The 144,179-nt window shown below is 41.6% G+C and overlaps 1 protein-coding gene across 1 annotated transcript; it reads right to left on the reverse strand.

Moving 5' to 3' along the window:
- Positions 1-5,716: 5,716 nt before the first annotated feature.
- LOC140482876 (calpain-2 catalytic subunit-like) lies at positions 5,717-87,267 on the reverse strand. The gene is made up of 21 exons (XM_072580599.1): positions 86,844-87,267; positions 81,725-81,794; positions 52,255-52,373; positions 51,468-51,601; positions 50,443-50,611; positions 46,202-46,285; positions 42,504-42,589; positions 37,357-37,431; positions 31,997-32,157; positions 29,970-30,139; positions 29,437-29,448; positions 28,641-28,852; positions 27,333-27,375; positions 26,301-26,360; positions 22,122-22,179; positions 17,035-17,099; positions 15,031-15,099; positions 14,362-14,440; positions 12,565-12,681; positions 9,837-9,895; positions 5,717-6,438 (listed from the first exon to the last, which is right to left on the reverse strand). Exons 1-21 carry the CDS (start codon positions 87,078-87,080, stop codon positions 6,415-6,417), a joined length of 2,103 nt encoding a protein of 700 aa, XP_072436700.1. The 5' UTR covers positions 87,081-87,267; the 3' UTR covers positions 5,717-6,414.
- Between the last annotated feature and the right edge of the window lie 56,912 nt (positions 87,268-144,179).

Below are 144,179 nucleotides of genomic sequence, written 5' to 3' on the forward strand. Positions count from 1 at the left end.
CAGAAATTATGACCAAAGCTTTGCATGTAACCAGTCTGCATGTTACATGCATGATATTTATTTAAAATGGGATTTCTCGTGGCATTGCTCATGGCGAATTTGAGACGTTATAACAATAAAGTTGCTTATTCCATATGGGAGTGAACAGCAGATTTATTGAGTAACCCATTAAGTCGAAATTTCTTTTTTTCCCCAAAGATAGTGTTCTGGATTTTTTACCTGATTGTCTTAAAATGTACTTTGATAACTGTCCATTTTTTATGCCATTTTGGGTTATATTCTGAATCAGCGTCATTTCAATATTAGTACACAAGATGTCAGCACTAAACCATAGAATGCCACAACTTCAAGTTCCTCTCCAAACCACACATCTTCCTGCCTTGGAATTTTATTGCAGTTCCTTCACTGTCAGAATCAAAACCATGGAACTTCCTTCTTAACAGCACTGTGGATATCCCTATAATCCAAGCACATCAAGACGGCAACTCATTACCTTCTCAGGGCAGCGGGCAATAACTGTCCAAATCCCAGTAAGGTCAGGTGTGCTATGGCACAAAAGGATGCCATTTGGCCCATTACGTCTGCATGGGCTCCAAGTAAGTGTCATGGTTTAGTGCCATCTTCTTCCTTTTCCCTTGACTTTGTTTTTTTTCTATTTAAATTGTCATCCAATGTCTGAATTGAATCAGTTAAATTTGCTTAGTACCTTGCAGACTCAAGTCAGGCATTGTAAGTTTTTTTCTCACCTTGCATTTGCTTCTTTTGCAAATCACTTCAAATCTGTGCATTCTCATTTGATTTTTTATGAGTGTGACCAGTTTCTTCCTACCTACTCTATCCAGCCCTCTCTTGATTTTAAAACCTTTTCTCAGATCTCCTCTTGGCCTCCTTCTGTTCAGGAGAACAGTCCCAGCCTCTCCCATTTACCTACCCTAGTATCTGGCGTTCCTCATTTCTGGAACCACTTTTATAAACCTCTTCTACTCCCTGCAATACGATCACATTATTCCCATAACATTTCGCCTAGAACTATATGCAAACGTTTAGCTGAGGTATAAGTTTAGCTTCAACTTCTTGCTCTTGTGCTCTATAACCCTGTTAATAAAGCCCAGGTGCTATATACTTTATTAATAGCATTCTTCACCTGTCCTGCCAACTTAAGTGATCTGTATACCTCTACACCCTTGCTCCCCTATTTAGAATTGTGTTCTTTTTATGTCTTATTATCTATGTTCATCTCAACATTTTCTGCACTGTACTTAATCTATGAACTGTCTGCCTACTCTGCTGACTCTTCCTGATCAACCAACTTTTTTCATGTGACTATTAAGTCTCTACCAATACTTGTTTCTAGGAGCTTCCTAGCCAATTGACTCGTCTATAAATTACTAGGCTTATCCTTACAACCTTTGTAAACAAGGCTGTGATGTTTTCAATTGTCCAGTCTTGTGCCTCCCATGAGAATAGGGAAGACTGAAATATTATGGCCAATGCCTCTGCAATTTTGACTCTTGCTTCAACAACCTTGCATGCATCTTATCTGGTTTCAATGCCCTATCAACTTTCGGACTATTCAACGCTTTTCCCTTATCAGTTTTGAACCTTTCTCAGAAAAGAGTTTCTTTTGTCATCATGGTTTGTGTAGCACCTACCGCAATAAAGAGCGATGCAAAGTACAACCATTCCATCTGCCTGCAAGTGGAAATCCCTTTTTTGGTCAAAACTCAGCCCACTTCCTATTTTTGCCACTCTAAAATGCTTTTTCACATCTCAATTGACCCTTCTATATTCCTCCTGATTCTCAATTGTACTTTCTAGCTGATGCTTGTTGTAAGTGCACTTTTCTTTATCTTAATTTCTTCTCTGTCATCCAGGGAACTCTGGCTTTATTTGTCTTAACCTTTCCCCTTTGATCATGTATAACGTTGTGCTAAACCTTATGACCTCACTATCCCCTAAATGTTATCCAGTGACTCTTGATCCACTTGGCCCACCTCATTTCCAAGGACCAGGTCTAACTAACCTTGCATCCTTTCTTGTTGGACTAAGCATTTTTGGAGGTAATTCCCCTGAACAAAATGTAGGAGTACTTGCTATGCCTTTGATTATTCAAATTTAAATTATAATGTTGGCGTCTCTTTGCAATTTCCCTGCAGATTTTTTTTCTATGTGTTCATATGACTAATTGGTCTATGTAATTGCACCTTTTTTGTTCCTTAGCCCTAGTTAAATTGATGTCTTTGAACCCTCTGAGATGTTCTTTTTCTCCAGCACTATATTGTGAACCTTTACCAACACAACCACCTCTCCTCCTTTTCTTCATTTTCTGTCTTTTCTGAATTTCTGTAATCTGCAGGAATATTTAACACCCAATCTTGCCCTTCCTTGAACCATTCTGTTATTACCATTTCATATTTGCACCTAACAATTTGCACCTATTACTCACCAATCTTATTTCCAGTAGTCAACGCATTCATGTGCATGCACATGTACCTAGTAACCCTGAGTTAGACTTCATTACTTTCTCCCTCACTTTGAATTCATTTATTCATTTCCTATTTTCTATGCTATCGTTCTCTATAAATTTTGTGAACCCTTCTATTCATCAATATTCTCCTTTGTTTTCCATACATCTACAAGTTAGTTTAAAGTACCCACAAGAAACTCCATCCCAACTCTGTTGAAGCGCAATTTGTTTGGCTTCATGCCAATCAGAGCCAGTCTGTGTTGCAGGAATCTAAAGCCCTCCATCCTGCACTGTTTTTCCATTCACCTTTTCATCTGCACTATCTTGCTTCTGAACTCATTTGCATATGGCATTGGAAGTAATTAGGAGATTGCTACATTTGAGATCCTGCTTGCTAGTTTTCTATCTAGTTCCCTAAATCTGTAAGATCACATTCCTCATCCTAACTAAGTCATTGATACCCAACATAGTCCACAACATCTGGCCATTCACCCCCGTCCAGAAAAATCTGTAACTACTCAACCCTGGTACACAGGGAGGCAACATAATATCCTGGAGTTACATCTGTGGCCACAGTAACATCTGTCTGTTTCCCTAATAGGTAATTTGTCAATCGTTATTGCTCTTTTTTCTTCCCATTTTGTAAAGTAGAGCTGCTCGTGGTGCCAAAAACGTGGCTCTGACTGCACTTCTGTGAAGAGCTAGCAGTATCAGCTGCTTCCAAAATATACAATCAGTTTGAGAGTTGGACCCCAAGAAATTTGCAAATCCTGACTTTCTCTTGGACTGCCTGGTAGTCACCCACTTCTTTTGCGTCTCCAGGCTCTTAAGTTGTACTGTGGCCATCTTTCTGAATATGTAATTTGCTGCCTTATAGATGCATCACTTCCTGCACTTATTCAGTGGATTGGCCATGCAAAATTGCCTATCATGTCCAGGGATATGCAAGTGGATTAGCATGGGAGGTGCAGGATTACAGAGATGGGAGGTGGGTCTGGGTGGGATCCTCTTTAAAGGGTCAGTGTAGACTCGATGGGCAGAATGACCTGGTTCCACACTGTAAGGATTCTGATTCTATGGTCACCTACATTACTGGTAGGGTCAGTGACTTCCCACGAATTACAGGTCTTGTTCCACACAGCTGAACTGAATTCCTTTTTTTAAAATTTACTTCCCTTACATCAACATCAGTTTGCCTTGGATTACTTATTGCTTCATTATATTGGCACTGACTTTCCTTCATTCCTGTGGTTCTCAACTTAAATATTAGCACCACTTGGACATAAAAATAATATGCTTTTCTAATTCTCAGCAATTTAGAAATAGCCTCTAATACCCACCAGTGAACTGAGGGAAAAGGCCAAAAACACCTCTGCTGCCCTCCACTAGACTCCTCACTCAGCCTTCTCAGTAAATTAAAGTACCCCTTTTCCCCTCTGCATCAAATTCCCAGATATACTCAGTTGCCCTCTATCTCACTCAAGTCTCCCTCTCATTGAACTTGGGCCCTCTTTTTTATTAGAGCTGTGATGAGTTACTTTCTAGCTTAATGTGCTGCTAAACCACTTTATTCAACACTTCTTTTGGGTACAAAATCAGAAAATGCTGGAAAAACTTAGCAGGTGTGGTAGCATCTGTGGAGAACAATCAGAGCTATTGTTTCAGATTCATTGACTTTTTAGAGAAGGAAATCTTCGCTTAGTTTGGCTTGTATGTGAATTGAGATCCACAGATATGTATTTGGTTCTTAACTTATCAATTCAAGGGCAATTAGGATGGGCAACAAATGCTGGCCTTACCAGGAATACCACATCCTGTGAAAAAATATATTTTGAATGCAACTTTTTCCTTTTAGAAATATTAGTTTGACTAAAACAATTACCAGAATTTTGCAGATAGTATTGTGAAATATCTGTGAGAAATATTTAATACAATTAAAAGGTGAGTTTACATTAGAGTGGATTATGCTCCTAGTTAGGATACTCAAGAGAACCAATAACCTTTGTTTGCAGGAATTTCTGAAAGGTCAGAACCTATTTTAAAGGTGTAAATGCCTCTGGGCGGAGCAAAGAGCATGCATGTGCAAAAGGGTACCAGATGTCATTCTGAAATGACAAAAAGCAGCAGCCACTCTGAGATGGTGCTGCTTGAGGTTCCTAGTAACCTAGAACTTGGTGGCCTGAATAATGTTGTGTATTGAATATTGAGGGCCAGATCGTGAGGCCTTTGAAGAGTCACTGCAGAACGAAGCCCAAGCTGTAGCATTGTGCAATGGCTATCCAAAGTTAGCAGTCCAAACCTGTATGAAGTGATGGCGAGGGAGACCTACAGGTGTGGGAGGGGTTTGGAATAGGAGGGCTCCTCCCTTGGCCAACAGCTCAAATGCAGGGCACAGAGGCAAAGTGACCATGGTGAAGTGGTGCCATCAGCACACATGCTGATATTTCCTGTGACCGATCATGGCCCACTGATACTATGGGCCGCCTTTGTGCATGTATGGTAGACCATTTAAGCATTATAGTTAATAATTCTGTATTTTAAAAACTGGTCCTATCTTTAGCTGTATATCTGTAAATAAGTCAAAGTGTAAAGTGACTAGTAATGTCTACGTTGCTAATTTGGAGAGATTACAAGATCATTACAGATGCCTTGAACTTTACACGTGGGCATCCTGCTTAGTTAAAAGGCTGAGTTTGTTTCTGGATGATAGGGGATCTCCATTTAGCCTAAATGAGTCCGGTACCTGAATCATCTTTAGACTCTGAGCGAGTGCATAAGCAGTTCCCTTTCACAATTTGATACTTAGTTGTCAGTGTATTTTTATGTAAGTCCTTGTTTCCAGGACGTGTGGAGATTGTAGTTCTTGAGATTAAAATGCTATATTGTACTGAACCACAACTGTCTACCATGATGAGGCATGGTTTCATAAGTATTACTTACAAGACATGCTGCGACAATTCTGTAAGGCTCCTTTGGTAAAATCTTCCACCTAAAAAGACAACTGCATTGATGTGTCAGTGCCTAGAACTTCCCCTCCAAGCCTGTGCGATCCTGACTTGAAAGTATATAGCTATCCCTTCAGTTCATGGATCTGTATCCTGGAATTCCCTATCTCACAGTGTTGTGGGTGCCCCTACAGCAGCTGGTCTTCAGTGGTTCAAGAGACACTTCATCATTATGTCAAGAATAATAAGGGACTGGCAATAAAGAACCCACATGTATGACAGAATAAAACTAAATTGAGTCATATTGAAAGCTTCCACAAAAAGGCAGTTGCCCATGTACTCGTATTTAATTTCCAGATACAGTTTTTGTCAAAAGTAATTTGATATTTCTGATTATATTAAGCATACAGCTCTACAAAAACCACTAATATCCATCCCATTATAATTTTAAGATAAACGATAGCAATTATAAGTGCATTCTTTCAGTACCTAATTAGTGACAAAGGACAGCAATCAGACATCTGTTGCATATTCAGTAGTTTGAATATTACATTTGCATTTAAAACATGATGTCCCCAAAATTTTAATCCTGATTCTCCTCAACTGCAGATCTCAGCTTTGACCTCATGTCTGCATCTACAAATCCATTTTTAAAAGAAGCAATTTGAGGTTTAAATGATTTAGGTTTTAGCAGATAAATGGAACAGATCAATAATTGTAATGAAAAACACATTCTCCGCCATCCAAAAATTGCGCTATACAAAGATTAAAATGTCCTTCAGGAGCATGAGTTCTGATTGGTTAATTCATTGCCACCCAAAAAGTTGAATAAAGCACACAATGGCAATGTATTTAAAAAAAGCAAACACACATATTCCCTCATTCCACACATGTTCATGATGCCCATCAAACTAAGCATTTCCCATTTTTCCATTATAGTTTAGACATGTCTGTGGCAAGTGCCTGTTGATTGGCTGAAGTCTGAGTTCTTGCAGCTGAACTTTAGTTTAGTACCAAGTGCAACCACTGAAAAGAAAAATCAGATAATTATTAATGAATTTCACACTATGCAAATTAGGAAGAACATGTAATGTTTGCACAATATGGAATTCCCCTCCCCCCAGCAAACAAAAACACACTTTGATTTAAAACAGGAACTTTTAGCAGTTCATGTTGAAATGAAAGCTAACATTCTAAGTTGAAGCACTAATGAGGAGTAAGTATTTTTCAAACTAATCTTGAATTAGGTAAATTGGACAAATTGAAATGAATGTTTTTGCTCAATTTCTATGGTAATCTTGTTATCATTAACAAATGAGTCTAAAAAGCAGATTAATAATGAGAAAGGAAATAAGATTAACGAGTATCACATTTGGGGACAAAGGCAGGAGAAATAGGCAAAAATGAAGAGGTAAAGGAATTGAGATGAAAGCGTGATTCTATAGTTAACTCTTGTGAGCTTATCTTGGATATTTTGCTGCTTGTGGCTTTTACAAGGAAGATTAACTTCCATATTATTCCACAATAGCAACCCAAAATATTAGCATTGCATGTGTAGTCAAGCTTCAACCCACAACTATTAATATCACTCTATCTATCAGCCCTCTGGTTACAGGTATCCATGAGGTAGCTTACACATCTCTGACTTTGAGCATGGAATTTTTTTTCTTATCTGGTAGATAATATAAAAATGTGGAGAAATGTACAGCTGAATCCAAAGAGTCATCAATCGACCAATAAATGTGCTGAGTCCGATGAAAACACTCAAGAAAGAGTTTTTCTGTATTTGCCCCCTCATTATGTGAAAGGTGCAGGCTTTGCAGGAGGCAGAAAAATTAAAACCAGTTTCCAGAAACAGCTGTTTATAACAGTGACTTCTGGAGCTGCCCTCTTGCCACCCTAATACATTGGCAAGTACCCAAATAGTAGCAGAATACAGAGCAGTTGGTTTCCTGTGGGTTTTTTTTAAAAAAACTAACTTTTATTGAGGTCAGTATTTTTGACTATGATTATTGTATCTACCCTTTGCAAGAATTTTAACATTGGAAGATTTGGCCAAGAGATCATATTTCTATTAATTTTAAAGTAGTTATGAACAAGGATAGAACTGATCAAAAAGTTAAAGGTTCTAAAGGCCATTTTTGGATGGTATTGGACAGGAACTTTCAACAATTGATTGGAGGACGCTGTTCACAGAGGAACGCATAGTTGTGAAGTGGGAGGCCTTTAAAAATGAGATAATGGGGTTAACCTTCCTGTTAAGGGCAAGGCTGGTAGGTGTAAGGAATGCTGGATGACTAGAGAAATTGAGGCTGTGGTTGAGCAAAAGGAGGAGGCATGTTAGGTTTGGACAGCTGGGATTGAGTGAATCCTTAATGTAGTTTAAGGGCAGTAGGAATAAGCTTAAGAGGGAAATCAGGAGGGCAAAAAGGATACATGAGATAGTTTTGACAAATAGGGTTCAGGAGAATCCAAACAGATGATATAAGTATTTTACGGGCATAAGAGTAATTGGAGAGAGAATAGGGCCCCTTAAGGATCAACATGGCCGTCTATGTGCGGAACCACAGGAGGTGGATGAGATACTAAACAAATATTTTGTGTAAGTATTTACTGAGAAGGAGGACATGGAAACTGGGGAACTTAGATAAATAAGTTGTTCATATTAGAGAAGAGCAGTTGCTGGAGATCTTAAAATGCATAAAGAGTAGATAAATCTTTGGGACCTGATTAGATATTGTGTAGAATTTTGTGGGAAGCTAGGCAAGAGATTGCTGAGCCCCTTTCTCAGATGTTTGCATCAGCGACAGTCACGGGTGAGGTGCCAGAAGACTGGAGACGGGCTAATGTTGGTGTTGTTATTTAAGAAAAGGCATGAAAACAGACAGGGAACTATAGACCAGTGAGACTAACATCAGTGATGGATAAGCAGTTGGAGGGTATTCTGAGGGACATGATTTATATGCATTTGGAAAGGCAGAGACTAGTTAAGAATAGTCAACGTGGCTTTCTGCTTGGGAAATTGTGTCCTGGAGAGTGTCATTAGAGTTATGCACCATGGAAACAGACCCTTCGGTCCAACTAGTCCACGTCGACCATGTTCCCAAACTAAACTAGTCCCACTTGCCTGTGTTTGGTCCATATTCCTCCAAACCTTTCCTGTTCATATACATATCCAAATTTTAAAAAAAATTTTTAACTGTACCTGGATCCACTACTTCCTCTGGCAATTCACTCCCAACATGAACTACACGGTGTTTAAAAAACAAAAAGGTGCCCCACATGTCCTTCTTAAAAACCTTTTCCTTTCACCTTAAAAATATGCCCCCGAGTTTTCAACTCCTCTACTCTAGAGTTAAAAAAACTGTTATTCACCTTATCTTTGGCCCTCATGATTTTATAAACCTCTCTAAGATCATCCCTTAGATTCCCGCACTTAAGTGAAAAAAGTGCTAACTTATCCAGCCTATTTTTATAACTCAAATCCTCCATTCCTTGCAACATCCTAGTAAATCTTTTTTGAATCCTCTCCAGTTCAGTAATATCCTTTCTATAGCAGGGTGACCAAACTGCATACAGAACTCCAGAAAAGACCTCACTAATATTCTGTACAACTTCACCATGGGTGTTGTTGAACAAAGAGACTCGGGTGTAGGTGCATAGTTCCTTGTAAATGGCTTTGCTGGTATACAGGGTGGTGAGAAAGGCAATTAGCACCCTTGCCTTCATTGATCATAACATTGAGTTGCGATGTCATGTTGCGGCTGAAGATGACATCGGTGAGGCCACTTTTAGGATACTGCGTGCAATTGTGGTCTCCCTCCTATGGGAAGCACATTGTTAAAGTTTAGAGTGTGCAGAGAAGATTTACAAGGAAGTTGTCAGAACTGGAGGGTTTGATTTATAGGGAGAGACTAAATACGTTGGTGCTTTTTTTCCCTGAAGCATCAGAGGCTGAGAGGTGACTTTACAGAGGTTAAGAAATCATAAGGGACATGGATAGGGTGAATAGCCATGATCTTTTTCCTAGGTTAGGGGTGTCCAAAACTAGAGGGAATAGGTTTTAGGTGAGAGGGAAAAGACTTAAAAAGGACCTGAGGGGAAATTTTTCATGCAGAGGGTGATGTGTGAATGGAATGAACTACTGGAGGAAGTAGAGAAGGCTGGTACAATTACAACACTTAAAAGGCTTCTGGATGGGTCAGTGAATAGGAAGGGTTTAGATGGATGTGGGTCAAATGCTGGCAAATGGGACGAGTTCCTATTGGGATGTCTGATTAGCATGGACGAGTTTGGACTTAATGGTCTGTTTCCATTCTTATGATGCCAATTCATTCTCACTGCATTTGCCAGGAAACTTTGACATGTTTTATATACCCTGTTCTAAGAGTTCATATGGATTCACTTTATCACAAAATACATACCTGAAATAAATCCAGTTCAGCATATCCCTCATCATCCACCTCTAATTGCTTAAATATTCCTGAAAAGGCAAGAACACAAATGAACCCATTTCAAAAACGAATCTCCTTTCTTTCGTGTGGAGGATTGGGGATCTTTGAATTTTATGTCAAACAGCTGGTTGTTTCAGTATCTTTGCATTTCTATCTTAAAATGTAGATTTTTTTGAGTAAAACAGCAAAATTGCATATTCGACAGGAAATATGTTTGAAATGGAGCCTGATAGGTTCAACTGAAGGAATTAGATGATCAATTATCACTAGTGTCAGCTGATCAACAAGGGAATATCGTAAATAATAATCTCTCAATCGTTGGCATCTGATTGGCCAAACACCCATATCGCAAGACCACTCTCTGTAAATTACAGACATTTACAGGCAGCTCGTGCAACCAGTACATGCAGAACACTGATATACTACACTCCTTCACAACACCCCACCCCCACAAAAAAGGGCCAAGGGACAAATAAATGCTGAAAAGTGAGACTGCAATTATATAAAAGCTTTAGCATTCCCATTCCCAATATCATAAGCACACTGTAACATCATGAACAACATGCTCAGAACACTAGAACAATAAATGAGATCGCTATGGATTATTGATGAGGCTAATTCACTTGTTTGTTGCAGGTGCAGGCAGCGTTTGAACACTACTAACAGTGAACGTATCTACTATGTCTCTCCCGTCAAATTGAGAGAAGTTTATTTCATAATTCACTCATGGGGAAAATGTCTAAGCCTTGATGCTGCACAAATTGCCAGGTGAGGCAGCTAGATGGCTTTGTTGGCAGCCAGTTTCCTAACCTTATAGCCTCACTGTATATATTATTTATATTAAAGATTAAATTTTCAAAATCTTTTTTTAATCAGTACTTTTTGAATTTGTTTCTGTTGTCCATTACCTTCTGCAAACATGAGAATTTGAGGGGTATCGTGACAAGATAGAAAAGTTACATTGTGATGCATTATTCAACTTTAGGGATGTAAAACAGGCAGCATATGATCAACTTCCTAGTCCACAACCTACCAAATTAACCTTTCTGTTGACATTTTATGCTGAATGCATGTTTAAATTCTACCAACGTCTACTGAATAGTTTAAAACTGAGCCAAGCTTCAAGTAGGTGGGAGAGCCAAATGCTTTCAGTGATGTCAGAATTAGTGCTGAATCTTAGGTTATTGCCCTGTAGCTGGGGAATAGACCTTCTTGGACACATCCTGGACAAAGAAAAGTCCAACTATAATTTGCTGGTGAATAACATTTGGGGAATATCAATGTATTCCTGGGCAGTTTTTGAATTCCATCCAATAATGCTGTTAGTCTGAGATAATCTCTCCCATAATGTCAGTTAAGATCTTTTATTTCAGTCATTCTAGGCCTCCATTCTGTTCTCTCAAGTGTATGGTGCCATTCTGGCTTCCCTACAGGTATTGGGACAAACGCCTCTCACATGTTCCTACAGAATTTCATGTGATCTATTCTTGTGGTTTGGCAAAGGATCTGAATTAATCTCCATCAATGAGAATTCTATGAGTTATTCCATAAGACCATAATAAATAGGAACAGGCATAGGCAGTTGGTTGCACAAGCCAGCCTAGCCATTCAATAGGATCGTGGCTGATGAGCCATTTCTAAGTCCACTTTCTTGTATTTATCCCGACTGATCAAGAATCAATCTATCTCAGCCCTAAATATACACCAGGATTCTGTCCCAAAGCTGTGGCAAGAAATTTCAAAGATTCTCAGTCCTCTAAGAAGAAATTCCTTTTTATCTCGGTCTTACATTGGCATGACTTTATTCTGAGACGATGCCATTTAGTTTTGTACTCTCCCATGAGGGAGCACATCCTCTCAGGTCTTACCCTGTCAAGCCCTTAAGAATCCTGAATGTTTCAACAAGATTACCTATCATTCTTCTAAACTCCAATAAGTCCCAATCTGTTTAGCCTTTGTTCATAAGACAATCCCTCCATACCAAGGATCATCCTAGTGAACCTTCTCTGAACAACCCCAAATGAAATATCTTTCTTCAGACAAGGGACCCAAAATTGCTCGCAGTGCTCCACATGTAGTCTCATGAGTATCTTGTATAGTAAGACTTACCTATTTTAGGTAAGTCAATATTCCATTAGCATTCCTGATCACTTGCTACACCTGTGTGCTAGCTTTCTGTGTTTATGCACAAGTATCCACAAGTCCCTTTCTTTTGCAGCTCTCTGTAGTTTTTCTCCATTTAAATAATACTGTTCTTTTGTTCTCGATTCCAAAATGAATAACTACACATTTTCCCACACTACACTCCATTTGTCAACTTTGTGCCCACTTACGTAATCTATCAATATCTCTGTTTCTATCACTTTTGCAACTTGTCTTTCCACCTATTTTAATGTTGCCTGCAAATTTGGCTACAGTACATTCACTTCCTTCCTCCAAGTTATTAATATATTCTATAAACAGTAGTCCTAGCACTGATCCTTGTGGAATCCCACTGATTATAGGTCGTCAACTTGAAAAAGAACTCCTTATTCCCCCTCACTGTTACCTGCCCTAGCCAATTCTCTATCCATGCCAGTATACTACTTTCGACATCATGGGTTCTATGCTTACACCACTAGAGGAGGGTTCCTGAAAGTTGGACCTGACATGTTTACAGAACTTGGACTTCAATGAAGATAGTTTATAAATAACTTACTGAACAGGGTTTCCAGACGGATCAAAGAGCCAACAAAGTTATCAAAGTCAATGAGAAGGTCAGTACTTGCATAACGGGCGACAAGGATCTGAGTCAATGTATTATTCAGAGTGAAACCTGGGCAGAAAACCAGAATTATATATCAATACAATTGTTAATTTTATTGACAACTCATTCTGTGTGCACACACTTCTGATCACTATATAACTATAAATAGGAATGCAGACATTGTTTTGGCAAGGTTTGGAATTGACTGTTAGGAGGTAGTATTAAAGGATCTAGAAGCGGCACGGTGGCACAGTGGTTAGCGCTGCTGCCTCACAGCGCCAGAGACCCGGGTTCAATTCCCGCCTCAGGTGACTGACTGTGTGGAGTTTGCACATTCTCCCCGTGTCTGCGTGGGTTTCCTCCGGGTGCTCCGGTTTCCTCCCACAGTCCAAGATGTGCAGGTTAGGTGAATTGGCCATGCTAAATTGCCCGTAGTGTTAGGTTAGGGGTATGGGTGGGTTGTGCTTCGGCGGGTCGGTGTGGACTTGTTGGGCCGAAGGGCCTGTTTCCACACTGTAAAATAATCTAATCTAATCTAAAAAAGTGTTAATACAGTAAAAGAAAGATTTTAAAGCAATAGTATTTGTGGAAAAAGTACAGTTGCTTAAATGGACAGCCTTGATCTCTTAAAAGTACCTCAGAAATCTGTTTTTCTGCTGAAGGAGTTCAGGGATGGAGGACTGATTTAAAATAAATTATTGTTAGTGAAGGGTATTAAGAGGCCTAAAACCAAATCAGGTAAATGAATGTAGCTGAAGTTGTAACATGCTCAAGAAGATGAGTAGCCAACACCTGTTCCTCTGTATTTCCTCCAAGTATATACAAGAATATTCACTTTTCCCTTTCACAGACCCATTCCAACTACGTGAAAGTTGGGTCTTATGTAAGTGTTCTAATCTTTTTTGCTAATTAGTATGAACTGCTGTTACAACAAGAACATGCAAAATACTAATGAACAGTTCGCAATATTTAGTGCTAATACTGCCCAGTTACCCCACTATTCAAAAATCAGTCAATCTCTGCTTGAGTGCACTCAATGACAGAGCATCTGCAGTTTGAGATAAAGCAAGATTATAAATTTCCCCTCATCTTAGTCCTAATTTGTGACCTCTAAACATCTTCTCAGCAATACCCTTAAAAATCTCTCAAAATGAAATCACCAATCATTGTTCTAAACACTAGTGAAGATAGGCTTGTTCAACACAATTCTCCTGATCTCTTATTCAGTTAAGTAAACCTTCACTGCAATTCTGTGAAGGTAGGTACGTCTTTTCTTAGATGAAGCAATCTTAACTAAGGTCATATTAAGCAAGACAATAATGATGGAAATTAGCATGCATGATAATACCATATCATTATCATTTCTTTTTAAATATATCCATCCTCATTTTTGGGTGAATATTACTGTTTTGGCCAAATAATTTTGGTACAATAATGAGTACGGATTGAGTGCACCAAATTCTGTTTTGCCTGCAAAAATGTCACCAGTGAAAATGGGGCAAGTAAGGGCAAATATAGGCTAACACTCACCAGGAACTGACTGAAGAAGAGTGATAAAGTCAGTTGGTGAGACAACAAGAATGATCTTTTTGAGCCTAAAAGCTTTTTAAGAGTTCCTAAAAATTCTTGTGTTCTTAAAACAGCTAAGTATTTATTGAGCATTTTATACTCTAGAAATAGTAAGTCTCCAAATGCAGTTTGGTTTCATATGGATGATTGATTAGGACAGACAAATTGTTCAAATATTACCTGCTTCTTCAAGTGCCATTCTCATTTCATGTGAACTCATGGTACCAGAGCAATCAATATCCATCTTCTTGAAGATTTTCTAAATGGCAGAAAAAAAATGTTTTTCTGGTTTTATTTTTAAGTTTTACATCAGAATTTTAGTATGATGAAAAATAAAAGATCTAACAAATTTCTATGGTTTAAATCATAAGGGACATAGCATACACATAAAGCTATGGTCATATTTATGCATCAAGCTGGCTACAATCCCTGTGTAGCACCTTAACTTTCATAAAACAGTGCTTTCGCTCAATTTCCAATTTTTCTATTATTAAATATGTACTCTCAATCAATCAATCGCTCCAATGTCACAAGCTTCAATAACTCCTTTCAGTCACGATTACAAATTCACCTGTTTCTTTGGCTTCTTTAAATGCCATTCCATGTGACCAGCAGGGGGTGTACATTTCATGCTTTGAACAAATTCTTTACAAAGATCAACTGTGTCCATGGGTTGATTTTCATATACAACCTCTGGGCCATTCCAATAAAGTGACTGTAATGGATTGGTTGGCCCTCATTTAAGTTAATTTGATGAAATATCTTTGTAGTACAAGGCCCTTTAAATGCAGTTTATTGAGCTGAGAACAAATCAGTCAACAGAAGGTTGACACAAATCAGGAAACTTACCAGAAACTTCTGTAATTTGTTCCAAAATGCTTTGAATTCCACTAGTCCAATTTTTCCAGATCCATCCTTCTGTTTTACACTTCTCATTCAGGAAAACTACTTTAAAGTACCTCATATACAGAAATGTAAAAAATTTAGTAAATCCCATCTTTTATGTCATTCATCAGAACAAATCTTACACCTGGGCATGATCTGCTCAGACGATATCTGGGATGAATATAGCTGGGTCATTTGGAAGTGAGGGACCTTCACCAGCAAGTGATGTAATGACAGGACACCATACTTGCATTCATTTCACAATCTCTACCTGGTAAATTGGGAAAGGCAGCAGAGAAGTGAAGCCATTCCCTAAGAAATTCAGGAATAAAGGCAAAAATGAATCTAAATTGCAATTGTTACACACGTGACAGCTAATTTAAGACTGACAGCACCAGAAACCCTGGATTCAGATCACCAGTTTGGCAAGAAAATATGAACAAAGTTGATGTTCAGAGACTGAGACAAATAAAATTCCATCCTGATTTTCATTTCAGCCTAGGAAAGAAGAAGAAATATGATCAAAATAAATTTTGAAGATCTCTTGTGATATAGTGGGTAGTGTCCCTATCTCTGAGCCAAAAGACCTGGGTTCGGTCCACCTACTTCAAAGGGGGGTATTAACAGGTTGATTAAAAAATATTTTTTAAAACACAAAGAAATAAATGCTGGTCCTCATGGCAAAGGAATAAGGGCAGTGGATTGGATAAGGAATTTAGCAGCAAAGATGGTTGCTTATGTCATGACAGTTAACCAGGAACGTTAAGGATAGCATTGAATTTAAGTGAAAAGAAATACAAAATGTCAAAGGTCAGTGGTAATTCAAAAATGGGAACAAAACTAACAACAGATGACCAGAAAATAATGAGAAGGTAAACTTTGAGGGAATACTTGCAAGTAATATCAAGATGGGTAGCAAAGGCTTCTTTAGATATTTGAAAAGGAAGAGAGGCCAAAATGAATTTAGACCCCTTAGAGAATGAGGCTAGGGAAGTAATAATGTGAATAAATACTTTGCATTAGTCTTCACAGGAGAAGACATAATATTCAATAATACTAAATAATCAAGGAACAAAATACATACAATAGCTATCACTAGAAAAGAATACTCATGAATAAATCACAAAAAGCTAATATACAAACTTAGCAGGCAGTAGGGAAGGCAAATGGAATGTTAGCCTTCATTTCAAAGGAAATGGAATATAAAATTCGGGAGGTCTTGCTAAAATTATACAAATCACTAGTTAGATTACAGCTGGAACAATGACCAATTTTAGCTAGTTAACTCAGGAAAGACATACTGTCATGAGAGGGAGTCCAGAGAAAGGACCACTAGATCAATCATGAGCATGGATGGACCATTTTGTGAAGATAGATTGAGAAGGTTGGACTTGTGTTTATTGGCTGCTTTCCCTTGTGGGAGAGTCAAGGATCAGAGGGCATAATCTCAGAATAAGGGGCGCACATTTAAACTGGGGAGGAGTTTCTTAGGTGGTCATGAATCTATGGAATTCTTTATAGCAGAATGTGGTTAGGCTAGATAATTAAGTATATTCAAGGCTGAGAGTTGCCCCATCTGTCTTTTCATCTCTCCTTATCATAAGATAGCCAATAGATAATTCCATCCTTCTCCCTGATCCTCTTCCAACATCTCAGTTTCCATTCCTGTCTGAACTCCCTTAGAGATTGGCCCTGGGTTAGGTGGATGATGGACCTTGCATCAATGATGCAATCTTCTGATGCCCATGAGTCAGCTAAAGCTATCTGAAAACTTCTTTCAAAATAGATGGCAAAGGTGAACACATACCTGTCTTTTAATCGGTAAGCATATCAAGGATTATGGGGAAAAGGCAGGAAAATAGAAGTTCAGGATTAACAGCTCATCCATGAATAACAGAACAAACCTGTTGGGCTGAATTGCCTATTGCTCCTGCCTTATGGCCACAATTGGATCATTTAAAAGGATACATCGAATAGACTAATCACATTTCGACAGGTTTCCAAACTAAAACCATCACTTTGAATGTCATCCCCTAAAATGAAAACAGTTCATATTATTACAGAATGAGGAATGGAAATATAATTTAAGTCAACAACAGTTGTGTTAATGATGTAACATGAGATTTGGACACATGGACAGCCTAAAGATCATGAAGCAGGGATTCTTTATTCCACTGACGTCAGGTCATTATGAACATGAGAGGAAATTCAGATTAAATAAGGAAGACACATTTATATAGCATTAAGCCTGTAGTTTACATCTGGTGGAGGAACTCTGGCAGTTTTCACTCCTGTTTCGGACCCCCGGATGGAGTTGGCTTCTCCCCTCTGGATGCACTATAGATTCAACACAACCAAGTCATTCCAGGATTTTTCATTACTCTCTGGCTTTACATGAGATATCACGCACAGTTTCTGCAATGCTATTGAGTGAGCCGCTGGCCTTCATCCACTAGATTCCTGACCTCAAACAAGGTCCTTTTGTGAACTGTAGCTCCAATTGGAAGGTCAATCCTGTCAATGTTGCAATCATGCAATGTTATTCTTCTCTCTGTCTCCTGAACACCTCACTTACCTTCATGTCATGCTTGGCTATCCACCCATTGACCTGACCATCCCCATCAGCTACTGTAGTGAGGAAGGATTAGGTCTTGTCCAAAGAATGGAGAATAGCCTTTGAATGATGTGGGATTCTGTTGTAAACATAAACTAGGGTAGTACTTGCACTATTTTTGTTTCCACTCAGGAGGCAAGGTAAACAAATGGTCCATCCCCTCATAGTGAGAGGACTGAGGGCAAGGGGTGCAGCTCTTGGCAATATCATTGACCTTGCAAAGCTCGTGTAGGATCTTGCTTTTGAAGTTGCATCCTGATCACTGTGAATCTAACACAATAAAGGAGAATCGACGTTTCGGGCATCAGCCCTTTTTCAGGAATGAGGAAGGGCTGATACCCGAAACGTCAATTCTCCTGTTCCTTGGATGCTGCCTGACCTGCTGCGCTTTTCCAGCAACACATTTTCAGCTCTGATCTCCAGCATCTGCAGTCCTCACTTTCTCCACAATAAAGGAGAAATCAAGCACATATAAAATTTCCGCTTTAATTGAGAGCTTTTGGTCAGGAGTGGGAATGGCCTGTGTGAACTTGGTGAAGGCATCCATGAGGCCGAGAATGCATTCAATCATATTATTACTAGTGTTGAGGACCACAAAATCCATTGCAAGGACCAGAGATCCCATGCTGCGTTGAAGTTGCTTCCCTGCTTTGGCCAAATTGTACCTCTCTTAATTTTGATGCCAGTCATTCATGTCAGAAGTCATTCCGGGCCAGCAACACTGCCATCCACTCAGGGCAGTCAGCTTCTTAGTCATTTGGTATCTTGCTTGATCACGAACTGTGAACAACAATTGATGCTTGAGGCCATTGGGAAGGATGAGTTGCCCATCTCTCTCTCTCTCTCTACTTATCATAAGCTAGCCAATAGATGACTCCACCCTTCTCCCTGATCCTCCTCCAACACCGCAATAGTTTCCATTCCTGTCTGGAGTCCCTTAGAGGTTACCTCTGAGTTAGGTGGATGCCGGGCTTTCCACCAATGATGCAATCTTCTGACGCCCACATGAATCAGCTGAAGCTATCTGAAGACCTCTTGCAAAATAGATGGCAAAGGTGAATACATACCTGTCTTTACCTGTCTGAACCTGATTTAGCTGTCATTCGTAAGTGCACCAGTGAAACTGTGATGAATCATCAACTACATGTAATAAGAGTATCAGTGTCGGAATGCTGCATTTGATTTGGGCATTGGCACAGGCTGAGCCACAGCCCCTTTTGCCTGGGTAGGCATGGGTTTGCTCCCATGGTCAGTCTTCCAACTAAGGCCATCTGCATTTGTGTTACTTTTGCCTGGCCGATACTGGACAAGGCCAGACCACTAAAACATTCTTAAGCAGGCAGCCCAGACCATAACTTTGCAATTTGTTTTGGTAAGTGTACAGTGAAAATTACCGGAGTGAGTTAGCTAGGTTGACTAGCAGGTGTTAAAACTGACAAAACTTTATTCACAAAATTACACAATGAAACACCAAGTACACAATAAAGAACCCCTGCAGAACTCAGTCTATCCAAACTAGACTTAATTATGCTGTTCTGAATATACACAACAGTCCCAATAAGCAAACCTCCTTAAAATACAGTAAAAGAAAGGGAACAGATATTTACGGATTGAAGTTAGAAGGACAGAGAGAGAGAGAGACTGTTCACACTGTCCACTGCTGAAGTCCCAACTAGTTCTGGAGTGAACTGCTCAGCTAGAGAGCTGACCACTCCCCATTCATTATATGGATCACTTCTAAACCATGACCACTTTGGCCTTAAGTTTCATCTATTTACATATAAACAAAAGGCCTCTCAAAATCCTTTTCATTTCTGTACCAAACCAGTCTGATCGGAGCCCAACCCATTTACGACCCCTCTGAAAAAAGGGGAAAAGGAACAGCTTGAGAAAAGGAACAGCTTTTAGAAAGAAAGTGACCAGCTTTGTGATAAATTGATAACTGAACAAGTGCAGTGGCCCATAGGGTCTCTCATCCCAACTTGGCTGACATTTCAAAAGGGTTTTTTTTTGCTGTGAACACTTCACATTCTGCACCAATCACAATGTCTCTGAGCTTCTGGGAACCACTTACTTCAAGATGGGCTAGGTTTCATGTTGGAGTAATTCTCCATACTCTTTTTGTTTGGCTTGAGACTCTGACAGGTATAAGTGATAATCACAATTTCTGTCCTTGAACCTGTGAAAGCACCACTCCAAGGCCATGGAAACTGGTGACTGCTTCCAGTATGAAAGGAAATTAGAAACCTGCGTAACCAAGGACAGGTAAAAGAACAGCCTGATTCAATGCAACTGAGACAGTTCTCAGGTCTTGTAAAGGCAGATGGCCCTTGAGTGCATGGTGCAAGGTCAAAGACGCTTGACCTGTTACAGTCTGAATGACATGATCCCACATGTCGAAGAAAGACATTTGTCGTATTAAGCCTTGTCAATCCCACAGGTTCTGATCCCTTACCCCTTCTGCAGGATGGTCCATAAGCTGCATTCACTTGTCAATTTTAAGGAGGGGTCTGTTTGCCGAGCTGGGAATTTGTGTTGCAGATGTTTCGTCCCCTGTCTAGGTGCCATCCTCAGTGCTTAGGAGCCTCCTGTGAAGTGCTTCTGTGATCTTTCCTCCAGCATTTGTAGTGGTTTGAATCTGCCTCTTCCGGTTGTCAGTTCCAGCTGTCCGTTGCAGTGGTCGGTATATTGGGTCCAGGTCGATGTGCTTACTGATTGAATCTGTGGATGAGTGCCATGCCTCTAGGAATTCCCTGGCTGTTCTCTGTTTGGCTTGTCCTATAATAGTAGTGTTGTCCCAGTCGAATTCATGTTGCTTGTCATCTGCATGTGTGGCTACTAAGGATAGCTGGTTGTGTCGTTTCGTGGCTAGTTGGTGTTCGTGGATGTGGATCGTTAGCTGTCTTCCTGTTTGTCCTATGTAGTGTTTTGTACAGTCCTTGCATGGGATTTTGTACACTACATTGGTTTTGCTCATGCTGGGTATCGGGTCCTTCGTTCTGGTGAGTTGTTGTCTGAGAATTCACCACAAAGGAATACAGGAAAGCCACACACACAGACCAAGTCCTGAACTACGAAAGCAACCACCCCAACACACACAAAAGAAATTGCATCAAGACACTATTCAAAAGGGCCACAACACACTGCACTACACCAGAACTGCAAAAAGAGAAAGAAGAACACCTACACAATGTTTTCGCCAAAAATGGACACCCACGCGATTTCATCAACAGATGCCTAAGAGAAAGACAACGGAATGAGGACATGCCGCAACCCAAAGGACTAGCCACACTACCATACATCAAGGGCATCTCCGAACTGACAGCCAGACTACTGCGACCACTAGGACTCATAACAGTACACAAACCAACAGCCAGTCTCAGACAACTCACCAGAATGAAGGACCCGATACCCAGCATGAGCAAAACCAATGTAGTGTACAAAATCCCATGCAAGAACTGCACAAAACACCACATAGGACAAACAGGAAGACAGCTAACGATCCGTATCCATGAACACTAACTAGCCACGAAACGACACGACCAGCTATCCTTAGTAGCCACACACGCAGATGACAAGCAACATGAATTCGACTGGGACAACACTACCATTATAGGGCAAGCCAAACAGAGAACAGCCAGGGAATTCCTAGATGCATGGCATTCATCCACAGATTCAATCAATAAGCACATCGACCTGGACCCAATATACTGACCACTGTAACGGACAGCTGGAACTGACAACCGGAAGCGGCAGATTCAAACCACTACAAATGCTGGAGGAAAGATCACAGAAGCACTTCACAGGAGGCTCCCAAGCACTGAGGATGGCACCTAGACAGGGGACAAAATATCTGTAACACAAATTCCCAGCTCGGCGAACAGAACCACAACAACAAGCACCCGAGCTACAAATCTTCTCACAAACTTTAAGGAGGGATCCACGAGGACACCACAGTCAAACAACTTTACCAGTTCCAGGGATACAGAGTCCAGATCCTCGGTTTAGTTGTTTGTGCTCTTCTTTAACTATGTCAGGCTTTTGATGTTCCACAATCCATTGTCAGTACATGAAACCCCACTGCAGTCTTCTCTGAACCATACCACTTCCCAGTACATCCCAACAGGCTTTCCCATTCCAGATGCTCCCCCCTGAACCCTGCCTGCTCGCTCACTTTGAGGCCACTGGACATCACTACTAGCTGTCTGTCCATCCTCAATCCAATCTTCAAGTGATAGATCATCAACTGTTTCCAATCTTCCCCCAAATCTGTCCATGTTTGGTCTCATCAGCAAGTAGACTTTCTGACCAGGAGTGTTCAGTTCTTTTCTTCCATAGCATCAGGGGAATGCACGTTGTTAGCATTATGTTACAACAACTCGATTCATCTACCAGCACAGATTTACTGGTATAAATTTATGTAGTATGCTTCTTTACTTACGATTAGACACAATTCTGTTCAGTATTCTTTGTAGCTCAAAGCAAGAAATTTCTGCATCCTGATTTTGAAAGAAAAAAAAAATCAGAATTCAAGTGCCATACCCTTCACAGGAAAGCAGCCCAAATTCAAATAAATCAGGTAATACCAACCTAATGTTTACTTCCAAGAGGACGAAAATAATGGGTTGAATATTTTTCATGTTTTTTTCAAATAATTAACTCACTTCTTTTCAATTGATGTCACAGTCACTGCCCTAGCACCCCTTAGTTCTACCTGTTTCAAAACAATTCTATAAATATTCCCTGTGTTCTTTTAATAACAATCCTGAATCCATGTCATCTTGTTTCCAATTAGTTAAATAGTGGAAGATTTACCATTTCAAAGGTAATGCTTATAGAGGTGATAATCCCTATAATTCCTGTCTTATGCTTTTCTTCTTTCTTGAACATAGCTGTAACAAATTTTTTTCCTTGAATTCTTTGGCACAGTTCTTATTTTTTTAAATTCTTTTTGGGAAATATCCAATTTGGGGACTTTTTGATATTAAAACACAATGAATGAATTTCATTTTCCCAATCAATATTTAATGTTAGTAATGGCTCTTTGAAAGCACCCTCAGGCAATCTGCCAATCCTGTTCCATTATTACAAGATCTGATGAACTACTTGAATATTTCTGCTGTCCCATTATTCTGGAATTCATGGCCCTTGCCATTTCAATTCACACTGGAATATTTTTGCATTTTTTCCTATGCAATTTATTTACACTTCTTTTAAAAGGTTAATTTTGATCTAACCTCTCAAGCTAACCAGTAAATTCCTGCTACTGACATACCTCTTTACATTTAGTTGCAATACACTTAAACAAATTGTTTCATATTTGAATGATTGTGGATTAATGATCTTCTATCTAATTTTTTTGCCTTTCAAATGTGTTTATTTTTGGTTTGCCACCTTTATATTTAATCATAGAGTCATAGCCATACAGCATTGAAACAGACTCTTCAGTCCAACCAGTCCAAGCTGAACATAATCCCAAACTAAACTAGTCCCACCTGCCTGCTCCTAGTGCATTTCCCTCCAAACCTTTCCTATTCATGTACTTATCCAAATATGTACTTATCCACCAGTTCCTCAGGAAGTTCATTCCACACATGAACCACTCTCTATGAAATAAATTTGCCCATTAAGTTGTTTTTAAATCTCTCTCCTTTCACCTTAAAAATGTGCTTCCTAGTTTTGAAATCCATCATCCTACAGAAAAGACAACTACTGTGAACTCCACTATTTTATCAGGTCACTTCTCAACCTCCTACACTCCGGTGAATAAAGTCCCAGCCTATCCAGCATTTCTTTATAACTCAAACCTTCCATATCAGGCAACACCCATTCAAAAACTCTTTTGAATCCTCTCCAGCTTCTTATTACTGGGCAACCAGAACTGGGCACAATATTCTAGAAGAGGCCTTTACCAATGTCCTGTAGAACCTTATCATGACATCTCAACTTCTACACTTAAAGGACTGAGCAATAAAGGCAAGCGTGCAATATAAACTTCATGAAATTATGAGTGTGGGGAATGGATGTTCATATTTCCTGATGCACTTGGCACTCTGGAATCAGCGCACAATAAATTAAATATTTTCTGTCAATCTCAGGATGCATTTTACATGTGGGTCTTAGGCAATGATGTCTTCTCAAATAATGTTGCAGGCATATGTGTGAATTTCACTCAGTCATGTCTATGATGGTCCAAAATATATTAGCTTGGTTGTTTGTATTTTCACTAATAAAATGGTTTGAAGACTTTAAGAGGGTAATATAGCTTTGGTAGTAAAATAACAGGAAGAGCTTAAGAGAGCAAAGAGATAATGAAAACAGGATCATTCAAAGATATTGGTTGGGAATCCTGAGGGACAGAATTTATATGTATTTGGAAAGGCAAGGACTGATTAGGGATAGTCAACATTGCTTTGTGCATGGGAAATCAGGTCTCACTAACTTTTTTGAAGAAGCAACAGAGGATTGATGAGGGCAGAGCAGTGGACATGATCTATATGGACTTCAGTAAGGCATTCAATAAGGTTCCTCATAGTAGACTGGTTAGCAAGGTTAGATCACAAGGAATACAGGGAGACCTACCTATCCATTTGGATACAGAACTGACTTGAAAGGTAGAAGTGGTGGTGGAGAGTTGCTTCTCAGACTTGAGGCCTGTGACCAGAGATGTGCCACATAGATTTATGGTGGGTCCACTGCTTTTTGTCATTTATATAAATGATTTGGATGTGAACATAGGAGTTATAGTTCACAAATTTGCAGATGACACCAAAATTGAAGGTGTAGTGGATAGTGAAGAAGGTTATCTCAAGAGTACAGTGGGATCATGATCAGATGAGCCAATGGGCCAAAGAGAGGTATATGGAATTTCATTTAGCTAAATGTGAGGTGCTGCATTTTGGAGATGCAAATCAGGGCAGGATTTTTCCAGTTAATAAGACCATAGGACATAGGAGTGGTAGTAAGGTCATTCGGCCAATTGAGTCCACGCTGCCATTTAATCGTGGCTGATGGGCATTTCAACTCTACTTACCTGCACTCTCATCGTAGTTCTTACTTCCTTGTGAGATTAAGAATTTATTAATCTCTGCCTTGAAGACATTTAACATCCCGGCCTCACCTGTGCTCTGTGACAATGAATTCCACGGGCCCACCACTCTCTGGCTGAAGAAATGTCTTCTCATATCCGATCTAAGGCTGTGCCCATGGGTCCTAGTCTCCCCGCCTGACGAAAACAAATTCCCAACGTCCATCCTTTATAAGCCGTGCATTATCTTGTAAGTTTCTATTAGATCTCTCCTCAACTTTCTAAACTATAATGAATACAATCCCAGGATCCTCAGCCAGTCATCGTATGTTAGGCCTTCCATACCGGGAATCATCCATGTGAATCTCCACTGAACACGCTCCAGTGCCAGTATGTCCTTCCTGAGGTGTGGGGCCCAAAATTGGACATAATATTCTAAATGGGGTCTAACTAAAGCTTTATAAAGTCTCAGAAGCACATCACCACTTTTATATTCCTGGACTAGCACTCCCAGATCACTTTGTACTTTGGCTTTATGAATTTTCTCACTGTTTATAAAATAATCCATGCCTGTATTCTTTTTTCCAACATGCAAGACCTCGCATTTGTTCACGTTGAATTTCATCATCCATTTCCTGGATCACTGTGCTAAACTGTCTAAATCTTTCTGCATTCTGGATTAGTGGTGCTGGAAGAGCACAGCAGTTCAGGCAGCATCCAAGTAGCTTCTCAGATGCTGCAGAATCTGGTTTCCAGCACCTGCAGTCATTGTTTTTACCTCATAAATCTTTCTGCAGCCTCCCCACTTCCTCAGTACTACCTGCCTGTCCACCTAACTTTGTATCATCGGCAAACTTCACCAGAATGCCCCCAGTTCCTTCATCCAGATCATTAATGTATAAAGTGAACAGTTGTGGCCTGGAGCATTGGAGGCTGAGGGGTGACCTTATAGAGGTTTATAAAATCATGAGGGGCATAGATAGGTTAAATAGACAAGGTCTATTCCCCATGTTGGGGGGAGTCAAAAACTAGAGGGCATAGGTTTAAGGTGAGAAGGGAAAGATATAAAAGGGACCTAAGGGGCAACTTTTTAATGCAGAGGGTAGTGTGTATATGGTATGAGCTGTCAGGGGAAGTGGTGGAGACTGGCACAATTACAACATTTAAAAGGCATCTGGATGGGTATATGAATAGGAAAGGTTTAGAGGAAAATGGGCCAAGTGCTGGAAAATGGGACTAGATTTATCTAGGATATCTGGTCAGCATGGACGAGTTGGACCAAAGGGTCAGTTTCCATGTTGTACATCTCTCTGACTCTGTGGTAAGAGCTAAGTATATTTTGCTGGCTCACTGTTATTTTATTGGCAGTGACTTTTCACAGCACAGGAGGCCACCACTGAGCTTACCATGGCTATGTCAACTCCCTGTAGAGTAATCCAGGTAGTAAAGTTACTGTCCATAAACATATTTTATTTCAATTTATTTGAGAACAGGCAACATTAAAATAATAGAATACTCTTCTAATGGCAAGCACAAGAGTAAAGTTACAAAAGACATGTGGAATAACTCTGGTAGTGAATGTAAATTTCTCACCTGCCCTGCTAAATGTTCAAACAAAGTCTCAAAGCTCTCGCTAATGTCGTCTTCATCAACCTTTAGGAATTATTGAAGAAGAATTGAATTACATGCACATATAACCATAAATAACTAGAAAGAATTATTGATAAGGCAATACTATAAACAGTTCATTTCCAGGAATCAGTCTCATTTAACATGGAAAAGCTCACATACTAGTATTTTTGAATGATACATAGTATTAACAGCATAAGATACCAGCGCAGAAATATTAATATACTATCCTAACCAAAGCCAAAGGGCAAGAGAAGAGTCTCGGTTCCATTTATCAGTGTCATTACTCTGTAAGGGAAGCCAGCCAGTTCACTAATAATTCTCAGCAGATGGAGTGAAGAGCCGTGTCCTGTGATGGCCACTGACAGCTTCAACTAGTCTTCAAGGAAGACTACATAGAACAACAAACAGCTATGTCACTGTTTAACGTATCCTTGGGGACCAAAATATCAAACTGTGATCAAACAGAAAATCTGTTCCAGTTACCACTGTACAAAGTAATGAGTGTGGGTCTAAGTCCAGCATTCCTCATGTGCCCTGGAGATTATAGTTGACAGAACTCAAGTTGCAGTCTGACTAAAGCAAAATAAATTTTGATCATGACCTTTAGATTTTTTTGAATCAAACTTCCCTCTTCAGGTTATTCTATCTAGTTCTCCAATTGTGCCCCACCCTCCAATCAGTCATCTTATAAACCTGTTGGGATTCTTAGCATTCAGAGTGGCAGCAGACAGTATCCAGACACAAAGTTCAAGTAGTTACATGGCACAAACCAGCAGCCAGGCATTTACAGAGGCAGAAAGACCCTATATAAAAAAAAATCAGGAAATAGGTGGCCTTATAGATGTCGAATTTTATATCAGTCAGGACAGCGAGAATGTTAGTAAGAGTTAGGAGAAATGGTGGTATTTCATAATGATGTTTTTGACATTGAAGACAAACAATCACAACTGATCCTATAGTGCCTGAAAAAAAGACAATTATAGTCACACATACCTCTTCATCTTCCAGTTTTGCATCAACCTCAACATCTATGACTCTGTAATAGACGATGCATATTACTTGCAATGAATATTTCAGCTGTGTTCCATGTATCCTGAGTACATTGCAATTAAATGTATAGAATCCCATTTCTGAATGAAATGCATTGACACATGTTGGGATATTCTTCATGGGCCTGTCTGGCTAGCTACTGCCTCCAGGTTATTTTACCATGAAGTGCATTACAAACGAGCTCAATCCCTCATTAGATTAGTATGCTGACTTTCTAACACAGGACTCAAGACAGCAATCAAGAGGGAAACCTTGCCAAGCTTACTCTACTGTGGGATAGAGATAAAGTATAGTGCCTCCTGGCTGAGAATGACTAACATAGACCAGAAATCAAAAGTGGCACCTTCCTCACCTGCATGGTTCAGATTTTACCAATTGCAGACCATAGAGATTGGGAGAGGTTGATTTAATGCTTCCAACATATTTTTGTGAAGACCAAATTAATTATTTGCATGGAATTTATGTATGTTTAGGATAGAATTAAAGTATTTTTCTATGCACAGATTTGGAATCATAATTTCAGACAAAAAGCAGAAATATGGTTTGCAGAACATGTGCAATGTTTTCATATAGAACTATTTTCTTCTGAAGGATGAATGCTGGGAAATTAATCATAAAATTACTTATAATCAAATGGCACAAAAGGACGCTCATTCAAAAAGACATCCAATTAGTTCTACCTCAGCTCTTCCCTCACAGCCATGAAAACTTTTCCTTTCAAGTACATTTCCAATTTTGAGAGAAAAGATACTGCTGAATCTGTTTCTGCTTTTTCTTCAGGCATTACATATTCCAGATGATAACGTAATAGCTCACTGCATAAAAAGAAACTTTGTCTCCCTTCTGGTTCCTTTGCCAATTGTCTAAAAACTTTGTCATTTGTGTGCTGACCTTTCTGCCAGCAAAAAATGTTTTTTTTCCCCATGACTATATCAAAACCCACCCAAGCTTTGAACATTAAAACATCCCTTAAAACTATTCTATCTAAAAATGCAATTCCAGCTTCTCTAAGCTCTCCACAAATAATTAACACACGTCATTTAATTTCATGGAGAAGAGACCAAGAGGACGGTCTTGATCCAACATCATAAATGTAGTGAGTTTTCACCGTATTTTCATAAATGTCATAATTGATGACTGGCAGCAGCTTTTGACATTCCTAGGCACGCTTGACTCAGAATGCTTGCTTTAAAAGTATCAAGGCCTTTCACAGCATTTGCTCATATCTGAGTTTGTGTTGTTTATACTCACTGTAGAGCAGTTTGTTTCTCTGTAAACACACGAATTGCAAAATCTCCATTCTTATGTGGCTCAAAAGTAGATGGTACAATGAAATACTGTCCAGGTTCAAGAGCAAGACGGTTCATGACTTCTCGCAGATTGATGAAGGTTTCTGATCTTGCGCTGGCTGCATGCGTCATGAAAAAATCTCTCCTCAGCTGAATATTAGTTTGATCTTTATACTATGGATAAACAAAAGAAAATGACATTAACTTGTTTCTGATTTTGCCATACTTTTGAAATGTTATCACAATCTTTCTATATATTTGCAATGATAGCGCTGTTATCAGGAAAGCAACAAAGGAACAGAATATTTTCCAGCTCTGCATTGACTTCACTGTTAAAACACTTCTTCAGCATGTGGTTTTGGTCAGGATAATCAAAGGGAAAAGAAAATTCAAACAAGAAGTAAATGTATATACTGATCAGATCAATAAGGTGATCCACTGTACCAGGAGGATATTCTCCCAAAATGTAACTGTCTGTTGTGAAAAGAAATTCTAGGAGTTCAACTTCTTCACTTCTGAAGAAGGGTCACTGAACCCAAAATGTAAATGTTGCTTTCTCTCTGCAGACGTTGCCGGATCAGCTGAGTTTTCCCAGCATTTTCTGCTTGTGTTTCTGACTTCCAACATCTGCAGGCTTTGTTCTTTTTTTGTTTGAAGATTAATTGGATGATATTCAGTGTAATATTAAAAGCTATGAAAATACTACCGTCTCATAAAAATCTAATTAATGTTGTAATCCGGATCTTATTTATGCGTACCTCGTCAGGGACCTGTGAAGTTAAGAAAGAAGAACATAAGTCCAAAGGGTTTTATAAGGCATTTACATTTTATGCAATGTTTAAACATTTTTGAGCTGAACTGAAGTCATGTTTTTAAGTGCTATACCAACAATTAAACTTATACGAACATTTCACAAATTCTGTAATGACAGAACTAATAATGTCTGTGCCCCAAAATGAGATTTTATGGTGATAAAGCTTTGGTACAGAGCAATCTAAGAAGATTTGCATTGGTGGCTGCCAATATTTTCATACAAGAGTGAAGACAGAGCCATATACTCTGCAGAGACTGTCCCAACTTCTAACTAAGGGAAAGATAATATTTCAGTGAAGTACTGTCTTGACAGTCTCAATGATCTGCAACATTAGGTTTATAATATTGATTTCTATTTCTTTGCACCAAATGTCTGAAAAGCCATATGTAAATCAGCATGACAGGAACTGTTACTTATTTTTTACCTGTTAACTTATTTTACATGATTAAAACAAGTAATGAAGCTCCTTAAACCTACCTCATAGATAGCGAAGCCTATGGTATGCATGTCTTCACCCATTTTTCTTTGCTTTCTACGATTCTTTTGAATCACACCAACCAGAAAGCTACATTTATCATCGTCATCTGTAGGATCATCATCTGCTTCATCCAGCTGGATTTTAAATTGAGGATTTGTCCAAAATGTTCCTATAAATGGAAACCAGTTCTGAGCAAGATCAGTCTTTCAGTAATTGATGCTGCTTGTGATGTAATGTGTGAGATTTATATAGCATCATTTATTTTAGAGTTTGGATCTTGAACTGATGACCAGCATTCCCTCTAATTTTCTTACTGGCTGTGTGGGACAAGGTCAGTGCATGGCTGAGACTTCCAGAACTGGAGGTCAGTACTGCAATCAATGTGCCAATGCTGAATGCTGTGTACAGAGTATCAGAGTGGCTTCATGCATTCACAAGCTTAGAAACAACACTGCTAGTGACATATGGGATTTGGTCTGTGTGTATGAAGGAGTTAAATGATTAATTTGTAAGGCTTTCTGAGGATATAGTTTGTTTAAATAAAAAGAGACAGGTATAGTTCCTGCAGATTAATGAGAATTTGTTTACATTGGGAAAGTTTTAACTAGTCAACAGAGAAAAGAGATTGTTGTTCATTAGGTTTCATTTAGAAGGATCAAGCTTTGTGCTTTTTTTATTGTTGGTTTAGGGGAAATGCCCAAATCTTGCCAAGTCCTTCTGGTTTGAGTTTGTAGAAACCTTAGTTGAAGCTGGATGTGTAAAACAGTTTCTCCTGAAAAAGGGAGACAGTTTCAAGCTATTAACAAATAGGTTACATGCTTGATTTTGAAGTTCCAGAAATGTCTGTTTAAGGTCCTGAAGGAGGTTAGTTGAAGCTGAGAAAGTTTAAGGTCAGTTGAACGAAGATTCAAGGAAGAGGATATCAGATTCTCAGGACCAGGAATTGAAGCATCAGTTATGTTAAACGCTATAGATGTGATAGAGAAGGAAATTTTAACCGCCGTGAGTACTGTAAAAGGATGCTGTGGGTATTCATGGATTGTATTTTACTACCTATTTTGAAACCTCTACATTTGCATTATATGCAAATAGTTTGGTTTACTCTATTATATCTTGTTTTTCTGCAATAAACTTCTGTTTTATTGTTAAACTCAAATCCATTGTATTGCATGTTACAGTGAAAGACAAATTTGTTAAAACAGCAGAAATCAAACTATGATCTATCAAGCCAGATTTCAATCAGGAATCGGATTTGTCCAGTAACAACACCAATTGAGATCATAACACCATGCACATTATTCTCGCAGGACAAAACAGATGGTTTGTTCATTACTGTTTAGAAACAGACAAATAACATATTATATCACATTATTTTTTACCACAGGTATTAATCACACTTTATATTAGAATCCCTACAGTGTGCAAATAGGCACCCAAATTTAAAAAAAGAAAAAAAACACAGAATATGTAAAGGAAAGTAACATTAGATTTTGATAGAATTTGGTTATTTGTATGAAAATGTTGTAATTACTAGTGGAAAGGTGGATACAAGAGATCATAAAGCTATTTGAAAAATATATTGAACTGTAATACTATAGACTGATCAGTACAGATTTGGCAAAGAAGGAAGATGTAAAGCAGTAATATCTGATCTTGGAGTAGCAGCCACTCAAGGAAAATTAAACTTTCTTGCTACTGAAGTATCTTCAATGCAAAGTCAAAAGAATCTCTTGTCAAACTGCATGTTAACAAACTGCATCGGTGGAGAAGATGCAAGATTAGCGATTATGTCAGCAGTAATATCATAACGGAGTAAAACATGATGGAACCTGAAGCTGACTGTGTAAGGTCTCAGATGTTCTCTCCTATTCCTCTCTGATGTAAACACAATTATATTTAAAGCCTGTTGATGTTCACTTAACTGAATGCCAATATGATCTTCGTTCATTTATTAAGTTGCTTAATGTGATAGATTGAACAGAAAAGACAGTGCCATGGGTGAGAGAGAGAAATTCAAATTTCATACTTGGGTAATTTCGACATCCTCCTGCAGTAGATCCAGACCTCCAACTCCCATTAAATGTCGTCATGCTCCATTTGTGGACTGTGTCACTGCTAAGAGTGTCAGGAGTAAGGTTGCATATTTCCACTCGGGAGAAATTTCGGAGAAAGTCAGTAAATGACATCCTGGAAGGAGATTGAGAATGAGGGCAGAGCCGACAAAAATTTACAGAGAAATGTGGACCAAAAAACACCTAACTATCTTCAACAAATAGTTTTCCTTCACTTCAGTCTTTAATCAAATTAGAATTATACCTACATAGGAATTACAATATAAAAACAGGCATTTCAAAATCCTACTCCAATTGGGTGTGTCCCCAGTAGTATTAGTCCTACTTTTAAGGTCAGCCTTTCCTCTGTTCCTATATCTTTTTATTCCCCTTATTTTAATAATATCCTTCAATGTTGAACAAAAAAAACCCCAAAAGAACTGCAGATGCTGATAATCAGAAAGAGAAACAGAAATTGATGGAAATTCTCAGCAGATCTGGCAGTATATGTGGATAGAAATCAGACTTAATGCTTTGGGTCCAATAACCCTTCTTCAGAACTCTGAAGAAAAATCACTGGACCTGAAATGTTAACTCTGATTTCTTTCACAGACACTGCCAGATCTGCTGAGATTTTCCATCAATTTCTGTTTCTGTTCCTTTAATGTTGACATGGTTTCTATCTGAGCCACCAACATTACAGCAGTTCAAAGCCTCAGTAGTCCTCTGTTGAGTTTTGTTTTGATTCATCATTCTAAATTATTCGGTTTTCTTCTTGTAACTATAGTCCCTTCTAAAGTTCTTAATTATTGGAAGCCATTTGCTTCAATTTACTCCTTCAATAATCATAATTTTAAACATTTTTTATTGAATTGCTATGGTTCCTCATACTAGACAGCCTCCTGATGAAGCAGCATTGTATGCTCTCTCAACTCTTATTATCCTTCCTAACCTGAAGACTCAGTAGTCCATACGGAAATCTGACACTAAGATTTTAGACAGGGATAATTAGTACCTCTTGGGATCTTATATTTCATTAGTCTATAGCAGTCTTTTAGAGTCATGGAGTCCTACAGCACAGAGACAGGCCCTTCGGCCCAAACTGGTCCATGCTGACCAAAATGTGCATCCACACTAACCCCATTTCCCTGCACTTAACCCATATCCTTCTAAACTTTTCCTATTCATGTATTTGCCCAAATGCCTCTTAAATGTTTGTTAATGTAGCCACCTCAACCACTTCTGCTGACAGCTTATTCCATATGCGTACCACCTTCTGTGTAAAAAATGTAGCCCCTCAGATTTATTCTTTCCCCTCTTACCTTAAACTGATGCCCTCTAATCCTCGATTCTCCAACCTTGCGGAAAGAAAACTGAGTGCATTCACCCTATCCGTGCCTCTCATGATCTTATACACTTCTATAAGATTCCTCCTCAGTCTCCCATGCTCTAAAGAAAGAAGTCCTAGCCTATCCAACCTCTCCCTATAACTCAGACTCTTGAGTCCTGGCAACATCATTGTAAATGGGTTCTGCACTCTTCCCAGGTTAATAACATCCTTCCTATAGCAAGGTGACCAAAACTGAACACAATACTCCAAGTGCAGCCTCACCAATGTCCTGTACAACTGCAACATAACTTCCCAATTCTATAATCAGTGCCCTGACTGATGAAGGTCAGTGTGCCAAAAGCCTTCTTCACTGCCCTGTCTGCCTGTGACTCTACTTTCAGAGAACCGTGCACCTGAACTCCAAGGTCCCTCTGCTCCATTACACTCCTTAAGGCCCTGCCATTCACCATGAAACACCTACCCTGTCTTGACTTTCCAAAATGCAACACTTCACACTTATCTACATTTGCTGTTTCTTGGCCCACTTCCCCAGCTGATCAAGATCCTGCTGCAGTTTCTGATAACCCCCCTCACTGTCCCCAGTACCACCTATTTTAATGTCATCAGCAAACTTACTAAATATGTCTTGTACATTCTTATCCAAATCATTGATATAGATAACAAATAGCAATGGGCCCAGCACCAACTCCTGAGACACACAACTAGTCACAAGTGTCCAGTCCAACAGGCATCCTTCCACTATTACCCTCTGCTTCCTACCATGAAGCCAATTGTGTATCCAATTTGCCAGCTCTCTCTTGATTCCATGCGACCAAACCTTTTGGTTCTTTGTTTTTAACTATCACCTTAACAGCTGAAGTACCTAATTTAAAATTTTGTGAATTTGAACTTATAAAATGTTCTGCTTTTCCAAATCATCCAACCTTTCCTCACTTAAAGTATTTATTATGTAAATCAAGATGAAAAACCCCATAAGAATGGACACCGAAGGAACTAGGGAATGGGGTGGGGTGGAATTAGGTGGAGAATAGGCAGAGGCAGTTAGAGGGGGAAGAGGCTTGTTAGGAATCCAGATCTTATCCAATAACTCAATACCATCCGTATCACTCTTGCAACCACAGATAATGTGTTGGTCTCCATGTAAGGTAGGGGTTTCATCTTCACATCCCGAAGTCCAAGATGAACAGGCTTGGAATACTTCTGCATACAATTCAAATCCGCGCTTTTTCATTGCAAATAGATTATTTAGCATCTCTGGCCTGTTCCGCTATCCAATAAGGTATTGATCTACAACCCAACTCCTTTGCCCTGTACAGCTTAATAACTTTGGTTAACAAAAATCTATTCAACATCCATTTTCAAAGTAACAATTGATCGGACTCCCGGCCTCAGCGGGGACCCGGACTCCCGGCCTCAGTGTGGGTCCCGGACTCCTGATCTCAGCCTGGGACCCGGACTCCTGATCTCAGCCTGGGACCCGGACTCCTGATCTCAGCCTGGGACCCGGACTCCTGATCTCAGCCTGGGACCCGGACTCCTGATCTCAGCCTGGGACCCGGACTCCTGATCTCAGCCTGGGACCCGGACTCCTGATCTCAGCCTGGGACCCGGACTCCTGATCTCAGCCTGGGACCCGGACTCCTGATCTCAGCCTGGGACCCGGACTCCTGATCTCAGCCTGGGACCCGGACTCCTGATCTCAGCCTGGGACCCGGACTCCTGATCTCAGCCTGGGACCCGGACTCCTGATCTCAGCCTGGGACCCGGACTCCTGATCTCAGCCTGGGACCCCGACTCCTGATCTCAGCCTGGGACCCCGACTCCTGATCTCAGCCTGGGACCCCGACTCCTGATCTCAGCCTGGGACCCCGACTCCTGATCTCAGCCTGGGACCCCGACTCCTGATCTCAGCCTGGGACCCCGACTCCTGATCTCAGCCTGGGACCCCGACTCCTGATCTCAGCCTGGGACCCCGACTCCTGATCTCAGCCTGGGACCCCGACTCCTGATCTCAGCCTGGGACCCGGACTCCTGATCTCAGCCTGGGACCCGGACTCCTGATCTTAGCCTGGGACCCGGACTCCTGATCTCAGCCTGGGACCCGGACTCCTGATCTCAATGTGGATCCAGCATTTCAGGCCTCGAGGTGAAGCCTGGTGCAGTCTGGGTTGGAATAGTATGGAATGAGCTGCCAGAGGAGGTGGTGGAGGCTGGTACAATTACAACATTTAAAAAGCATCTGGATGGGTAAATGAATAGGAAGGGTTTAGACGCTGGCAAATAGGACTGGATTAGTTGAGGACATCTGGTCAGCGTGGACGAGTTAGATCAATCAACTCACCCCTTCACTTTCTAACTTCCAGGAATACAATCCTAGTTTGTGTAATCTTCCTTCAAAATTTATAATCCTTAAGTGCAGGAATCATTCTGATAAATCCAGGCTATATTCCTTCAAAGGCCAGTATATACTTCTCAAGGTGTAGCACCTGCTTACAGTGCTCTAGCTTTAGTTTGACAAAGGCTTTATGAAGCATAGTCCCATGTGTTCCAGGCCTTTAAAATTTCACTTACTCTATCTATTCATGATGTTTCAATAATCTTCACCCTTGTGTCCCTAAGTTTTCTTCAATATCCACTATTTATAGTTTTTCACTGTTTAGAAAGAGCCCTCTTCTGTCTTTTTTAAGCCTAAAGTAGAATATCTTACATTGGGCCACACTGAAATCCATTTGTAACAGTTACATCCATTTTCTTAGCCTCCGAATATCTCTTTTAAAATTACAATCCCACTTGGATTACTTAAAATGCCACCTGTCCATAAATTTTGATAGATAGCTTTCTATCCCATAATTTAAGTTGTTAATAAATGTAGTGAATAAATTAGGCCCCAACACAGATCCGTGGGACATCACAGGTCACATTCGATGTATTAGAGCACCTGTTCATTATCACAATTCCTATCTCCGACTGTTGATTTCTTAACCATGTCAAAAATCTTGCTTCACTTCCCTGGGTTTCAGCTTTAGTTAACAGTTTCTATTGAGAGACTTTGTAAAACGACATCTGGAGGAACATATAAATAACATCCATTGACATATGTCTGTCAACTGTTTAACCAACTCTTTAAAAAAATGCAAACAAATTCTTCAGGCATGTCCCACCTTTTACAAATGAACTGCAACATCACAGAGGCAATTCATGATCACCTTCTCAAGGGCAATTAGGGATAGGAAATAAATGCTGGCCCAACCAGTGACAACTACATCCCATTAGAAATGCCTCTCTCTCTCTTTGTCTCTGCAACATAGAATCTCCAACTTCTAGCCTTCTGTGACTATCTTGTAAATTAGATTAGATTAGATTAGATTAGATTAGATTACTTACAGTGTGGAAACAGGCCCTTCGGCCCAACAAGTCCACACCGCCCCGCCGAAGCGCAACCCACCCATACCCCTACGTCTACCCCTTACCTACACTACGGACAATTTAGGATGGCCAATTCACCTGACCTGCACATCTTTGGACTGTGGGAGGAAACCGGAGTAAATGTTGAATCCCAAGTCCATGTACATTCTTTTGCAACGCTCTTGTTTAATTCTCACTAATCCTTACCATTGTGGCCTTGACCCAAATCAGCAAGACTGTGCGACTGTGCTGCTTTCTCTCATTTCATCCTTTTATCCACCTGGCTAGCCTCCCATCTTCTACCCTCCAAATTGAAGTTAATCCAGAACAATGCTGCTAGTATCAAATTCTTACTATGTCCCACTTCCCTATCACTCCAATCCTTACTGAGCTAACTTAGTTCTCAGTTCTCCAGTAACACAAATTTAAAATTCTCATCTTTCTGTTTTCCTGAGCTTTGTTCAAATTCTTGCCATAACCTAGAGAAGCTCGACAGCCCAGTCCTTCACTAGTCCCCACAAACAAATAAACTTTTTTGTCTTCTGAATCTGCTCTCTTGGACATCTGAATTCACTTTACCAGAATTCTCCATCTTTTGATTCATCATGCAGCCGATCTCTTTCTTCACCAGGGATGCAATCCCACTCATGTGCCCTGTAATGAGGTGGACAATTGGAAAAAACATTATATTTTGTAGGAATGAAATGGGAGCAAAACACATCAGCTTTCATTACGAGATTCATAATTTGCCCAGCTGCCAATATGGTTTTGTTGTGTGTTTGACCCTTAAACTCTTGGTAACAATGTAGCTGATGGTGGAGTCCTACATGTAATTTACTCATATGATTTATACATAATGCACTATTTTTTAAAGGGCCAGAGTTTTTTTTTGATTGTACAGTATTAGAAAAAATGGTGGAAAATATATGTCTTTTCATTCATATGTTACATCAAAACCCAAGCCCCTCTCACAATTCAGACACCCATTTTGCATCTGGAGGAAGGAAAAGTAAATTGAGCCACTCAGGGAACCTCAGGGTGAGAAAATAATAGATTAACAACAGTTCACTTTGATGTTTAATGAAATAAGAGACTTTGTACATGTTTGTTGTAGTTCATTATTCATAAAGTCATACAGGAAATTACACATCAGTTTCATACCAACAATCAGTATTTACTTCTGTCATACTCATACACAGACAGAGTTTTGAGCTATATTGATGTTCTAGGATACTTTTCAATATAGTAACTGAAGTTCTGAGAGTGATGGTCGCTCTGATAACCCCCTCATGTTTTTTTTTTAGATTAGATTACTTACAGTGTGGAAACAGGCCCTTCGGCCCAACAAGTCCACACCGCCCCGCCGAAGCGCAACCCATCCATACCCCTACATCTACCCCTTACCTAACACTACGGGCAATTTAGCATGGCCAATTCACCTGATCTGCACCTCTTTGGACTGTGGGAGGAAACCGGAGCACCCGGAGGAAACCCACGCAGACACGGGGAGAATGTGCAAACTCCACACAGTCAGTCGCCTGAGTCGGGAATTGAACCCGGGTCTCTGGCGCTGTGAGGCAGCAGTGCTAACCACTGTGCCACCGTGCCGCCCAAATGTCTCCAATGTATTAATGTCTCCAATGCAGCTCAGGCTGTCTCCTCAAAATTAGCTTTTCTTTATGAAAATGTTATGAAACAACCAAAGAGCCAACTACTATGTGTACACAGGAGCTTCCCCCTCCTGACCTGATATTGCAATATCATTGACTTCAAGAACATGCTTCATGGACATGATAGCTGCTCTAATAAAAGTATATTCCTTGCCATATTCTTCTGTCGCTGTTAAATGAGTTATAGTGAGCCATTAAATTCTTTAATTCATTCATGAGATTTAAATATTTATTGCCCATCCTCAATTACCCTTGAGAAGGTGGTGGTGAGCTGCCTTCTTGAACTGGTATAGTCTATGTGGTGATAATTACTGTGCTGTTACGAAAGGAGTTTCAGGATCGATATAGGAAGAGAAAAGGTTGAGATTCTGAAGGGAGATTACAGAGAGTTAGGCAGAAATTTAAAAAGGAGGTCCTCAAGGGTAGTAATATCTGGATTACTCCCAGTGCTACGAGCTAGTGAGGGCAGGAATATGAGGATAGAGCAGATGAATGCATGGCTGAGAAGCTGGTGTATGAGAAAAGGATTCACATTTTTGGATCATTGGAATCTCTTTTGGGGTAGAAGTGACCTGTACAAGAAGGACGGATTGCACCTAAATTGGAAGGGGACTAATATACTGGCAGGAAAATTTCCTTGAGCTGCTCGGGAGGATTTAAACTAGTAAGGTGGGGGGGTGGGACTCAGGGAGATAGTGAGGAAAGAGATAGATCTGAGACGGGTACAGCTGAGAGCAGAAGTGAGTCAAACAGTCAGGGCAGGCAGGGACAAGGTAGGACTAATAAATTAAACTGCATTTATTTCAATGCAAGGGGCGTAACAGGGAAGGCAGATGAACTCAGGGCATGGTTAGGAACATGGGACTGGGATATCATAGCAATTACAGAAACATGGCTCAGGGATGGGCAGGACTGGCAGCTTAATGTTCCAGGATATAAATGCTACAGAAAGGATAGAAAGGGAGGCAAGAGAGGAGGGGGAGTGGCATTTTTGATAAGGGACAGCATTACAGCTGTGCTGAGGGAAGATATTCCCAGAAATATATCCAGGGAAGTTGTTTGGGTGGAACTGAGAAATAAGAAAGAGATGATCACCTTATTGGGATTGTATTATAGACCCCCCAATAGTCAGAGAGAAATTGAGGAACAAACTTGTAAGGAGATGTCTGCTGTCTGTAAGAATAATAGGGTGGTTATGGTAGGAGATTTTAACTTTCCAAACATAGACTGGGACTGCCATAGTGTTAAAAGTTTAGATGGAGAGGAATTTGTTAAGTGTGTGCAAGACAATTTTCTGATTCAGTATGTGGATGTACCGACTAGAGAAGGTGCAAAACTTGACCTACTCTTAGGAAAGAAGGCAGTTCAGGTGACTGAGGTGTCAATGGGGGAGCACTTTGAGGCCAGCGACCATAATTTTATTTGTTTTAAAATCGTGATGGACAAGGATAGACCAGATCTAAAAGTTGAAGTTCTAAATTGGAGAAAGGCCAATTTTGACGGTATTAGGCAAGAACTTTCAAAAGCTGACTGGAGGCAGATGTTCGCAGGTAAAGGGATGGCTGGAAAATGGGAAGCCTTCAGAAATGAGATAACAAGAATCCAGAGAAAGTATATTCCTGTCAGGGTGAAAGGGAAGGCTGGTAGGTGTAGGGAATGCTGGATGACTAAAGAAATTGAAGGTTTGGTTAAGAAAAAGAAGGAAGCATATGTCAGGTATAGACAGGATAGATCAAGTGACTCCTTAGAAGATTATAAAGAAAGTAGGAGTATACTTAAGAGGGAAATCAGGAGGGCAAAAGGGGGACATGAGATAACTTTGGCAAATAGAATTAAGGAGAATCCAAAGGGTTATACAAATATATTAAGGACAAAAGGGTAACGAGGGAGAGAATAGGGTCCCTTAAAGATCAGCAAGGCGGCCTTTGTGTGAAGCCACAGAAAATGGGGGAATATGAATGAATATTTTCCATCAGTATTTACTGTGGAAAAGGATATGGAAGATATAGGGAAATAGATGGTGATATCTTGCAAAATGTCCAGATTACAGAGGAGGAAGTGCTGGATGTCTTGAAACGGTTAAAAGTGGATAAATTCCCCAAGACCTGATCAGGTGTACCCTAGAACTCTGTGGGAAGCTAGAGAAGTGATTGCTGGGCCTCTTGCTGAGATATTTGTATCATCGATAGTCACAGGTGAGGTGCCGGAAGACTGGAGGTTGGCAAACGTGGTGCCACTGTTTTAGAAGGGTGGTAAAGACAAGCCAGGGAACTATAGACCGGTGAGTCTGACCTTGGTGGTGGGCATGTTGTTGGAGGGAATCCTGAGGGACAGGATGTACATTATTTGGAAAGGCAAGGACTGATTAGGGATAGTCAACATGGTTTTGTGCGTGGGAAATCATGTCTGACAAACTTGATTGAGTTTTTTGAAGAAGTAACAAAGAAGATTGATGAGGGCAGAGCAGTAGGTGTGATCTATATGGACTTGAGTAAGGCGTTCGACAAGGTTCCCCATGGGAGACTGATTAGCAAGGTTAGATCTCATGGAATAAAGGGAGAACTAGCCATTTGGATACAGAACTGGCTCAAAGGTAGAACACAGAGGGTGGTGGTGGAGGGTTGTTTTTCAGACTGGAGGCCTGTTACCAGTGGAGTGCCACAAGGGTCGGTGCTGAGTCCTCTACTTTTTGTCATTTACATAAATGATTTGGATGCGAGCATAAGAGGTACAGTTAGTAAGTTTGCAGATGATACCAAAATTGGAGGTGTAGTGGACAGCGAAGAGGGTTACCTCAGATTACAACAAGACCTGGACCAGATGGACCAATGGGCTGAGAAGTGGCAGATGGAGTTTAATTCAGATAAATGCGAGGTGTTGCATTTTGGGAAAGCAAATATTAGCAAATCTTAGCAGGACTTATGCACTTAATGGTAAGATCATAGGGAGTGTTGCTAAACAAAGAGACCTTGGAGTGCATGTTTATAGCTCCTTGAAAGTGGAGTCGCAGGTAGATAGGACAGTGAAGAAGGCATTTGGTATGCTTTTCTTTATTGGTCAGAGTTGGGAGGTCATGTTGCGGCTGTACAGGACTTTGGTTAGACCACTGTTGGAATATTGCATGCAATTCTGGTCTCCTTCCTATTGGAAAGATGTTGTGAAAGGGTTAAGAAAATATTTACAAGGATGTTGCCAGGGTTGGAGGACTTGAGCTACAGGGAGAGGTTGAACAGGCTGGGGCTGTTTTCCCTGGAGGGTAGGAGGCTGAGGGATGACCTTATAGAGGTTTACAAAATTATGAGGGGTATGGATAGGATAAATAGACAAAGTCTCTTCCATGGGGTCAGGGAGTCCAGAACTAGAGGGCATAGGTTTAGGGTGACAGGGGAAAGATAGAAAAGAGACCTAAGGGGCAACCTTTTCACGCACAGGTACGTGTATGGAATGAGCTGCCAGAGGATGTGGTGGAGGCTGGTACAATTGCAACATTTAAGAGGCATTTGGCTGGGTATATGAATAGGAAGGGTTTGGAGGGATATGGGCCAGGTGCTGACAGGTGGGACCAGATTGGGCTGGGATATCTGGTTGGCATGGACAGGTTGGACCGAAGAGTCTGTTTCCATGCTCTACATCTCTATGACTCTCTGACTCTATTTTGGTCCAACATCGTCGAAGGAACAGCGAAATAGTTCGAAATCACGTTGGTGAAAGATATGAAGGAGAGTGTACAGGCGATCATACTCCCATGTGCATCAGCTCTTTTTCTCCTAGGTGGCAGAGGTTGTAGGCTCAGAAGATGCTGTTAAAGGAGCTTTGGAGAGTTGCTACAATGCACCTGTCACTGGGGAGGGAGTGATTTTTAAAGTTTATGTTACGTGTATTTAGGCAATGGTACAAAGGTTGACACTTCCATGTCAACAGACCATTTGTGAGTGTCAAGTTAGACTTTGTACCATAGCCTAAATATGTGTAGAATTCTGAAGGACAAATTCATTGTGACAATTTCAACAAGAGAGTAATTGAGAAATGTGAGTCTATGTAACGAAAGGAACCTACTCATCACCCCAGCTTCCAGTCCATTCCGTTTGACCCCAAGGGTTCCTGATCCGGATCAGTTGCTCTTCATCACCTTGATAATTCACCTGTAAGGGTTAAAATACAAGGACAGTCTCATAATGTTTCTATTTCACTTATGGCCTCTGGAATTAATATTCAGAGTTGGATCTGAAGTACACCAGGAAAAAAATGAAAAGCAGTTACTTCAGGTTTTTGAATGAAGCATTTATCTTTCAGGATTCCGAATTAGTTTTATGACATTTTTTGATTAAGCATATCCATATCGCCATATAATACAAACATGGATAACAGCAATTTTTATGCTACTGCAGAATATTTTAATTTTGATCCACTTTATTTTGAGTTAAGAGTAAAATTTTATTCTATTAACAGGAAACAAACAACCTGCATTCATCAATAGGTCAATGGTTCTTTTCTACATATTGACAGAAAGCTCAAGACATGTGGATAGTGCAGGAACAAACAGATTAATATAAACAATTTGCAAGCAGAGTTCAGTTAATTCCGGAAGTGCATACCTGCCCTACTGGCACCTTGAAGGCATTGACCTTCTCAGGAATGCCAAGTGGATGTACCTTGAGGGTAAGGAAAATCTTGGGCAGCTGGCAAAATTGAATGTTTTTGGATTTAAGAAAGATTGCACTATAGTATCCAACATAGTCCCCACACAATATTATCTCAGATACATCTACCAACCAGAGTCATAGAGATGTACAGCAAAAAAACTGACCTTTCAGTTCAACTCGTCCATGCCGACCAGATATCCTAACCTAATCCAGTCCCATTTGCCAGCACTTGGCCCGCATCCCTCTAAACCCTTCCTGTTCATATACCCATTCAGATGCCATTTAAATGCTGTAATTGTACCAACCTCCACCACTTCCTCTAGCAGCACTTTCCACACACGTACCACCCTCTGTGTGAGAAGGTTGCCCCTTAGGTCCCTTTTATATCTTTCCCCTCTTACCCTAAATCTATGCCCTCTAGCTCTGGACTCCCCCACCCCAGGGAAAAGACCTTGTCTATTTATCCTATCAATGCCCCTAATGATTTTGTAAACCTCTATAAGGTCACCCCTCAGCTTTTGACGCTCCAGGGAAAAACAGCCCCAGCCTATTTAGCCTATCCTTGTAGCTCAAATCCTCCAACCCTGGCAACATCCTTGTAAACCTATTTCCAACTCTTTGAAGTTTCACAACATCCTTCCAATTGGAAGGAGACCAGAATTGCACGCAATATTCCAAAATTGGCCTAACCAATGTCCTGTATAACCGCAACATGACTTCCCAACTCCTTTACTCAATGCTCTCAACAATAAAGGAAAGCATACCAAACAAGGCGTTCGATAAGGTTCCCCACAGTAGGCTAATGTACAAAATGCGGAGGAATGGGATTGTGGGAAATATAGCAGTTTGGATCAGTAATTGGCTTGCTGAAAGAAGACAGAGGGTGGTGGTTGATAGGAAATGTTCATCCTGGAGTCCAGTTACTAGTGATGTACCACAAGGGTCGGTGTTGGGTCCACTGCTGTTCGTCATTTTTATAAACAACGTGGACGAGGGCGTAGGAGGGTGGGTTGGTAAATTTGCAGATGATACTAAGGTCGGTGGAGTTGTAGATAGTGATGAAGGATGTTGTAGGTTACAGAGAGACAAAGATAAGCTGCAGAGCTGGGCTGAGAGGTGGCAAATGGAGTTTAATGCGGACAAGTGTGAGTTGATTCACTTTGGTCGGAGTAACCGGAATGCAAAGTACTGGGCTAATGGTAAGATTCTTGGTAGTGTAGATGAGCAGAAAGATCTCGGTGTCCAGGTACACAGGTCCTTGAAAGTTGCCACCCAGGTTGACAGGGTTGTTAAGAAGGCATACAGTGTTTTAGCTTTTATTAATAGAGAGATCGAGTTCCGGAATCATGAGGTTATGCTACAGCTGTACAAAACTCTGGTGCGGCCACACTTGGAGTATTGTGTACAGTTCTGGTCACCGCATTATAAGAAGGATGTGGAAGCTTTGGAAAGGGTGCAGAGGAGATTTACTAGGATGTTGCCTGGTATGGAGGGAAGGTCTTACGAGGAAAGGCTGAGGGACTTGTGGCTGTTTTTGTTGGAGAGAAGAAGGTTGAGAGGTGACTTAATAGAGACATATAAGATAATCAGAGGGTTAGATAGGGTGGACAGGGAGAGCCTTTTTCCAAGTATGGTGACGGCGAGGACAAGGGGGCATAGCTTTAAATTGAGGGGTGATAGATATAGGACAGATGTCAGAGGTAGTTCCTTTACTCAGAGATTAGTAAGGGTATGGAATGCTTTGCCTTCACCAACTTTAAGTACATTGCAGTCGTCATTAGACAAGCATATGGACGTACATGGAATAGTGTAGGTGGGATGGGCTTCAGATTGGTATGACAGGTCGACGCAACATCAAGGGCCGACTGCCCTGTAATGCGCTGTAATGTTCTATATCTATACCTTCTTCACTATCCTATCTACCTGCGACTGTACTTTCAAGGAACTATGAACCTGCACCCCAAGGTCTCTGTTCAGCAATACTCCGTAGGACCTTACCATTAAGTGTATAAGTCCTGCTAAGATTTGCTTTCCCAAATGCAGCACCTCCCATTTATCTAAATTAAACTCCATTTGCCACTCCTTAGCCCATTGCCCATCTAATCACGATCCCGTTATACTCTAAGGTAACCTTCTCTGCTGTCCACTACACCTTCAATTTTGGTGTCATCTGCAAACTTACTAACTCTACCCTCCTATGTTCACATCCAAATCATTTATATAAATGATGAAAAGCATCCTACTCTTGATTAACTCATTGAGTTTTAAGCTTCTTTGTTGTGAAGTTATTATAACAAATCTCAAGTGCAATTAGCCTGCTGCAGAAGTCACCATGAACACTTCTCTACATCAGAGTTTGCTGTTAGAGAGTTTGATTTTATTAGATTATTGTCCAGATCCCTATAGAAAATGTTAAATTCATTGAGTATATTAATCACTGGGACTGAATCTTGGTCTGTGGTCTCAAACAGGATGTAGATTCAGGCTGGGGCTCGGGAACACCTGGGCAAAGCTGGGCTTTGTGCATAAGGTGAAAACAGTGACACGGTGGCAAATGAACAGTTGCTTTTGGAGAACAGCGTATAGTTATCAGCCAAAAAAAAGAGTTTATCAAGTTGAAGGAGAGGAAGTAAGCTGGGTTTATCTTGCATTTCAGGATGAACTTGGTGAATGGTTCAGCCCAATGTGGCAATAAAAGGCTAAACCAATTGTGTTCCACAATGTTCAAGTCTATGCCATTTGTAACTGAGAATTGGTAAACTGACCAAGGTGGAAGAAAATAAGGGTTCTGCTAGGGACAGTGATTGAAAGGTGAATGAATGTTTGAGCAGATTAGCAGCTGAACAGGTCCTGTGGCAAATGGAGATCAAATACCAGACATATGAGATTTAAAGGCACAGGCATGAATGACTATGTCAGGCAATGGGCCAGGTAACAAACGCTTAATGCACCTGTACAACCAGCTGTACAGCAAGAATAAAGAGAGAAAGAAAAAAAGTTGGAGAATTCATTATATGTTGGATTTGGCAGATGCCACAGAGAAACAACATCACCCTTTTAGATAACATGACATATTTTGGAGAAATTAAAAACTGACTATTTGACACTTACTACTTCTGCTCCGGTAACAGAATAAGCATGGCCCTTGACCAACTGTTGGGAAGTAATTGCTTCAGTCTCTGCCGCACTGGTGATCTAATGAACAAGAGTATCAGTGTTAAATAGTCAAAAGTCAGATTATCATTGATAAAAATAGCTTTAGTCACTACAATACATAACTTCTATGTTATTTAATATTTTTAAATGGAACATAAAACTTTATCAAATATAGAATTATGCATTTAAGAATCTGTAAAAACCAAGATTCATACTCTACTACATTACCAAATGAAGAGGTGTAGGAGAAGGTGAAGTAAATCATAAAGTTAGGATCTGATGCTAAAGCAGAGCTTCAAAGGTTTGTAGATTATAGAATGGAAGGAACAGTGCAGTAGGCAAGGAAATCTTCAGTCTTGGAATCCTAGAAAATAATTAGATAGGAGAGAACAGGAGTGCAATAAGACAGCAACGGCACAGGGATCCAAAGCAGCATGCAGTTCAGTTAACTTGGAGATTGTTACTAAGGCTTGCAGGTTACACAAATACCAACAATTTAAATGGTATAAATATCACCAAGTCTCAGAATCAAAGGCAAAAATATTGCAAAAAAGAAATTAAAATCTTTATTTCTTTTAACTGAATATTAGCAGCCTAAAACATAATAAAAAGGTGAAATATTGTGGATGCTGGCATTCTGAAATAAAACACAGAAGGCGCTGGAGCAGCTCAGCAGGTCTGGCAACATCTGTGGAGAGAGAAACTGTTAACATTTTAGGTTCAATGAATCTCCTTCAACAATATTCTGAAGAAGTCATCCGAGACTCAAAATGATAACTCTTTTTCTCTTTCCTCCAATGCTGCCAGACCTGCTGAGCTTCTGCAATATTTGGTTTTTATTTCTGGTCTAAATGTGTACTTTGTTCTTGAATCATGCATTTATAGCCTAGTCACCAGGCTGAATCCTTATCCCTGAGCAAATTGCATTCACTTTATCAGAATACTGGTTTTCACTAAATGGAAACAGATTTAGGGGAATGTGATTGGCTTACCAGAAGTGAAGTCTACCCTACCCTATTACACCCACAGCGTGTCGGACCATACATTCACATGTAATGCTGAGCTGTGAAGGATGTTCACTCATGCCCATAAAAGAAAATAAATTATCACTGAAACAAAGAAAAAAATTGGAAGCTCTCCAATGGAGATGATAATGAGAATATTTAATTGAACTTAATCAATATCTGTGGAAGTGGTTAGTTTTTGGGATCAGCAGCTAAGTGCACATTGAGGCAGAAGTTTCTGAGTGTCCTTAGATGTAAAGGAACATTTAGATGCAGCACATAGAGGCAAACTGTTTGGGAGGATTGCACAGGTAACCGAGCATATCCCATCACACACCCACCCATTTAACATATTCAACAGAATGAGACTCTGGCTCTGTTATGTGTTATTCTGTTTATTTTTATATATTTGATGTTCTATGCTGAAGAGCATTCAGGAAATTTTGCCTCACAGTTTAAGTCAAGAATGCAACAGACAAAGTTCAAGAATTATTTTAGTTTAGCCTGCTGCTCCACTCCTACTTCTGCTACATTTCTCTTATGAGCTTCCAATCACGGCTGCTTCAGAAACTCAGAATTACCTGAAGGCTAACAGGTTCCCTGCAGCGCAGGGTAGTCAGGCAAAATACAACTACACCCCCTTTTTCTCAGAAGTAGATGCTATGTTCCATGATTTAAATATCCAGCAAGCTTCAACAAGAGAGGTGCTGCTGCTGCCAAATAGTAATTCGAAAGCTCAGCAACATGCCTTCCCTTCATGCATAGATCTCATTTTTTGTCCCTAAGTGGCCTCTTCTGTTCTTACTACCCTTTTATTGTTAATATGTCCATAAATGATTTTTGGATTCCCTTTTATGTTAGTTGCAGTCCTTTTTCTTTGTTTCTCTTATTTTCTTGTTCAATTCTCCTCAGAAGCTTTCATATTCAGCTTAGTTCTCAAATGTAATTCCCACTTGATATCTGTCGTGAGCACACGTTTTCTGCTCCATCTTAATATTTCTCCTTTTTTCATTCAGGGAGCTTTGTTTTTGTTTGCCCTGTCTTTCCCCTTCAGAGGAATACACCTTAGTAGCATTTGAATTATGTCTTTTCTAAAGGCAATTTAAATTTTGCCTGCTAATCTTGGATTCCATTTTATCTATGCTAGATCCATTCTTAACACATTGAAGCTGGCTATCCTCCAGTCAATTATTCTTACTTGGAATTGCTCTTTGCCCTTTTCCATAGCCAATCAAATTAAAACCTTCTGATTCAAAGATCTCTGACCCTAAATGTTCCCTACTAACATTTATGCACTTCGCATATCTCTCTTTCAATACTTAGTCCATCCATGTTTTCTTTCTCCTCGGACTGGCAAAATACTGCTTTAGAACAACACACAAACTATATACAGTCATACAGTCATAGAGATATACAGCATGGAAACAAACCCTTTGGTCCAACTCGTCTGTGCCGACCAGATATCCTAGATAAATCTAGTCCCATTTTCCAGCATTTGGCCCATATCACTCTAAATCCTTCCTATTCAAGTACCCATCCAGATGCCTTTTAAATGTTGTAATTGGACCAGCCTCCACCACTTCCTCTGGCAGCTCATTCCATACGTGCACCACCCTCTGCATGAAAATCTTGCCCCTTAGGTCCCTTTTAAATCTTTCCCCTCTCACCTTAAACCTATGCCCTCGAGTTTTGGACTCACCCATTTTGGGGAAAAGGCCTTGGCTATTCACTTTATCCATTCCCCTCATGATTTTATAAACCTCTATAAGGTCACCCCTCAGCCTCCGATGCTCCAGGGGAAACAGCCTATTCAACCTCTCCCCAAAGCTTCCCAGTATAGTCACTCAATAATTCTTGAACGTCTTTAATAACTTTGTAAATTTGCTTCCCTACATCTTCACCATGAGTAGGCAGCCGACAGATTACACTGAGCAATGCAACTCTTCCTTTTTTTTACTTTTTACCTCGAGCCAGATAGATTCTGTCTGTGACCCCACTGGAAATCTCCTTCCCTCTTGCCAGGACTGCAATGTTCTCTTTAATCAATTCTGTCACACCTTCTCCTTTCTTATCTTTTCTGAACACCTACACTAGGAATATTTAATGCCATTCTTTGAGACAGTCTCTGTTACCGTAATAGTGTTGAATTCCACAAGTCAACCTGCACCTGCAACTCACCAATCCTATTTTCACAATCTGTAAATTTCCATACATGCACTGCAACCTCCCCAGAACCCACCTCATTCTTTAATATTTCCAACATAATGCTATCTGTCTCCCTCTCAATATTGTTTTTTACTGGAATCCCTCTCCAGTATTATCCCATGATTCCCTTAACCCTGCCATTTTAGTCTAAACACTTAAAAATCACGCAACACCAGGTTATAGTCTAACGGGTTCAATTGGAAGCACTAGCTTTCAGAGCACTGCTCCTTCATCAGCACAACCACCTGATGAAGGAACGGCACTCCGGAAGCTAGTGCTTCCAATTAAACCTGTTGGACTATAACCTGGTGTTGTGTGATTTTTAACTTTGTCCACCCCTGTCCAACACCGGCATCTCCAAATCAGTCTAAACACTGTATTGGCAAACTGTGCCACAAGGAACTTGGTCTTGTCAACGTTCCCACTAATTTGTTTTCACTGCACAGATCTCCAAGGTTCATGCGCAGGAGCAGCTCCTGGAAGCAGAAGCCATGTATTGCCACACTAATCTGCATGCATGGAGCTTATAGGGAAAGTTGGTCCTGGTTTTATTTAAGTGCAACTGATTGTGCCTGTACATGTTCCAACCCTCCGTAAGAATTGATTCTGAGATCTCAAGAAATTAAAGCCCTCCATTCAGCACTATCTCTCTATTCGGCCATGCATTCATATGCTGTCTTTCCTAATTCTTTACACACTTGCATGTAGTGCTGGGAGTTAATCAGGTTGTTACATTTGAGGTCCTGCCTGCTCATTTTCAACGTAGCTTCTTAAACACTGATTGTAGGATCATTTCCCTTTTTCTCCTTACGTTATTGGTAAAAATATCACCCATTAGCACTGGCTGTTCCAGGGAGGCAGCATACCATCCTGGAGAAAAACCCTTACAGTCCCCTATCAGACTTCCAATCACAATTGCTCTTTGAGTCTTCATCGTAGCTAGGACTGCGGAGTTCTAATGATATTTTGGATTAATTAGAGACTCACATTAATTGAACAGCCGAGGAGTGAGCCGCATCTTAGTGCCTTTTGAATGATTTTAAAGAGGTTGCTTGGTGCTTTGTCTAATTCGTACCACTCGGAAATACCTCCTGTAAAATCTTCAAACCCTTCAGTGGTGGATCCTCCAGAGAGTGCTTCATATGATCCATTTAACCTGGGAAATGGGGACATTGCAATTAATCCAATTAATCCATTGAGAATCCATTGGCACATTTCAGCCCCGTATCTGACAGTAGTGTTCCACTGGAGAAAGTGAAATTCAGCAAAACGCAGCAGGGCAATCACATACCCAAAGGCTACAACTAATACATCATGTAACATCTTTGTAGGGATAACAATCAGATGGAGTACAGGAGAATCCACAGCAAAAAGATAAAGGATTTCAGTTCTGGATCCAGAGGAACTCCTTCTCCTGACCCCCTTCATAGAAAGAAATTTATAAATAAGGTTAGGCGAACTGGCCATGCTAGATTGCCCATAGTGTTCCTGGATGTGTTGGTTAGGTGCATTAGTCGGGGTAAATGTAGAGTAATAGGATAGGGGGAATGGGTCTAAGTTGGTGACTCTTCTGAGGGTCAGTGTGGGCTCATTGGGCCAAATGGCCTGTTTACACACTGTAGGGATTCTATTCTATGATATTTCTGTTGGACATGATTAGGCCCCTTCTGATATATCTCAAGTTAATGAGAGTGCCATTGCAGCTTCTCATTCAAACTCTTAAGTTAAAATTGCAGTTGGGTTCCAATGTTTTCATCAGGGTCAGGCAATTATAACAGCAAAATAAAGTCCCCCCTTGAGTGGACACCCTTGTGTTCTGATCGATAGAGTTGGTTACAATCCAAAACGGTCATCTTCCAACGGCTCTAAGCTAGAGATACATTTACCCACTTCCCAGGAGAAAAGAGTTACACAGACATCAAGAGTAAATGAACAAATCAATAGCTGTTAAGAGTGAAACCACTATTTCCACATCCACACAAAGAACCAGAAAATGGCCATAATTAACTTACTTTGAGTAGGCTTTCTCCAGCAGGGCACTCCAAAACTCATTGCCAGAAGCTGAGTGCACAAACATCAGCTGATCATCCTTTGTGGGCAGCCTATCATCAATCACCACATCCACCCATTCGCCATACTGCCAGAACTGAACATGAACATCAATGGGTTAGCACACTGCAGGAAATGAGCTCACATCACTCAACATGGCCTAACAATCTAAATAATAATTACATTCTGTCAGTTTCAACTGCTCTCAAAACTTTCGAAATTCTGCATTTAAGTGTGCCAGTTGGAACTGCTTTTCCCAGTAGAAGAGTTTTCCCTCATGTTTAAAATGATCAAAGGGAACAGAATTGATGAAACTCTACTGTAAGATGAAGAGGTCCATTATGAGTGCCATTGATATAAGGGGAACAAAAGGATATTGAAACAAAGTACACAGATATTAGATCTATTGTTCATTTAGAAGATAAATAGTAACCAATTGTTTGGCTTATAGGCTTCTGTGTTCTAACTACTACATTCACTGCACTCCTGAAGATGTATGGCCCCAATTTTCACTTCCTCTCAATGTGGTTTCTCAGTCCTTGTTCCCCTCATTCAGTCACCCTTCTTATCTCTTCCTCATCCCTTAGCCCTTGCACACAGTCTTTGCCCTTTCACCTGCCCCTATCATGTATATGCTCTCTTATCGCTCTCTTAAGATAAGGCTCTCTTAACTCGTTCACTTAGAAACAGAATTCCTTTCATTGTCCTTCACCCTGCCTCTCAGCAAAATGTAAAATTAGCAGTGCTTACCTGGAAATGGAAGATTCCAGCATAATCAGATTCAAATTCTTGACCACTGGGAACAACCTTGCAAAGAACCTCATGATTCAGGGTCAGTGAGGCAATGGCAGCCAGAAGCCAGCAATCACCTGTAAAAGAAAACCAAGAGGAAACCAGAGAGTCATTTCACGTTCATGTTTCCCCAGTCAGTGCAGATTAGATGCATTCAGGTGTCAGGTTTGTTTATTTCAAAGTTCTGGAGAGAAAGGTTGAAGCATTTGGAACAGTGTGATTAAAACCTCTGGGCTGAAGGGGGAGGTGGGGATGGCACAAGAAAGGAAGCATTCCTTGAGCATCTTTACAAAACTAGCTCTCCTTAGACAACTGAAATGGAAGTTTCAGCAATATTCCGCTTCCTCACATCAATAAGCTCATTACTAACCATCTATTCACCTGGTTGTGAGGGCTTTAATATTGCTTGTGTAAACAGCTTCTCATATATACCGAGCACACAACCACAGCTTGTCCGAAGAGAAGACATGACCACAGCATAAGGTAAGTCTTAAAAGTCCTTGTGCAGAAACAAGTTCAGTTTGGTGATCTTTCCCTCATCTGTTCATGTATCAAAAGCAACAATTATATTTCAAAATAATAAAGTCCAGAGGTTTGTGCTCCAACCTGTGTTCCCAATAAGAAGTATTCTTGCAGAAAGCGCTGATTGGAGAAGCAGTCTATAATGCTGTAACTCTTTCTTTTACTCATTCAACCTCATTGTCAAGAACTTTGGAAGATACCAAACATTCTTTCATTCTTTGGAAATCAGCACAAACCAAATGGTTGCCAGAATGTGATAATGTGAATGTACTGATACAAGCGCACTTTCAGTGGGAGTGTACCCGGGCTGGACAGCTGCCAGACCTGGGCAGTTCCATTCATTTCATTAAATATGTAAAGTTACCTCTGGAGGCTCACACACACACACACTGAGCAGAGTGCTGTGAGCAAGAAAATAATGTTTTAAAAGTATTTCAAACTGAGATCCTGGAACTGAACACTGTTGAACCTGAAAGCATCCTGTTTCCATAACACGTGAGAGGCTCCAGTTCCAGTGACAATTCTAACTCATGTAGTGGCTTAATGTAGGAAATACTCTATAAATAGTTTGCAGAGGAGAAATGGATAGCAAAATGGAACCATTTGGAGAGATGACCAGAGTTAAATAAACTGTACTTTGAGGAGATCAGAAAGGGAGTCAGGCAGACTCATTTGACGGTGTAGTGTGGACTCTACTCCAAAGATTAGAACTAAAACTGGGGATAGTGGAGTGCAGCTATGAGGAGGCAGAGTTGGTGAGGTGCAGATGACCAATATTATAAATGAAACCCAGTGTCACACTGAGCACAACAAATAGGTTCCAATGTAAATAGACTACTTAAGTCGAAATACTGTTCAGAGAAAACCCTGGAGCCAAAAGGCACTAAACTGCTTCCCTTTCATGTGAGCTGGAAATCCTTCCAAGAAGGGAACAGAGTAAAAGACTGTCTATTGATATGGAACTTTTGAAGTCTCACCCTATTTAGGAAACTCAGCTTTGCCCAAACCTACACTAATAAACATCCGATGTCAATACTGAGACATGTTGTTTGCACTAATAGTTTAGGCAGTCACACATTTCAACTGGTCTGAGCCTTCAATGATTTCTATTTAATGCGTTGAAAATAAACATCTAATTCCCATCTTCATCATTAAATGTAGCAGATTTTTTAAAAAGGCAGAAAAGAAAGACAGAAGTAGCAGGAGGGTTGAATGACAGGATCAAGAATTTTGGAAAATTCTGCATACAATCATATAATCACAGTATTGGATAAATCTGAATTAGGGAAGAAGGCCATTCAGCCCATCATATCCAGCCATCAAGCCTGATCCTATTTTCTAGCTTTCCGTCTAATAGGTACAGCACTTCAAGAATTCCACTCTGTTTGCAAAACCTTTAAATTCTGCCTCAGTGGTTAGCACTGCTTCCTCACAGTGCTAGGCAGCCAGGCGTGATTTGTCTGTGTGGTGTTCACATATTCTTCTAGTGTAATAATGAAGTTTTCATCACAAAGTTGTTACAGCAGATAATGATTTTTTTCAAACAAGTTCTACCCCTTGGTGCCTGAGAGATAGGGATACCAATGATGCTATGTTTGCACAAAATACCTCGCTTCTGTCAAGCTCAAATACACATTTTTGAAAAACGTTGCAGAAACTATCAACTGGCATGTCTTCAGGCTCTCGTTTTCCACCCTAGTCTGGCTGGGTTGTACATCAACTGTATCAGAGAGAAATGTGACCTTCTTCTCAGGTCTGAGAAATGTGGCTGGATTATTTCATAGAATCCCTATGAAATAGAGGCAGACCATTCAGCAACCCTTCAAACAGCAACCCAGACCCACCTCCCTAAAGTATAACACTGCATTTACCACCTAATGCAATACATTTAACCAGCATATTTTTGGACTGTGGGAGGAAACCAGAGCATCCAAAGGAGCCCCATGCAGATATAGGGAAAGTCTGCAAACTGCACAGTTGCTCGAGGGTAGAGTTGAACCCAGCTCCCTAGCGCTGTGAGGCAAAAGTGCTAACCACTGATCCACTGTGCTGCCCTACTGTGGGAGGGGGAGTTAAAGTGTTGGCAGACAGACTATATAGGGCAGCACGGTGGCTCAGTGATTAGCACTGCTGCATCACAGTGCCAGGGACCCGAGCTCGATTCCAGCCTCCGGTGACAGTCTGTGTGGAGTTTGCACATTTTTCCCATGTCTGTGGGGTTTCATCTGGGTGATCCAGTTTCCTCCCATGGTCCAAAGATGTGCAGGTTAGGTGAACTGGCCATACCAAACTGCCCATAGTGCTCAGGCACGTGTAAGTTAGGTGCATTATGGGATACTCTTTGGAGGGTCAGTATGGACTTGTTGGGCCTAATGGCCTGTTTCCACACTATTCTATGTCATTCTGTTCTATTCTACTCCTGAGAAAGGTCCCACTTTCCAATGTGAACATCTGCCTTGCTGGCTTACCCACTTTATCCTTCAATTAGGATAATGCATAATTTCCAACCATGTCCAGGAGGACGTTCCATCTAATATAACTGCCAGCCAGTCAGACGTTACCATCACTGCATGATGGTGGCATCGACATAAGCAGTGGCCAATGACAGTACTGTGGGAAATCAAGAAGGCAGCATTCTGTACTAGATTCTGACATTCAGGTACACCCAGAATATCTCTGGAGCCAGGCCGACAGGTCATGGGGGGGTGCGGTTGGATTGTGACACATATTGAACAAGTATGACGGGGTACAAAGATGGATGATGGAGACCAAGATGGGAAAGAGAATTAGCATTAGGGGTGTTGGCAGGAATTATCTATAAATGTCCCTAAAGAATAGTTTCACTGGCCAGCAGATAGCTGGACTTAATCCTGCCAGTCACATCAGATTAAGCTCTGGACTCTTCTACTGCTCCCAAAATTAGAGTGAAATGAAATCCTTAATTCGGCATTAAACCATTTCATGGGGGTTATAAGTAGGCCATGGGCAGGCAACCCAATGGAAGCCTCCTCTGCTGCTCATAACATCATGGTGGAGGAAGTGGGCTGGCAGCAGGAATGGCACAAGTAACATAGCACCCTTAATGTACAGATCCATCCACATGCTTTCCTTCCCACGGATAATTCAGCCCAACCTTTAAAATTCAGCCTATGGTGAAATTTTGCCAAATAATAGAATTAATGCAAGTGTTGATGTTTACTGGCCTGAGCTGTTATCCCTGGCATCTTTTTGCTAAGTTCATGACCCTACTTTGAAAATTGATTGCTTTCCCAAAGTTACGCCTGCTTTCCTGCTGTGATTCTTCTTGCTTAAATTTGTTTTGTTTTGTTTGTGGCTTTTTTGGGTGGCATTGCCCATTTCCCTTTCAGCTTCACCATCACCACTATTTGCCAACACCTAAAACCTACCTTCCCTGGGACTCTGCAGCTGTGTCAATCATTCTATGTTCGCCCACAGCCTCTGCTCAATAGTGCTGCCCTTAATGCTGTTCCACTCTAACTTGTTGCAATGTACACAATTGACTTCCCTTAACCTCCATCATTGTCAACTCCAGCGTTTTTTAGATTAGATTCGTTTCCCTACAGTGTGGAAACAGGCCCTTCGGCCCAACCAGTCCACACCAATCCTCCAAAGAGTAACCCACCCAGACCCATTTCCCTCTGACTAATGCACCTAACACTACGGGCAATTTAGCATGGCCAATTCACCTGACCTGCACACCTTTGGACTGTGGGAGGAAACCGGAGCACCCAGAGGAAAGCAGACACAGGGAGAATGTGCAAACTCCACACAAACAGTCGCCCGAGATTGGAATCAAACCTGGGACCCTGGCGCTGTGAGGCAGCAGTGCTAACCACTGAGCCACCGTGCTGCCCCTTGAATGCACTCTGCCCACAATTCCTTAGCTAAATGCTGCTTTCAGATCTTTCTGAAAAATGGGTATGGTAGGGACATCCACCTCTCGCTCACCAAAGCCATCATTTTGACTCTGAGCAAATGGATTTCTTCTTCTCCTTGACTTCTTGCCCAGGCTAAACTGAGACCTTGCCAGTTTGTTCAACTCATAGCTATGTTTGGAAATCCTTATCTTGTGTTGGATAAGGCTGAAGATAACAGAAATCGATAAGAAATGAACTGCCAGAGGAGGTGGTGGAGGCTGCTACAATTACAAGATTTAAAAGGCAGCTGGATGGGTAAATGAATAAGAAGGGTTTTGAGGGATATGGGCCAAGTGCTGGGACTAGAGTAGGTTAGGATATCTAGTCAGCATGGACGAGTTGGAGCGAATGGTCTGTTTCCATGCATTACCTCTCTATGCTTCTAAGAAGCTTTACAGTGGGCTGTAATGTGAGAGGAATTACACAAAGTCATTCAGGTTTTTTAAGAGCTACGATTGCAGGAAATCAGTAGCTGCTGTCTCTTCCAAATAAGGCATGCACATGGAAAAAATGTTCAGAATTGGTAATGTGCATAAATAATTCCAAATAAGGTATGCACTTAGCACAGACACCTAGGTGTAAAGAGCCTGAGGAAATTAGCTTTCAGCAGAACTTCAAAGATTAACAATGCAGGAGATACCCTACATCAGGAGGCATGGTGAAGATGTCAAGAAAAGTTCCAGCCTGGCCAGCTGCCAACTCTCCCAGCTAATAATGTTTCAGGTTCGTTACAGAACTCAGGGTAGTGAAAGACAGTGATGGAGACATCTCTCATAGTTAAAAACATCATTTAAGTACTTAATAAACTAATTGGGTTTTATAGAGCTGTAAGTGTATCTGTCTATGTATATATTGTCTCTCAGAGATGGGCAACACCTGTCTATTATGAAGGTCACTTGTTTGTATTTCTAATACTTAATACCAACCACCCACTCATCACCCCCTCCCCCCGACACACACACACACACACACCCACCTGAACAACAGTAGCAACAGAATCCTTATTCACACCCTAACATTTCCACTATCTGCTTCAGTCCCAATCTTGCAAACTCCAAACTGTCCAACGCACAGTACAGACAGAGTCTGGCAGGATCAAAGCCTGATGTGATCATGGAGTCTGTGTATTGTGATAATGCTATCACTAATGCATAGGGAAGGCAATTGCTCTCCATCTCCAGAAGCAACATACTAGTGGAAAACTTAAAATGCTGCTATGAAAACAACTATCATTTTGATTCTAAGTGAAGCCAGACTATGTTCTTAATTGCTAAGAATGGGCAAAGCATGTGGCTGACCTGTGGATTCTCCCAAGCAATGGTAGAGAAGTGTCTGGGAAACTGGAAAGGATCAATCTGTCCGAAGTGCAGATTGCAATCTGTAGGAATGCACAGAATCACTGACAAATTCAGCACCTGTGAAACTGAGTTTCCACCCTGGAATCATTTTATCCTCATGCATCTTGTCCTCTAGAGTATAAACCTGTTATGACTTTAAAAAACAGTTCTAACTTATTTCCGAATTTCCATTTGAACTTCAAGACTATTTTGTAAACTAAACTTCAAACTGATTCTTCTCTTTGGTTCATATACCACAGTAGGCCCCAGTGCACTCAGAATGAGCTTGCATGCCAGGGAGATGGATTTCTAGCTCAATATGAGGCTAATTATCACAGCATCATTTGAATGTGAATTGAAATGACAGAACTAACGAATACCGACAAGACTTGGATCAGTTTCAGTTTTTTAACATAAAGAGAAGTCAAATGAAGTCATTTGCCTTTGCAAACAAAAAGTTATTCATGTCCTCTTTTGTTTGCACCTGGTCAAACCGGTTTATCGTTCACCCATTTCATGATTTACATTCATCAAACTAATTCAATCTATATTTGTGTTTAGAAAAGGTGAGGTAATGCAACAGAACCACAAATGCCAAAAGGAAACAAAGCAGGAAATGCGCAGCAGATTAATCAATACATGAAACACAAAAGTATATTAGCATTTTGGGTGTAAATCAGAACTCAACCTTCTCCTTCTTTCAGATCAGGTTTGTTCACCCACTTCCTGTTTTTATTCCACATACATCAGTAAGCAGAACTGCTTTGTGTCTTTGTTGCATTGGCCAAAGTGTAGACATTGAGATTTCTAATGTGATCATCCATTAATATCAGCTTCTGAAAAAAAAGATTATGAACAGAACTATTTTTAAAATAGCTGCTGTAAAACAACTTGCTGCAGTATCAATGTAGGTGATTAAACAGCAGATTCCAGAAATCTTCAAAAACAGTCATTCAGCATCCAAGGAGAGAAGAGACTGAAGGAACGTATTTATAGACCATCTGAATGAAAACATTGCCCCTCAGGTCCCTTTTAAATCTTTCCCCTAACACCTTAAACCTATGTCCTCTAGTTTTAGACTCCTCTACCCTTGTAAAAAGGCCTTGACTATTCACCTTAACTCTGCCCTCATAATTTTATAAACTTCTATTACAGTTTCTGGTTGTCAAAATTCTGTTCTTGTCCTGTGGAATTGGGTCATCAGTGGTTATTTGGTATATGCTGACAACCAGGTATTAACACTGCTCAGGTATCCTGCTGCCAAGGTTGGTGTGGTTTGGTACTCGCCCATCTGGCCAATCACCCTGATGATCTTACCACATGCCTGCATGATAATTAAATGTTCCTTCAGTTTAGCCAGGATGGATAGGTAACCGGAGTTAAAAAGTGTGGTGCTGGAAAAGCACAGCAGGTCGGGCAGCATCTGAGGAGCTGCAGAGTCAACGTTTCAGGCATAAGCCTTTTTTCAGGATACAGCATTCCTCATGAAGGGCTTATGCCCAAAACTTCGGCTCTCCTGCTCCTCGGATGCTGCCTGACCTGCTGTGCTTTTCCAGCACCACACTTTCTGACTCTGATCTCCAGCATCTGCCGTCCTCACTTTCTCCATGTAATTGGAGTTGAGAAGTAGGTGGAGTGTGAAATTCATTCTCGCTCATTTTATACTACTTCCCAAGTTGGAGTTCAATGTCTTGACATTTAAAGAGTCTTTATGCTTCTTTCATTCCTTGAATATTTCCCACTTGTTGTCAGTAGGTTTACTTAGTAACTTTTGCTGTGGTTAATCTATTCATAATCTCTTCAAAGCTTACCTAAAGTTAAGAATCTGATTTGTGGTTTTTCCTCATCTAACCCCAACATAATATTAAATTAAACACATTTTAGTCACTACTCCTAAGATGTTCCCTTACTGACAGATTATTAACTAAATGTGGCTTGTTATTCATTACTGATTCCAAATGGTCTGTACCCTTCTCTCTCTAAAACACAAAATGAACTGTTTCTTTATGTAACATTGCTGTACAAAACTCCTGAATACATTTTAGAAAATTCTAACTTTTACTACTCAAGTAGTTTTCCCAGTTTGCAACAATTTAAAACACCCTTTATAACCACATTGTCTATGCTATATCCTTCCCTATTGTCTATATTTATCTATCCACCCCATTACACCATTATTCTCAGTAGTTGGTTAGGTATGTAGGCAGGAGAAAGTGAGGACTACAGAAGCTGGAGATCAGAGCTGAAAATGTGTTGCTGGAAAAGCGCAGCAGGTCAGGCAGCATCCAAGGAGCAGGAGAATCGACATTTTGGGCATGAGCCCTTCTTCAGGAATGAGGAGAGTGTGTCCAGCAGGCTAAGATAAAAGGTAGGGAGGAGGGACTTGAGAGAGGGGCGCTGGAAATGCGATAGGTGGAAGGAGGTCAAGGTGAGGGTGATAGGCCGGAGTGGGGGTGGGGGCGGAGAGGTCAGGAAGAAGATTGCAGGTTAGGAAGGTGGTGCTGAGTTCGAGGGATTTGACTGAGACAAGGTGGGGGGAGGGGAACTGAGGAAACTGGAGAAATCTGAGTTCGTCCCTTGTGGTTGGAGGGTTCCTAGGCGGAAGATGAGGCGTTCTTCCTCCAACCGTCGTGTTGCTATGGTCTGGCGATGGAGGAGTCCAAGGACCTGCATGTCCTTGGTGGAGTCGGAGGGGGAGTTGAAGTGTTGAGCCACAGGGTGGTTGGGTTGGTTGGTCCGGGTGTCCCAGAGGTGTTCTCTGAAACGTTCCGCAAGTAGGCGGCCTGTCTCCCCAATATAGAGGAGGCCACATCGGGTGCAGCGGATGCAATAAATGATGTGTGTGGAGCTGCAGGTGAATTTGTGGGCGGATATGGAAGGATCCCTTGGGGCCTTGGAGGGAAGTAAGGGGGGAGGTGTGAGCGCAAGTTTTGCATTTCTTGTGGTTGCAGGGGAAGGTGCCTGGAGTGGAGGTTGGGTTGGTGGGAGGTGTGGACCTGACGAGGGAGTCACGGAGGGAGTGGTCTTTTCGGAACGCTGAGGTATGTAGACAACTCCCTATTGTGTGTTGCAATTTTTGCTTTCCCTTAATTTTGTTTCTTGATCAACAAAATCCTTTTTACTTCTCCTATTGTGTCTATTATGGTCTACCCCTTCCTTTTATAAATCAATTCCAGGTCTGTTGAAAGTTCAGAGGGCATGAAGTGTATCACTCTAAATCTATCTTTAAGCCAGCTGTCTCTGTAGTGTCTAATGTATCAATCATTGTGCTTCTAACTTGCTTAATTTTCTTATTATGCCATGTAAAATCAAAAAGGGAACACTTATTTGGACTTCATCTTGGTTAACATATTTTTGACCCAATTAATTCAAGTCTGTTGCCACTTCTGTATTTACCTGATCTACGGGAACACTAGTGCCTCTCCCATCCTGGCCACCAAAGTGATCACATTCTCCAGCAAGCCAAACCCCTCCTTTCTGCACCATTCTTTCAATCCTGCAGTTGCTGACTTCATGACGTCCACTTGGAAAGCAATACACCATCTAGCACTGCAAATTATCTTTACAAATCTCACCCTTTCTTCAATTCTTGTGTCCCTCAATCACCACATGCCCACTCATTCTCCTTTTAATGTTTCCTCCATTTGCTTCTTTGTATTTTATACTCGCTGATTTTGACCATGTGGTATCTAAAGAGTTATGCTTCTTAAGACAAATCCTAGATGATCACGGTTCTATCCTCATCTGTTGCTTCCTGCCCAATGGTCACTAAGTCTCTTTAACAGTCCTACTGACCAGTAAAATCAGTTTGAAAAAAAAAGATATTCCTCCAAATGACATAAATGTATTAAATTGACTCTGAAGCAGAATTTAAAACTCTCTTCTGTGACAAACTTATTAGCAAGTGTACAGTTTAATCAGGTGAGTGAGCAGGTGGCAAGTGCAGACCCCATTGCTTACCTGCATCCAACCCAATTACATCTTTGGGAAAAAAAACCCACTAAAAGGCCTCAATGCTACCACCACTAGTACCAGCCCAGCAAATCATGTGGCCTCCCAAGAGGAATGTAGTTAGTTGGGGGCTTTCAGGGGTGGACAGAGATTCCCTCCTTCGATAGTACTTAGCGTCTGATTGAGGGAAACGGAAAGAATGAGCAACATACCCACCTGCTCTTGCTGCTCCAGCATTAAGTACCTGTGACCTGGGATCGAGTGGCATTACAAGGGCTCAGTTGGATGCAGTGTATCAGCAATAACTATTGCCTCCCCATTGATGATGCCTTTCAATAGAGCTGTCGGCCACCAACTTGCTATTCAGTAAAAAGCCCGAGTGGTATTTAACTTGAGGGTTGCTTTCCTACAACATGGTGACGGGGGGTGAGATTTCAGGACTAGACCCTTGACAGCTAAAGACACAGTTGTCAACGGTAGAATGGTTAAAATTGCAAATGTGCAAGAGGAGAGAAATGGAGGAGCTCAAGTACCTTGGAAGATCACCAGGTTGTACAGTTTACAGACGGAATGTGAAAGCATGAGAATTTTGAATCTATATGTAGCTCAACTGGAAACTAACATTAGCCAAGTACACAGAGACGATCGATGAACCCAACTTGACAATATGAAGAGTGAGTTTTTGATGAACACAAATTTAGGGAGGGGGGAAGACGCAAGGCCAACCAGAAGTGCAATAATGAGCCAGTTGAAACATGTCCACATTAAGCATGCACCACTTACTACTATTAACTTTGCTTTTGCCATACCTATTTACATAACAGCTCAACAGAAATTCTTCTAAAAATTATTGCAATTTTAATTCATTAGAATGAGTGCAGAAGTGTGAAGAGCTTCCCATTGAGAGTCTTGTTATAAACAAGAATCTCAATTCCCTGCATCAGTTTATTTGTCAAATTACATTAAGCATGTCTCCAGGCTACAGTTTACCTGTCCTGACTTGCTCATGAAATTCTTCCATTTAATGTAATGGAAAACTGTTGTTTGGAGACACTCACATATGTAAAGGCAGAAGGAGTGGCTTTCAGAAGCCCCACCCTTGACCACCATCCATACTCCTGGCTCCCTCCAGGTTGCATAACAGGCGGTGAGTTAAGAAGGACACCTGTTGACCTTCTCACCCAGAACTTAATGGCAAGAAGTGGGTAGGTTTCCTTCCAAGGCCAATTTGCCCAAATTGGACCAAATTTACCCCACCCAGGTCAGTTTGCGAGCTCTCGGTTTCTTTCTCAACCAGAGGCCTGAACCATCCCCACTCTCCTCTGCTTGGCTGAACTTGTTCTCTTACTGAACAATTTCTCCATTAATCCATCTCACTTCTTCCAAGTCAAAGGAGTGGCTATGGGCACCCGCATGGGTCCCAATTATGCCTGCCTCTTTATGGAATATGTTGAACAATCTTGGTTCCAGTCTTACACTGGCCCCTACCTATAACCTTTCTTTCAGTACATTGACAACTTCTTCAGTGCCTCTTCATGCTGTCCCAGGACCTTGAAAACTTTGCCTCCAATTTCCACCCTTCTGTAATTTTCACATTGTCCATTTCTGACACCTCTGTTTATTTCCTTGACCTGTCTGTCTCCATTTTAGTGAATAAACTGTCCACTGTGATCTACTACAAAGCCACTGTCTCCCATAACAACCTTCACTACAGCTCATCAGACCCCACATCCTGTAAGGACTCCATCCCATTCTCCCAGTTCCTTCGCCATCTGTTCAGATGCCACCTCCCTCCAAAACAACGCTGCTGACATGGCTTCCTTCTTCCATAACTGTGATTTCCCACCCACTGTGGTTGACAGGGCCTTCAACTGCATCCCACCAATCACCCGTGTTTCCACCCTTGTACCCATCCCATCACTCACAACAGCATAATCAAGTCCCCCTTGGTCTCACTTTTCATCTCACCAGCCTCCGTATAGAAAGGATCATTTCAGACAACTCCAGCAGAACACCACCAATAAACACATCTTCCCCCGACTCCCCGGTCTGCATTTTGCGGATATCGTTCCCTCCAGGACACCTTAGTCCATTCATCAATGGCTAACACCACTCCCTCCCCTTTCCCACGGCGTCTTCCCATGTAACTGCAGAGGATGCATCACCTGCCTCTTCCCTGCTCACCATCCAAGGGCCAAAACAGTCTTTCCAGGTGAAGCAGCATTTCGCCTGTACCTTCTCCAATCTTGTGTACTGTATTCACTGTACCCAATGTGGCCTACGCTACATTAGAGAAACCAAACGCAGACTGGGTGACCACTTTGCGGACATCTCAGGTCTGTGTGCAAACAGGACCCCTACATGCTCGCATGTCCCCATTCTGTCCTCAGCATGCTGCAGTGTTCCAGTGAATCCCAGCACAAACTGGAAGGACAACATCACATCTTCAGACTAGGCATTTTACAGTCTTCTGGACTTAACATTGAGTTCAACCCCTTCAAATTGTGAACCATTTCTTTTTTTTCTTTTTGCTTGTTATCATGTCCTCCTCTCTCCCATCCCACTTACTGTCCTTTCAAGTCTGACAGGATTTCCGTCATTTAATATACCTTAGGAACATACTTTCTCCACCAGCACCCTACACACCCACAATCCCCAACACGACCACCACAACCGTCCACACCCCCCCCCCCAAACTATAGCATAAATGCTGCTTCCTCCACTCTTCACTTCAGCTCTGAAGAAGTCTTCTAGACTCAAAACACTAGCTTGCTGTCTTTCCAAGGATGCTTCCTGACCTGCTGTGATCTCCAGCATTTGTTGTTTTCATGTCTAAGTTTATGTGTATTTTTGACAGATGCTTGTAAGAGGTTCCCCATATCCTAATCATAAGGTCTAGGTCAATAACCTGTTTGCATCATATGCTCATGTCTGCTTCAAACTGATTTCAACTGCAGCAGCAAGCTTCCTTTTTCTTAGAATTTTCAAATTTTACCACAATTCACGTAATCACCACAATTTTCAATTTACTCCACAGTTATATTGCAGCATGGATACCTGAATGTTGAAAAATGCACTAGGTATGAAGCATACCATTTCTTCAGGCCTTGCGTTACCACACAGAAAGCAACTTACAGGAAAATTTAGGAAGGCTATAGCAACTTTCCATCCATTAATTTCAAATGGAAGGAATACCACAGGCAGTACATTTACTGATAAGCTGCTTGATGCATTCAAAGTTCTGTCAGCAACATTAAATCTTGAAAATTCTAACCACATGTTTAAAATGGACAGGAACTGGCTATTATACTTCTGTATGCAGCAGATTCCCTTCCAGTGCTCAAACCATAATCCAATCTCATAAGTGCCTTCCTTTGTTCAGCTTATGAGAGATGAGTAGCAGATCAGACCATTTCACAGTTCTGCAAAAGTCGTTGCAAAGTGGGAAAGATATTATTTAAAATACACAATATTCAGCCTGACTTTCCATTTTTCTCATTTCATGTTGTAATTGTTCATTCCAACTTCACAAAAGCTGTTATGATGCCTGTTGTGACTCTATATAGAGCTGAGAATCCTCTCTCGCTTGCTCTTTCCCAGCATCTAAGAAACAAAGTCCTGCTTGCACACATCATAAGAAAAAGCCGACTCAATTTTCGGCACAATCAGCTGGTCACACCTTTATAAGTTGCTATGGTTACTGGCCTTGGCAATTTATCCCAATGTCATAAGTGTCAGGTTGCAGTTTAACATCTAATTTGCTGTTGTATACTTTGCTGCGAGGGGGGGGGGGGGGGGGGGGGGAGGGGACGAGAAGCCCAGCTCAAAACACTGGCCTCAAAAAGAAAACGGAAGTATGAGCTGCCAAAGATGAACCAGCTTGACTTGGAGCAGAGCCCCAAAATCTACTGTCACTGATTTAGACAGTGCCAACTGTTCACCGAAATGCATCAAAATTCCAATCCCAACAGAAAGGGGAGTGTGAGGGAGATTCAGGAAGCGTCTTTTCATTGACTTCAAAATATAGGAGATGTATTACTCATTGGCCCCCAGCACTTAATTGGCAAACCCAATTTGAATCTCTTTGATGGGTAGCATCGGAGACAGAAACCTTTCCACAACTGAGGGTCTCATTTTGCACAATGAAAATCTTCATTCAAGGCATAGGTAAAGCTGGTTGATGCTGGCTACAGTTGAGATTTTAACACTGAGGAGGTTTGCGATATGCTCTTAGGTAATGAGACAACCCCAGGGCACACTAAGAAAGGTGGAAAAGTTTGATGACTGTACCAGCAGAAAATTACAGATCAGGCACGGATTAGATTGCATTGACACATACTATTGTGCAAAAAAGTAAAGGACGGTCCAACTACATGCTCGATCAAGAAATCAGACATTAACTTTCAGTTGACATTTCAAAGAAAATTAAAGCATGGCTTAAATAAATAAAATCAGAATGCTAGAAACACTTCGCAGTTCTGGCAGCATCGGGGGAGAGAGAAACTATTAATGGTCAGTTACCTATCATCAGAACCAGTCTGAAATATTAGCCCTTTCCCTCTCTCCCCATATAGTGCTAGACCTGCATTTCCAGCATTCTCAGTTTTTATTTCAGATTTCTGTTGTCCATGATATTTTGCTTTTGTATTTATGGCCTAAACAAAGTTTGTTAATTCACACACTGCATACTGGCGATTCTGGGACATTGTGAATGTAAAGTTAATACTTGTGGAAGTACCAGCAATTTAACTCCTCATGTAGGAGACAAACTGCATTGTCAGTGCTTCCAATGCAGGTAGTGGGACCTGTACATAAATTCACTCAGTACTGTGTAAAAGAATAAATTGTAGTCAATTGTTCAGGACTGAGGGTGCCATTCTAGAAATGAAAGGAACATGGAAGATTGCATATGCTTGTGTGTCACATTAAAATTTTACAGGAGTAGATTTGGAATTTTTTGAAAATGCAAATATAATACATGAAATATCTGGAACTTAAACTGTGCTTAGTCATCCAAACCAAGCTCCTCTCTAGCCTCTTGTACATCTGAAGTTTCACTTGTTTCTATCTGAACTAGAGGTACAATTAAATAAGTTCTCTTTTTAAATTACAGCTGTTCAAGAACTTACTAAGGATAGGTCAGGATTGGAATTTTAAGTTGTACTGAAAAACCAGATCGGTAACAATGTGTAATATAATCAGGCCTCGGGCCTGTGTGCCTCACCTCTTCCATCTTCAGACTCAAATCCAGACCAGAAAGACAGAAAAAGAACTGGTTCATTTGCAGGATGCATGATATTTTAATTTTAAGCACTTTTTCATTTTATCGTGAGCCGGATATGTTTTCCACAGCAAGTGTTTCATGTAAAAATAAGTCAGATGTCCAGCCCACCATATTCCTGCTCACCCCTATTGTACAGAGAGGGTACTCGTATCAGTACACCACCCACCATTTGTAAATTTTAAACAAAGGATAAACTGTGCTGATTAAAAGCTGAATAGATAATATGCTGCCTTCATCTGAATATGGTGGGTGTGGCAGTCAGATAGGAGCAGTTGGGCTGTTTTTAAATGTCTATGTGAACAAAGGCATGGAGGAAGGAGGAATCTCATTCAGAGGGCACTAGGTACATCAGGGGCACCCCAAAGATGTTATCCTACCCCTCCTTCTATACTGCCTGCCCTACAGAATCTTGCTCCCTCTCTGAGCTGGAGGATTGCTCCCCACTGTGAAACCTTGCTAAGGACCTTATCAGGAGAGTCAAAGCCCTCTTTGAGCTTTCACCTGCAACACTGGCTGTGCCCCAACTACACTCTGGTGTGTTTGGAATCTCTCAGGGGTAGGACCACCTCCCACCCGAGGGTGCAGAATTCCCAATGTTAACCAGTTATACCTGAGAGTCGGGCTTGAGAGAACTGAATAAACTTCCTTTCCATTGGTGAGGACGTGGGGGTCTTCCTACTGTCCCCACCCACTGTACACTTCTCTGTATATGATCGATTGTGAACCGCATTTAAAATAAAAATGTACAAACATCTTTGCACGGTGTAGAGATTTTTTTCTCTCCGCTGACCCACTAACCAAAAATGTGTACTTTGCTACTGGGAGTTGAATTTCAGAGCTCTTATTGTGAACACATTTTTATTCAGAACACTGTTTCATGTGTTCACAACTGCTCCAGAGACATGGCTGTTTTGGAAAGTTCATGAATAGGCAGTGAAGGATATATTTCGAATGATCATCACTAACTATTAATAGAGAAACTTGTATCATCTATAGCCATGAGTGAGGTGCTGGAGGACTGGACAGTAGCTAATGTTGTACTTTTATTTAAGAAAGGCTGTAAGGACAGAAGGCATTTGGTATGCTTTCCTTTATTGGTCAGAATATTGAGTACAGGAGTTGGGAGGTCATGTTGCGGCTGTACAGGACAATGGTTAGGCCACTGTTGGAATATTGTGTGCAGTTCTGGTCTCCTTCCTATCAGAAAGATGTTGTGAAATTTGAAAGGGTTCAGAAAAGATTTACAAGGATGTTACCAGGGTTGGAGGATTTGAGCTATAGGGAGAGGCTGAACAGGCTGGTGCTGTTTTCTCTGGAGCGTCAGAGGCTGAGGGGTGACCTTATAGAGGTTTACAAAATTATGAGGGGCATGGACAGGGTAAATAAACAAAGTCTTTTCCCTGGGGTTGGGGAGTCCAGAACTAGAGGGCATAGGTTTAGGGTGAGAGGGGAAAGATATAAAAGAAACCTACGGGGCAACTTTTTCACACAGAGAGTGGTACGTGTATGGAATGAGCTGCCAGAGGAAGTGGTGGAGGCTGGTACAATTGCAACATTTCAGAGGCATTTGGATGGGTATATGAATAGGAAGTGTTTGGAGGGATATGGGCCGGGTGCTGGCAGGCGGGACGAGATTGGGTTGGGATATCTGGTCGGCATGGACAGGTTGGACCGAAGGGTCTGTTTCCATGCTGTACACCTCTATGACTCTATGGTGAGTCTGACATTACTGATGGGTAACTTGATGAAGCTGATTCTGAGAGATAGGATTTATATGCATTTGGAGAGGCAAGGACTGATTAGTCAGCATGGCTTTGTGCATGGGAAATTGTGTCTCACAAACTTTAGTCTTCTGAGGATGTAACCAAAAAGATTGTTGAGGGCAGAAGGGTAAACATTGTCTTCATGGACTTTAGTAAAACCTTTGACAAGGTTCTGCATAGTAATTAGTAACATTAGACCACATGGGATTCATGAGAGCCTGCCGATTGGATTCAAAATTGGCTTAACATAGGAGAAAGGGAGGTGGTGGAGAATTTTTTCCTGGACTGGAGACCTGTGACCAACGGTGTTCTGCACGGATCAGTGCTGGGTTCACTTTTGCTTGTCATTCATATACATGGTTTGGATGAGATGTTTGGAGCCAGGGTTAGTAAATTTGCAGATAATACCAAGATTGGTGCTTGCATCAACAGTGAAGAAGGTTATATAAGATTACAAAGTGATCTTCATCAATCGGACCAGTGGGCTGAGCAAAGGCAGATGGAGTTTAATTTGAATAAATGCGAGTTATAGAGTTTTATGGTAGGAGCCTGGATAGTGTTGTAGAACAGAGAGATCTAGAAGTTCAGATACATAGCTCTTTCAAAGTTGCTTCACAGGTAGGTGGGTTGGTTAATAAGGTGTTTGACATGCTTGTCTTCATTGCTCAGACCATTAAGTATAGGAGTTGGGACATTATGTTGAGGTTGTACTAAGTATGGTGAGGCCACTTTGGGAGTACTGTGTGCAGTTCTGTGGCTCTACTATAGGAAGGATATTATTAAATTGGTGAGGGCTCATAAAAGATTTACCAGGATGTTACCGGGAGACTTGAGGGTTTGAGTTATAAGGAGAGGCTGGAACGGCTGGGACTTTTTTCACAGAAGCATAAGAAGTTGAGGGGTGCCATCATAGAGGTTTATAAAATCATGAGGGGTATGGATAAAGTGAATGGCAAAGGTCTTTTCCTGAAGGTGGAGCAGATCAAAACTGTGGACGTATTTTTAAGGTGAGAGAAAAAGGATTTAAAAGGCACTGAGGGGCAACGTTTTCATATAGAGGGTGGTTCGTATGTGGAATGAACTGCCAGAGGAAGTGGTAGACGCAGGTACAATTACAACATTTAAAAGATATTTGGACTTGTACATGAATAAGAAAGATTTGGAGAGATTTAGGCCAAAGGCAGGTAATTGAGGCTAGTATACTTTGGGAAACTTGGTCAGCATGGACGAGTTGGACCAGGGTCTGTTTCAGTCCTTTGTGATTCTATGACTCTATTTTCTTTGATTCCCATTCACTGAGGATTTGGTAGAGTTCCTTAATGCCACATTCGGTCAACTAGATCAAGTAAGTTTTTTCCTTCCTATTGGTTCCCTTACACCTGGCACATGGGCTAGCAACATAGTCTAGCAGCAATGCCCTTTAGGACATAGCTTAATAAATAGTGGTGCTACCAAGTCATTTTGGTGACAGACATTGAAGATCCCCAGTCAGATTATTCTGTGCCCTTGTTACCCTTGCTGCAACATCCAAGTGGCGTTCAACATGGAGAACAGCAAATTCATCAGCTGAGAATGGGAGAAGATGCTAATCTGCAGATGGGGGTTTACTTGCTCATGTTTGACCTGATATCATCTGACTACATGGGGTTCTGGAGCAATATTGACATATCTCAGGATAAACCTCTCCTGACTGTGCTGCCACCTCTGATCCCACCCAGGGATTTTGAGGTCAAGACATTATCTGTAAGGCACAATTCTTTGCAAATGACTATATTATGCTGTCACCTAACTAGTCCCTGGCACAGCTCTGTCAATTTTGGCACATGATGTGAAGATACTAGTGTTGGACAAAGCTAAAAATCACACAACACCAGGTTATAGTCCAACAGGTTCATTTGAAAGTACAAGCATTCGGAGCACTGCTCCTTAATCAGGTAAGTAGTGGAGCAAGATCCAAGGACACAACATTTATAGTAACAGATCAAAATGTCATACAACTGATACAATACATTGAACAAACTCAATTTCTGTTAAGTTTTAATCACTTAGAATGACTTGCAGGTTTCAATTCATTAATATGTAAATCACAGAAGTTCTTTCAAGTCACATTCCCGAGATAACTTAAGGATTTTAAAAAGGTGACATCTCAGCTCAACAATGCTTTAAAGGGTGTGATCAAAGTTTGTGAGAAGATTTGTAGCTCAGGTGCTCGTTGTTGTGGTTCTGTTCGCCGAGCTGGGAATTTGTGTTGCAGACATTTCGTCCCCTGTCTAGGTGACATCCTCAGTGCTTGGGAGCCTCCTGTGAAGCGCTTCTGTGATCTTTCCTCCAGCATTTGTAGTGGTTTGAATCTGCCGCTTCCGGTTGTCAGTTCCAGCTTTCCGTTGCAGTGGTCGGTATATTGGGTCCAGGTCGATGTGCTTATTGATTGAATCTGTGGATGAGTGCCATGCCTCTAGGAATTCCCTGGCTGTTCTCTGTTTGGCTTGTCCTATAATAGTAGTGTTGTCCCGTCGAATTCATGTTGCTTGTCATCTGTGTGTGTGGCTACTAAGGATAGCTGGTCATGTCGTTTCGTGGCTAGTTGGTGTTCATGGATGCGGATCGTTAGCTGTCTTCCTGTTTGTCCTATGTAGTGTTTTGTACAGTCCTTGCATGGGATTTTGTACACTACATTGGTTTTGCTCATGCTGGGTATCAGGTGACCATGGTTTCTTCCTTGTCTATGTGTATATTTCTGATGATGTCCAAGAATTCCTGTGTCGATTGTATAGATTGTCTGGATCCATTGATCAGGTGTTTCAGTTTCTCCTGTAGTTCTTTAGCCAGTTTGTGTGATGGTGTCCCTGGTAGTGATACTATGGGTCTGAGTGGGATGTCTGGTTTGTGCACTTTAGGTAGTCCATAGAATCTGGGGGTGTTGTTGCTTTCAGGTTTCATTCTTTGTAGATACCCAGCATGAGCAAAACCAATGTAGTGTACAAAATCCCATGCAAGTACTGTACAAAACACTACATAGGACAAACAGGAAGACAGCTAACGATCCGCATCCATGAACACCAACTAGCCACAAAATGACACGACCAGCTATCCTTAGTAGCAACACACGCAGATAACAAGCAACATGGATTCGACTGGGACAACACTACTCTTATAGGACAAGCCAAACAGAGAACAGCCAGGGAATTCCTAGAGGCATGGCACTCATCCACAGATTCAATCAATAAGCACATCGATCTGGACCCAATATACCGACCACTGCAACGGACAGCTGGAACTGACAACTGGAAGCGGCAGAGACAGGCCACTATAAATGCCGGAGGAAAGATCACAGAAGCGCTTCACAGGATGCTCCCAAGCACTGAGGATGTCACCTAGACAGGGGACGAAACGTCTGCAACACAAATTTAAGGGTGTGAGGTTAGAGTCTATCTGTATTCCAATCTTGAGTCAGATGGTTCTGTTTCCAGAGGAAGAATTTAGAAAATGTCACATGGACTACAGATAGTGCGCTTTTTGATCAAAATAAAATGTGTCTGCAAATACAAATTCACCCCATAGGCGCGCGCGTGTGTGTGTATATGTATAGGAGTGTGGGGAGTGTGTGCATGTGTGTGCGAATGTGATGGAGTATATGCCTGTGAGAGGATGTGCGTGTGTGAGTGTGGGGGCCATGTGTTGTCTATGTGTCTGAGAGGGAGCGTGTGTATGAGAGAGGGTCTGCGTGAGTGTGTAAGAGTTTGATTGTGTGTAAGAGTGTGTATAGTGTAGCAGGTTCACCTGTAGTATGACATGAACCCAAGATGCTGGTTGAGGCCATCACCACGGGTATCGAACTTGGCTATCAGTCTCTGCTCAGCAACTCTGCATTGTTGCATATCCTGAAGTCCGCCTTGGAGGACAGTCACCTGAAAATCTGAGGCTGAACGTCCGACTGCTGAAGTGTTCCCCAATTGGGAGGGAACACTCCTGTCTGGCAATTGTTGTGGGGTGTCCATTCATCCATTGTCATACATTTGCTTGGTCTTGTGGGGACACCGCCCACCACGTGCGTGGCAGGCACTCATGTGACTCAACCAATGTTGTCTCATATGCTGCAAGCAAGGATGCCCTTTGGTAGTTAAGGACATTTGGCCTCGGATCTTGAGGTGACTGTCCTCCAAGGCAGACTTCAGGATATGCAACAACGCAGTGTCTCTGGGCAGAGGCTGATAGTTAAGTTCAGTAACCATGAGGATGGCCTCAACCGGGATCTTGAGTTCATTTCACACTGCAGGTGACCTCATTACACTAAGCACACACACACACTTAACACACAATCACACTCTTACAAACTACTTTGTTCAAAAAGCACACAATCTGTAGGCAGTCAGTCCACGTGACATTTTATAAATGCCTATTTTGGAAAGAGAACCAGTCTGACTCAAGGTTGGAATACAGACAGACTCTAACCTCATACCCTTAATGCATTGTCTGAGCCAAGACGTCACTTTTTTTTAAGAGCCTTATATTATCTCGGGAAACTTCAAAGTAGTTCTAGGATTTACATACTAATGAATCGAAATCTGCAACCATTCCTAAGTGATTAAAGACTTAATGGCAATCTAGGTTTGTTCAATGCATCACATCAGTTGCATGACACTTTGATCTTTTACTATAAATTCAATGTCCTGGGATCCTGCCCCACGGGTTACCTGATTAAGGAGCAGTGCTCTGAAAGCATGTACTTCCAAATAAACATGTTGGAGTCTAACCTGGTGTTGTGTGATTTTTAATTTTGACATAAGCAAATGGGTGTTAGTAAGAAGGGCTCTGCAGGCTCCCTGGTGCAGTGTGTGTGCCATTATTGTTTCAATTGGTTTCATTTCTTCTTTCAGTTCTAGTAGCAATTTGATACAAATGAGTGGGTAACTAGGCCACTTCAGAGGACAGTTAAGAGCCAACCACATCGTTTTGGGGCTGGACTCGTATGTAAGACATACCAAGTAAGATCAGCAGATTTCCCTTCCTTAAAGGGCATAAGTGAAGCAGATGGTAATGGACTGGCTTTTAGTTTCAGAATTATCAGTTGAAGTAAAATTTCACCATCTGTCATGGTTGGATTTAAACCAATGGTCAAGAGTTTTGGTCTGCAGATTACCATTCCAGTGACAAACCACTATGTCCCAATTTATATTTTAGTACCATTCACTAGTCTGTTCCATTCTTTTTAAATTCAACGAGGATAACTTCACATTAATTATACTGAAATCCATCCAGCACAGTTTTGCCCATTAATTTAATCTATAAGTATCTCTAATTTTATTTTTCCAGTTAAATTGCTTGCATTGTATCAATGTGCAGTTTAGATTTCCTTCCAATCACCTCTCATTAGTGAATACTATGAATAGTTGAGGTCCCTCCACCATAACTTCTCCAGACTAGTCAGGTCTTGCCAAGGACAGACCTGCCTATTATCTTTCAGCTCAGCCCATTTCCCAAACAGATCAAAAATTTGCGATAAATATTGTCAGCTTCAAGTTTAATGATTTAGGAAGAAATGTTTCCACTGCTTAGTGAGTCAATAATGGGGAGTGTGTGGTGTTGGGAGTGGTACAGAATAGACAGAATTAGTATGAGACAAATGAACAGAGTAGCAATAAGACATTCTGTTCCTGCTCACAGGCTATTACAACATACAATGCATGCCACTGTTACCAACTGGGGTAGAGTCTCTAATAACAGTCAAAAAGCAAGCTTGGTTCTACAAAAGGCAAAATATTAAAATAAGTCAAAGTGATCTTTAAAAATGGACAGTGGAGATATGTAAAATATGTTCATCCAAGTTGAGTTCTTGCAAACACAGCTCCAAAAACCCTGTTCCATCATGTTTATGCAGTTGGATAACAATAATTCAATTCTGTTTTATCCAGATATAAATATCAACAGCTGGTACCACATAGGATTCACATTCCAGCTTATGTACCCTCTTCGCACGACCATTTTGTTTTAGCAGGGTTACGTTTCCAATGGAGATTCATCTCCTATGTAACTCCATAGAATTCTTTGAGATTCATGAGACCAAATTTGCACCTGACAAAGACAATACCTGCTCCCATTTCCATCACTTCTCAGTGGCACTGCTTAGATGTGGAGATGCCACACCACACACAGCACTACCAACCTTGCCTGCTCCTTTGAACAGTTGGGCATTTTAGACAAAACCCCCTGTAGTGATTAGACCAGGTTGGTTTCATTTTTGATTGGGGTTGTTAACCTGGGCCAATCAGGAAAGCCTTGGCTGACCAATAATATAATCAGGAGGTTGCCCCATACGGACTATTGCTACACACCATCCACCTCTTCTCTTTCATCCACCACCTGGATACGCCTTGACATGCCCTTTTACCACCGAGTGGTGGGAACTGCCAGTGGAAAGCTCTCTACGCGGGAGTCCTCCCCCTTTCTCTCGGGGATCTGGGGTGGAGGGTGCTGCACGCAGCAGTCCCCTGCAACCGCAGATTGCGGTGGTTCACGGATTCCCAGCCCAGCTTCTTGCTCTGCGGTGCTGTGGATTCTGTGGACCATGTATATGCAGGGTGTGGCCATCTGCACTCCCTTTTTCAGTTTTCTTAAGGATCTTCTTTAATATTTTTGGTTTCACTTCTGCCCCACGCTTCTGATCTTTGGGCACTCGGTACAGAGGGGGGTAGGGCAGGTCAAAGGATCATCTCGTGGGTCTGCTCCTGGGCGTGGCCAGACTAACTATAAACAGGTCCAGTCAGCGGGCCGTGGAGGGAGTCATTTCTGTCAACTGCGGCTACCTTCAAGCCTGGGTGTCCTTGAAATGGGAGCATTTGGTGTCCACTGAAACTCTTGGGGTCTTCAGGGAGAGGTGGGCACCACTGCGCTTGGAGTGCTTTATTTCCCACTCCAATACCATTTTGGTTTAGTCCTTACCCTCCCCTTCACTTTATGTTTCCTGTGAGCATTTCTCCTGTCAGGGCTTTGCTTGTCACTAGTTCCCTAGGCATATGGGTGTTTTTCCTGATGGAATAAAATAAATAACCAGGAGATTAGTACCTCCTCAGTCAAGGACTGACTCCAAGCTGGCTGACCAACCATAGCCAATGTACTGTGCACTAGTAAATAAAGGATGACTTAATTATGGGACCCAGCCTCTCTGTGCAGTTATTTCAGTGGTGACGGGAGAAACATTGTGCCTGAAGAACATTCGCTAGCAACTGTCACCTTGGAGTTGGGGTAAGCATTTCCGGCACCATACCTCTATTTGGGAAGCTTGACTCATTTGATCCGGATGCTGCCTGACCTGCTGAGCTTTTCCAGCAACACTCTAATCTTGACTCTGATTCTCCAGCATCTGCAGTCCTCTCTTTCACCTCATTTGATCCTGTTGTCAAAGACTGGGCCCAGTATGTGGAAAGAATGCAATATTTTCCTAGGCATTTGATATTGGGGCAGATGAAAAGCAACAAGTAGTACTTCTGACTGTGTGTGGACCTGCGGCATTTTCAGTTATAAGGGGCTTAACTTTCCCAGAGGCAGCATACACTAAAACCTTCCAAAAGTTGACAGAGTTGGTTGAGGAATATTATGACCCCAAACATCCTCTAATCCTGAGATGCTATTGGTCTTATTTGGCTGTTAGAGAACCAGGGGAATCCATATTGGGATTTTTGATGAAATTAGGATGACTGGCAGAGGCATGTGAATTTGGGTTAACCAAATAAGATGCTGAGAAACCATTTGGTATGTGGGATTAATGATGTAACTATGCAGAAGCACCAACTAGCTGAAACCCAACAGGACCTCAAACAGGTACGACAACTGCTTTATCATTAGGAAGTGTTGCAAATGGAGCATGGGGCCTACAGGGCATCCCAGTGGAAGAGGACACCCTCACTTGTTCAACTGAGCTAGGGAAACACCACTGGAGTATAGGCAGTCACAGAGCCTCACACTCGGAATGTCCTGAGTAGAGGGACCTTAGGCCAACCCACAGCAGAACCCCACACCAAAGCTAAGCTTCGGCCAAATGGCCAAACTGTTCTTCAGGATATGGTCCGACCAGCCATTGTCGTAGGAAGGTTGATCACACAGCCAGTTTGTTACAGTTATTCCTTTTTCAGGACTGGTTTCTGAGCTGGCTGACCACACTGTCAGTGTGTTATTGTTGTATTTCAGTTCTCACGAGGGAACTGCTGTTTTGTTGTTTCACTGGCTGGTTGCAGCCTGTGTGTTACTCTTTTTGTTTCTGAGCAAGGACTATGCTGATTTTGTGGCTTTGCACAACGGTTTTTAGTGCACTTTATTTTTGCATGTGTTTTCACCATTTTGTGTTTGGACTTAGCCCCTGTGAGTGCTCCTTTACAAATGGACAGTACCACTATGAGTGGGCCTGGGCCTCTGTGGATGGACCAGGCCACTGTGTGTGTGCTGTGAGGTGTATATTTGCTGCCTTCTGGAGTGGACTCTGTCTTCAGGCATGGACTCTGCCCTTGGGCATGGACTTAGTTTTGGTAATGGACTCAGCTTTTTGGTCATTGGTTTTATCAGCTGCACTGTGTCTTGTGTATCCCTGGGTCTGGCAAGTCCTACTTTGAGCTGGTAGATTCGTAGGTCATCCTGAAAGCTGCCACCCCAAGAGGCGGAGGGTGGGTATGCCGTCCTAAACACTATCACCCCGAGAAGGGAGCAGACCAAGGGCTGGAATATGTGTAGGAGTGGCCCAGGGCCGGAAGGCATGTGGGCTGTCCCGAGATCCATCGTCCTGGGTGGTATTGGGACGGGCTGGCCTGTCAGTCAAGTCGGGAACCAGAAGGGGTGGATAGGGAGCAGGAAGGAATGCTGAGGCGGGCTACCTTTGAGTGGCCAGAAAGTGGGAGGGGCAGGCTGTGTGCTAGTTTACCAGGAGTATCTGTGTAATGTGCATGGTTTTATTATTCAGTTAACTGGACTGTATTGTATGTGTTTATGTCTACTGTTTCATCTTTGGTAAGATGAAGTGGGAATTGCGTTTCATCCACATTTACTTGTGAATTGGTTGTACAGTTATGGTTTGGGGTTTGGCTTTATTGCCCCTTTCCCCTGTAAGTTGCTGTTTATTGTGAATTGTTGTTTCTTGTTCACTGTTGACTTTAGTAAACTGTATGAAAATTTTAAAAAAGGCAATTAGAATCTCTTAAACTGAGGGCTGACTCCAAGCAGGCTAGCCAGCCACCGTCAGTGTACTGTACACTAGTAAATAAAGGGTGACTTGGTGATGGGACCTGGCCTCCCTGGCAGTTATTTCACTTGCTCCTTCCCCAACTCTGAAATTTTGATGGAGTCAGGTCAGAATATCATGGCATTTTACAGGAGTGTTGTATTATGGGGGAGCCCTAGCCCGAGGTCAGGAATCGTTTTACAGGTAAATTCAAAAGGCCTTGAACAACTTTTCATGTCATAACAAAATGGTCGATGAGTTAAATAGATTTTTATACAGGTTTTGATGATAGGGCTTTTGTTTTAAAAAGTGATTGACTATTAAATTGGCCAGCACTGTGAAAACAGAAATGCATTCAGATGCCTGAGGATAAATTAATCTTCTTCTGCATTAAACAATAGCAATGTTCACATTTGACTATGTCAGCGGTCCCCTGTGATTCAATCCTTTTTATTGAATGACAGTTCAGACTCAGCCCTTCACTTGTAAGCTTGAAAAGATATTCAAACTGTTTGATAGACAGCTCAGTTTTGTACTTTATGGAGCTGGGTGAGTAGATGTGGGGGCACACCAGGCTATGGTGAAATCCTCAAGGGTTTGGTGATAAAACTTGGAGTCACAAGACTATTGAAGGGGAATGAGTGACTGGAGGTTAGGAGGCCTCACACAGATCTTGTTAAATGGGACAATGACCCTGTAACTCAAATGGCACCTTCCACCCTCCGAACTCTCCCATTTAACTTGGAAATATATCACTGTTTCTTCACTAGATCAAAATTCTAGACAGCGCTGTGGGTGTACCTACACCAAATGGACAGCAATAGTTCAAGAAGACAGTTCATCACCACCTTCTAAAGGAGAAGTAGGGATGGGCAATAAGTGATGTCCTATCACTTGAATGGATAATTTAAAAAGGTAGACTACTTTCCAAATGGGGCAGAAAGGTTATAGCATTGAGCTCATCTTTTGGGCTGAATAGCATGTCTAAAAGCACAGTCAATCTGGTTCAGCCTGGGACAGGTTGCTGCATGGGGAACTGGAATGGAGTTGTGGAGTGTGTAGTTTCAGTTTTTTCAATGTTTAATCAATGGAAATTGCAAATGATTCATGGATGACCTGTGGTCATTTCCAACTCTAAGGCTTTATCTCTCAGTATTTCAAAACAAAACAAATTCTATCGCTACCTTCACACCCCCAACCCACAACACCCATCCCCCACCCTCCAGCCCACTCCTGTTTTCCTTTCCCAAAAGTCACAAGTTTTTCCAAATTCCATTATGGTTTTGCTCAACTGTTATCATTCATATCACCTTCCCCTAAAAAGCAAAATACTACACTAAATCTGCTGAAAAGTTCTGGGATAAAAATGCCAAATGCTAAATTCATACACTGGTCAGTCAGTACCTGTGGAGAGGATAAACATAATAACATTTTGTGTAAAGTTGCTTCTTTGAAGCACAAACAACTAGAATTTCCACAGGATTGTTCTGATATCTTCTGTTAATCTCAATGAAGATCTAAAGGGAATGTTAGTTTTTAACCAGAACCGCCAGAGTTGAATGCCTTTGTTAACTCCTACTCAGAGCCTTCAAAAGTAGCTCATAACAAAAATATTATTCTGTCTAACTGCTCCTCAGATCACAGCTGATCTTATAACTTGCCAACATTTCTGATCTTGTTGACTACTTTCTCTTTGGCATAATTCTACAATATTCACATCAGTCTTTCATCTAGTTCTCTCAATATCGCATGTTTAAAATGAAGTTATATTTTATGTGCAGTAGTTGCGAGCATAACTTGCAATCCTTGGATGAAAAAAAGGTGAGTTCTATATAACAAATAATATTAAAAATAAAATGTAAAATGTTGCTTGTTCTTAATGTTTATGCCTCAGGTGGAAATACGGTGAAGGTTGTAAAAACAGGTTAACTTAAGAACTCAATAATGTGCTATCCATAAATGCCACATTATGAAATATTTCTTCCATGAAACAAAAAGTGCAGCAAATCCCTATTTTTCCAATTGCATAAATAATCCAGTTTATGGAAATGTTTACTTTTTGTTTGTGTTTAAACAGGTTTTTTTTGGCAGGAAACCAAACATGACGTGAAAATACTTCTTCATTATGTTTGTACTGCTAAAAAAAGAGGAAATACAGCCTTACATTTCTTTATTTCACAGTGGTTCAATGGAGGTAGATATATATCCAAAAATGTCCCCAAATCTGAATTAGTGTCAAAGAATTTGCACAATTCCAACCGACTTAGCTTAATATTTACCCTGGAAAAGTTAGAGGAACTAAAACTTACTGTAACTCCAGGTAATCATTAAACTGACAATTTCCCAAACCCCATCACCCTGGCACTGATCCACCCTGAACCACCCCGGCCCCAACCCACCATCACCTGAAGACTTACCACTAATCCCCTCTCCACCCTAAACACACCAAATATCCCCACCCACCTTCTGACTGGATGACTGACCCCTCCACCACATCATCTTCCCAGATTTGACACTCTCCCCCAGATTTAACTCTCCGTGGCCTACACTCTGCACACATTTACTTACCTGCATCTGCCAACCATCTGATCAATCTTACCCATCTGTTACTCCCACCTACAAACCATTTACTCACCCACACTCATTCACTATAAATCAATCCCATTGAATGTTAAATATGAAATACTAATTTGAATTGTTAATAAATTACAATGACATTAAAACTTTAAAGTAAATTTTAAAAATTACAAGGTACATTTACAAATAACCAATTAAAAATGGAGATTTACAAACAGAAAAAGTAATATAAAGGTGCAATATTACAGAAATATGATTAACCCAGAAAGGGTAAGCATTATCTCCACATTGTTTGCTGCTACTTTTAGGAACTCAGAAGTCTGGCCAAAACAAAGACAGAAAGTTAAAAAGGCCTTATTTGATCCATTTAGCTTTGGTTGAATCTGTTCTGATGGCAATTGGAGGTTCTGAGTCTAGGACTCTACGCTGGCAAGAAGTTTCCAATTTTAAAGCTCAAATCAGAGGCAATTACATATCTTTCCACTTAAAATATGACGGCATTATTAGGTCCACTTTACCTCCATCTTGGAAAAGATAACATCAGGCTAAAGAACACAATTCCACCTCAGGCCCCCTCCACTTATGCACACGCCCAGATTTGGTCACCCTGCAAGCGTTGGGTATCAGGAGGCATCACAATCCCAATTTTTGAGAAATGTCTTTACCCAGAGAATGGCAAGATGTGGAACTTGTTATCACAGGGATTAGTTAACACAAACAGCACACAGGACTTCAGCAAGTATAAACTCTAACACAAACCAACAGAGCCAAATAACCATCTTCTGTCCTCCTCAGGACACTCATCATGTTATGCCCCAAAGAAATATTTTCAAAATTTTCTTGACACTTACCCAGTGCCCCCTGGCAGATATCTGTGCGGGATGCCTCTCCAACAATAAACTTGGGGTCTGCACACAGATCCTGAATAATTAAACAGAAATAAAGAAATGGAGAAAGAACTTCACTTTTATTTCTATTTTTATCTTGTTTAGCTACAATAAAAAAGTTTTGCTTATTACCAAGAGACATGAACAGTTTTATATTTCTAGTTATCTGTCAGATGTACTAAAAGGACAAGGGTTCATAATTCACAAGAGTTCTCTGCATTCACAATGGAAAAATAATCTATTTTCTACATTAGCTATCAAAACCCTCTGCCAAAGAAATCGATAACTCTTGTGCAAATAACAACAAAATGTATTGTTGGTCAATCACTGGCAGTCAGGAATGGTTTCGAGAGAGCCTAAATTCATATCACACAGCAAGGTTACCCTCTGCAGAGTGACACCTCTGCAGGGTTCAGTTTAGATTATGACCATTAAATGGTTTTAGAAACTCTGGAATCAGTTGACATTTTATAAAAATAAACAATGTACAAATCAATTCAAAATGTCTGTAGAAGCTTGGATCTTTTTTAAAAATTAATTCATGGGATGAGGGCGTCACTGGCTATGCCAGCATTTATTGCCCATCCCTAATTGCCTAAATAGCAGTTAAGAATCAACCACATTTCTGTGAGTCTGGGATCACATATAGGCCAGACAGGGTAAGCATGGCAGTTTCCTTCTCTACAGGGCATTGGTGAAACAGATGGGATTTTCCTGACAACTGACAATAGATTCATGTCATCATTAGACTCTTCATTCCAAATTTTTACTGAATTTAAATTCCACCATCTACCATGGCAGGATTCAGTCGTGGTCCCCAGAACATTTCCAGGTCTCTGGATTAATAGTCTAATGATTATATCACTGGGACATCACCTCCTGTAAAATATAACAGACTACATTAGATACACTACTCTCACTGTCCTATGTTTATATTCAACAACAAAATAATGCATAAAAGTTCATTTCCCAAAGAAATTGTACAGCTTAGCATGTTTGTTAACAAAGCCATCCTCATTCCCAAAAGGAATCAAGAAGTCATCTCAATTTTTACCTTTGGGCAAGTAAAGGACAAGACAGAGCATAGGAGTTTGTGACTCCTTCCCTCACAACTTTATCTCTGTAACAACAGGTGGAGTGCAAAAGTTGGAAGAGCATTAAGGAGCAAGGACCAGTCCATAGAAGCCACAATAATTGCTGTATTTTGGGTATAAAGTCTGTATACATCAATTTATGTGCTTAAAGTTCAAACCATTGCTATTAGAGTTTTAAACATTCCCACAATGTAAATTGCCTTTGCCATGAAGATGAAATCATGATTAGGAAGCACACTAATGAAATTTAAATAAATTTGAAGTTGCTGTGTGTTAGAATATGGTCTAAGGCAATTGCAATGGGTGATGAGGTGTATATGCATTAGTCTCATTGATGCTGACAATTCATTGTGATTTAGGAGAACAGCCAGCACGAACCTTGTTATTCAATGGTTGCACATCTATTGGTAGTTTGTGACATCAGGTTTCACTGACAGCACTCCTTAAAAAGAAGGTTCACACTGATAGCAGACAATAGTGAGTATTTATGAAGACAGAACTGGCTCAGAGTTCTTCAATACCACGTTTAAGAATTATTTCTAGGCTATTGAGATAAAGAGGGAAACTTTGTTCAGAAAGAAGCAGAAAATGTTGTAGGATACCTCCTCAGAGAGACAGGATTTCACAAGGAATTAATTCTGATACTGTGACTGCAGGCCTGGAGAAAGTTTCAATAACCTGCCAGGTTTGTCTCAATAAGAAACTTATGAATCACATTTTCCACTCGTTCACCATCTGCAGACTCATTCAATGCTCTTAATGCTCCCTGCTTCTTTACAACCAATGCAGGACATAAAACATTACACTTACAACCCTTACCACCACAGCAATCTTCACTACCCCACAGCTCACATCTTGCCTTTGTTGGTACAGTCTGTATATAATTCACAAGGTGGTCACTAACACACTTCCTACTTTCTTGCAAGAAGTCACACAAAATATGCAGCAGGAGATCACAATCAGATAGGTTCAAGCTGTCTCCATGCTGACCATTATGATTGGGGAATGAGGTGATTTGTCGGAGGCGGATATTGCACAAGATTTGTTCACACCTTCGCTCTCCCAAGGAGGAGGAGGAAATGGTTGAAAATAGACAGCAAGATCCGACATTTAAAAAAAATACACCCCCAACATAAAACATAAATAAACTAAATACAATTGATTAAATACATTTATGCATTTTCAAAGCAATAATGACAAAATGGCTGTGATGAGGAAAACAAAAAGTATTATTAGGAATTAAACAGTAGTCAGCCAGTCATGCATCAGAATTGCTCCCCCATTCAAGAAAATCATATCTAACTGACCATGACTAACTCCACCTTCCTGCCTGTCCTCATAACTTTGTCAATCGAATAACTCTCTAATGCAACCCTGAATAAATTCAATACCTCAACTTTACTAGAATTCTGCTTCACAGTCCGCAACAAAATAATTCATCCTGATCTCCACTTTAAATGAAAGATAGTTTATTTTGAAATGGTGACCCCAGCCAACATTCCCATAAAAAGGGAAACATCTTCACAGTATTTTCCCAAACAAGTCCCTTCAGGATCTTATATGTTCCAGTGAGACCCTCTTATTCTTCCACACTCTAATCAGTATAGGCCACCATCCCCCTCACCCTATCTGTGTAACCCCATGTTTCCCATGGGAAAATCCACCCAACCTAGACATTCTACTTGGACACTTTGGGGTATTTAGCACGGCCAATACAGCTAACCTGCATATCCCTGCATAATTTAGCACAGCCAATACAGCTAACTTGCACATCCCTGGAAATAGGTTTAACCTTTCCTGATAAGACAACTCCCTTCATCCTAGGAATCAACCAAGTGAATCATTACTGGATTGCTGCCAATGCAAATATATCCCCCTCTTAAATAAGACGACCAAACTTACACAAAATATCCTGGATGTGGTTTCACAAAGGCCCTACAGAATTGTAACAAAATAAACCCAATTTGTTCTCCATTCCCTTTGCAATAAAGGCCAACATTCCATTCACCTTCCTAACTAATTGCTCTGCCTACATGCTAACATTTTGTGATTCATGTTCAGGGAAATGAGAATCAATGAAATCAACTATTTTGTATTAGAAACATCCAACTAGTCTGACTCATATCATATTCTGTCAAGTGTCCCTGCTGAGAACCCATAAGGTCATAGATATAGGAGCAGAATTAGGCCATTCAGCCCATCGAGTCAGCTCCACCATGGCACATATATTTCTCAACCCCATTCTCCTGCTTTCTTCCTGTAACTTTTGATCTCCTTACTAATGAACAGCCTATCTATCTCTGTCTCAAAAACACTCAGTGACTTGGCCTCCACAGCTTTCTGCGGTAATGTCTCCCACAAATTAACCACCCTCTGGTTGAAGAAATTCTTTTTCATCTCAGTTTTAAAGGGTTGTACCTTTGCTCTGAGGTTGTGCCTTAGGGTCCTAGTCTCTCTTACACCTTCTCCATGTCCACTCCATCCAGACCTCTCAGTCTTCAGTTTCAATCAGTTCCCCCTTCATCCTTCGAAACTCCATCACATACCAACCCAGAGTCCTCAACCGCTCCTCATATGATAAGTCCTTTATCTGCTGAATCATTCTTGGAAACCTCCTCTGGACCCCTCCAATGCTAGAACCTCCTTCCTTTAATACAGGGCCTAAAACTGCTCACAATATTCTAAACGTGGTCTGACCAGAGCCTTCTACAGCCTCAGTAATATATCTCTGCTCTTGTATTCTCGCCCTCTTGAAATGAATGCTAACATTGCATTTGCCTTTCAAATTGCAAAATAAAATGCATTACAACTTTGAAAGAATTCTAAACTGGGACTCCCAGCTGGGTCCAGATTCCACTCCAGGGCTCACAGTCTAATGCAGCACTGACAGAGTGCCACAGAGTCAGAGGTGTCATTTTTCCAGCGTGGCATTAAACTGAGGTGCCATGTGCCCGCTCAGGTGAATGTAGAAGATCCCAGAGCAATGTCTATCAACAGTCAACATTACAAAGATAACTGATGACCCGATTACATTTTTTAAACCATGAGTGTGATTGATGGTGCTGGAATAACAGATGGTGATCTGCGATGGGAACCAGCTTCCACTGATCGTTGCACTCCGTAAAAACCGTGAGGCTATAGCACTAGGTAACTATCTGACATGACATGACATGACATAAATCATGGAACCATAGACTGTCCACAGTTTGGAGGCAGGTCCTGAGACCCTTGGAGTTCACACCAACCCTCCAAAGAGCATCCCCACCCAGACCAGCTGCCCCCACCCTATCGGTGTAACTCTGTGTTTCCAATGGGAAATCCACCCAACCTACAATTTAGCACGGCCAATACAGCTAACCTGCATTTCCCTTCACAATTTAGCACGGCCAATACAGCTAACCTGCATTTCCCTTCACAATTTAGCACGGCCAATAACAGCTAACCTGCACATCCCTTCACAATTTAGCAGAGCCCATACAGCTAACCTGCACATCTTTGGAGTATGGGAGTCAAACCACTCAGACACGGAGAATGTGCAAACTCCACACAGTCGCCTGAGGCTGGAATCGAACCGGAGTCCCTGACGCTCTGAGGCAGCAGTGCCACTACCACCCTTCCACACTTTATTCTGCTGTACAAATAAAATCGACACCAGTACTAACAGGTACACTTATTAATTCTCTACTCTAGATATTTCTCGGAGCCGAGAATGCTTCGTTTAGTCTTGTCTCTAACAGCTCGAGTGTGTGTCTGCTTCGAGGATTGTCACATTTGGTGGCACATCTCGATGTTTCTTTTTTTCTGAAGGGGAATTTCACATCACCGGCACCGACCCCAGGAATTTCACATCACCGGCACCGACCCCAGGATTCCCAGCTGTTTTGATGAACCCGCTAGTTATTACTCAGTCGAAGCATCGAGTTGAAATTAACTCAGTGATAAACGAACGAATACAATCAAATATCTGGTGTGAGAGGAAAGCTGAGTACCGTGGGGCGTTTCCACTCGACGTCTCTGGTTTTGTATGAACCCGGTCCCAGTTCATTGTAGCCCAGAGCCGAAGGGCAGGCGGGGAAGGTCTCGTCACAGTACAGAGTCCCAGTTTCCAAGCAGTGCTGCCGCAGCGCTTCAAAATCCTGGTTGAGGAATTTCACGGGCTGCACATGGGAACCGATCCCCTCCGCCTGCCCTCGCAGCTTCTTGATCCGACTGGCCATCCCTGACATAATGAGAACCTAGCGGCGGCTTCACGCTCTTCAGCGGCTGGAGACGGAAACTGGTGGAAAAGCAGCAGCAGAGTCGCGCCTTGACTGGATGGCAGCGGATTCCTGCAGAGTGTGTGTGTGTGTGTGTGGGGGGGTGTTCGTGTGTATGTGTCACACAGTCTGGGCTGGGCGACGCTTCATCCACGCCAACACCTGCACTGCAAAAGAATAGATGTGGGGAGATTGTGTGACCGCCCTACAGAAGGTTTTTATTTGGAATATTCCGACCGCCCTTTGCCAAATCACAACCCCAACAGCACGTATTCTCTCAATCACTGCCCTGGGCTCATATGTGATGGCATTTGATCTCCCAAGGTGAAGGTGCTATATGGGTAATGCCTCATTACGGGTTATATTAAAATTTCCTCTTTTAATTTTGGCAGGACGTACCTTCGGAAATTTCTTTTGATGCTGACGGAAGTGCGTTTATAAGAAATCAATGCCTAACATCACAGACAAGTAAATGTGCAGAGTCGCATTTCCCCAGTAGACAGTTGCATTGTAGTCACTGGATAATATTTCTTCTGTTGGCTTCAGGGCTCTTAAAAGGCTCCACACCACTGAGGATATCGCCTAGAAAGGGAACGAATCGTCTACAAACCAAATTCCCAGCTGGGCAAACATACCCACAACAACTTTGAAAATGTACACAAATATGTCTTGCTAGGAAAATTGACCAAAGATTATCTGACAATTTTTTTGGAAGTTCACTTCAAGAATGTGGATTTTGTTGACCATCTAATTGTTGTTGAGAAGGTGATAGTGGGCCACTTCTTGAACTAGTGGAATCCATGAGGTGCGGACATTTCCCCTGGTTTTGTGAGGTAGGAACTTCCAGGAGTTTGACCCAGCACTGCAGAAATGGTGATAAATTCTAAAGTGATGTTTAACTTGAAGATGGCGTTCCCGTGCACCTGCTGTCCCTGCCCTTTACAGTGAATGAGGTTTTAGGCTTGGGAGTTGCCCTTGCTTTTAACTACTTCAATTATCAGTGTGAGAAAATCTTATCCAGTTGACATTTATTATGAAGAACAAGCATTCCTTTTCTAGTACATATTTAACACATTTGCAAGCAGCCTATTCCAAGTTTGGACAAGTGACACCTCAGAATCGAAAGACTAAGGAGCATGACAAAGTTTTCTTCCATAGCAATACCGATAACTCTTTCATCCTTTGGACACATGAGTCAAAACAATAATAACCTTTTAGTAATGGGGAAATGTCCGTAAAGATTTTTACCAATTTTTATAGATGCATTGTAGAAAGCATTATATCTGGATGCATCATGGCTTTGTATGGCAACTGCCCTCCCCAGAACCATTAGAAACTACAGAGAGTTGTGAACACAACCCAATCCATCATCCAAGTCAACCTTCCATCCATTGACTCCAGCTTTACTTCTCACTGCCTCAGGAAGACAGCCAACATAATCAAAAACCCCTCGCAACCCGATTATAATCACTTCCAAACTCTTCCATCAGGCAGAAGCTCAAAACCTTAAACACATGTACCAACAGATTCAACATCAGCTTTTTCCCCGCTGTTATTAGACTTCTGAATGGACATCTCAAATTTTAAATTTAATGTTGATCTCACTCTTTGTGCACCTTCTCTGCAGCCGTAACATTGTATTCCTCACTCTGTCCTATTGTCCTAATGCACTTTCTATGGTATGATTTGCCTGTACTACACACAAAACTTTTCACTGTACCTAGGTATATAGAACAATACTAAGTCAAATCAAATCAAAATGCAACAGTTCGGCCCAATTCTCACCTGATATCCCATTCATACCCACATTGCAGTAGAGTCACTAGATAGCGATCAGAATCATGAACCAAAGTTAAGTTTATATTACAGATTAGTTTTTGTGAATTTGGACAGGGACTGATTCATGACATTAAATTCATTTTAGAAGTTAAATTATTTTAGATCTTAAAATAGCATTAACCTTTTTCCAACTTTCCTGTCATTTTCAATGATTTGAAAAAAAACCTTGAAAAAAGGTTCATGTTGACCTCATAGTAATGAATGAATTGCATCGGAATATTGGCTGAAACACAAGTCAAATGGATACAACTGGATTGAGGGAGGTACATAGATGGCTATGAATCTGTGTGGTTTCAATCCAGTTCCTAAATTTAAATGCCAGTCCATGATACACCACTATCCCACAGTAGAACTTTAGTTTGAGTATTGCAGAACAATCAGGGCGGCAAGTTTAAAACAGAGATGAGGAGGAATTAATTCTCTCAAAGGGGTGTGAATCTGAGGAATTCACCGTCTAGAGTGCAGTGGAGGCCAGGATACTGAAGACATTTAAGGAGAAGATAGATTTTTAATTAGAGACAGGTTAAAAGATTATTGGCAGCAGACTAGAAAGTGGAGTTGAGACTGATGAGATCAGCCATGATTATATTACAGCAGGCTCAACTCCTGCTTCTAATTCTTATGTTCAATCAGTGCCTTTGTAACTCCTGGAATGCTAAAGGTATCCATGCCCACACACTGCTAGATATGTATAAAATTCAGCCTCAGGCTGATAAGTGGGAAATACCATTTGTGCCACACTTTCCCACATTGAGTTCTGCCTCCCTCATTCTATCACGCTTAATTACTTTCTTCTTCCAATTACAGAATTTTCTGTCTCTCCTAAATTAGCAACAGCTTGAATATACAACAATTGTTCTTTCACCCAAGTCATTGACACGATGATGGACCAAAGTACCAAATTACATTTTGAATTTTTGAACAGTACATGTATTTTTTTTAAACTAAAACTGCAAACTGGGCCTGACTGATGATGTAAATTCAAAGCATGGAATTCACTGACTGTCTGAAGATAATTTGTGTAAAGCCCTTGAATATTGCACCTCGTAAGGTGCCAAGGAAGCTTGAAAAAGTGAAAGACTTCGAAAGGTTGAAGTGGAAGGTAATCTAATTTCCCACCTCATTTCAGCAGGAAAGCATCTCCTGTGGGTTATATTACAGACTGGCAACATCAGTCTGTGCTTTGCCCTTTTGGTAATATACAAAACAGTTCTGGATGTAAGTTTGCTTGCTGAGTTGGTAGGTTAGTTTCCAGATGTTTCAGCACCATACTAGGTAACATCATCAGTGAGCCTTTGGTGAAGCACTGGTGTTGTGACCCTTTTTCTATTTATGTGTTTAGGTTTCCTTGGGTTAGTGATGTCATTTCCTGTGATGATGTCATTTCCTGTTCTTTTTCCCCCCCTATCACTAGTATCCTTACATGCAGATGAGGAAGGACACCACTTCGACTGGGACAAAACATCCACCCTAGGATAAGACAAACAGAGACACTCGCAAGAATTCCTAGAAGTATGGAATTCCAACCAGAACTCTATCAACAAACACATCGACTTGGACCCCATTTACCATCCTCTGAGAAAAAGAACAGGAAATGACATTACCAAAGGAAATTACACCACAAACCCAAGGAAACCTAAACACCAGTACTTCACCAGAGGATCACTGATGATGTTACCTAGTATGGTGATGAACCTCAACCTGAACTCAAATCTTCTCAAAACTCACTAATACAAGAAGTGCAAACACCAGCTGCAAACCCTGGTATTAATGGACTGATGCGCTAGCATGGAGTAGTGTGCTGTGAAGTTCACAGTTTGAGTATTGTCCTTAAATATTCCTGCACTGAAGGCAAAACTAAAATACAATGTTTCACATTAAGAACTTCAAGCCAGTCACCATCCAAATAAAACTGGACAAATGGTTCTCACTCAACCTGCAAAGCCAAAAATTTCAAAATCAATTTCATCAATAGCAATGGTGTTATCCAATGTAATTGATGCAATGTTCCACTGTCTTCTCTTCACAAAATACACAATTGTATATCCTTTAACATTTATATTTTTTGGAGTCAGTTCTCATTTCTAATCTGCTTTTTCTGACACTACTATTTCTCATATTTAGCAACTAAGAAACTTGATCCTTTTTGACTGCACTTCTGGTCTCCCTCCTCTAGGAAGGATGTTGTGAAACTTGAAAGGGTTCAGAAAAGATTTACAAGGATGTTGCCAGGGTTGGAGGCTTTGAGCTACAGGGAGAGGCTGAAATAGCCTGGAGTGTCGGATGTTGAAGAGTGACCTTATAGAGGTTTACAAAATCTTGAGGGGCATGGTTAGGTTAAGTAGACAAGTCTTTTCCCTGGATTAGGTGGGGATCCTAAACTGGAGGGCCTAGAATTAGGGTGAGAGGGGAAAGATTTCAAAGGGACCCAAGGGGCAACTTTTTCACGCAAAGGGTGGTACTGATATGGAATGAGCTGCCAGAGGAAGTGGTGGAGACTGGTACAATTAAAACATTTAAAAGGCATCTGGATGGGTTTATAAATATGAAGGATATGGGCTAAGTGCTGGCAAATGGGACGAGATTAATTTAGGATATCTGGCCGGCATGGACAAGTTGGACTGAAGGATCTGTTTCGGTGCTGCACATCTCTATGACTCTACGACTTAAGAATGCCTGGATAAACCAGTTCCTCTTGAAGAAAGATATCCACTAGGGAAGGGATTCTTTTAAATTAACCTTGTTTTGATCAACTGAGGAAGTGGGTACATAATAAAAGCAAACCCAGCTTGTCCCTTTCCTTCCCTTCCCTACAGTCTTTAACTGTAATACATCAGGACTGTGATTGGGACTGGCTGTAACATTAAGACAGGAAAATCTGAGATATCAGCATAGATTTGTGGGTGACACAACCTTCCACATTTCACCATTGGGAGTGCAGGATATTTTATAAACATAACAAAAATGTTTTCTTTTACCAAGCTTTCACACACGCAACACACACTTTCTCACATGCACTCACACTCACTCACATATACTCACATGCACTCTCTCTCTCTCTCACATGCACACAACCACATATAAGTCTAAGGGGTGAATATGTATTTGCAGAATTATATTTACAGATACATTCTATTTGGCTCAAAAAATGCACAATCTGCAAGCAATCAATGCAGGCTCTCAATACGTGTATTATTTTGAAAATTCCACTTCGGAAATAGAACCAGTCTGACTCAAGATTGGGATACAGACAGACTCTGACCTCACAATGTTAGTGCGTTGTCTGAGCTGAGATGGCACTTTTTGATATAAAACCTTAAGCTATCTCGACAAAGTGACTTAAAATAAGTTCTGGGATTTACATATTAAGCAACTGAAACTTGCAACCTATTCTAAATGATGTAAGACCCAACAATCCAGGTTTGTTCAATATATCAATTCAGTTTGCATGACACCTTAATCTTTTGCAATAAATTCTGTGTCTTATGATCTTATACTCCACAACCGCCTAATGAAGGAGCAGTGCTTCGAAAGCTATTGCTTCCAAATAAATCTGTTAGACTATAGCCTGATGTTGCGTGATTACAATTTTAGTGATTGTGAGCAGAGCTCGACAGAGATGCAAGGCTCCACACAAGCAGATTTACACACTTGGATTTGTAAGGGCGAGGTTGGGAGTAGTTTATAGATGTTACTTACTTAGATTTGGAGAAGGCAAGAGACTATTCATTAAACTCCAAGTTCAGGGAGTTCAAGGCAAGCCAATAACATAGTTTGACAGAGATTAAGGATAATCACTGTAACTGGCAGGAAGTCACTAGTTGGCTTTAGAAAGGATCTGTTTTGGGACTTCAACTATTTCCCATATTTATTAATGACTAGAGGATGGAATAGAAAGTCACACCTTTTAAAATTTATCAAATGAACAAAGGTTGTTGAAATTATAAGCTGTATATATGGAAGAATTAAATGACAACGAGATAATGAAACTTTAAATGAAAGGACTAGACTGTGCCAAATGGACTTCAATACAGTAAAGGATTGAAGGATATATACTTTCTAATGATGAAATCTGGAAATAATGGACTTCCAGAGAGACTTGGGGTCCAGGTACAGAAGTAATTCAGAGACCATGAACAGGTATAGAAAATAATCATGATGTGGAGATGTCGGTGTTGGACTGGATGGACAAAGTCAAAAGTCACATGAAACTAGGTTATAGTCATACAGTCATAGAGACATACAGCACAGAAACAGACCCTTCGGTCCAATTTGTCCATGCTGACCAGATATCCTTAACGAATCTAGTCCCATTTGCCAGCACTTGGCCCGTATCCCTCTACACCCATCCAGTTACCTTTTGAATGTTGCAATTGTATCAGCCTCCACCATTTCCTCTAGCAGTTCATTCCATATATGCACCATTCTCTGTGCGAAAAAGTCACCCCTTACATTTCTTTTAAATATTTCCCCTCTCACCCTAAACTTCTCGTTTTGGACTCCCCCATTCCAGGGAAAAGACCTTGTGTATTTACCTTATCCATGTCCCTCATGATTTTATAAACCTCTGTACAGTCACCCCTTAGATTCCTACACTCCACAGAAAGTAGCCCCAGCCAATTCAGTCTCTCCCTATTGCTCAAATCCTCCAAGCTTGATTTATTTCATCAGGTGAAGTGGAGGGAGGCACACAGGCACAGAATTCATAGGTGGAGAGATAATGGCCATTGTGCATTGGAGGAAATGCTGTATAAATTTTCCAGAATGATTAATTGAGTTGAAGGATTAAATTACCTGGAAAGATTATACAAACTGGGGTTGTAGGTCTTGAATATTAGAAGCAAGTATCATTACTATTGTCCACAGATGACTGTTGGTGGCTAACCTAAGGTCACTAGACCTTAGGCGAGGGGTGAGGGGAAAGTCCTTTGTGGTAATCTCAGTTGGTTGGAACTGAGAAAATCAGCAGGTCATATAGTGGGTGCTTTCAAGATATTAAGGAGAAACGTGGAATATTTATGGATAAACTGTTGACCTCTCAAGGACAATTAGGGATTTGCAGTAAATGCTGGTTTGGCCAAAGATGTTGGCATCCCGTGAACGATTTTTGTAAAAAGTTGAGACAGAACTTTCAAGAGTGCAATGCAGAAACACATCCACACCTAAAGGGGGCTAGTAGTTTGGAACTATCTCCCATAAATGCCTATTGCTGATTTACCAGTTAGTAATTATTAACGTCAGTTTGATAGCCTTTTGCTAACCATGGTATTAAGCTATGATGTTAGTCACAGTACAGTTATGGATCTCATTGAATAGTGGACATGTTTGAGTGGTTAATTAGTTGACTCCAATTCCTAAGCTCCTTATTGTCTGTGTAGGTGGTAATCTGTAACATGCCACTAGCAGTTAAGCTGTTGGTGGGGTGAATCAATGGGCTGATAATTGGACAGATTCTATCATAGTTAAATCAGGTCCACTACATTTTCATTTAGGCAACAATATTGAAAATCCTTCCTAATGAGTTTTACCATGATGGATAGAATAAAGATTCATGCTTCTACGCAGCCCAGAGCAGAATTTAAATGTTAATGAGTCTAAATCTTAATCTGTAGCTCAGTTAGTCAGTTATTTGTAATGGAAAACAGCAAATAATGGAAAATAATTCTGTATTTGAGTGATTCTTATCTGTGTAGACATACAATAGATAATAGAATTCTTTCCCCAAATGGTAAGGTCTTGGGGAGTGTTGCCAAACAAAGAGTCCTTGGGGTGCAGGTTCATAGCTCCTTGAAATATCATTCACGGCAAACAGCCGAGCCTTCAGGAGAACCGCACAACTCTACCATGGCAACATTTGCAAGACATGCCAAATCATCGATATGGATATTAACATCAGACATGGGAACAACACCCACCAGGTATACGGTATGTACTCATGCGACTCCAACAACCTTGTCTACCACATGTACTGCAGGAAAGGATGGTCCATGGCATGGTATGTCCGTGAGACCCCCATGCAGATGCTATGACAATGGATTAACGGACACCATGGAACAATCACCAGACGGGAATATTCCTCCCACTCGGAGAATACTTCAGTGGTCAAGGAAATTCAGTCTCCGATCTTCGGGTAAGCATCTGCCATGCAGTCTTCAAGGTTACAACAATGCAGAGTCACTGAGCAGAAACTATAAAAAGGACGGCCCCAACTCTGATCTTGGGTTCATGTAACCCCACCATACTGTTCAGTGTTTGTAAAATCTTCCTTATTGCTGTTTTGACACCATTACCTTGATTACTTGTGATCATCTCTCTACCTTGATTATTGGGTTTGGTTTTTGATTACTTGTTACTTTGTTAGACCCCCATCATGCGACTCTGATACCGAACATGATATTCCAGCCATTTGGTTTGTCTCTAACATCATCTTATTTTTAATCTCTCTGCCTTAATTAGTTGATTCATAGGTCATTCCTTCATTTATTATTCAGCTGTTGACACTTTACTTACATCAAAGATGGCTCAGGGATGGGCAGGACTGGCAGCTTAATGTTCCAGGATACAAATGCTACAGGAAGGATAGAAAGGGAGGCAAAAGAGGAGGGGGACTGGCATTTTTCATAAGGGATAGCATTACAGCTGTGCTGAGGGAGGATATTCCCAGAAATACATCAAGGGAAGTTATTTGGGTGGAACTGAGAAATAAGAAAGGAATGATCACCTTACTGGAATTGTATTATAAACCCCCCCCCCCCCCCCCCCACCCAATAGTCAGGGGGAAATTGAGAAACAAACTTGTAAGGAGATCTCAGCTATCTGTAAGAATAATAGGGTGGTTATGGTAGGGGATTTTAACTTCCCAAACATAGACTGAGACTGCCATAGTGTTAAGGGTTTAGATGGAGAGGAATTTGTTAAGTATTCAGTATGTGGATGTACCTACTAGAGAAGGTGCAAAACTTGACCTAGTCTTGGGAAATAAGGCAGGAGCACTTTGGGGCCAGTGACCATAATTCTATTAGGTTTAAAATAGTGATGGAAAAGGATAGACCAGATCTAAAAGTTGAAGTTCTGAATTGGAGAAAGGCCAATTTTGACGGTATTAGGCAAGACCTTTCAAAAGCCGATTTGGGGGCAGATGTTCACAGGTAAAGGGATGGCTGGAAAATGGGAAGCCTTCAGGAGTGAGATAATGAGAATCCAGAGAAAGTATATTCCTGTCAGGGTGAAAGGAAAGGCTGGTAGGTACAGGAAATGCTGGATGACTAAAGAAATTGAGGGTTTGGTTAAGAAAAAGAAGGAAGCACATGTCAGGTATAGACAGAGTAGATCGAGTGAATACTTAAAAGAGTATAAAGGAAGTAGGAGCATACTTAAGAGGGAAACCAGGAGGGCAAAAAGGGGACATGAGATAGCTTTGGAAAATAGAATTAAGGAGAATCCAAAGGGTTTTTACAAATACATTAAGGATAAAACTGTAACTAGGGGGAGAATAGGGCCCCTCAAAGATCAGCAAGGCAGCCTTTGTGTGGAGCCACAGAAAATGGGGGAGATACTAAACGAGTATTTTGCATCAGTATTTACTGTGGAAAAGGATATGGAAGATGTGGAATGTAGGGAAAAAGATGGTGACACCTTGCAAAATGGCCATATTACAGAGGGGAAGGGGCTGGATGTCTTGAAATGCATAAATCCCCAGGACCTGATCAGATGTACCCTAGAACTCTGTGGGAAGCTAGAGAAGTGATTGCTGGACCTCTTGCTGAGATATTTGCATCATTGATGGTCACAGGTGAGGTCCCAGAAGACTGGAGGTTGGCTAACGTGGTGCCACTGTTTAAGAAGGGTGGTAAGGACAAGCCAGGGAACTATAGACCAATGAGCCTGACATCGGTGGTGGGCAAGTTGTTGGAGGGAATCCTGAGGGACTAGATGTACATGTACTTGGAAAGGCAAGGACTGATTAGGGATAGTCAACATGGCTTTGTGCGTGGGAAATCATGTCTCACAAACTTGATATGAGTTTTTTGAAGAAGTAACAAAGAAGATTGATGAGGGCAGAGCAGTAGATATGATCTATACGGACTTCAGTAAGGTGTTCGACAAGGTTCCCCATGGGAGACTGGTTAGCAAGGTTAGATCTCATGGAATACAGGGAGAACTAGCCATTTGGATACAGAACTGGCTCAAAGGTAGAAGACAGAGGGTGGTGGTGGAGGGTTGTTTTTCAGACTGGAGGCCTGTGACCAGTGGAGTGCCACAAGGATCGGTGCTGGGTCCATTACTTGTTGTCATTTATATAAATGATTTGAATGCTGCATAAGAGGTACAGTTAGTAAGTTTGCAGATGACACCAAAATTGGAGGTGCAGTGGACAGCGAGAAGGTTACTTCACATTACAACAGGAACTTGACCAGATGGGCCAATGGGCTGAGAAGTGGCAGATGGAGTTTAATTCAGATAAATGCGAGGTGCTGCATTTTGGGAAAGCAAATCTTAGCAGGACTTATACACTTCATGGTAAGGTCCTAGGGAATGTTGCTGAACAAACAGACCTTGGAGTGCAGGTTCATAGCTCCTTGAAAGTGGAGTCGCAGGTGAATAGCATAGCAAAGAAGGCATTTGGTATGCTTCTTTTATTGGTCACAGTATTGAGTACAGGAGTTAGGAGGTCATGTTGCGGCTGTACAGGACATTGGTTAGGCCACTGTTGGAATATTGCATGCAATTCTGGTCTCCTTCCTATCAGAAAGATGCTGCGAAACATGAAAGGATTCAGAAATGATTTACAAGGATGTTGTCAGGGTTGGAGGATCTGAACTATAGGGAGAGGCTGAACAGGCTGGGGCTGTTTTCCCTGGAGGGTCGGAGGCTGAGGGGTGACCTTAAGGTGGTTTACAAAATCATGAGGCGCATGGATAGGGTAAATAGGCAAAGTCTTTTCCATGGGGGCAGGGACTCCAGAATTAGAGGGTGTAGGTTTAGGGTGAGAGGGGAAAGATATAAAAAAGTCCTAAGGGGCAACCTTTTCACACAGAGGGTGGTACATGTATGGAATGAGCTGCCAGAGGAAGTGGTGGAGGCTGGTACAATTGCAACTTTTAAGAGGCATTTAGATGGGTATGTGAACAGGAGGGGTTTGGAGGGATATGGGCCAGGTCCTGGCAGGTGGGACTAGATTGGATTGGGATATCTGGTCAGCATAGATGGGTTGGACCAAAGGGTCTGTTTCCATGCTGTACATCACTATGACGCTATATGACACTTTTGATTACCTGTAAAGGCTTGTTATGCAACCTGGTGTCTCTCTGCTCACACTATTTGTACTTATCTGTTGCCATTCTAATCATGTGGAATTATCTTGCCATTAACTGTCTGCCTATATATTCTGTGCCTGAATGCCTCCCTCCACTTCACCTGACAAAGGCGATGTTTTCTGAAAGCTTGTGATTTTAAATAAACCTGTTGGACTATAACCTAGTGTCATGTGTCTCCTGACCTTGAAAGTGAAATCACAGGATAGTGAAGAAGGCATTTGGGACACTTGCTTTGATTGGTAAATGCATTGAGTATAGGAGTTGGGATGTTATGTTGTGGCTGTAGAGGACATTGGCTTGGCCACTTTTGGGAGTACTGCATTCATTTCTGCTCTCCTTGCTATAGTGTGAAACTTGAAAGTTTCCTTACAAGGACATTGACAGGGTTGGAGGGTTTGAGCTGTCGGGAGAGGCTGAGTGGCCAGGGGTTATTTTCCCTGGAGTGGCAGGTGAAGGGTAACCCTTTATACGTTTATAAAATCATGATGGGTATAGATAGGGTGAATAGCCAAGGTCTTTTTCCCAGGGCAGGGGAGTCCAAACTTAGGAGGCATAGATTTAAAGTGAGAGAGTAAAGATTTAAAAAGGACTTAAGGGTCTACTTTTTCACACAAAAGGCAGTGCATGTATGGAATGAGCTGCCAGAGGAAGTGGTGGAGGCTGGTACAATTATAATATTTAAAAGGTACAATTATAATACTTAAAAGGCATCTTACTGTGTACATGAATAGGAAGGTTTTAGAAACACCTGAGGCAAATACTGGCAAATGGGATTAGATTATTTTAGGATATCTGGTCAGGACGGATGAGTTGAACTGAAGGATCTGTTTCTGTGTTGTTTAACTCTATGACCCTCCAGCTCAGGTGAGTTACAGCAAGAGATCCTGGATGTCCTGAGAATTGGATGAGTCGTTTGTTTGTAATCAAATACTTTTTCTAACTAAATGTTTTAATTTGAATATGCTTTTGCTCATTGTAAATCCTTTGCTCTAACAATAATATCTCAGGCCGTGAATTTCCGTTCAAGCATCCAGCATATAAACATCCCATGTCATAGCAGATGTCCCTGAAGCTGTGCTCTTTGTTGTTGTAGGACTTCATATAAGAAGGGGTAACATCACACATTCTGAGCAAGTTGCTTGGTAAATATGATGATTTAATAACTGGTGAGTGGAAAGTTACTGAAGGAACTTATGCAAAAGTAATTCCTGAAGAATTACTCATCTCATATTGTATAGGCACAACAACTTAAATAAGTCTTAGACAGCATATTGACATCATGTATTTTAAATATGCTCCACAGAGTACTTCAATTTCTCTTGAAACAATAATCACCAAAACCTGAACAATGGTGTGCTGAACCGTGTTTGTTCAGTTAATTATACAAACTGTGTTGTGATTTACAGATTAAGTAGTCCCAGTATGAATTTGAGATGAGAATCATATGGGCGGAGTACACAGGCTGCAAACACTCGTGAGATTGCTTAATAAGTGATGAGTGGGCCAGCCTCCTGATCGCTTGCAGCGTATTTCATATCGTTTCTTCACAAGCCTCATAGCTTTAAGTATCTACACGTACCTTCCTGCTGAAACAAGCACACAGGAGCTCAGCCTCAGGGCAAGATTGTGCATAATACAGTGTGTGCATGACTCCTGCGTTTAAAATTGCCCTGCTGCTCTCAGCACTCCCAAGTTGTACATTTTAAAACCATGGCAATTCATGCAACCAATTGCTTAATTAGTGCCACCATGAGGTGGGGAGTCTCAAATGCAAACTAGAATTCTCACACGGCGGTGGAAATAGTCTTTGGCAAAAATATTGCTTGAAATTTTTTAAGTTGGATGTTTAACGTAAGAAAAAAAAGATTGAAACTACTCCTTTCCTTTGTCATAATTTGGAGATGCCGGTGTTGGACGGGGGTGTACGAAGTGTCAGACTTTGGCTCAATCTACTAACTTACTTTCTTCTATGTGTGAGCCAAGTCCTGCGTGTTCTTTAAATGAAGCAATAGGAGAAGATATTCGGTCTCACACTTTAAGTTTATTTTAGCAGTAAGTGGACAAAGCATACAGAGCTCTGGGTCTAGACTTTTCCGTCCCTGACAAACTGTACAGTGTGTCAGTTCAGAAAAATACCACACCCTTCTGTCCCTGACACAGTCTTTTATATAATAAAAAATGACATGCAATCACTGAGGTGGAATCATCTTCTGATTGGCTGTTGATCTGACTCCATTCTCCACCTCCTTGCATTCCCGGATGTCCGACCCCACATGACCTTGTTTTGCCCGCGAAACGGAGGACCACGTGACCCTTGTACGGCTCCGGCACATGAAACAGAGCATCACGTGACCTCCCTGCACTCCTCCAGCACGTGAAACAGAGCATCAAGTGACCTCCCTGCATGCCTCCAGCACGTGAAACAAAGCATCACGTGACCTTAGAACATAGAACATAGAACATAGAACAATACAGCACAGAACAGGCCCTTCGGCCCACGATGTTGTGCCGAACTTCTAACCTAGATTAAGCACCCATCCATGTACCTATCCAAATGCCGCTTAAAGGTCGCCAATGATTCTGACTCTATCACTCCCACGGGCAGCGCATTCCATGCCCCCACCACTCTTTGGGTAAAGAACCCACCCCTGACATCTCCCCTATACCTTCCACCCTTCACCTTAAATTTATGTCCCCTTGTAACACTCTGTTGTACCCGGGGAAAAAGTTTCTGACTGTCTACTCTATCTATTCCTCTGATCATCTTATAAACCTCTATCAAGTCACCCCTCATCCTTCGCCGTTCCAACGAGAAAAGGCCGAGAACTCTCAACCTATCCTCGTACGACCTATTCTCCATTCCAGGCAACATCCTGGTAAATCTTCTCTGCACCCTCTCCAAAGCTTCCACATCTTTCCTAAAGTGAGGCGACCAGAACTGCACACAGTACTCCAACTGTGGCCTAACCAAAGTCCTGTACAGCTGCAACATCACTTCACGACTCTTGAAATCAATCCCTCTGCTAATGAACGATAATACTCCATAGGCCTTCTTACAAACTCTATCCACCTGAGTGGCAACCTTCAAAGATCTATGTACATAGACCCCAAGATCCCTCTGTTCCTCCACCTGACTAAGAACCCTACCATTAACCCTGTATTCCGCATTCTTATTTGTTCTTCCAAAATGGACAACCTCACACTTGGCAGGGTTGAACTCCATCTGCCACTCCTCAGCCCAGCTCTGCATCATATCTAAGTCCCTCTGCAGCCGACAACAGCCCTCCTCACTGTCTACAACTCCACCTATCTTCGTATCATCTGCAAATTTACTGACCCACCCTTCGACTCCCTCATCTAAGGCATTAATAAAAATTACAAACAGCAGAGGACCCAGAACTGATCCCTGCGGAACTCCACTTGTAACTGGGCTCCAGGCTGAATATTTACCATCTACCACCACTCTCTGCCTTTGACCGGTTAGCCAGTTTTCTATCCAATTGGCCAAATTTCCCTCTAGCCCATGCCTCCTGACTTTCCGCATAAGCCTACCATGGGGAACCTTATCAAATGCCTTACTAAAATCCATGTACACTACATCCACTGCTCTACGCTCATCCACATGCTTGGTCACCTCCTCGAAGAATTCAATAAGACTTGTAAGGCAAGACCTACCCTTCACAAATCCGTGCTGGCTATCCCTAATCAAGCAGTGTCTTTCCAGATACTCGTAAATCCTATCCCTCAGTACCCTTTCCATTACTTTGCCTACCACAGAAGTAAGACTAACTGGCCTGTAATTCCCGGGGTTATCCCTATTCCCTTTTTTGAACAGGGGCACAACATTCGCTACTCTCCATTCCCCTGGTACCACCCCCGTTGCCAGTGAAGACGAGAAGATCATTGCCAACGGTACTGCAATTTCCTCTCTTGCTTCCCACATAATCCTAGGATATATCCCGTCAGGCCCGGGGGACTTGTCTATCCTCAAGTTGTTCAAAATGTCCAACACATCTTCCTTCCTAACAAGTATCTCTTCTAGCTTAACAGTCCGTTTCACACTCTCCTCTTCAACAATACGGTCCCTCTCGTTCGTAAATACTGAAGAGAAGTACTTGTTCAAGACCTCTCCTATCTCTTCTGACTCAATACACAGTCTCCCACTACTGTCCTTGATCGGACCTACCTTCGTTCTCGTCATTCTCAGGTTTCTCACATACGCATAAAATGCCTTGGGGTTATCCTTGATCCTATCCACCAAGGATTTTTCATGCCCTCTCTTAGCTCTCCTAATCCCTTTCTTCAGGTCCCTTCTGGCTATCCTGTATCCCTCCACTGCTCTGTCTGAACCCTGTTTCCTCAACCTTATGTAAGCCTCCTTCTTCCTCTTTACTAGACATTCGACCTCCCTCGTCAACCACAGCTCCCTCACACGACCATTTCTTTCCTGCCTGATAGGTACATACATATCATGGACACATCGTATCTGCTCTTTGAAAAAGTTCCACATTTCCACCACATCCTTCCCTGACAGCCTATGCTCCCAACGTATGCTCCTCAAATCCTGTCTTACAGCATCGTAATTTCCCTTCCCCCAATTGTAAAATCTACCTTGTTGTGCGCACCTATCTCTCTCCATAACCAAGGTGAAAGTCACAGAATTGTGGTCACCATCACCAAAATGTTCACCCACTAACAAGCCCACCACTTGTCCCGGTTCATTACCGAGTACCAAATCCAATATGGCCTCCCCTCTGGTTGGACAATCTACATACTGCATTAGAAAAGCTTCCTGAACACACTGCACAAACACCGCCCCATCCAATCTACTTGATCTAAAGAGCTTCCAATCAATATTTGGGAAGTTGAAGTCGCCCATGACTACGACCCTATGGCTTCTGCACCTTTCCAAAATCTGTTTCCCAATCTGTTTCTCCACATCTCTGCTGCTATTGGGGGGCCTATAGAAAATACCCAACAAGGTGACTGCACCTTTCCTATTTCTGACTTCAGCCCATACTACCTCCAGAGGCAGATCCCCCTCAAACTTCCTTTCTTGTTTTAGATTAGATTAGATTAGATTACTTACAGTGTGGAAACAGGCCCTTCGGCCCAACAAGTCCACACCGCCCCGCCGAAGCGTAACCCACCCATACCCCTACATCTACATCTACCCCTTACCTAACACTAGGGCAATTTAGCATGGCCAATTCACAACGGAGCGGAGCACCACGTGACCTCCTTCTGCGCGCGCGCATAACGGAGCATCCCCAAAGGCTTCCGAATGTCGAGTATATTTATACTCGCATTCAGCCTTATATTTATAAGTAAGTCATGTATTTACAAGTCCCCCTTTTGGTGTCATGAAAATGAGACCAACAAACCAGTTTTATACATCACATTCGGTCTCTGATGCATAGTCTTCCCTTCTTGCCAGAGCCATAGTTTCTGTCTCCATCTGGTAGGGTGGGGGAGCCTTCCCTTAAATTGCTGTGATGATTACCCCCTGCAGAGTGACCACATGGGATGTCCTCTCCACAACCTTATAAGGTCCTGTCCACCTTGGCTCCGACCACTTCCGTTTGATCACCTGCAGCAGGACCCAGTCTTTGGTAGATGGCACCTGGCTCTGTCGGTCCCCCTTTTCCAATCCAACCTGTTTGGAGAAAGCTGACACCAAAGCTGTTAGTTGATCATAGTAAGGCTTGTACCCTAGAGAAGCTCCTCCTCCCTCTAACATCTGTATTCCAGCTCCTGGTCCCGGGAACTGCTACCTTGTTTTTAGCTCATATGGGGTAAACCCTGTGATGGAGTTTACTGAACTTCTAATGGACAATAAAGCTAAGGGTAGGGCCTCCACCCAACTTAACTTTGTTTGGGCACACACTTTTCCTATTTTTTCTTTTATGGACTGATTCATTCTTTCCACTTTTCCCTGTGACTGAGGATGATACACTGTCCCAAACGCATGTTTCAGTCCTAAAGCTGCTTCAACTTCTGGCAGGTCTTTGTTCTTGAAATGTGTGCCATTATCTGACCTGACTTTCTTTGGAAACCCATGCATTGGAATGTATTGGTTTATCAAGAATTTGATCACTGTTTTTGTGTCTTCCTTTTTCGCAGGTATCGCTTCTGGCCAACCAGTATATACATCCACTGCTACCAAAAGGTACCGGTATCCGTTTACTCTCTCTATCATGTCAGTGTAGTCAATCACTATTTCCTGACCTGGCATTCTTGGGAGAGGGAATTTTCCCTCGTGTGGTTTCACTGTTGGTCTCACATTGTATTCTGTACACGTTCTACATTCCCTGATATAATTTTCAATCATAGCTGGCAAGAACGGATGCCACCAATGTGTCAGATACCTCTGCATCTGTGTTTTTCCACAATGGGTCAACCCCTGAGCTTCCTGCAGCATGGAAGCTATCAAACCTGGGGGTAGGACTGGTCTACCGTCCGGTGACCTCCAAATCCCTTCTGATTCTGTGGCCCCTCTCTGTCTCTCCAAACTGTCAGTTCATGAAGAGAGGCTTTCTGCTGCTCTTTGATTAACACATTCGCCTCACAGGCAGGCAGCAGGTCGTACACTGTTCTCTCTGTTTGCATCATTATATACTGTGGTGTATACCCTGCTGCTTTCTTTGCTGCTGAGTCGGCTTCCTGATTGCCCTTCGCTACTACTGTATCTGCTTTATCATGTCCTCTACACTTGACCACTGCCACTTCTGCAGGTTTCATTAGGGCCTCCGCTAATCTTTTCATATCTTTTTCATGTTTAATTGGGGTTTTCGCTGCTGTTAAGAATCCTACTCTAATCCATTGACTGAGCTCTACCTGTATAGCCCCTGCCACATATGCAGAGTCGGTATAGATATTTACTCTTTTTCCCTCTGACCATTCTAACGCAGCAATCATTGCCTGTAGTTCAGCCAACTGGACTGATTCTTTGCCTGTCACTTTTCCTGTCAACACTTCCTCAAATCCCTCACTTGTCCGTCGCACCACTGCATAGGCTGCTTTAAGTCCTTCAGTTGGATGTCTGTAACAACAACCATCTGTGAACAGCCCTTCTTCTGGGTATACTAGTGGAATAGCCTGTAAGTCTGCCCTAACTTTGACGTCTCTCTGTATCCTTTCCTCACACATGTGTGGCTCTCCTTCTCCCATATTGTCAGCCATGTTAATTCCTTTGTGTGTAAAAGTTATATGTGGTGCATTCAGGATGTTCTCTAACCTGGTTTGCCGCAGTGACGTCATTGTAAAGGCTGTTGAGTTCACATAGGCCACTATACTATGTGTCGTCAGTACCGTTAGTGAATGCCCCATGACTGTATGTGCTACCTTTTGGAGAATTTTTGCTACCCCTGCTGCATGTCTTGTACATGGCGGATGTCTGTCCTCTATTGGGTCAAGGGTAACACTTACATACATCAGCACCTGCCTGCCTCCCCCTTTTTTCTGAAAAAGAACAGCATTTACTGTGTGTAATCTTTCAGAAATATCGAGGAAAAATGGCTCTTTGTAGTCCGGGACCGCTAAATCAGCAGCCCGCATTAGGGCCTGTTTAAGAGATATGAAACTTTCGTCTGCCTCCGTGATCCACTGCAAATGGGCCGACAAATTTCTCATGCCTTGCTCATTTACCATGGCCCTGAGAGGGAAAGTGAGCTCCCCATATGATGCAAGGAATTGTCTGCTGTATCCTGCCAACCCAAGAAACGAGAGCATGTCTTTTATAGTGATCGGTTTGGCATGATGCAGAATGGAGGATCTATAGGACGGAGAGAGACCTGTTCCCTTAGCGGAAATCACTCTACCCAAAAAAAGACACCATTTGTCTGCAGCATTGTAATTTAGCCCGTGAGACTTTGAAACCAACTTCATACAGGCGAAGCAGCAACGTCTTTGTGGCTGCCAGACAAGAAACATGGTCATGTGCGGCCAAAAGAATGTCATCCACATACTGGATCAATACCACTCCCTTTGGGAGCGTCAGATCCTTCAGCTGCTGTTTCAGTACCTGATTAAACACCCCCGGCGACAAAGTGAACCCTTGAGGGACCCTTGTATAACGAAGTTGTTGGCCTTTATAGGTGAACGAAAAAATGTCCCTCAAATGATCAGCTAAGGGCAAACAGAAGAATGCATTGGCCAGATCAATGCACGAGAACCACGTATGGTCAGGGGTCAGCACAGACTTTGCAGTGTAGGGGTTTGGAATTGGAACAGTTGGAGTAGAAACGACTCTATTAATCCATCTAAGATCATGCGCCATCCGATATTAGAGGAAATGTCTGATTGAGTCCCTTCTAAATGCTGATAGAATGCATGCTGATAGATGTCATTATCATCTTTATCATAATACAGGGTAACATGAAGGGGATCTGCAGGAGGAGCACAGTGATGCAGCATCTGAATCCAGGGTCGCCATTGGTTGTATAAAGACTGTATACCGTTGTTCTGCCTGTTTGCGGGTTCGAGGAGTCCCCAGTATATATCTGCCCACTGCCCTTCTGCCATTGGTGATGTGTCCGGTGATAGCATCATTTGGGATCCAGAGTGAATCATTCTCATAGAACAGTTGACAGAGTAGCCATTTGGAAAGGTCACCACCAGCCCGTCTAGTCCGCACAGAACCGAGACCCCACATCTCACCAACAAGTCACGGCCCATCAGATTCACAGGGCATGCAGGTGATGAAATATACCGGTGACGAAAGGTCTGTTCGGCCACTGATGTGATCAGTGGCGATGTCAAAAGCAGATTTTCTGGTTTACCCGAGAACCCTACTAACTGGATGCTAGAGGATGACATATTTGACCGAGGTATATCACAAGTGATGATAGAAACTCTTGCACCCGCGTCAACCAAAAAAGACAGATTCTTGTCCATTATCCTCATTTGCATATAGGGGTCTGCCAACCCCACCTGCCCCTGGATTCTCGGGCCCCGTCAATATTTGTACCCCTGCCTTTCTGGCATAGTCTGGGGGTACTGTCCTTGCACCGGGGCTATAGCTGCATTTGAGACTTGGTAAGACTGAGCAGCCTGTTGAAAAGGATGCTGACTTGAGCGGACATACTGTCTTCGGATTAATCCCTGGCCTCCCTTCTAGCCTCATCGAGCTGTAACTTCAGCAACTGCACTTGAGCTGACTCATTGCTCTGTTTATCTTCATCCTGTTTTGTCCTGTAACGCTTCATGTGGTGCGTCCAGTGTTTCTCCCACTGTTCTGTAGAACAACCTGGGATATCAGGATTACTTTCCATTGCCTCTTTTACTTCCTTAGGCATTCCTGCCATAATGGCATTCCTACATAACATGGTCTGTAGCTGACCCAACCCTGGATAGCTCCCCGCAGTATCTGTCCACGTGCCCTTACACTGAGCCAAAAAGGCAGGCATATCCTCACCCTCCTTCATTGTGAAGGTGAGTGAGTGCATTGCTCCCGGTGGAATTGGAAATCTACCCCTCATTGCCCTTCCCACACAGGTGGCATGCTGCACAAACAGTTCCGAATCAGGTAGTAAGGTGGTCCCCGCAGATGCTTCAATCTGCTATATTTCCCACATATTCAATTGCTTGCCCAACAATGCTCTCCAATCGCCCATAGCTAACTTGTGCCCTAGTGTATATTGGCAAAATTTAGTCATCCAAGGCCCACCTCCCTCCATGGGTGGGGGCATTTTATCCAGGATGCAGTTCATATCAGTATATGTGAAGGGCTGATAAACATCCCCCACATAAGAGCCTCTGTAAATTATTGGTATTTGGTGGTGCTGATACTTTATGGGTTGTCGTAATGTGTCTCTGTGATGCAGGTTGTAACTTGGTTCAGGTAGGGGCTTCATTGGAGGGCCATGTTCGGCATGCATTGTGAGTGAGCCTTTCAAAGTGACGGGGTAGGTGTGTGGGTCATCCTCTGTCAGGGATTCTTCGTCCTCAAGATCTGTATTATTTTTAGACTCCCCCCATGCAATTTGTCTCTATCTCGTTCTTCCCTCAAATCTCTCGTTCTCCTGTCTCTGTGAACCTGTCATCTAGTAACTGACCTGAGCTGTGTAATCTTCCCCTCCTTTCACTCTCAACACTATATGGTGTCGAGGGAGCATCTGGCTCATCCAATAATGAATGTCTCCCTTGTTTCGGCTGTTCTTTGTTTCTGCTGTGCGTCACTATCACCCTGCTTGCCTCCTCCACTTCTTTAACTCTCTGTGCAGCTTCTAGTGTTAGTTTTTCTACCTTTCTGATGCTTTCTTCTACTGCTTCCGCCAGTCTCTCTTTTACTGTTTCGTACTCTCTTGTTCCTACTTCTTGTACATCTAACACCCCTTCTTGAACATACATAAGTGGCATTTGTGTTACAGGATATGGGGGCGGTGGTTGTACCCCAGGCAATTTAGGATATAATGATGCAGATGGTCGTGGCTTTTCCACCTCCTTCGCCAGATTTGGTTCAGAGGTATCACCCACCCTCTTTTGTAATGTTTCTACCACCATACAGGCTAACATCATATTATGCAGATAAATCCTCCTCTCTTCTTTCTCCTCACCTTCTTTTGTCCACTTTCTTCGAACTAATATTGACCCTTTCTTTCCCTTCATGTGCTCTTCAACTTCTAATTTAGCTTGCTTTTCTGCTTTTCCTAAAAACGGTGACAATTTCTCCCTCTCCTCATCTTTAGGGACTTTGCCTTGTTGTTGTAATTCTTCCCAAATCTTATCATATTTCTCCATCATTTTTTTGTTGTTTGTCCTTTGCAAGCCCACTAACTAACTGACTTCTAGCTTTACCCCACTGCTGTTTTACAGGCAACATTAAGTCAAAAGAATATCCTCCGTATTCCTCACTCTCTTTATCAAATTCCCCTTCCATTTTACGTATTTTTGTTTTAATCTTCCTGTCTAGCAGTCAATTGGTTTGGATATAACTGAGCAACTAACCCAATCAGAGACAAATCCGATGGCCAGTCAGTTTGTATAGAGTACACCCGAGCAACTGACCCTTTCAGTGAGATTTATCAGCAGTGCCGTTGTCATCGTTAGGTTTCCACTGCCAACTCTGTCTCGCTGAGACACCACCGTCCCTGTCTTAAAGGCGCTACTGGCTTTTCTGCCACCCTCCGTACATTCCCCAATATAAGTTTTAAAACATACAACACATCAATCATACACCACAATTTGTGAGCGTTGCTTTTATGAGATCCTGCTCAATGGACTTTAAACCTCCTCACACTTACGTACCTTGTTGCTTTTATGGGGACTCTAACCCCAAGGGACTTTAAACCTGTACATATTAAACTTTGTTGCTTTTATGGGGACTCTAACCCCAAGGGACTTTAAACCTGTACATATTAAACTTTGTTGCTTTTATGGGGACTCTAACCCCAAGGGACTTTAAACCTGTACATATTAAACTTTGTTGCTTTTATGGGGACTCTAACCCCAAGGGACTTTAAACTTGTACGTACTGTAATCAATACTTTATCCACTTACTCTTACTAGAACACTTGCAGTATAATGACAACAATCAATTCAGTATCTCCAGTTGCAGAACTTCGATATAAACAGGCGTCTGTTCACCTTTTTTATATGCGGTGGCGCCGCTTGTTGTTGTCATCAAATGTCAGTTGTCCGTTGTTTCTATTTTTCTCTCTTTTCCGTCACTTCACCGGCTTCATCACGTCGGGGTCACCAATTGTCGGACTTTGGCTCAATCTACTAACTTACTTTCTTCTATGTGTGAGCCAAGTCCTGCGTGTTCTTTAAATGAAGCAATAGGAGAAGATATTCGGTCTCACACTTTAAGTTTATTTTAGCAGTAAGTGGATAAAGCATACAGAGCTCTGGGTCTAGACTTTTCCGTCCCTGACAAACTGTACAGTGTGTCAGTTCAGAAAAATACCACACCCTTCTGTCCCTGACACAGTCTTTTATATAATAAAAAATGACATGCAATCACTGAGGTGGAATCATCTTCTGATTGGCTGTTGATCTGACTCCATTCTCCGCCTCCTTGCATTCCCAGATGTCCGACCCCACGTGACCTTGTTTTGCCCGCGAAACGGAGGACCACGTGACCCTTGTACGGCTCCAGCGTGTGAAACAGAGCATCACGTGACCTCCCTGCACGCCTCCGGCGCGTGAAACAGAGCATCACGTGACCTTGTTTTGCAACGGAGCGGAGCACCACGTGACCTCCTTCTGCGCGCGCGCATAACGGAGCATCCCCAAAGGCTTCCGAATGTCGAGTATATTTATACTCGCAGCCAGCCTTATATTTATAAGTAAGTCATATATTTACAGAAGTTAAAAATTACACAACACCGGGTTTAGTCCAACAGGTTTAATTGGAAGCACACTAGCTTTCGGAGTCACCTGATGAAGGAGCGTCGCTCCGAAAGCTAGTGTGTTTCCAATTAAACCTGTTGGACTATAACCTGGTGTTGTGCGATTTTTAACCTTTCCTTTGCGATAGATTTGATCCTAAGTGGCTGTCTCTCCTCAGGAACCATACCCTGAAATGCTTTAGGTGACTATGGCTTTTCTACATTGGTCCACAAATATACTTGGAAAAGCACTGTGGTGGTTTGCCATTCTCTTCTGCACACCATTGACCAGGGATCTTCCACCTGCTACTGGTATATGTTTTAAGGATTTACAAGTTGATGCTCAACCTGTTTGACCACATTATGAATGCACCTTCCTTGAACACCAAAACTTAGAATGGAACTTGAATTCAGAATGTCTAGCTGAGAATTAGAGATACCCATCACTACATTACAAGATCTCCATATTCCAAGTGGCACATTGTGGCTTAAATTCCCATCTTCATGTTACCATTCCAATGCTACCCTGACTGAGATCAGCCACCTGAATCACTGAATCAGGAATCATACCTTTGACCTTATGCTCTGTGTGGTTCAGCACACTTTGGTATTTTCAATGATTTATATGTTCTACCATTGGTGGTGATGCCTTTTGCTGTCTGTAGGGACTAAGTTCTGGATTCCCTTTCGAAACCTCACCACATCTCAACATTACTTTCCTCCTTCAAGATGCTTCTATAAACCTTCCTGTTTGACAAAACATTTGGTTACCTAATAGCTTGGTGGGAAATTTTATTTTACAATACTCCTGTGAAGGACTTTGAAACATTTCAATTATATTCAAAGCACCATTTAAATACAATTATTTGTTGTTTTTATGGATTAATCCTTTGGCTGGTTTGTTTAATATTAGTTATATGCCTGATGTAGCAATACTGCTCTGAGCCAAAAAGTTGTGTGTTTAAGATCCATTCCAATGATGACTTCCATGTTGGCATGTCTAGTGCAGTACAGAGGAAGTGTTGCACTGTCAGAGATGCCAAATTCAGATGAGACTTTGAAACCCACAACTATTTGTTCTCATACATAGATGTAAATATCACAGGGTTATTTCTTTCCACATAGCATCTGACTGGCATTTACACATCTTTAGAAGATTTAGCAGCTGGTAAAATAGCTGGTCTGAAAATCAGACCACTCTGCCTTATAGAAATGGTTTAAGATTACAGATCAAACAAGAAAGAGAAGGCAAATTTAGGACTGAAAGGTGTATTTGCCATTATTTTAATTTGTGCAATATTAATAAGATTTTATTCATCAATGACTCATGCAGGAGCAATTATCTTGTTAGAAATCTGGTAAACAATTCATGGGTGTGACTCCAGGTGAATCAACAAATAAATTACAGACATTAATCCTTATTGCAATATTTGTAATTTACAAAACTCTCAATAATAATGTTTGCATCACATGAAGGTAAGCATTTAACCTGCTGAACTGGCTACAATATTGAGTTCAACAAATGTACACCTTCTTTCAGAAAGTGATCTGAGTAACAACTACATGTAAAGAATGTAAAATTTGCCTTTCCTAGGCTTTAACCCAATTATACAATTTCCCCAAAAGTTACAAAAATCTAAGTACATAAAAGTAATTCACACCCTACAGTTCTGATTATTTGCTTTCCACTGATGGCACTCTGTTGTTCATTTTGCTATGAGTATCACTGTAGTCTGTATTTGACAAAACCATGGGAACTTATGTTCAAAGCGAGGCTATTTGTCCCAGTTTGCCTGTGTAAACTCCATTTTGGAATCATCTTCTTGCACCATTACCACGCCCATTAATTTCTTGTTGAATTGTTTATCTGATACATGTCATCCATGACCAGCCTTCAATTACCAATAATGATCATGTGCCCAACATTTTAATGAAAAAGAGGTCTGCAAGCTCATGATCTTATAATATGAATTCAGCAACCAGAGGAAAACAAAAATATTTGTTATTAAGCCTTTTAAATTCTTTCACATTTCCAACTTGTCCATTATATAACTCCCTAACCTTTGCTGTAGTTAATCCAACCTGAGTGTGTCTTAACCTTGCACAGCTGAACTTGCTTTTAAGCAAAGTGAGCAATGCTCCAGTAACATTCTTGTGGTGCAAGGGTAGTGACCCTACCTCTGAGCCAAGAATCCTGGGTTCAAGTCCCATCTGCACAAGAGGTGAGTAATAGCATCTCTGCTATTACTCAGGTTGCTCAGAAAATATGAGAATATCCCACCTCAGCACCCTGCTTCTGAACTCTGGGCAATGGTGCAGAGAGGAGTCAATACATTGGAGGATTGTGTTTTGTGTTAGCTCCTGGATCTGGCCAAGGTGGCCGTGACCAGATCTAGGCAGCAAGCTATGGAGGGGGTTATAGTTGCCAACTGCTTGCCTCTCCACCATGGCTATGTTTGTGCACATGGTGTCCACCAATATTACCTGTGCCTTCAGAGAGCACTGGGCTCTGCAGAGGGTGGAGTGTCATACTTCTCCCTCCAATACCATTTTGATTTCCCTTTCCCTTTTCATTTGGAGTCATTGCACTGCCCCTGATGTCCATTGGTAATTTAAGGGGTGGTTTATTAGTGGAAAATAAAATAGAAAAGTAACATAGATGATTTGGTGATGGTAAAATCTGTTCAGTTGTGCATGAAAGCATGTTGGGATGAAAAAAAACACCCCAGTGCTATTTCTAAAAGCACAATCAACTACTTGCATGATGCTGGTCATTATAATCCTGCACATTTTTAATGCTCCCCATAGCTGCTTCAAGGTTCAGACATTTACCCAGAATGATGTGGCAGGATCAGGGATAGGGATAGGGGTCTTTTGACTTCAGCTTTCTGCACAGGCAAAGTGGCAAAGTTCAGTACAGACGGAACATCAGGACCTAGAACTGGGCCACACTCTGCTGTTGCCAGGGTCTGGGTGTCGAGCGGGGCCAGGGGTTTAGACCAAGAGCAACACCAGGACCTGTTTTTTCTGTCCATGTCCCTGCCAGGTGCTTCATGATTTGCTGCAGGAAAAGACCCTCAGAATAACCAATGACTGGAAAAGGGCAGCACGGTTGCTCAGTGGTCCTGCCTCACTGCACCTGGGACCCTTGTTCAATTCCAGCCCCAGGTAATTGTGTGGAGCTTGCACATTCTCCCTGTGTCAGTGTGACTTTCCTCTGGGTGCTCTAGTTTCCTCCCACAGATATGCAGGTTAGATGGATTGGCCACAGGAAATACAGGGGTGAAAGTGGGTCTGGGTGGGCTGCTCTTTGATAGGTCAATGTGGACTTGATGGGCTGTATGGCCTGCTTCCACACTGTAGGGATTCTATGAATAGATACCACATAAAGTCTGAATATTGGTAAAGGTGTGTGGGAGAATGACCCTTAGCAGGAAATTATATCTGCCAAGGCATTCAATAACAAATATTTGAAATGTCTGCACCCCATTGCAGAAGTCATCACCAACTGCTGCTGTATGTAATATTTTTAAAACTCTGACAATAATTAACACCTGAAGAAATGATATCCCCCAAATGCAATGGTTAATTATCAGTGCTGAAGGAGTTAACTGGGAATAAATCACACAAATGTATCAGTAAAAGGGCACTTACGCGGTCTGAAAATGACAGGATTTAACATGAAACCACACCAATACCGAAAACCTGATGAACCACAAACCAGTCAGACAGTGGCAAGAGCAGTAGTGGACTTGCCTTTGGAATCAAGTGTCCAGGGGTGGAGATCTCACCTGCTGAGAGGAGACAGAGGTGGCAGCTGGAACAATGAGATTTCGAGTCCCAGGATTCAGGCCAGAGGTTAAAAAAATGTCAGGATGTGAGGGCTGTAGGAAAAGTGGTTTAGTTGGTGGTGTTGGTGGCAATCAGTGATCACTCCTTTTCCTAAAACTGATTCCCTCAATTGGGCACCAAGTGCCTTTTACCAGGGGAACTTCTCCAGAATTGACAAGCTGGCTGCACAGTTTTATATGTCATGCCTGGCACATGGTGGCAGGCACATCTGTCCCTGGGTGGGATATGGCCCTTAAATGTTTATTAATTGGCCACATAAAGGTTAGATCGGGAAGGCTGGCCACTGACTTTCCCATCCAGAATTTAAATCTGATGGATGCAGGAAGGCCTCCATCTACCTAATTAAATGTCTTTCCTCACTCCGGGCTCACTGCCAAAGGGATTAGAAGATAACACCTATCATCTCTGAGAAGCTAATAGCAGAGCAACGGATCTTGGAAAGCAAAGTGTCATTTCTCTGCATTTAACTACGTATCTGTCCTTGTTAATTGTTGCTGTTCTTGCAAATATCCATTTCATAATTTGTATACTTCAGAATATAACTGTTAGTTTTGCAATTAGATGTTAAATGTTAAATGGTTGAGAAGCTAACCCTATTGCAGGTCACAGTTAGACAGTTTTTTCTATCTATTGGTACCAAAACAACTTTTGAGACTTTAATAGCTTTTGCGTATCATTTGGTTATTATTCTAGAAGATCAAATATATGTTAACTAACCTTTTAAACATTTCATTCCCCAATTGTCCTGGCATTTTTGTTTCACTCCCTCTGACTTTCACTACTTAAATATAATTTCCTGCTCTCTATCTTCCCTGTCATAATATCTCTTGAAGATATCAACATGACAAATAAACTGATTTTTTTCCGCTACATAATTCACATGATTGAGTTTCATTTTGAGTTAATAATCAGTTCAAAGGGACTGAAACATATAGACTCATTAAAAGCACCCCTAATGACAAACAGTAACAAGGGAATTCCTTTATCACAATCATGAGGATATTCTTCATAAGAAACACAAATTTGATGTCATCTTTCCAATGCACCTTGAGATTATGGATGATAAATAGCAGGCACAACTTTCTTTTATTTCCAAAGTAGTCATAATTTATCTGAATATATGTCACACAAAATTTGAATCTTGATCTGACTGTATGTCTGTTGTTAAATATACTTTGTAATAAAAAAATAACATTTCCTCTATCATATTTGCAGTAACTTGACCTTTAAAGCACTACTTCAGGAAATTTTGTTGACATCCATAATTGTTAGAAGATACTGATTCCTATTCAGGTTTCAGTGAAAGATCTTAGACAATCTATTAAGACCCTGTTAAACAGTTCTCCAAAAGCTGGTTTCAGGATTAGAAGTGGAGGTTTACTTAATGGGTGAGTTTTCCCCACCGCTTGACATATATGGCATGTCTGGCAAAATTTGACCACAACTTTATGTAATCCTGCTCAATAAAAATGTTTTAGTCTGTGTTTTCTTAATACCTAAAATACCTGACCTTGGAATTTCATGAGCCATTCATAAAATTTCTGATGAGACTCAGATAGAATTACCACCTAATGGAGAAACCATCTGATGGATCACCACATATTTCTCATTGTCATTATCTGAGATGGCTTCCATTTCCTTATTGTACCTCATCTTTCAAGTATTAACATTCAGCTATTGGTTCTGATTCAATTTATGTGTAAGCTGTTTGATGTAATTCTCTCAACTCAGAATCCTTTGCTGTATTTCATGAAAGAAGCTGGGCTAAACATATCAGTCTCATTCTCTTTACCTTCACCCTTTTTAGTAAAGTTTTCCTTTTTTGTAATGGTCTCTTTTTCTTCCTGTCTCAGTGAATGGAACCCGAGATTTAGTTACAATACAGTCACAGAGTCATAGAGATGTACAGCAGGGTCACAAAACCATTTATAAATACTATTTATCTGTAATGTCACAATTCCAATTATATCCTCTTGTTGTTCCCTCAGTGAGGAAAGTGATTCCCCAAAATAAAATCTTTTCCTCCATAGGGATTTGTTTCACTACTCCAACTACAACTTATCTGTTTACTAAGTTGCTGTCTCATCAATCTCTCGAAAGTGGGTTTGGTTTGTAATATCCATGTATATGTCCAATTAATATTTTTTCCTTCATTAACCCATCTGAAAGTCAAATCATATCATCAATCAACATCAGTTGCCGACTTATTCCAGCACCCCCCAATATCTTTATTGAAATACCTCCTTGATTCAAAGTATAAGGAAACTTCTGTCGCTTGAGAGAAAATATTATGAACTTCCAGTGGTTGGATTGTCTTTATCAATATCTTAAGAAGAACTTTCTTGCTTGTCCAGAACCGTCTCTCTTGCCTTAGTCCATTCTTTGGAAACATACGCTTTTTGTACCACCACTACATTTTTAATACCTATTTCCTTTTCTGATGCCACTTTTTTCTGTGAATTCCTTAAATGGTCTTGCAACTGCAATCAGTCTCCTATTTAATTTCCAGCAATTTGCTTTGGCATATCGAGTCTTATTACAATGGAAGCATGGTTCTAGCCTTTCTGCTTTTTCAATTTGGTGCCCTCTGTTTGTTCACTAAACCTAGTGTCTCTTACATCTGCAGATTTTCTACTCTTCCAGTTCAGTTGTGGGTACCCATGTGACTACCTTCTCTGCAATTGTCTGTGTGAGATACTATAGGTATCTGACAAAACTGCTGCTTTTCTGATCTTTGATCCTTGATGCTCATCTAAATACAATATTCAGTTTGCAGGAATGTTATTCTTGAATTCTTTCATAGTTTTTCCATAAGCCTTTTCAGTAACTTCAGAGATCAAAGCCACTGCTCCCACAATATTTCTGTTTCTCTTGCAAATTCCACACATGTCTGATTAATTTTCTTTCTTGTAGTTCTAAATTTTAATTGATAAGCTTCAGGAACAAGTCTATAAGCTATTGAATATCATTTTGCTAACAGCTACATTATTTGAAACCATTATTTACTCATTGTCTCCATTATCAGCCTTTCTTTCACCCCTAGCTTACTATCAAGCGCCCATTATCTGCTAACCTTCTTTAGCTCTCCCTGGTCTCCATCTTCAACTATCTCCTCACTCCTCCTCCCATCCACAACCGCATCATAAAGTAAAGTTTATGACTTACAAGGTAAAACAATGAAATAAATCAATAAAGCTAAATAAATATAAATCACAATTTACAATGCCAAACCCAAAGATTACCCTTTTATGTTCAACTGACTTTTCCAGTTCACTCACTCTCCCTCTCTCTCTCTCACACACACAACCACACACACACACCTGAAAACTTACACTTCCTTAGTTATTTAATAATCTCTGACAACATTATGGTCTGGATCTCAAACAATGACAAGACAGAATATAGGAGAGAGAGAGATAGAGTGCTCGGTGGCGTGGTGTTAAAGATAAAAATCTTGGGGGGGATTCAAGATGGCTGCAACCCAGAAGGTCTGCTTTGCTGAACTCTGCACCAGAACCCAGACAAAGTGGGGCACAAAGTGGGGGACTAAGGGGAAAGGAGCATGGGGATCAAATCAGGCAGGGCCCCCCCCTGCAATAACAGACGCACCCGTGGCTGCAGTGTTGGCCTCTGCGATCGCCCCAGGAGACTCACCTGCAGAGCAGAGCCTGATCTCGGAGTTCATGAAACTCTGAGGGAAGATTGATTCGTCGATGGAAGAGACCCGAGCCAGGCTTGAATCAATCAGGGTCATGTTGCAGAGGCATGACCTGGAGATCCAGATTCTCGGGCAGTGTTTTGGGGAGGCGGAGTAACAGGCCGCGGCTTCCGAGACTGCAGCATAATCCTCGGCAGGTTGGGTTCAGGCCCTGGAATGCCAAGTATGGGCCTTGGAGGAGCAGGTTGACAACCTTGAAAAGAGTATCAGTTGCTGGGGCTTCCTGAACGGGAGGAAGAAGGCCAGCTCATCAGCTTTCTGGAGCAATGGCTCCCACAGTTTCTAAGGCTGGAGTCTGAGGTAGGCTGGGTGCAGGTCGGGCGGGCCCACCGGGTCACAGTGCGCAAGCCCAGATTGGACCTGCGCCCCCGCCCAGTCCTAGTGAGACTCCAGCATTGTAGAGACAAACAAACGATGCTGGAAGTCTCTAGAGCACTGGGGAAGGATCCTCTGGCTATGGTATATAAAGGAGCACAAATCATACTTTTTTAGGACTTCTCTCCGGTCGTGATTTGCAAGAGAAAGGCCTTTGATGAGGTTAAAAAGGCGGCTGAGGGACCTGAATATCTAGTATTCCGTTAGATATCCGGCAAAACCGCGTTTCAGCCACAGAATGTTTGTGTTCAACTTTGATTCACCGGAAAAAGGAAAGGACTTCTTGGATGCTTTAAAATAGACTGACTGGCTTGAATTATATGGACAATTATTTTTTTTTTCTTTGTAATTTGCCAGGTTTACCTGGTTGTCGGGGGGTGGTGTTGGTCTTTTTTTTAATATATGCCGGGGACATAATTATCACTTTTTTTTTGTTTTCTCTCCCTTCTCTCCCCCTCTCTGTCATCCATTGTTTTGGATAGGGGGGTGCAGTGAGGGGAAGCGGGGAGAGGTCATATATTATCATTTTTTTGTTGTTCTACCAGGAGTGCCTAGGATTACAGTATGGAGGCAACGGGTTGGGTGCTCACTTTTAACTTGTTTGTTATAAGATATTGGTGTTTTTTCCTTACTTTGTGTTTTCTGGGGTGGGGGCACGGCTTCAACTAGAAGGAGTCATGGTGGGACTAATGGGTGGCATGAGTACCCCCTGTGGACAAGGGGGAAGTCTCCTTTCAGTTATGTTATATGTTGGTATGTTGTAGAAGTAGTTGTTAGAAGTTATGATTTAGTAGTTTTGGAAGTTGTAAGGGGACTCATTCACTAATTAAGAGAAAATAGATACTATCGAGCCTTAGAAAAGAGAGGGTCGATGAGCCTTGTTACAAGAAACGCACTTAACCGATAAGGAGCATTTGAAGTTGCAACAGGGAGGATTCGGCCAAGTTTTTTCTCATCATTTAACTTGAAAAGTAGAGAGTTGCGATTCTCATCAGGAAGAACCTTCCGTTTCAAATGCTAGGCCAAATTAAGGATGAGTGCGGGAGATTCATAATACTTAAAGCTTTAATAAGGGATTTAATATGGGATTCTGAATGTATATTGCCCCCCACCCCCGAACATCCCTTTAAATTTGTAATGGATGCGCTATCTAGATTGATGGCTCTTGGGGCACATCATACAATTATAGGGGAAGACTTTAATTGCATTATTGACCCTGAGGTGGACAGGATGCCTAGGGGTCTTGCAGGTATGTCTCTGCAATCCAGGCAGTTGGTGGACCTGAACAGGGAGCTGGGGTTGGCGGGCATTTAGGGATGTCTTCACCCCAAAGGTGGGGATTTTACCTTTCTTTCTAATCCACATAAGTGCTATACGAGAATTGACATTTTTTTGGTCCCACCGACCTTTTTCAACTTGGTTCTGTCTTGCCATATAGCCATTTCTGATCATGTGGCAGTGTACATGGAGGTCAAGACCGATAGTGGTGGGACGGATTCCCGGCATTGGCACATGGACACCTTCCTCCTGAAAGATAGCAAGTTTACAGTGCGGGAGTTTAAAATCTTTTTGGATATTAATTTAGGTATGGCCAGTAATCCATCGGTACTGTGGGAGACTGCCAAGGCCTATGCACGGGGTTTGATTATTTCTTACTCTGCGTATCAGAAACGACTAAGGGAGAACAGCAATGTTTGCTCAAGGCTCGCCTGAAGGCAGCTGAGCTAGCATACTTTGATAGGCCGTGTGTAACTAAATTGCAGTGGATTACAGCCCTTAGGGCTACTTTGAATGCTGCACTTACCCAAACAGCAAAAAGGGAAATCTCTTTTGCGAAATAGAGATTATTTGAGTACGGTGATAAACCGGGTAGATAACTTGCGTACTTGGCTAGAAAGAAGAATGCCCTTCAATCTATTACATCCATCAGAGAGAGCGCTGCTACTCTTACTTGCAATGCTAAAAAGATTAATGCAGCATTTAGAAAGTTTTATTTTGAGCTGTATCAGTCGGAGGGCTGTGAGGATAGAATGATGAAAATGGAGTCCCTTTTTAAGACCTTGGACCTTTCAGGTGTAACGTCAGAGCAGGTGTCCTTTCTGAGTGCGCCCCTGACAATTCAGGAAGTACAGGAGGCACTGAGGCTGCTCCAGAGTGTAAAGCGTCCAGACCAGATGGATCTCAAAGTGGGTTTTATAAGGAATTTATAGACAAGCTGGCTGGGCCACTCTTGGATATGTACAATTACGCTTTCAGTCAGGACTGCCTCCCATCTTTGAGAGAAGCAAATATTTCTCTTATTCTTAAGTAAGGAAAAGCCCCAGAAGATTGCACTTCATAGAGACCCATATTGTTACTGAACGTGGATTTTAAATCCTGCCAAAAGTGCTGGTGTTAAGGCCGGAGAGGGCATTGCCTTTTATTGTAAAGGAGGATCAGACAGGTTTTATTAAGGATCGTAGGTCTACCGACGATATTAGAAGAGTATTAAATATGGTCCAAATATGTCCGCAAAGAGCGATCCCGGGTTTGGTAGTCTCCATGGATGCAGAGAAACCATTTGACCAAGTGGAGTGGCCATACCTCTTTTATGTCATGGACAGTTTGGTCTTGGAGAGGTTTTACCAAATGGGTGGCACTGCTGTGTAAAGATCCGAAAGCAGCTCTCATTAATGGTATACGGTCAGATAGTTTTAGTGTTAGCAGAGGCTGTCGTCAAGGATGCACTCTCTCACCACTATTATTAACAACTGTGATTGAGTCGCTGGCGGAAGCCATCCGGAGGGATCCCAATATAACAGCCCCAGAGGTAGGGTCAGGCAGGCATAAAATCACCCTCTATGTCCTTTTCTTTTTAACTGATCCAATGATATCTGTACCCTGCTTAATACAAGCGATTAGTCTATTTGGCTTGTTTTCAGGGTATAAAATTAATTTCATGAAATCAGAGGCCATGCCTGTGGGGGGGTCTTACTAGTATATCCAACTTTGGGGATGGAACCCGTTTCCCCTTCTAGTGGTCACAGGGAGGTTGTCTGTATTTAGGCATTTTTATTACCCCCAGTTTTCGACCAATTATATAAAGCCAATTATGGGCAGTTGCTAGAGGAGATAAGGCAGGACCTTTGGCTCTGGGAAGATCTTCTGATGTCTTAGTTGGGCAGAATAGCTCTGGTTAAGATGAATGTTCTTCTTCGCTTATTATATCCCATAAGAGTGCTCCATTTGATGCTGTCAAGGCAAGCACCGCACAGGCTTTACAGCTGGCTTGGATCTTGTATTTGGCATTGTGAACTAAACTGGATAAATTGCAGCTTCTGCAAGAGGTGGGGGTGGGGGGTGGGATCTAGATTTTCCAGACTTTAAGATATACCAATTGAGTTCTTTACTATCCTATGTGGCTGAATGGGCCTGTCAGGATCTGCGATCAATCTGGCTAGACATTGAGACCTCCCAGACAAAATGCCCTCTCATTAATTTGTTGTTTATGGACAAGATGAAAACTGTTATGGATCATTGTAAAAACCTGATTATCCTAAACACAGTGAAAGCATAGATAATGATGCTGCAGCGTGAAGGCTGAAACCTCCCCTTTCACTCCTATAGTAAGAATGTTGGGATTCCAGCCAGGTTCGATGGACACGACTTTAAGCTCTGGGAGTCCAGAGGAATCTCCTGTTTGGGAGATCTATTTGATGGGGTGGTCATGATGTCCTTCGAACAGCTGAGTCAGAAGTTTGAGCTGAAAATATGTTGCTGGAAAAGCGCAGCAGGTCAGACAGCATCCAAGGAACAGGAGAATCGACGTTTTGGGCATCAGCCCTTCTTCAGGAATTTTTCCTGTTCCTTGGATGCTGCCTGACCTGCTGTGTTTTTCCAGCAACACATTTTCAGCTCTGATCTCCAGCATCTGCAGTCCTCACTTTCTCCTCAGCAGTTCGAGCTACCTAGGAAAGATCTCTTTCATTACTTCCAGGTTAGAGACTTGGTACAAAATAATGACTGCATTGATGGTTAACCCCTACAAGTTCGACATAGAGAGGAGAGTGCTCCAGTCTACAGGCACCCTCTTGGTTAGCACTCTCTGTCACTTGTTAGGTAGTAGCATCTCGAAGGACATTGAACGGTTATATAAACCTAGACTCAAGAATTAGGGGTGGAAATCTCCTCAGATGTGGGAGGATATCTGGGAAAATGTTAGGAAGATTTCAATTTATAATAAGACCCAGGCTATTCAACTGAAGTACGTCATAGGGCTCACCTGGCACCAGAGCGGCTTGCGAAATTTAAGACAGGAGTGTCCCCAATGTGCCCCAAGTGTAAAATGAGGTTGGTTCTCTTACCCACTGCTTGTGATCATGCCACAAGCTCCACAGGTTTTGGGATGCCATCGCGAGTGTTTTGGTAAAAGGTTCTGGGAACTGAGGTTAAGTTGGATCCGATATCCCTCCTTTTGGATCTCCCAAATTTTCTCTCTCGATGCACAGGGGAAGAAATTGTTTAAAATTCTTTCTTTCTGTGCAAGGAAGAACATTCTAATGAGCTGGGTATCAGAGAATCACCCAGGACTCTCGAGTTGGTGTAGGATAGTCAAGGAACACATCCCCCTGGACTTCCTTACAAGTATGGTACACCAGAAAACGGAATTGTTTTACAGATCATGGCAGCCCTTTTTGTGTTATATTGATGCAGATATATCGGCTATATTATTCAGGGCCTTGGTGTAGCCATGGGGATTGTATCTGTCGGTGCAGGGGCCCCTTTGGAGGAGGGGGTGGGGAGGGGGGCGTGGGGGGAGTCCTGAACAAATATGGGTTTACTTACTATTGCTCCAAGTGGTGGGGAGCTTCGATGAGATTGTGCTGAGTGCAGTAATTTAATTAAATATAATTTAAGCTACCTTGCTATAAGTTGGTTTAATGTTATTTTGTTGTTTATTTATTTTTCTTCTTTCTCCTTGGTTATTTATTGAATTGTAGATTTTGTAGAGTTATTTTGTTTTTTTTCATGTTTCGGTGGTCTGTGGAGTAGAGTAGTAGTTTGTTTTCTATTATTACTATTATATTATAATGTTGTCATACTATTTTGTACTGATTTTATAATTTTGTAAAAGGCCCAAATGTTTTTTTCCAATAAAAATATTTATATAATAAAGATAACAATCTCTCCCTCAATGTCAGAAAAATGAAAGAGCTAGTCAGAGGATTCAGAAACGAGAATCGACATTTCGGGCATGAGCTCTTCTTCAGGAATTCCTGAAGAAGGGCTCATGCCCGAAACGTCGATTCTCCTGCTCCTTGGATGCTGCCTGACCCGCTGCGCTTTTCCAGCAACACATTTTCAGCTCTGATCTCCAGCATCTGCAGTCCTCACTTTCTCCTCGAGGATTCAGAAAGCAAGGTGAAGGGCTATTTACATCAGTGCAGCCGAGGTGAAGATGGTCGAGATTGTCAAGTTCCTCAGAGTGATGATCGCCAACAATCTGCCCTGGTCCACCCACGTTGATGCGACAGTCATGAAAGCACAACAATGCCTCTACTTCCTCAGGTGGTGAAGGAACTTCGGCATAAAGACTCTTACCAATTCTTAAAGATGCACTAAAGAAAGCATTCTATCCAGATGCATGTCAACCTGGTATGGCAACTGCTCTGCTCTGGACCAGAAGAAACTACAGAGAGTTGTGAACACAGTACAAGGTCCATCATACCAGCCAACCTTCCATTCATTGATTTTATCTATTACTCTCGCAGCCTCAGAAAGGCAACCAACATAATCCAAGACCACTCTCATCCCAGTTATAATCTCTTTCAACCTCTACAACTGGACAGATGATACAAACGCATAAACACATCATACTAACAGATTTAAGAACAGTTTCTTCCCTGCTGTTATTATGCTGCTAAATCTGCCTCCCTAATTTCAAATTTAATGTTGACTTTGCTCTTTGTGCACCTTTTCTGCAGCCATAACATTGTATACCTTGCTCAGTTACCTTTAGAGACCATGTACGATATGATGTGCCTGCACTGCACACAAAACAAATCTTTCACTTTAGTTGGGTACATATGACAATTATAAGTCAAATCAAAAATCTCCAGTAATATCTATAAATCAGGAGATGGAAGAGAGAGAGAAACTGAACAAAATTACAATCAATGAGGAACTGTACTAGGCAAGATGATGCATCTGTAGGCTCACAACTCTTTGTGTTTAGATGGATTTCATTCTAAGATCTTAAAAAGAGTTTTCTAATTAAGTAATAAATGCAATAGTTTAAATTTTCCTCAGTTCCCCAGATTCAGGAGAGAGTTCACTGACCTGAGAAGTAGCAGTATAACATCTCTAATCAAGAAGAGAGGGAGGCAGAATATGACGAAACTATGGAGTCGCAGGTAGATAGGATAGTGAAGAAGGCATTTGGTATGCTTTCTTTTATTGGTCAGAGTATTGAGTACAGGGGTTGGGAGGTCATGTTGCGGTTGTACAGGACATTGGTTAGGCCACTGTTGGAATACTGCATGCAATTCTCGTCTCCTTCCTACTGGAAAGATGTTGTGAAACTTGAAAGGGTTCAGAAAAGATTTACAAGGATGTTGCCAGGGTTGGAGGATTTGAGCTATAGGGAGAGGCTGAACAGGCTGGGGCTGTTTTCCCTGGAGCGTCAGAGGCTGAGGGGGGACCTTATAGAGGTTTACAAAATTATGAGGGGCATGGATAGGGTAAATAGGCAAAGTCTTTACCCTGGGGTCAGGGAGTCAAGAACTAGAGGGCATAGGTTTAGGGTGAGAGGGGAAAGATATAAAAGAGACCTAAGGGGCAACATTTTCACACAGAGGATGGTACATGTATGGAATAAGCTGCCAGAGGATGTGGTGAAGACTGGTACAACTGTAACATTTGCGAGGCATTTGGATGAGTATATGAATAGGAAGGGTTTGGAGAGATATGGGCCAGGTGCTGGCAGGTGAAACTAGATTGGGCTGGGATATCTGGTCGGCATGGACAGGTTGGACCGAAAGGTCCCATGCTGTACATCTCTATGACTCTATGGGTCAATTAGCTTAACATCTGTCATGGGGAAGATATTAGGAAAAATTACTAAAGAAATTATAGCTGTGTACTTAAAACAAGTTCAAGGCGATAGGGAAGAGTCAGCATAGTTTCATCAAATGAAAATCACGCTCAATCAAGATATTAGAATTCTTTAAAGGAGTAACATACTCCATCCATAAAGAGTAGACTGTAGACATATTATGCTTGAATTTTCAGGGGGCATTTCATAAGATGCTACATCAAACTTTCATATGCAAAATAAAAGTTCACGGTATAGAGGGTAACATATTATTGCAGATGTAAGATTGGCTTGTTGGGTAGCAAGAGAGTATGCATAAATGGGTCTGTGTTTGATTAGCAGAGTGTGACAAATAGCTTTTACAGTACATTTTAATGACTTAGATGAGGGGAACAAAAGCTTGGTAGCTAGATTTACAGAGTATACCAAGATAGGTAGAACATATGTTATGAAGATAGCATAAGGCATGTGCAGATGAAAAGGTAAGTTGAATGAGAGGGCAAGAATCTACCAATAGAGTATAATGTGGGAAAATGCAAAGTTGTACAATTTACTAGGAAAATAAAAAAGCACAGTATTCCTCAAGTGTAGAAAGATTGCAGATTTCCAAGATGGCAAGGGATCCAGGTATTTGAGTGCATTTGTCACAAAATGTTGGGAAGCAGATACAGTAAGTGATTAAGAATTCCAATGGAATGCAATGCTTAATTACAATGAGAAATTGAACATATATGTTTTTGGTTTGGCAAGATAAAAAAAGAACACAATTTGACATAAATACAGTAGATTGCAGAATTCCAAGATACAGAGGAAGCCTAACCTTTTGTGACTCATGCACATACTACATTGCTCTTACTCCATACATTCCTAAGTTCATATCAGCAGCTGTGCACTGTGGAGTCTCTGGGAGAAAGTGAGGAAAGCCTGTACTGCAGAGCTCTATTACATGGATCAGAGTGACATATACTTATGTGTAAACAAAATAACTTTTGAAGTGTGGTGATGAAATAGTCTAAGGAAAGAATCTCTCAGATGTGCAATTTGGATCCCCGACCATCATGGCAACCTAATCCCAAAGGACTCAAAATCAACCAGGGATTATATCCATAATGACAGCTGGTGCTCTCCCTGCCCTTAGGCACAGGGCTCCGCTGTGGGAGGACTCTTATTAGATTTGCACCTTGAAACACAGGCTGGTTCAGGCCTCACAAAGCATACCTTTAGCTTGTTTGACCAGAAACACCCAGGTGGGGCCTGGGAAGCAAAAACCAGCTCTTTAAAGTATTATGGTTGCCAATGCACTTCCTTTGAAATGTTATTTCTTTCTGACTTATATTCCCATTTCATTGGATAATCATGAGTGTTCAGCCCTTAAAGCCTGCCTTGCTTAAAACTCTATAGTTCATGTCTTCCCCAAGAGTTTTGTAACTTTAAGCTTGAGCAAAGGCAACAGAGGATGTTTCCTACAAGAATCTGCCAAAACAAAGAATGCTCACAGGTACTTACAGATGTAGATGTGCAGGTTTGAACAGCTGTAGACCTGAATTCCCTGCCATTCCTTGCCCAACTTGTAATGACTTTGCTATTCCCATTGGGAAACCATTGGGTGCCAGTGATGCTGAAGGGGGATAAAATAACTAGCTCATGGAAAACAGATGTCCCAGCATAAATGGTTGAGAATGGGTTGAAAAGTGCATGCTATTATATTGCTACATCATTTAAATGGATTTAAATGCTTTAAATGCAAGGATTGATTAGAGGTAGTCAAAATGGCTTTGTTCATGGGAAATCATGAGTTTTTTGAAGGAGTGACAAAGAAGATTGATGAAGGCAGAGCGGTGGATATTGTATATATGGGTTGCAGCAAGGTATTCAACAAAGTTCTGCATGGTAGACTGATTAGCAAATTTAGATCACATGGAATCCAAGGAGAGGTAATCATTTGGATACAAAATTGGCTCGAAGGTAGGAGACAGAGGGTGGTCATTGACGGTTGCTTTTTGGACTGGAGACATGTGACCAGCGGTGTGCCACAAGAATTGATGCAGTGTCCACTGCTTTTTGTCATTTATATAAATGACTTGGATGTGTAAGTAAGAGGTATCGTTAGTAAGTTTGCAGATGACACCAAAATTGGTGGTGTTGTGGACAGCAAAGAAGGTTACTTCAGAGTACAATAGGACTTTTATCAAATGGGTAAATGGGCTGAGGAATGGCAGATCGAATTTAATTTAAATAAATATGAGGTGCTGCATTTTGGTAAGGTGAATCAGGGCAGCCCTATATGTTTAATGGTAAGGTCCTGGGGAGTGTTGCCAAAGAAAGAGACCTTGGAGTGCAAGTTCATAGTTTCTTGAAAGTGGAGTCACAAGTAGACAGGATAGCAAATGAGGCATTTGGTATGCTTGTCTTTATTGGTCAGTGCATTGATTGTAGGAATTGGGAGGTCATGTTGCCGCTATACAGGACATTAGATAGGCCACTTTGGAATACTGCGTTCAATTCTGGTCTCCCCGCCATCGGAAAGAATTTGTGAAACTTGAAAGATAGATTTACAAGGATGTTGCCAAGGTTGGAGGGTTTGAGCTGTGGGTAGAGGCTGAGTAGGCTGCAGCTATTCTCCCTGGAGTGTCAGAGGCTGAGGGGTGACCTTATAGGGTTTATCAAATAATGAGGGGCATGGATAGGGTAAGTAGTCAAGGTCTTTTTCCCAGGATAGGGGAGTGGGGGGTCCAAAATACAGGGCATAGATTTAAGGAAAGATTTAGTTGATTGATTTTTCCTTTGTACCTAAGTGCAGTGAAAAGCTTTGTTTACGAGCTGCACAGGCAGGTTATAGTAAATGAGAACATACAGATCATAGGGTGAAAAAAAACCTTAGACGGAGGCATATAGTTTACATCACACCGTGCGTGTGCTTGGGAAGATCACCTTTAGCAAGATCAACATTACTTGATGTCAGAGAATCCATTCAACAGTCTAATAACAGCCAGGAAAATGTTGTTCCGGAACCTTCTGGTGCATGGGTTCATGCTTCTGTATCTTCTGCCTGACAGAAGAGATTGTAGGAGAGTATTAACGGGCTGGGAGGTGTCTTTGATGATGTTAGCAACCTTTCTGCGATGACAAGAAGTGTAAATGGAGTCCACGGATGGTTGGTTAGCTTCCGTGATGGTCTGGGTTTTGCACACAACCTTTTGTAGTTTCTTATAGTCCTAGGCAGAGCCTCTCAACCTCAACACCGTTGATGTAGATGGTGGGGGGAGGGGGGGGTCCTCCTTCTTTCTTCCTGAAGTCAATGATCAGTTCTTTTTTTTTGCTGACATTGAGAGAGAGATTGTTTTCATTGCACCATGACACCAAGCTCTTTATCTCTTTCTATATTCTGGTTCGTCATTGTTAGATATCCCTCCTGCCAAAGTGGTGTCATCAGCATACTTGCAGATGGAATTTGACAACACAGTTGTAGGTGTATAGGGAGTACAGCAGGGGGCTGAGGACATGTCCTTGGGGACCTCCAGTGTTGAGTGTTAATGTGTAGGAGGTGCGATTGTTCTTCACTGATTGCAGTGGGTCAGAAAGCTGAGCATCCTTTTAAAAGGACCTAAGGAGCAACTTTATCACAAAGAGGGTGGTGCCTGTATGGAATGAGGTGCTAGAGGAGGTGGAGGAGGCAGATACAATTACAACATTTAAAAGGCATCTAGATGGGTACATGAATCAGGAGGGTTTGTAGGGATATGGGCCAAAGGCTGGCAAATGGGATTGAATTAATTTAGGATATCTGATTAGCACAATTTGGACCAAAGTGCCTGTTTAGTGCTGTACATTTCAATGAATTGCTGTCTTACTTACCAGTTCTCCAAAATAGTAGCGGTCTAATTTCCTGGATATTTTGAATCTCCAAATATCTAATCGCCTTTTAAACATTGTAACTGTACCTGTATCCACCACTTTCTCTGGAAGTTCATTCTACACATAAAACAAACAGTGCAGCTCTTTGGCCCTCAATGTTGCGCCAATATGAGGAAACAATCTGAAGCCTATCTATTCTACACTATTCATTTTCATCCATATGTCTATCCAATGACCATTTAAATGCCCTTAAAGCTGGCGAGTCTACTACTGTTGCAGTCAGGCCGTTCCACGTCCCTCCTACTCTCTGAGTAAAGAAACTACCTCTGATGTCTGTCCTATATCTATCACCCCACAATTTTAAGCTATGTCCCATCTCACTATCCACCCTATCTAACCCTCTGATTATCTTATATTGAACCACTCTTTGTGTAAAAATGTTGCCCCTCATGTCTTTCTTAAATCTTTCTCCTCTCACCTCAAAAATATGCCCCCTAGTCCTGAAATCCCCCATGCTCAGGAAAAGACATCTGGCATTCACCTTATCTATGAGCATCATGATTTAATAAACCTCTATAAAGTCACCCCTCAACCCCGTCACGCTCCAGTGAAAAAAGTCAAAGCCCATCCAATATCTCTCTATAACTTAAACATTCCACTCCAGGGAACATCCTGGTAAATCTCTCCTGAACCCTCTCCATCTTAATTATATCCTTCCTACAGCAGAAAGACCAGAACTGGACACAACTACCCAGATTGTTTGAGTGTAAATTGAACAAGCTAAATGTATTCAACATTTGCAAAGTTAATAAAGGGTGAGGATGAAATCAAAGGTTAACTTTCCAAGTAATCAATTATTGACAAGGTAAAGAATCTATGAAGAAATTTGGGAAACTGATTAGAATTTTCACTCCCCAATCTTTCTAGAACCAATGTTCAAGCTGTAGGTGAGTTCTAAGAAATAATCAAATACCACTTACACCCATGTTCACTTGTTTTGTTTTACAACTTAAATATGTTTTTTGCTATACTTTGTTTATGAGGATATTTTTGACAGAGCCTACATTTATTACTCATGCCTAATTACTTGGAAGTTGAAAGTGTGATAGGGAACTGATAAGGGGATCTTGGAGTACAGAGAAACAATCACTAAAGGCTGTCTCACAGGTTAGAAAGAACTTAAAACAAAACAAACATGAGGCTTTATTTCTTGAGAGTGTGAATTGTAAAGGAATTTGTACTTCACTTTGGATTACATTTAGAATAAATTGTGTAATTGTGGCTTCATATTGTTAAAGGAGTATTGAGGCTTTGGAGACGATGCAGAGAAAAGTCAGGATTATATCAGATATATGTGGGGATCTACATTGGGAAAGAATGCTCAGACTGAATGTATTTTTCTCTTGTAAACAGAAGGCTGAGGAATGACTTAATAGAGGCGATTAAAATAATGAAAAGTTTTGGTTGGATGAGCAATGCCCATCCAGGCTGGAATAACTGGACTATCTGGTCACTGAATAATCTGGGCTGAAGCTCACCCTCACCTTAACACACATAATATAGAAATAGAGATTTATCGTAAAGTTACACATCAATCCTCCACTTTAGGACATAAGTTCTCAAACAATAATAATACATTATGAAACTTCATCAAACATTATTTTTCTTTTAATAAGGGAACCAAAATGCACACAATATTTGGCTAGGTACAGAGAGATTAGACTGAATTCTCAATCTAATGCATGGAGTTTCTATGCATTTCCCAGCTGTGCAAACCTGACCTGAGAGAGAGTGCAACAGAAATTAGAGCTTTCATTCTGAGTGCCCATATTCCCTTGGAGTCAGGCTAGGGGACTCTGGAACTCATGTTCAGGATGCCCAAAGTAGAGGAGGATTGGGCAGAAGGCTTGCGTTGGTGATCTAGCAATGTCTTGAAGTTTTCATTTAAAAGTCCCATAAAACAACACTTCAGCCGTAATTCAATTTCAACAACCTCCCATATTCATCATCTCCTACCCATGACAGGCCTGTGCCATGTCATACCTTCTACTCACAGTCATAGCCTCTCACACTTCCCATTTCAATCTACATCCCTCTGCCTCCCCTATGACCTTTCATAACCTCAATGCCACTCCTATAATCTCCACACACTCCCAAAGTCTTTCGTAGCTCATATTCCAAATTAGTGCCAATTTATGTCAACTCATAATACTCCAAGCAACCAGCCTTTACCCTTTCACCTATCATCAGATTAAATAAAATAAAGTTCTATATTTATTGCAGACTTCAGTTTTGAAGAAAAACACATCATTCATTAAAAAAAATTCATTACACTTGTGTACTTACAACTCTTAATCCTTTATTAGAAAAACATTGAATTCGACTGTAATCACAATTAAAAACAAGCTTGGGAATTCACAGTCCCACTTCAAACAGTTTATTGTCACTTGGAGCTGTCAATTAAACTGTAAAATTGCAGGTACCCTACTGTGATAACAGAAAATTGTGAAATCCATCATGTAGCACAAATCCAGTAAGTAATGGTAACTCACAGGTTTATGCCAACAGACAAATTAAAATTATAAATGAATTTTTCTTGGAAAAAGAGTGGAAGTTATGAAATTGTTGACAGCTGGGCAGTTGCTTTTGATGAGTCCTTTTGGCTCTTTTGACTATTGCTTTGACACTTCTGACAGTTCCAGTAAGTTTGCTAATTCTAATGTGCTTATGCATATTTTATGCACATTCATATCTGCTTTTAACCATCCTAAAGGACACCTAGCTCTCCCAATGGCACATGATCTCTCCTGAAGGGCACTTTACTTCTCTCCTTGCAAGATGTGTGCAAGGACTGTATCCAAAGGATATATTTCCTCTTTATACCAGCTCTCTAAAGAGCTCAGTAAAATTCAGATTTTTGCCTACCAGGCTTAACTATGCACATCGTGTTACCAGATAGGGGGTTTCAAGATTTTAAACCCAGCAACAATGAAGTAATATATTTTCTAATTGGAATTATGCTATTTGGAAGGCATTATTTAAATTGTTTTCATCTAACTCAGATGAAGAAGAAATGGGTCAGATTATAGGGAGTGGTTGGGTCAGGATCTGGGAGTGGTGTAGGTGGTTTGGGGAGATGTAGTTGGGTGTAAGGAGGAAGGGATCATTGTTAGACTATATTAGTAGTTTAAATTTTCCTGAGTAAATATCTTACTTAATTTCATTGGAGTTCCCAAAGTTTCATTCAAATTTAAATGGAGATTTTCAAAGGGTTTGAAGTGTAGGAAAATCGCCCAGCAGCAAATTCAATTTCCTGGGCAATTTCTTCGGAATATATTGCGATGGCAATCCTACAAGGATCCTATGAGCAATGCCCATCCAGGCTGGAATAACTGGATTATCTGGTCACTGAATAATCTGGGCTGATGCTCTCCCTTACTTTAACACACATAATATAGAAATAGAGATTTATCGTAAAGTTACACATCAATCCTCCACTTTAGAACATAAGTTCTCAAGCAATAATAATACATTATGAAACTTCATCAAACATTATTTTCCTTTTAATAAGGGAACCAAAATGCACACAATATTTGGTGGAGTCTCATTGAAATTTTGCACAATTAAAACAAAACATTTTTATTTCCATTCTCAAATTCTCTTCATTAAGACCAATTTAGCATTTACTGTCCTAACTGCTTGCTGCATGTGCGTGTTAATATGCCATTTATCAAGAATTAATAGCCTTGAAAATGTCCATATCACAGAAGAGGACACCTTAAAATACAAAGGTGGATAAATCCCCAGGATCTGATCAGGCATATCTCAAAACTTTGTGGGTGTGGGAAGCTAGAGAAGAGATTGCTGGGCCCCTTGCTGAGATATTTGTAGCATCGATAGACATGGGTGCAGTGCCAGAAGACTGGCGGATGGCAAATGTGGTGTCATTATTTAAGGAATGTGGCAAGGAAAAGCCAGGAAACTGTAGACCGGTGAGCTTGACGGCAATAACGGGTAGTTGCTGGAGGGGATTCTGAGGGATAGGATTTAGATGCATTTGGAAAGGCAAGGACTGATCAGGAATAGTTAACATGGCTTTGTGTGTGAGAAATCATGTCTCACTAACTTGATTAAGTTTTTTGAACAAGTGCAAAAGAAGATTGATGAATGCAGAGTGATAGATGTTGTCCATATAGACTTCAGCAAGGCGTTCAATAAAGTTCTGCATGATAGCCTGATTAGTAAGGTCAGATCATGGAATCCAGGGAGAACTTGCCACTTGGATACAAAATTGCCGTGAAGCTACAAGTCACAGGGCGGGGGTGGAGGGTTGTGTTTCAGACTGGAGGCCTGTGAACCAGTGGTGTGCTGCAAGGATCTATATTGGATCCACTGCTTTTCGTCATTCATATAAATAATTTGGATGTGAATATAAGAGGATTGGTTAGTAAATTAGCAGATGACACCAAAATTAGTGATGTTGTGGACAGCAAAGAAGGTTACCTCAGAGAACAAGGAATCTTGATCAGATGAGTCAATGGGCCTAGGAGTGTCAGATGGAGTTTAATCTAGATAACTGTGAGGTGTTATATTTTGGTAAGGCAAATCAGGATAGAAATGTACAGTTAATGTTAGGTTCCTGGGAAATGTTGCCAAAAAAAGGGACCTAGGGGTACAGGTGTGTAGTTCCTCAAAAATGGAGTCGCAGGTAGACAGTGTGGTAAAGGAGGCATTTGGCACACATGCCTTCATTGCTCAGTGCATCGATTATAGGAGCTTACACACATCTAAGTTATTTATATGAATGACAAAAAGCAATTATTTCTACTAATTCCAGCCTCAAAACTTATTTTGTACTTTTGAAATCTTTTAAAAAATGAATTGTTCCAGTTTAAAACGGGAACTTCATGACTTTGCCACGATATGGATTTATGCATTTGTGGATCAATTTAAACCTGTTGAAAATGATACACAAGGTAACAAGGACTATTTTGTGAGATGTATCTGATTCATGACAAAGGACACCATTTTATGAGCAGTTACATTATTTCCACTCTCAATAAAACGTCCATAACAAAACAATCTTTATTGGTCTAAATTTGAAATATGGAACATGATCATTTCCTTTCTTATAAATTTATGCAGGTCTGAAGGGAAACTTCCTCATGCAGACATTGGAGGGAACTGATCTGATGCATTCACATCGGTAGCAGTATGAAATTTTTAATATGGGTTACCTGAGAACAATCCCAGTTAAGTCTTCAAGTATGGCAGAAACCTTCAGGAACAGTTGTGGTCAGCATTCCAGAAGTACAGGTAGCTCTCAGAGAACCTCTTTGTTGTGTTCTACTTTCTCAGAAATCTTGTGGATAGTAACATTCATCAGGTATTCCACAGAACCTGTTATAGCTATAGTGTATTCTAAATGTAAGTTAAGGATTCCTCTGAATTTATCTGCTATCTCTAACACGTAGAGTTTTCACAACTGCCGGCATATGATAGCTAAGTTCCTAAATCAAGGCTATTTTGAAGCTCGTTTTCCTGATATTTGTTTCATTGAGTTTCCATTCTCCAACATTTCCGCACAAAAGAGACAACTGTTTCCTCATGCTTACTTGTCAGCTCCCCCTGCTGACTGGTGCTCTGTACTTCACCCTGTTGCATTTTGCTATTTACAACCTCCTTGTGCTTAAATATTTCAGTAATAAACCATTTGTCTGTGAATCAGGTGTGAGATTGAGTACTGCAGATTTGCCAGGTCACTCATTAGTTCGTTTTCTTCCTTAAGCATCCAATCACCTGTGAGATTACAGTGCTCATTCATTTTCTTAAGGTGCATACTGACTTGTGATTAGAAGAAATGAGTAGACAATGATTGATAGCAGGAGATCAATCTATCTTCAACAGACTATAAGCACTGACATTATTGTAGTCAGTTCATGCCATTACTAACCTGAACCGGATTGCCTTTCCCGAGCCTCACCAAACTTGCGGTGTTTGGTTTCCTCCTTAAGAGTCCAATGATAACTTGCCCTCTGCCTGTGATATTTCAAAACTATTGACTTGTACAATGTTTTCCTTTATCAATAGTTTTATCATTGCTCAACACATAACGATATCCAAGAATTTGTAAACATTTCATTAATTTAATGTTTGGTTGGACATTCTGATCGCATTTTGCTTGATTCAAGCAGAATGCCAGCAGTGCAGTGTCACCCAACAGCCCGGGATGTGCTTGTTCCCTCCATCACCACTGCACATGTCAGGTCAGTCTTCCTCAGAATCAACCCAAGGAAAGCGATGGGCTCAGATGGAGTCCCCAGCCATGCACTTAGATCTTGTGCAGACCAGTTGGCAGAGCTATTCACTGACATCTTCAACCTTTCTGTCTTACAAGCCAAAGTCCCCACCTGCTTCAAGAAGACCATCATCATCCCAGTACCAAAGAAAGCACATGCAACATGCCTTAATGACTACCGCCCAATGGATCTGACCTCCATTATCATGAAGTGCTTCAAGAGGCTGGCTACAGTCACATTAACTCTATCCTCCCAGCCTGCCTCGAGCCCCTACAATTTGCCTACTGACATAACACTTCCACATTTCCATTTCCCTAGCCCTGTACTTACCTCTGGAACATCTGGACAATAAGGAAACCTACGTCAGCCTCCTACTCATTGACTACAGCTTCAATACCCTTCAGACTAATCTCAAAACTCAGAGACCTAGGTATTGGTTCCACCCTCTGCAACTGGATCCTCAGCTTCCTGACCCGTAGACCATAATCAGTGAAGATAGACAACAGCACCTCCTCCATGATAACCCTCATCACTGGAGTCCCCCAATGATGTGTTCTCAGCCCTCTACTGTACTCCCTGTACACCCACAACTCTGTAGCCACATTCTGAATGAACACCATCTACAAGCTTGCTGATGACACCACCAAGGTAGGAGGGATGTCTAACAATGATGAATACAGGAAGGGTATAAAGGGCTTGGTGTCATTGTTCAATGATAACAATCTCTCTCTGTGTCAGCAAAACTAAAGAATTGATCATTGACTTTAGAAAGAAAGAAGGATGACAAACACCCCCTAAAAAACAAATCAGCAGAGCGGAGGTGGAGAGTGTCGAGACCTTCAACTTCCTAGGAGTGACAACAACCAACAACCTATCCTGACCTCCCACATCGATACAACAGTTAATAAGGCACAACAACGCCTCTTGTTCCTCTGGCAGCTTAGGAAATTAAGCATGTCCATAAGGACCCTCACCAACTTTTACAGTTGCAGCATAGAAAGCATACTGTCTGGGTACATAACGACTTTGTATGGCAACTGCTCTGCCCAGGACCATAAGAAGCTACAGAAGGTTGTGAACACAACCCACACCATCATGGAAGTTAACCCCCCCCCCCCCACCCCCATCCATGGACTCCATTTACTCTCTTTGTTGCCATGGAAAGGTTGCCAACATCATCAGAGACCCCTCCCACTCCAGTAATACTCTCTTCCATCCTCTTCCTTCATGCAGAAGATACAGAAGTTTGAATCACAAACCAACAGGTTCAAGAACAGTTTCTTCCCTGCCAATATTAGACTGATGAATGGACTTTCTAACTTCAAATAATGTTGATCTTGTTTTGTTCACCTCCTCTGCAGTATAACTTATATGCCTTGCTCTGTCTATGATCTGTATGTCCTTGTTTGTTATGATCTGCCTGTACTGCTCGCAGTACATTTCACTGTACTTAGGTACATGCGACTACAATAAATCAAAAAAAATTTAAGTACTTAAACTTCCAGGTCACTTTCTGATTCACTCTTAGCAATTTACATGCCCAGTCAACAAAACGTTCAACAACATTCTGCATGGTAGACTGGTTAACAATATTAGATCACATGAAATACAGGGAGAACTACCATTTGAATACAAAATTGGCTTGAAGATAGAACACAGAGGGTGGTGGTGGAGGGATGATTTTTGGACTGGAGGCCTGTGACCAGTGGAATGCCACAAGGTTCAGTGCTGGGTCCACTGCTTTTTGTCACCACTGTAAATTATTTGGATGTGAATATAGGAGATATGGTCAGTAAATTTGCAAATGACACCAAAATTGGAGGTGTAGTGGATAGCAAAGAAGGTTACCTCAGAGTACAACAGGACCTTGATCAGATGGGCCAATGGGCCAACGAGTGGCAGATGGAGTTTAATCTAGATAAATGTGAGGTGCTATATTTGGTAACCAGGACATGACTTATACACTTAAGGTTAAGGTCCTGCGGAATGTTGTCAAACAAAGGGACATAGGAATGTAGGTTCACAGTTCCTTGAAAGTGAAGTTGCAGGTAGACAGGGTATGAAGAAGGCGTTTGGTCTATTTGCTTTTATTGGTTGGTGCATTGAGTATTGGGGTAGGGAGGTCATGTTGCAACTATACGGGACATTGGTTTGGCCACCTTTGGAATACTGCATTCAATTCTGGTCTCCTTCCTATCAGAAGGATGTTGGTAAAACTTGAAAGAGTTCAAAAAAGATTTACAAGGATGTTGCCAGGGTTGGAGGGTTTGAGCAATAGGGAGAGGCTGAATAGGCTGGGGCTATTTTCTCTGGAGCATCAGAGGCTGAGGGGTAACCTTATAGATGCTATAGACCTTATAACTCATGAGGGGCATGGATAGGGAGAATAGTCAATATTATTTGAGAGTGTCGAGAGCAAACAATTCCTAGGAGTGATGATAACCAACAAACTGTCCTGGACCTCCCATATAGATGCAACAGTCAAGAAGGCACAACAACAGGTGACTCAAGAAATTTGGAATGTCCATAAGGACTCTCACCAACTTCGACAAAGGCACCATTAAAAGTGTACTGTCCAGATGCATATTGGGTTTGGTACAGCAACCGCTCTGCCCAGGACCATAAGAAACTACAGAAGGTTATGTGCATAGCCTAGACCATCATGGAAGCACCCGTGGACTCCATTTTCACAGCTCGTTGCTACAGAAAGGCTTCCAACATTATCAAAAACCCCTCCCACCTTGGTAATGCTCTCCTACATCCTCTTTGGTGAGGCAGCAGATATAAAAGGACTCTCCAGGTAAAGGACTCCAAAACTAGAGGGCATAGGTTTAGGGTGAGAGGGGAAAGATATAAAAGAGACCTAAGGTGCAACAGTTTCATGCAGAGGATGATGTGTATATGGAATGAGCTGCCAGAGGAAATGGTGGAGGCTGGTACAATTACAACATTTAAAAGGCATCTAGATGAGTATGTGAATAGGAAGGGTTTAGATATGGGCCAATGCTGGCAAATGGGACTTGATTAATTTAGGATATCTGATCGGCATGGACTAGTTGGACCGAAGGGTCTGTTTCAGTGCTATATATCTGTATGACTCCATGACTCCTCTAGAATACTTGCTGCCAATTTTCTTTCCTTGGATTAATATATTTATCTGCATTGTTCAGCTCATTTCCTTATTCCAATTCTATGTTCTGTGGTTTCTGGGTTGCAGCTGTCAATTCAAATGCTTCTTTTAATGTTATATAATGTGCTGATTAAAAGACAAAGTTATTTAGATTCTTCACTAACAAATCAGGAGTTACTGGGGAGACGGGATGGGAATGTAGATTTGAGGCCACAGTCAGATCAGCCATGATCCTATTGTGTGGTGGAGTGAACTCCATCAACGGTGACCGACTCAACATGGACATCTTCTACAAACCCACCAATTCCCACAGCTACCTGACTACAGCTCCTCCCACCCTGCCTTCTGTAAAAACGCTATCCCTTATTCCCAATTCCTCCACCTCCACTATATCTGCTCCCAGGAGGACACAGAACACACCAGATGGCCTCCTTCTTCAAAGACCACAGTGGCCCCCCTCCCACCAAACATGGTTGATGATGCCCTCCAGCACATCTTATCCACTTCCTGCACCTCCGCCCTTGAACCCCACCCCTTCAACTGCAACAAGGACAGAAACCCCCGGTCCCAACTTCCACCCCACCAACCTCCGTATACATTACACCATCCTCCGCCATTTCCACCACCTACAAACGGACCCCACCACCAGAGATATGTTTCTCTCCCCACCCCATCCGCTTTCCATAAAGACCATTCCCTCTGTGACTCTCTTGTAAGGCCTTGCCACCGCAGGAATTATAAAACCTGCGCCCACCCCTCCCCCTTCACCTCTGTCCAAAGGAGCCTTCCACATCCATCAGTCATTTACTTGCACTTCCACATGTGTCATTTATTTTATCCGTTGCTCCCGATGGGGTCTCCTCTACATTGGAGAGACAGGACACCTACTCGCAGAGCACTTCAGAGGACATCTCAGGGATACCCGCATCAACCAATCCCAGCACCCAGTGGCCAAACACTTCAACTCCCCCTCCCACTCTGCTGAGGACATGCAGGTCCTGGGCCTCCTCCATTGCCACACCCTAACCACCCGATGCCTGGAGGAAGAATGCTTCATCTTCAGCCTCGGGACCCTCCAATCCCATGAATCAATGTGGATTTCACCAGTTTCCTCATTTCCCCTCCCCCACCTCATCCCAGATCCAACCTTCCAACTCTGCACCGTCCTCATGACCTGTCCTCCCTGTCCATCTTCCTTCGCAACCATCTGCTCCACCCTCCTCTCCAACCTATCACCATTACCCCCACCTCCATCTACTTATCACACACTCAGCGACCTTCCCAGCAGACCCAGCTGCCTCCCATTTATCTCTCCACCCCTCTCAGTTTACAAGCCCCATTCGTGATGAAGAGCTCTTGCCTGAAACTTGATTCTCCTGCTCCTCGGATGCTGCCTGACCTGCTGTGCTTTTCCAGCACCACACTCTCACTCTGATCTCCAGCATCTGCAGTCCTCACTTTCTCCCTCAAAGGGTCAAACGGCCTACTCCTGCTTCTAATCCATATATCCTTGGAGCAAATAAAATGCTTTACTATGTTGGCTAAAGAACCTTTCAGAACCTTATGGTAAAGTCCTCATCTACTGGGACTGATCTGCTCATTTTACTTTATGGCTGTGTGCAGACTTTGTCTGAATTTAATATATTCTGCATAGCACCTGATTTAAGGACGCCCAGTATGATAGCAAGGCCCACATTGGTTGGGATTGTGTCCCCATATAAAGGTTCCAAAACACACATTGCAAACTAAGCCCATGAGTTTAGAATCTCTCAAAATCAAATTTGTTACCTCTGATCTGCAGAATTAGCGCATATGCTAGTTTCAATCAAAGAGATATTTAGAGATCTACCTGTCACTTCATCAATGTTACTGAATGTTCTGATAATTTTTAGAAAGTGTCCTTAGTGTTTTCCAAGTCTGAATCCCAGTCTGATTTGAACACTCATGGTTTATTGTTGTTATATGTACCGAGATACAGTGAAAGGTGGTGTTTTATGTGCTATATAGTCATAGAGCTGTACAGCACAGAAACAGATCCTTCATGCCAACTCACCCATGCCAACCAGACATCCTAACCTAACCTAGTCCCATTTACTAACATTGGCTCATATTCATCTAAACCTATTCATATACCCATCCTAATGCCTGCTAAGTGCTGTAATTATACCAACCTCTACCATTTCCTCTGGTAACTCATTCCATACACGCACCACCCTCTACATGAAAACGTTTTCCTTAGGTTCATTTTATATCTTTCCCCTCTCACCCTCAATTTATGCACTCTCATTCTGGACATCCCCACCCCAGGGAAAAGACTTTGTCTATTTATACATGACATATACATGATTTCATATAACCTCCAAAAGGTCACCCCTCAGCCTCTGACCCTCCATGGAAAACAGTTCCAGCCTATTCAGCCTTCCCCTGTAGCTCAAATCCTCCAATCTTGGCAACATCCTTGTAAATCTTTTCTGAACCTTTTCAAGTTTCACAACATCCTTCCGATATGAAGGAGACCAGAATTGCATGCAATATTCCAACAGTGGCCTAACCAATGTCCTGTACAGCTGCAACATGACCTCCCAACGCTTCTACTCAATGCTCTGACCAATTAAGGAAAGCATACCAAACGCCTTCATCACTCTCTTATGTACTTGTGACTCCACTTTCAAAGCACTATGAAGCTACACTCCAAGGTCTCTTTGTTCGCAACACTCCCCAGGATCTTACCATTAAGTGCAGAAGTCCTGCTACAAGTTTCATTTCCAAAATGCAGCATCTCACATTTATTGATCTCGGCAGTCGGACTATACAAAGTGCATTACGGTACCAGAAATCTGATGTGACTCTGCATAGGACTATGGTAGCATTGTGGTCATTTTTCCAAAACAGTAATTCAGATTCAAAGCCCATCAATAGAAACAGAAGCAAGTGTTACTGATAATAATCATTAAACTACTTGATTGTTATAAAATCTCATCAGGTTCACTGACGTCCTGTAGGATAGGAAAACATCAGTCCTTACCTGTTCTGGTCTACATCCAGATCAATAATACATAATTGGCCTATGAAATGGCTTTGGAAGCCACTTAGTTGTAACCAAGAAGATGGTTCACTGTTCCTTTTTTAAGATCAATAACAGAGACCCTGGAAATTTTAATAAATACAAAAAGAGCAGATGCATTTCTATGGCATAGCTTTTCAATATTTGTTAAACAAACGAATCTAAATTTTACCCAAATTAAACTTTGGTTGACTATATCGAGTTCAATATTTAATTGTGTTTTGCGATATTCAGCACCAATAATGTCAATCTTGCATTTCTCAACATTTTAAAGATTACTTGATGTTCAGCCAGCTGAGTTATGAAGCAGTTTTAGTTGCGTCCATCTCTTCTGAACTGTTGATCTTCCCACTCACTGCTGTCCAGACTTTGACTGTCTACTTAGATTGTGTTTATTGAAGCCATTAATAAATTTTAGGAGTATCAGGTGTTCCTGAACTGATCTCCAGTGAGCTCCACTAATCACAGCTGCACAATAGGGATGGCTATCATTAATAAACCATCTCCTGGTTGTATTATGCAACTGATTACTTATCCAGTTTACAACTTCCTCTATGATCCCATGAGTTTTCATTTCAGAGCTTCAGTCTGTGTAAAATGGCAGGATGACCCTGAATTGTTGCTGCTAACTTATCCCTTCATAGAATGTCTGGTTTGATACAGAATCAATGCAGAAAAAAAATCTTATTTCTCCCATTTTTCAGTGCCACTTGCATTGTCTGGGTAGTTCCTTGGTCAAGCTCTGCCTAGTAATTGTGTCAGAAATACATCAGGACCTCTGGCACAGTAATATAGAAATAAGCAGGAATAGTTCGAGGCAGTTTTCCAGGCAATGTTTGTCAGCTGGTGAGCAGCCGGGAATTAAAATGATTACTGCTGTAAAATTAGTTTGGATGGAATTTGCTTAGCCCTTGACCTCATTCCTAAAGCATTTCATGATTGTCTCATTCACCGTCAAGAAGATAGACCATCAATTCCTAAGGTTACGTGGCAGTAGCAGTTTGCCAACTGTTTCTCATAGGGTCATAGAGTCATACAGCATGGAAACAGACTCTTTGGTCCAACTCATCCCAAAATAAACTAGTCCCATTTTCCTACATTTGGTCCATATCCCTCTAAACCATTGCTGTTCATGTACCTTCCCAAATGTCTTTTAAATATTCCAATTGTACCTGCGTCCACCACTTCCTCTGGCAGTTCCTCCCACAATTGCCCCTTAGGTGCCTTTTAAATCTTTTGCCTCTCACCCTAAAACTATGCCCTCTCATTGTGAATTCCCCTACCTTAGGGGTAAAAATCCATTGCAATTCACCTTTTCTATGGTCCTCATGATTTTATAAACCCATATAAGTTCACCCCTCAACCTCCTATGCTCTGTGAAGAAAGTCCCCACCTATGCAGCCCCTCCTTATAACTCAAACCCTCCAATCCCAGTAACATCCTTGAAAATCTTTTTTGCACCCTCTCCAATTTAATAATTTCTTTTCTACAGCAAGGTAACCAGAAGTATACACAGTACTCCAAAAATGTCCTCACCAACACCCTGTACAACCTCAACATGACGTCCCAACTCCTACTCTCGATGGTCTGAGGAATGAAAGCCAATGTGCCAAATGCCTTCTTAATCACACTGTCTACCTGTGATGCAACATTCAAGGAACAATGTGCCTGAAGCCCTAGATCTCTCTCCTGACTACTAATTGTGTAAGTCTTACCTTCGGTTGGCTTACCAAAGGGCATCCAATTTAAGATCCCAATCATCAACATGTCATGGCATACTCCATGGTCAACAACAGCCTCCATCATTCATCTCTGGAAGGTGGCATTGAGAAGACACTAGCCTCATCAAGTCACCATGGATGAACTCATAATGATGCACACCCATCTCATCTGTCTTCACAGGTTCGTTTTATGGCAGTCAAGGGATATCTCCCCACTCAGACTAGGGAGGGGTGTTGCCACATTCTGTAAGAGTGACCAGGGTCCAGGGATCATTGTCCTCACAGTCGGGGGCTTGGGCCACACTGGGCCAAGTGTGCCAGGTCTGAGCATTATAGATCATTCAATCTGCAAGCTGTGGAGACATCAGTCAGTGGCTGGGCCAGTCACAGCTAACCTCATCAGTTCCTGGGGGGAATATGGACAGTAAATGTTGGAGGGTCAGGGTTATCTGTGGAAAATTCGGGGGGGGTTTGGGGTTTCAAGTCTGTGAATGG

The sequence above is a fragment of the Chiloscyllium punctatum genome, chromosome 11, assembly GCF_047496795.1.
Source record: "Chiloscyllium punctatum isolate Juve2018m chromosome 11, sChiPun1.3, whole genome shotgun sequence".
Lineage (NCBI taxonomy): Eukaryota > Metazoa > Chordata > Chondrichthyes > Orectolobiformes > Hemiscylliidae > Chiloscyllium > Chiloscyllium punctatum.

Coding starts and splice junctions, on each gene's coding strand:
- LOC140482876 (XM_072580599.1), bottom strand. CDS start 87,080: ATGTCAGGGATGGCCAGTCGGATCAAGAAGCTGCGAGGGCAGGCGGAG. Junction 27,376..28,640: donor GAGAAACAAACTGCTCTACA/GTGAGTATAAAC, acceptor CGTCTATTACAG/AGTCATAGATGTTGAGGTTG. Junction 6,439..9,836: donor CTGAACTGGATTTATTTCAG/GTATGTATTTTG, acceptor TTTTCTTTTCAG/TGGTTGCACTTGGTACTAAA.